Below are 139,424 nucleotides of genomic sequence, written 5' to 3'. Positions count from 1 at the left end.
GGCGTAGTTGCTCGAGTCGTGGTCGCGGAGGATGGTGCCCTCGGAGCCGTAGGCCCGGGGGTCGCTCAGCGTCTCCAGTGGATGGGGAGAGTTGATGAAGGCCCGCAGTGCACTTGCCGATGAGCCTCCTTGGCGGATGTTATTCCCGTCGAACATGTAGAGGGCGGATTCTTGCGGCAGGAGAGGGTGAAAGGGAGACGACTCGCCGTCTGGCTGGAGGATGTACGTCCGGCCAAGTGGAGAATACAAAACCTTCTGCTACACCAAATACCGAGTTAACAGCAATACAGAACCAAAAGGATAAGCAAGAAATCCCACTGCTCTATCCAAACGACTGTCCGGTTTCAGAAACAGTAGAATCCCAAAAACCACATGATTTTGGCGATCAAATGAGAGCAATCAATAAGTAGTTTACACTTCACCTACAAACTCCGGTAGATGTAGTCTTACGAAAAGAGCATGAGAATCTTCCACTATGAGAAAGAGTACCTGATTGTTAAGGCAAGGGTGGGATCGAAAGACGCCGTTAAGCCGCTTGAGGAGTAAAGCGACCTGGTCAGGGTAGTCGCAAGAGAAGGCCCTGGGGACGATGTCGCGGTGCATCATCACGGAGCGGAGAAAGCCATCGTCCAAGCCCAGAGCCTGCAGGAGCCTCTCGCCGCCGCAAAACACGGACGGCGTGCCGAAGGTGACGACCGGGTGAAGGTGGTGGCGCTCCACGTTGCCTCGAGCCAGCAACATGAGGGCGACAAGGATGCAGAGGCTGCCGCCTAAGGAGTGGCCGGTGAAACGAAACCTGGCGCCGTCTCCGTATCGATGGAGGTGTTCTTCGATCTCCGGGAGGAATTGTTCGTATATGCCCTTGGCCGCTTCGTAGATCCCCCGGTGAACTAGAGCATCCATCCCCTGTTGGTGAAAACGTCAAACACAATCCAAGCGCAAAACTTACTACGGAATCGGTGAACTCTACTCTACCTCGAATTTGGTGGGCTCGAAGAATAGATTTGCTTGCCAAGAAGCCAGCGAATCGGACCCCTGAAGAACAGAGCCAATGTGTTGTAGAAGAAGAATGGGAAATATTCCTCTTTCAGTAGACTGTTCAGTTTCAACTCACCTGGATCACAAAGCAGCGGGTGCGCGTACCAACATCGTCGCACACGAACCACTCGCACGGGGAGGAGTGGAGGGAGCGGAGATCCTTAGCGGCCTCCTGCCTCGCCGCCTCCTCTGCCGCCACCACAGCCGTCATCGTGGAGGCCGCCACGTACGCGGCCACCTCGGGGTTCTTACACCTACGACCGTTGGTAGGCGCCGCATCACCGCAGGCATGCGGCGGGCGGCGGTGCTCGACCCCGTTTTCGCTGGCGAAGGAAACGTTGACCCGAGCGCCAGAGTGGACGTAGGAGGCGGCAGAGGCCGCGACCTCGTAAGCAAGGGACGAGGTGACCGCGGCGGCCGTGGGTGAATTGGACCGAACCGCCGAGGGATCCTGGGGAGGCTTCGGAGACCCTCGCGGCGGCCGCGTGGAGTCGACCTCGAGCTTGGCCCTGATGGCAGCTGCGGACTTCTTCTCCAAGGACGAGGTCACGAACTCGAGGCGGTACCACTCGCGCAGCTCGTCCACCTGACATGTAGGCCCAATGCGGCCCATTAATTCCTTAGTTGAGCTTTCATGGATACGACAAACAACATAAAGAATGTGTACGTGACAACCGATCACATGCATAAAAATAAATAAATAATAAGTTGCCTAATAAAAAATTTGCGATTTAAAAAATTGGAAATTGAAAAAAAAATAAATAGCTGTGTCAAATGAGAGCCGTTGGAATTGAAATGAAGGGTGGAGATTGAAAGGGGCTTCACCTTGATCTCTGTGATCTTGTAGGCCTTGTTGCAGAGGAATGCGAGTTGGGAGAAGAGCTTCGTTTCCGGCCATGTCACCGGCACAAGCAAATTTGCGAACGATTCCCGATCCCAATCGCCCCGAGCCCCGCTCGCCGCCGATGAATCGTCGTCGTCGTTGTAGCTCACGCCGCAGTACTCATCTTCCTCCTCCTTTTCGGATTCGGTTCCGTGCTTCGCGTCCTGCTGCTTCTGCCGATCCCTCCATCGTCTCCGGAGTTCCAAAATCCGAGACACCCAATTCGCCCGCTGGCGGATCTCCGCCCCCGCCTCGGCCTCGATCTCCTCCACCAGCCTCATTTCGCCTTCGCCGGCGCCCGCCGCCTCTTCCTCCTCATCCTCCTCGAACATGAATGATCGGATCGTGTTGGAGATGACTCCGCCGAAGGGGATCAGCGCCCCCACCGACCTGCTGCTCTTCAGCGACGGCGGCGGGGCGGCTGCCGCGCGGGAGACGGACAGGGAGCACCACAGCTGCGGCGCGGACTGCGTCCGCCGCATCCGCCCGGCCATTCCCTCCACCGCCACCCCCGGAGACAGACCGTGGACGCCCACCGCCGCTCGCGCCATCATCACCGGCGCCCGTCGCGGCTCGATCGATCTGGATCGGAACAAAACGAACCAACTTTGACCGGTCAAACGGAGAGGAGGGGTTGTCCACCGCTTCCTCACCTCTGTCCTCCGCGGCAAATCTCGATAAATAGAACCCCCCACGGGCTCACCTAAACAGAATGACATATTTACCCTCAACAAAACCAACGTTCCCCGCACCCAATTTCCTCAAATAGAAGGGTAAAAGTGTCAGAAAGGGCAATCAGAGGTAGCAAATAACAAGAGCGGGTGGTTGTCGCGCAGCGTTAATTAATTGCGCGGAGGCTCCATCGAAATCTCCGCCCCGTACCTCCAAATCAGCAAGCAACCGAAAGCTTCGGCGTCCACGATTCCATCGAGAAAAGCAATGCCGCCGGAGTAGTCAGAAGTCAGAAAACCATCGTCGACTCCGCGGAAGGAAACGGAGCGGATACACAAGCCATCGATTCCGTCGGGGATTCAAACACTTCTTTAAAAAAGGGTTGCCGGTGGAGGCGGCTGTTGGCCAATTAGTAGGTAGTGGTCGCCGGTGAAGTAGTTGTCTCCGGCGAACTGTAATAATAATAAAAATTACGCCGGACAGGATTAAAAAAACAAAAAAATCGAGTACATGAAACTTTTCCCACAGGATAGAGAAGACAAGAGGAGGACATGAAACTTTTTATTAAAATTTGAATATTAATCCTTCGATATCTAAACATTGGGCGTTATATAGAACACAACCCGACTCAAATAAGGAAAGAAACAAATAAAGAATTATAATTAACAGATTTTAATTTTAATTTGGTATAAAAAATATATTTTTAACCAAAAAAGTAAGTTAACATAAGAATCTTAACTCAAATCTTCTTTAAAAAATATTAAAATATAAAATTATTCTAAATATTTTAAAAAATAAAAATTACTAAAAATAATAAAAAAACCTTAAAAAAAATAAACGGTGAAAATTAGGACGGTAAATTTAACAGTTACAATTTTAATTTGTTTTTTTTTTTTAAAAAAAGAAATTTAGTACTTGATTTTAGGTCACCGTCCCCTTTGATAAAATGTCTAATTCCATTTAAACGTAATTTTTTAAATTCGAACCTGATTCTAAGACCGAGATGTCGGCGGGGAAGACGAACACGTGGCGGCTGCATGCCAGTAAGAGATGGGGGGGGGCATGTTGTGTACGTGTGCATGGCGGATATGCGTGGCTGGTCATGCACCACCGAGCACGCCGCCTGTGTCTCGCTATGTCGGTCAGCGCAATTAATTTCTTCCAGATTAAAATTAAGCCGGTTTTAATTCGGTTTGTGATAAGCTACAGCTCAATCAACGTACTTAGGCCGGTCGCCAAAGTTTGGAATTGCTTCCGGATGATATAATCTTCCTTGATGATTTTGTTATGAATTCGGGAAGATAGAACACTAGAATCATGAAAATTAAATGGTGATTGATAATGTCTGAAAGAAGAATAGAAGAAATCCAAACCTGTCATTTACTCCTGCAAGTATCGATCATCGCATATTCGAATATATAATATTTTACACTTGTGTTTAGATGAGACTTCTTCCCTCAGTGTCTGGAAGAGGAGGTTAATTAAGAATGTGCTTTAATTCCTGTTGATCAGCAGAATCCAGTTTCTCATGCACCTGAAAATACTATTAGAATTGGGGGAGTAGCTCTAAGAGTTAATTACCTCCTCCTCTGTTGTAGCATTCAAACTAGCTAACTGCTAAAGGACACGGCGATCCCCGGAGAAATCATTGGAACAAACTAATTAATCCATGCTGGTTGAAACAGTGACTTTCCTGGAGCTAAAATGGCGGCCTTGCTTGTCAACCATTATGGCAGATGCTTTGTTGACATTGTCCATGTCATGCAATGGATCACCCATTCTCTGAAAATTATCGATTTATCAGGTTCTAGAGAGGAGTCTCATCAATTAATTAAGTACAGAACCATTCCAAGAACACTACTATGTGCGAAGCATTCTATACCAAAAACAAAAAAACAAATAGTTTAATCTGAAAATACAAATTATCAGTTGAATGTAGACAACAAAAGAGCAATAAGTAAAATTGAACTGTTTTAGTATTATCTTTTTCTTACCTGGTAGGTAGATCAAATTCTAGATGCCTTCATGATGTGACTTAATTTTGCAGCCCACGTGTCTTGTGAAGTCGAAAGTCTTGTTGCGTTGTCCGTCAAAATCAAAGTGAATCAAACATGATCCAAACGGGATCAGACATCAGCTCTAAATACTTATCCCTAAAAATAGAGTTCGCCAAGAGACATGCCTCAGTCTCAGATTCAGACACCTTCTCAGCCTCAGTCACCAACTCTATCTCAGTCTTGACCTCAGTCGTTGACATCATTTCTATCTCCGTTCCAATCCCAATACTCAGTCTCAGTCTAAACAGTCGACATCCACTCTACCTCAGTCTCAAATCCAAACACCTTCCTAGTCTCAGCTACCAAATCTGTCTCGGTCTTGGCTCAGTCGTTGTCTCGACTCCATGTCCTGACATCTAGTCTCAGTCGCCGACATCTGATCTGTGTCTTCTCAGTCTTGGCCTGAGTCACCAACATCATTTATATCTCAATCTATGATCTAACACCCCGTCTCAATCTCAACCAACATCCTCTCAATCTCAGTCTCATATCCCAGCATCTTGTATAGGCATCAACTGTTGACACCTCAATGACTTCGTCTCAGTCTTAGTCTCAAATCCTAGCATCCTATCTTGATCTCAGTTGCCGACATCCTCCATGACTCAGTCTTAATCTCAGTCTCAGTCTCAGATCTCGCTATCCTATCTCAGTTTCAGTTGTCATTTACTTCAAATTGCAAGAACACAAAAATGGACTACTATAGTGTTTGTTGTTATCCAACTTGTTTCATATCCAAAGTTAAGAGAGAGATGCCCCCCCAGCACGGTGAGTTAGTAAGAGGCATATCGGATACACTCAACGTCGAGGGTTTGATTCTCAATGCCAATAGAGAGCAACTATGCCTTTAGAGTATAAGAGTATAGAGAAACCGAGTTGGTACTGGGGAGTAGAATTGCAAAACATAGAAGAGTATAAAGAAAGACCTGCCAATTCATCAAGCTTTGCGCCGTGCCCAACCGTTGTTTTCATAAAGCACTTCCACAACATCAATGCTTCCTGATGCTTCCTTACGATTGAACCCGTTTTTACTTAAAAGTAAGGGGGTGTTTGGTTCTTTCCTAGAAATAGGAATCAGAATGGGAATCATTGTATTGTGGAATAAGAATGAGTATGAGCATGGATATCACTCTTAAAAGCAATGTTTGGTTAGTTGCATATTTTCTATCGGAATAAATCAAAATTTCCTTTTTTACCCTTAAAGGAAAATAAAAGAAAAAATTAGATGTGAAAGAAAAATGAATGTGAGGGAAAAATATGATGAAAGAGAATGATGAGAGAGAAAGTATGATGAGAGAGAAAGTGTGATGAGAGAAAATGAGAAAAGAGAGTGTGATAGGAGAGATCATGATGAGAGAAGATGAGAGAGAAAATATGATGTGAGAGAAAGTATGATGGGAGAGGATGAAGAGAGAGAAAATGTAATGAAAAAATGAAGAGAGAGTGTGTGATGAGAGAGATTGAGGAGAGAGAAAGTATGGTAAGAGAGAAAGTATGATGAGAGAAAAAATATGGTGAGAGAGAAAGTATGATGAGAGAGAAAATGTGATGAGAAAAAAAGAGAACAGTGAGTGTGATGGGAGAGATTGAGGAGAGATAAAATATGATGAGGGAAAAAGTATGATGAGAGAGAAAGTATGTTGAGGAAAAAAAAGGAGGGTGTGACAAGAGAGATTAAGGAGAGAGAAAGTGTGATGGGAGCAAAAATATGATGAGAAAAAAAAGATAAAAGAAAGTGTGATGTGAGAGATTGAGGAGAGAGAAAGAATGATGAGAGAGAAAGTATGATGAGAAAAAAGAAGGAAGAGAGTGCAATGGAAGAGATTGAGGAGAGAGAAAGTATGATGAGAAAAAAGAAGGAAGAGAGTGCAATGGAATAGATTGAGGAGAGAGAAAGTATGATGAGAGAGAAAGTGTGTGATAAAATGATGAAAGAGAAAATATGATGAGAGAGAGCAAGGAGAGAGAAGTGATATGAAAGAAAAAATAAATAAATATATTTTGATATTTGATATTAAGAGAGAAATTTTTAGTTTTAGATCTAGGGTATTTTTGGAATAAGGAAATATTTTGATTGATGAAAATAAGATAATGACTCATTAAAGGGGAGGTACATGAGAATGAGTTATTACCCAATTTCAAGAATTCATTCTCTTATTTGTATTCCTATTCCTATAATCTAAATATTAACAATGACAATCAATGATTCTTATTCTCATTCCCCACTCCTATTCCCCTAAATCAAACGCCCCTTAAATTTTATTCCACAAATGATGCGAATAATAATCTAAAAGATTTCAATTCAAAAGGTCCGAAGAAGATATTGTTGGCAGTGCAGTATGGCAACTGCACTTGTAGTTAAAAAAACTGTCCACTTACCACTTACCTTATTTATATTGTCTAACTGTTGAAAGAGATCGAAGAGGATGGGAGAAAAACTCTGTCCTGGAAAGAGAAGAGCATTCAAAATCTGGCTCGTGGTGGCGATTTGTCGTAATCGTCCGCTAGACGACAAGCAAAACATCAATCGCAGGACACTGCAATGCAAGTGTTTGATTTTTATTAATCGAACTATTTATGCACCAAAATGTAACACTGCTATCAGAGCAATACTTGTGTGCATGATTTTGCTTGTGAGCCAAAAATGCATGTATTTTTGTATGCATGCATGGACGATGAACTCTCATTATTAGAATTGTAGTTTATACATGTGGAAATGATTTCAACGTGCAATTTCATTTAATGATTGCTATGTTCAACATGGATATCACTGTTTACTTTGTTTGACATGCATACAGCAACGTGTGTAGAATCAGATCATTTATGGTGCAATTTCAACCTGCAGTTCATTGCACTATTTAATCATGGCACTAATGTTCAACATGTATTACATGTAGATCATGCATATTGCACATTGCTGTCTAAAATCTGTGTAAGAACGTTAATTTACTTAAGCGATCGGTAAAAAAATTTCGTCGGGGTTCGACGATACTAATCTGATTAATTAATTTTTTTCATATGTAAGAACATTAATTGCACAGACAATAATGTACACAATTATTACGATAAAAATACAAGTGAGCACGTGATGGTCATAGCTCGATTCGGATTAATATGCTAGTTTTTAATTTGTCAGAATATTTTTCTTACTTGTTTAGGGATTTTAAATTGAATTTTCCTGTGTGGAAATTAAATTTAAATAAGAGAAAATTTTCAAGTCTGGAAAATTTTCCTTCTGCTGATTTATTGCTTTGTGTGTTGTTAGTGTGTTGGTTCTATATTTATGTTGAATTGAATTGAGTCTATTTTATTATTAGTTTATCGGTTTTATACTGATTTTGTTGATTTTAATTTCATATGGCACGGACTATATACACTACAACTCGTCATTATGTGTGATGAAATGAACTAAAGAAAGTTATTCAAGAGATAATATACAACCTTGCTTATAAAGTCAGAGGACATATATATTAAAAGGCTCATTAACTTATTCGGGAAACTCAAGTAGCAAGATTTTCTTATCTTAGATAATTATCGGATTTGGGCAATTGGTTCGATCAATGTCAAAAAATCTCAACGAAATAGTACATCAAATATGGGGGCGCTATAAGAGCTATGTCACATATGTGAAGTTGATGAGAGAGCTACTTCGTCATGTAGACCTCCTCGAGAGAATCCCGATGAGATTGAGGGGAATCCAGAAAAGGATCCGAATGAGGATTCTATAGAGTCTCGATGCCAATCTACCTGAGTTCAATACCTCTATTGAGCCTAGAGAGCTACAAATTGTATTAACTACTATTGCGTTAGTGTCCGTCGTAATAGGAATAGTAATGACCTATCTATTTTCTTAAAGTTGTTTATGAGTTTATGTTAGTATTTTATTTGCACTAGTTTTGAACTTCGGACTTTATTGTCTTTAGAATGTATGGCTTGAAAAAATATTATGGTTTATTAGTATATTTATTATAAATTTGATGAGTTATGTGTAATATGATTAAATAATGTTGATTAGATTTGGTCATACGAATAATTAGTGAAAACAAAATTATTCGATTTGACTTTGTAAACCAAATCAAATTAACATTGAATTGAATTAATCGTGAATTCCATATATACATATGGATAATAGATTATATTGAATAGCTAAACAATGTGTGTGTTTATATTAGATTATGACTTCTAAGAATATTATAGTTGAACTTAATAAAGAAAAAAAATAAATGAGAGTAACTATAAAATATGGCACCTCAAAATGCGATTTGTACTTGAGGAACAGGAAGTTTTTGACATTGTCAATTTAGGTTATGGAAAAACTTGTTGATGATCCTACAACATGGCAAATACATTATCTTGATGCCTATAAGGCAGAAAGAAGTCTACTGCTAAGATAATCTTGATAAGTTCTATGGATGATGACATGGTTTGTTAGTATGAGCAATTACCAACGGCTGATGCTATCTGGATTGTCCTTAGAGAGAAATACAGTGGAGTGAGTCTGAACAAGTTTCAACAGTTGACTATTAAGTTCGACGGGTACAAGAAGCGTCTAAATGTCACCATAGCCCAACACTTGAAGGAAATGACAAATTTGACTCGAGAATTAAAGGTTATTGGTTATAAGTATTGGTGCGGTTAGCTCTAAACGGTCTAACTCTGGTTTTAATGAATGACAAATTATGTTAAGTTAGGTTTGTCGTGATCTAACACTCTGACCGAGTGTGTAGACGAAGTCCAGACAGGTCGATGGGCTGACCGAATGTCTGGCACGAAGTCCAAGCGGGTCAACGGATTGACTGGACGCTTGGCGAGAAATCCAGCTAGGTCGACGGGCTGACCGGATAGCTGGCGAGAAGTCCAAGCGGGTCGACGGGCTGACCGGACGCTTGGCGAGAAGTTCAGCTAGGTCGACGGGCTGACCGGATAGCTGGCGAGAAGTCCAAGCGGGTCGACGGGCTGACCGGACGCTTGGCGAGAAGTCCAGACGGGTCGAAGGGCTGATCGGACGTCTGGCAGGTGAGTAAAGGTAAGTCACTAGAAGGGAGTGGCTGTAAGGACACGTTCCCGGGTAGGGAACATTAGGCGTCAATCCAGCTTAGATCCATTTCGAATATCTAAGTCGAGATCGTGACTAGATTCCGGTCTCGGAAAGACGGAATCTAAGTCATACTTTTTATGTGAAACCTATAGACTGTGCTAACACTCTGTTTTGCAGGATTTATTTGCCTCGGACTAACCTTGTCTTGCAGGAAAGCTGCTTTATGGAGAAAGGTGGTCCGGGCACCCGGAGGGGATCCGGGCGCCCGGGAGACAACTTTTTTCTCAATCACGCGTCGCCACGTGGAGCTCGCTGGTTGAACTTGCCACGTCTCACCAGGGCGCCCGGAAGGGATCCGGGGCGCCCCAAGCCTCATATAAAAGGAGGGTTAGAGGTGGAGCACAAATGCACAACTGACAAGAAGATCTCCTACTGTTTGCTCTGCTGCTCTACGCTCCTGCGACGCTAACAAAGCTCCGACAACACACTTCATCTTTTCATTTTATTACGTTGTCGGTATTTCTTTAAGTTTCATTAGCATTTCTTGTACGTAACTTGTAATAAATTTCGAATTGCTAGTGATTGTCCACCGAAAGCGATCAACGACCGCGGGCCTTGGAGTAGGAGTCGACACAAGCTCCGAACGAAGTAAAATCGGTTTGTGTTAGCATTGTCTTTCTATTTACGCTGTGTTTATACTCGAACGATTTTTTTTCGATATTCACCCCCCCCCCTCTATCGAATCTCACGGTCCAACAATAAGTTGACTAATGAATAATAAATTTAAGCAGTAATCTGTTCTCTTCCTGATTCTTGAGAGATGATGAAATAGAATCTTACTCACAGTGAAAGTATTAAAAATTTTGTGGATGTCTCTCGCCATGTTGAACTAGAGGTGGAGAGTGTTGTTGCAATCGTTCTTAGGTCAAGGTTGACTAATTTGACTAAGCTCGAGTTGGCTCGAGCTTGAGTTTCGATGTTTAAACAATATGTGTGAATGAGAAGTCATGTAAGTTAAGGTTGACCAGAGACTTGACAAACAAAGTCCTAACTAGAGGTTAGCCAAATAGAACTCCTAGTGGTACTAGGCAAACCTAGTTGGGAACTAGGTTAAGTCCAAGGTAGGTTACCTAGGAGCTAAACACTTGACACAAGTGAAGTCTTAGTGAGACTAGGCAAACCTAGTTGGGAACTAAGTTAAGTCCAAGGTGGGCTAGTTGGAAGTTGAACACTTGGCACAAGTGAAGTCCTAGGTGGAAACTAGGAAACGGAAGTCCTAGTAAGATTAGGCAAGGGAAAATCCAAGTGGATCAAAGGTTGAGCGGAAACTTGGCGGTCGTAAGTCCAACAACACTGCAAAAAAATACAAATTTGAGGACAAAAGTCAGGAACGAAAATAATTCGTTCCAAAATTGGGACAAATTTACCAACGAAAATAAATTTCGACCCAAATGACCAACGAAATTTGCAAAAAAAAAAAAATTCGTTTCAAGTTTGCAATAGGAAAAAATTTTGTTGCTAAATTCGTCCCCAAATTTGGAACAAATCCAGAATTCGTCCCAAATTTAGAGACAAATCCTGGATTCGTCCCAGAATTAAAATTATTTTTTTAAGAAAGAAAAAAAACATGGAAGACTTATATCTTGACCTAGAGATATCGGAATTTCATGAAACAAGTTTCTATGCGTTCGTATCGTTGTCCTAATCGTAAATATGCCATCATCCATAATTTTCAATTAATATTTTGAGTTATTCAAAATTTTAACACAAATTAGGTCAAAATGGGATTAAAAAATTCCAAAAATCAATATATTTGATCAAAAATATTTTTATGGATATATTTACGATCAGGACAACGATACGAACGTATAGAAACTTGTTTCACAAAATTTCAATATCTCTAGATCCATATTTAAGGTTTCCCATTTTTTTCCTTTTTTTTAAATAATTTAATTTTTGGGACGAATCCCTAGATTCGTCCCAAAATCTGTGACGAATCCAGGATTCATCCCAAAACTGAAATTAATTAAAAAAAAAAAGAAAATCAAACACCGAAGGCTTATATCTTGACCTAGAGACATCAAAATTTCCTGAAACAAGTTTCTATGCGTTCGTATCATTGTCTTGATCGTAAATATACCATCATCCATAATTTTGAATTATTATTTTGAGTGATTCAAATTTTTAACACCAAAAATAGGTCAAATTGGGATAACAAAATTCTAAAAATCAATATATTTGGTAAAAAATATTTTTATGGATATATTTACGATCAGGACAATGATACGAACACATGGAAACTTGTTTCATGAAATTCTGATTTCTCTTGGTAGATATTTTTTAAAACATATATAGGTTGTTACTAACTAAAAAAGTGTTGTGCAGCGAATTGTTGTAAATAAGTGACCGAAACCTTAAATATAGACCTAAAGAAATCGAAATGTCATGAAACAAGTTTTTATGCGTTCGTATCGTTGTTCTGATCGTAAATATGTCATCATCCATAATTTTGAATTAATATTTTCAGTGATTCAAATTTTTAACACAAAAAATGATCTCAGTGTAGTTGAAGACAGCTGTATTTGTTCACCTCTTTTCGATATTCCTAAGTTCATTAATATGCATTTACTGATTTGTATATAAAGTTAGCTTTAAATAATTATGCTATAGTTGATTAATTGAGTTCCTTCTTTTTGATAAACTGCTCTTTGTTGTTTTGTCTTCAATTATATTATAGTATCACCAAATTAAGCTTAACTAGTTTGTGTTTTCTTCATTTGAGCTATTTTCATATGTTAGGAAATTTTAAGAATAGGTCTCCATGTCACATGGACATTGAATATTTATAGCTATTGATTGATATGGTGAAATAGGTATTATCATAACAATTTGATGTGCCAATTATATTAGGTTGTATCATATTTACGATACTTGTACTTAGCTTCAAGATATTTCTTATAATTTTATTTACCATTGTTATGACATGGATAGTTCATATCGTTGGTAAATAGGGCATTGATTTGAATGTTTAAGGAATTTCACAGTTATATCTTGTTTCCAACGTTTCTTGTTACATGGGCATATCGTATCATATTTACAATCTTTCTTGTTACACATGATTTGGTTTATTTGTTTGTTGTTATGTAGGCAAAGGAGATTTGAGGGGGAGCAAAGCTTTTGTGGCAGACGAAGATGACTTGTTGTATTCTTAGTTTATTTACCTTCTTGGATAGATGATGGACTTATATAACATTTGGTTGTTGAACTTGTATAATATTTTCTAGAAGCTTGAACAAGATAGATCTTGTAAACTTTGTTGAGATCTTTATATTTGTTGAATTATGAGTTGAGTTCAATTATTAATACTGTATGTGAAATTAGGATGTGTTGAATGTATATAATATGTTATTTGATTTTGGTATTTATGTATTTATGGATTGAATTGCAGAAATAAATTGAATTTGGAAAAAAAATTTAATATTAGGGACGAATTTGGCGACGAAAACGATTTGTCCCCATTCTATTGTAACTACTATACCTCGATAATTTTGCGACAAATTTATTTTCGTCTCAGATTTCGTCCCAGAATCTGAGATGAATCTGTGGATTCGTCCCAAAATTTGGAACGAATCCACAAAATTCGTCCCAGATTCTGGGACGAAAATTTATTTATTAATTGAATTAGTATTTTCATTGCCAAATTCGTCGCAAATGCTTATGAAAATTATCAACGAATTTGGCAACGAAAATTTAAGTCGTTGCCAAATTCGTTGGCAATTTTGCAACAAATTTATTATTCGTTGCAAAATTAGGAACAAAATTGGTAACAAAAAAAAATTGTCACCGAATTCATCCCCAAATTCGTTGCAATATTAGGGACAAACTTGGCAACAAAAAATAATTTGTCACCGAATTCGTCCCCAAATTTGTTGCAAAAATAGGGACAAATTTGGAAAACAAAAATTATTTCGTCACTGAATTCGTCCTCAAGTTCGTTGCTAAGTTTACAACAAAAAAATTATACGTTCCAAATTTGTATTTTTTTTTGCCACGAATTTGGGGATGAAAATTTTATTCGTCACCAATTTCGTCCCCAAATTCGTTGTCAAATTTGCAACAAACTATAATTCGTTCCAAAAGTTGGCATCAAACATTTTGGGACAAAAAATTTCCGTCCCTGAATTCGTCCCAAAAAATTTTGCAAGGAATTTTTTTTTCAAAATTCGTCCCAAAATTCGTCCCAGAAAGCCTTATTTTTTGTAGTGCAAGGAGTTGGCATGAAACGAGAAAATTCCAATATAGCAAACTTCCGAAGGCTATAATTTTTGGCTCAAATATTGGAACGACATGATCTTGGATTCGAATGAAACTCATTTAGAGCTCTACGCTTTTACTGTACCAATCGATTGGGAGGGGTCAATCGATCAATGAATTGATTGGTTAACAAATCATAGCACAGAAGGCGCGGTAATCGATTGAATAATCGATTAAGGCCAATCCAATTGATTGAGTGATCGATTCTTTCGCGTGAAAATAGAAGGAACAGCCCCAATCGATTGGGAGATCATTTCTTCGTGAAGCACAGTAGCTTTCTCATGAAAGGGGTGAATTGATTGGGAAGATGCTCAATCAATTAAGCCTAATGTTGATCGATTGGGAATTGATTAACTGAGTTCGTCACAAGAGAACAGAAGAGTGCTAGATCGATTGGATAATCGATTAGGGCAGACTCAATCGATTGGTAGATCAATTAGGTAATGTTTCTCGTGAAATTGATTGAGAGAAATCGCGAGCGAATAGTAGCTTCCCAGATCGATTGGGAAGGTTATTTTTTGCGAATAAAAGTATTCTTAATCGATTAGCTAGTCGATTAAGAAGCAGTTGATCAATTAAGAAGCTACTTAATCAATTACAGCGAGGCTTAATCGATTGGGAAAAGAGGAAAAGCGTCGTTGCAAGATTTGGACGGCTGGATTCTATCTGATCGGACATGGTAATCGATTGAAGGTAAGGTTAATCGATCGAGAACCCTAAATCAATGTGATATAAAGGGATTTTGTGAAGGATTCAAGTATTAGCCTCTACAACTCTTCTCTCCCAGTACTTGAGCTTTGGGCAACAGGTGTTGTTATATTTTCCAAGCATCAAGAGATAAAACAAATCAAGCAAAGCAAGGTTTCTTGTTATAATCGTTTTCAATTTCTTTTGTAACCTAATTTGCATTTCTTGTATTTGAGCTTGTGTGAGATTTCTTCATCTTTGGATTCTTTTTTAGAATGAGTGTATTCATAATGGAGTTGTGTGCAAGGTGTGAATCCTTGAATTAGTCACATCAAGGAGGTGAAGACCAAGTAAAACGAAGTTGTTAGCATTGTTTCGAGTTTTCCACTACAACATCAACAAGAAGAAGTAAAAGAAGCTATTCAACCCCTCCCCTCTTGCTCTCTACGCATCCAAATAGAGAGAATAGAATCTGCAAAAACTTTTGGACAGACTTTTTATATATAAAGGTTTTGTTGGATCCAAAAATAAGAAAAAATAATTCAAAGGAAAGGAAGTCGATACTGATGTTGTTGGGTTGGGCCCAAACAAGAAGAAATTCAAACGGAAGAAATATGGAGAAAAATCTAAAAGTAAGTTAATTTGTTATAATTGTGGTAAGAATGGCCACTTTGCTTAAGAATGTACCAAGCTAAAAAAAGTGCATCCATATTTATCTTCTATTCATGAGTATCATGTTACTAATACAGTATTGTTAACTAATCTTATCCTTTGTAGATTATAAATTCAGGAGGAACAAATTATGTAGCTTGTGAACGAGTTATATTCATAGAGTACCATCGTGTACCAGCTAGCAATAAGTTGATATATTTGCAAAACAATGTAAAAATTAGAGTCAAAGGAGTTGTCACTTGCAAGCTCAATTTACATGGTGGGCGTATCTTGGTTCTACATAATGCCCTTTGATACGGCAAATAAGGTAGGGCCCCCAAGGTCTGGGTTAAAGTCAAGAAAGTTGGTTGAGGTGGTGGTCAAAGTCAAGGAGAGGTCAACACTCGGGACTAGCGCAGTCGCACAACTTGGCCGAATAATACAGCCGATCGAACCTCTTGTCCGATCAAATCTCGAGTCCTCCCAACTCGATGGAACTTCAAACCATCCTAGTTCAATTCAGAACCGAGTAGCACAGTCGTATGACTAGGTCAAATAGTCCAACTGATCAGACTTCTTGTCTGATTTGTTCTTGAATCCTCCCGACTCAATGGAATCTCGAGTTGAGTCCTCTTGAATCGACCATACTCTTTGTTTGAGCGAATGCCTTGCCCGAGCGGACGCCGAGTCCTAAGAGAGGTCGAGTCCTCAACTAAAAAATTATTTGGTAAGGCTATTGAAGCTGAATCGCCATTGTAATTAATTCATTTAGACATTTATGGTTCAATGAATGTGAAGGTTAGACATGAAACTACATATTTATTAATGACTTTATCCGTTTTTCTCATGTGTATTTAATTTCTCATAAATTGAAAATATTAGATTGCTTTAAATGTTACTTGAATGAAGTTGAGAATCAATTATATTATAAGGTTAAAATCTTTCGCACTAACTGCGGAGGTGAATATTTCTCTGATCAGTTCAAGATAATATGTAATGATAAAGAAATTATTAACACCTAACAATATCAAGAACTTTATAACAAAATAGGGTTGCTCAAAGAAGAAATCGAACTCTTCTAGATATGATTAGATTTATGATGGCTCAAGCTAATTTGTCAATTTCCTATTGGAGTAATGCATTATTAGTAGCAACCTTTATACTTAACCGAGTATCTTCTAAATCTATTTCATCTACCCTATATGAATGTTGGATAAATAGAAAATCATAATTAAATCATTCAAGACCTTGGAGGTCAGTTGCTTATATTCATGATATGACTCACAAATATAAAAAATTATGAGGTAAGAAGTGTGTCTTTATAAGATATTTTGATACATCTAAGTGTTATCTTTTCATTAGTGAACAGCAAGATAGAACCATCTCTAAAATAAAATCGAGAGATGCAACCTTGCTTAAAATTGAGTTCCTAGTGAGAAGTGACATTGATGAAACTATTCCTCTATTTACTATAAAAGAGAAGGAGAATGATAATTTATCAAGGAACAAGAGATGTCTGAGTCTAGTCAACCTAGTAGTAGTGATTTAATAATTAATGAGATGATTTCTCAATAGACCAACCTACGAAGAAATAGTTGTACGATTATTCCTCAAAAAATATTTGACATTGAGAATGAGGCATTAATGATTCTCCAGTTAACGATAAAGAACCTCAAACTGTTGAAAAAGTATTGAGATGCTCAATTAAAGAAAAATTACAATGGATGAAGAATTTGAGTCAACGAAAAAGAATCAAGTTTGGAAATTAGTCGATTTTTCTCCAGGCCAACAAACTATTGGAAATAAGTGAATTCTCAAAATTAAGAAAAAAACTGATGGATCAATTGATCGATACAAGACTCATTTAGTTGCAAAAGACTATATATACCTCACAAGAGAGTATTGATTTTGAAGATATATTTTCTCGTCATAAAATTTGTGGCAATTCGTATCATTTTAGCTTAAGTAGCACATTTTGATTTAGAAATACATCAGATAGATGTAAAGACAACTTTTCTAAATCGTGAGCTTGAAGAGGAAATCTATATGACACAGTCAGAAGGTTACATTGTTGAGGATTAAGAGGACAAAGTGTGTAAACTTAAAAGTCTATTTATGGTCTAAAGCAAGTGTCAAGATAATAAAACATAAGATTTTAATGAAATCATTTTATCTTATGATTTTGAAATGATCAATGAAGGTCATTGTTTCTTTTTAAAAATAGACAAAGGAAAGTTTGTCATTTTATCATTATATGTTGATGATATGTTAATGGCTGAAAATAACACAGAGTTTGTGATAGAAGTCAAAGCATGACTTTCATTACAATTTGACATAAAAGATATGGGTATATCTTAGGAGTAAAGATTATAAGAAATCGATCAAATAGACTTTCAAGTTTGTATCAAGAGACTTATATTACTAAGATATTATAACACTTCAATATGTTAAATTGCAACATTGAATAGACATCTATAGCAAAAGGTACTATTCTGAGCAATAGTATGTGTCCCAAAACTCTTGATGAAATAGCCTAGATGAAGAAAAGATCATATGTCAGTGTCATTGGTAGTTAAATATACATTATGTTATGTACACATCTTGATATTAACTATGATGTTATGTACACATCTTGATCAATATCTTAAAGTGACAACAAATTATTATCTCTATTTCGAATGATCTAATATGAGCATGAAAGACTACACAAATGTAGATTAAGCTAGGGATCTTGACGATAGAAAGTCCACATCTGATTATGCCTTCTTTCTGAATGGTAAAGTCATCGCATAGAACAGTAAGAAGTAAGCTTATGTAGCATTGTTAATAATGGAAACTGAGTATGTGACTTACACAGCGGCTGTGCAAGAAGTCGTCTGGCTAAAAAAGTTCTTGAAGCATCTAAATATTACTGAGGATAGTGGGAATCTTGCTACAATTTAATATGACAATTAGGCTATCATAGTTTTTTTCTTTGGATCCCAAATATCATAGTAAGGGCAAACACATATCTATTAAATATAATTTTGTAGGGGATATTGTTGGAAAAAACAAAGATAATTCTTGAGTATATCCTTATACCTCTTATGTTTGTTGATCTTTTTCCTAAGTTATTGACTAAAGAGTCATTTCAAGGATATATGAAATATTTGTCACTTCATAGAATGTAATATATTATAAGATGTTTAATTGTGGAATGTCATGATATCTATTTGGTGTGCATGTCATTGTTAAATTTGGATAAAGTCTCAATGAACATATTGACAGGTTGAGATTGGTCCTCTCACATGGATAATCATCTCTATTTATTAAGTATAAATCAAGATAAGATCATTGCTTATTGACAACTAATGAACTTGTGAATGAAAACATATCTGTAAGTTGGAATCGCCTTGACAACAGTACTAAGATGAAATCATTTGTAAATTGATAATGATAGGAGTAAATATACTCATCATTTACTAAACCTATTTAAAGTCAGATAAGAATTCATAAGTTGAATTCATGATTAGGCATTATGTATGTCTAAATTAAAATCTATACAATATTAAATTTGTGAAAAATCTACACTCTTTATAATATAAAGAATATCATTGTAGGATGTGATTCATACCACATATGTTATAACGACAATAAGGGTAGTAGGAGAATGAATCTTGCTTTTCTACTATATGAGACATTTGAGATTATAAGATAATCTTGAATTTACCCTCAATAAATTTTTATTGTTTATTTGAAGTTCTAATCAGTGACTGTTACTTTAGAATGTACCGTAATATTTATAGTTGATTCGGTTTATGGAAAATGACTAAGAAAGTTACTAATTAAAATAAATGAATTCTAGTTTAAAAGTAAAATTAAAATTGTTTTTACATTTATTACTAATTGACCAATTACATTTTTATTTTGTATTAAAAATATGATTGTGAATAATTGTAATAATTGGAGATATTGAGCATGTTCTTGACATAATCGTCATTATAAGAAATTAAAGATATTCATATTGATATAAGTAATTTAATTTAGATAAATACAAAATATTGATGTTTCTAATTTATTTTAAAGAACGACTATGTAAAATGTGATAGTTTTCTTAGCTTTAATCGTTTAATATGTTTGTTGTCACACGAATTATTTTTCTTTACATATAAATTAGATGTTCTTATATCATCTTTATGGTTTAACTTGGATGAATAAGAGAGCTTAAAAGTACAGTGTGACAACTACACTTGCAGTTAAAAAAAAACTGTCTACTTACTACTTTACCTTATTTATATCGTCTAATTGTTGAAAGAGAAGAGTACGAGAGAAAAACTCTATTTTGAAAAGAGAAGAGCATCCAAAATTGGAGGGAGATTTGGTTCGTGAATTAAAAATGGCGATTCATCCTAATCGTCCGTTAGGAAAAAACAAAAAGAAAAAAATTGTGAGTTAGCTAAGCTTACTTCGAGCTCATCCTAATCATATCGAACATTTTTTTTCCCTAATCGTCCGCTAGAGGATAAACAAAACATCAATCTCAAGACGTGTTTGAATTTTATTAATTGAGTGTTAATGCACCAAAATACAACAGGTACAACTCCCCGTTAAACCCAGTAAAACATATACGAAGTCGAAGATGAACAACAAAGACAAAGTGAGTGAGCAAAGCTTACTTCGAGCTCAGGAAATTCCACCCCGGCCCCCTTCGACAGGAATTTGGCGCTGGAGTGCAGGACTGCAGGATCACCTGAACCCAGAGATTTTTAAGGCAAACAGAAAGTATAGAGGGATTCATTTATCAGAGGGAGATCCACAAGGAGGGGAAATTAGAACCTGATCCTCAAGGATCGGCGGAGTCGCTTAGGGACGACGGCCGGGGAGAGAGGAGCGTGGCCATAGAAAAGCGCAGCGCCGTGAGACTAACCGAGCGGCAGTGGGCCGCGCCGACGGCATTAGCTTCTCCATCGCTCCTCCCGTTTCATATATATACGGGCCGTGATTAGGCCCATTTGAACCTGTCAGCCCAAATGCAGCCACTTGACAGTTGAAATCAAACTCCGAGTTAATTTATCATTTGCCCACCAAAAGTTTAAATTTAACAATAATGGCCAATCTAGCCCATTGTTTTGTACTGTTCCTGTCTTTATTCAATAAGGACCAATGTTGCAAAACAAAATAAGGTAGGGGTCGAGTGAAACTAATTTTAATATTTCACTGCGGCGTATCGTCGAGCACTGAGCCGACGGCGATCGAGGCTATAAACTCCAATTGAGATCCACCGAGCCGATTTCACAGGGATCCAATCTTTGCTCGTGGTTTCGTGCTTTGCTTTGCTCCGCTTCGCCGGGGTGAAATCGGCCCTGCTTCCGCCGCGCCGAGGCGATGGTTTCCAGTGCTGAGTAGAACCCGACGGCGGCGCCACCAGGCGGCCGCTTTCCAGGCGGTCTTATGCGTCTCCAAGCGTCCAGGCTTCCCCTTCCGATTTCCTCCTCCCCCGCCGCTTCCGTATCCTCCCTTCTCTACGAGCCTTCCTCCCGCTCCCTCGCCCTCATGCTCGACGACTTGTCCGCGTTCCTGTACCCTTCCCTCACCCCGACTCGTTTCCCCGGCCCCAGCCACACCGCTGTGCCCCCGCCTTCCACCGCCGCTTGCTTCCTCCGCCTGCTCCCCTCCTCCCGTATCTTGTTCCTCGCTGCATCGCCCCTCGCCGCCGGCTCCAGCCTTCAGCTCCGCGTTTGGATCCTCCTCTCCCACGGCGGCTCCGGCACTGCTTTCAATCCCGCCCGACTTGACTTCAGAAACGACCGTGGCCGGTTTGCCGTCGCCTTCAGCCTCCGCCACGGCCACACGATACGGCTCGCTGGATCGGTCAACGCGTTTGTAATCCACTCTGTTGCTGTTAATCAGATCTGGGTTTTCTCCGCGAAGCTGGCTGCAGGGGAGGAGGAGACCGTCCATCTCATGAAGTGTGCAGTGGTGGAACTCACGCTACCGATCTACTCGATCAAGCTTTCGATGGGATTTATGCTCCTCGGAGAGGTGGATGGCATTCGGGTGTTTCCCCTTCGACCCCTGATCAAAGGCCAGCTCTTGAAATCCCGCGTTTCAGCCGTCAAGAAAGCAAGTGCTTCGATCGGAGATCTCTGCAAGAAGAATTTGCCGAACATTATCAAGAGTTCGTTGGTGCCTGAGGAATCCGGAATCCACTGTGGTTGTGAACATAGTGGAAAGAATTCTGCAATTGAAGAAAAGGGTGGTACTTGCTCTCCTCTCCATAAGTTTACCAAGTTATATTCTTTTGTTTTTTCGTTTGTTAAGAGCCCACTTATGACTCTCCATGTTTCTTCCTTAACAATATTGATATTTGAGCTAAGATAGGCATGCATCCGATTCTTTCTTCTGGGTTCTGACAATTCTTGATTTTGATATTTACTGTTATATTTCTGAAATATGTTTGTTGATGGGTCATATTAAGTAAAACAATAAAGAGAAATATGCATTTCATAACTTCATCACGGTTGTATCATTATCATTCTTGTCCCACTTATTCTGGTATAAAGGAAGGGTTTCCAATATAACCTTTGAGTAGCATATGAGGGATCCCTCAAGAATAATTGAATGTTCAAATCAAAAGGAAAATATGGGAGCGCCTAGATAAAATGGCAGTGGGATATTTCTATCGAAGTTTGGATAGGTTAATAAAATTTGATTTAGTTAGTTTTTCAACACAACTTAGAATTAAGAAGATGTATGAGAAATGAAGTGAAAGGTTTAGTACCAATTTAAATGAATGAAGGTGGCACACTATGCTATTGCAATTATAGAAGGAGTACATTGATGTTGTAACATGATTTGGGAAATAGTTATTAGTGAAGGATAGGAGATGAGAGAAACAATCAATTTTGTTTTGTGGTTGATTGATCAACTATAGATGCTATTTATTTAACAAGACAAATAATAGAGAAATAGAGAGGGTAAAGAAGTCATTTGAGTGTATTTTCTTATGAAACTTTTTATGGTTGTCTGAAATTTTGGTGGGATTTAGAGAAGAAAGGAATTATCTAGAAATTAGGCCAATGTGGTAAATGACATGTATGATAATGTAATTAAATTTAAGAGTTACTATGATTTTGATAATTATAACTCTAGTTGAATTTACCAACATTTTTAAGTTTTTTATGTATATTATCTTTACGATATGGATACAAAATGATTATACTCGAAGTATATGTTTCAAAGAGAAATGTTTTTGGTCGTACATGTCCGTACCATTGTAAACATCTAAGTTCATTAGGATACAAGAAAATATTTATTTGGCAAATCATAGTTCTGAATCAGAGTGTTGATCGATCAGAAACATAATGTTAATTAACTAGATATGAGAAAGTTAAGAGGGATTTGTGGGGTTATTGTAAATGATCAAGTCAAAGATACAACAATATCTATAATTCAGGAACACTCGGCATTGTTTTGACAGATTATAAAATGAATGAGTATACTTTAAGATGATGTCAGCCACGTTTAAAGATGATAAAGAGATTCTATTGTTAGAAATATCTTTAATCGAATAGAGTTGGGGGTGTAAGGTGTAGACAGAGACCAAAGGATATTCTCTGGTTGACCTAAATAAAACTGGCTTTTCTTAGAATTTGGTCTTAGAAATTTATTTCTCATGTTGTTATTTGTGATTTTTGTATATTATAAATTTACAGAAATGATAAATTTTTGCTGAGAGTGTCTTTTTTTCTTTCAACATTCCTTCTCTTTGTTGTCGAGTTGATAGTTCATCCTAACCCTAAACCCTATATTTGAATTATACTGGGATCAAACGCTTGGATACTTCTACTCTTTTGCTTTAACATAAACTGCCTTGGTTTGAAATCTGTTAATATTCCTTCTCTGTTAATTCTCATTTGAAATTTTTGCGGGCATTAACACAAATCTGCAGCTTTTCTAACATATTTAATAGAAGAAATTTTTACTGTGAATGTCATGCTGATAATAGAACTAATAAACCAATTAGGATAGAGAATAGGAGTGTAGAACTAATAAACTAATTAAAGCATAGGATAGTTAGGCACACCAATTAGGATAGAGGATAGGAGTGTCGGACGTACAAGTTTGTTAATATGAAATCTGCAACCCATCAAATTAACTAAAGTTATATGCATGGCTGTAATTCCCATTTTAAAATCATCCATAATTAATAATTGTCCTAGGAAGAATGTTAGTGCATATATATCTTTCACGGTAAAAATTTTCGCCAATGTTTTAATTTTTTATATTGTTGTTATTGAGATAAAAAGTTATTCCATAGTCTTCTCGCATGCAGATAAGCCTAAGACTGTCAGAGTGAGGCAAGACTCCGGTGATCTCTACTCATTTTTTGTCTTCATCAAGCCTGCTGAATTGCAAAGTTGTAAAGGCAGCAAATCAAATCCTGCATCATTAAAAGCAGTTTGCATCCATGTTCTGTCAGAGAAGAAATATTTGATCTTGGATTCAGCTGGTGGTTTACACTTTCTGAATTTTAATGAAAGTGGAATGGCATTGGAATTCAATGCTAAATCATCTATGCCTTTCAAGGATGCCCATGCATACCAACTAGAAAAATTCATGGAAGTGCAATTGTTGGCTGTTCTTCCTGATATTTCTTCAAGTGTGTTCTAAATTGTTCCAAGCATCTCTATTTTAGTATATTTTGTTTGATTTTTTAAAAATTATGTTTTTCTGCAGAAACACAATATTCTTGGCTATCAGATGGTGAGTATTCCATACATTTGATCTCAATGGAAGATGCTGATGTTGATGCTGATGCTGGTGTGATTGATAAAGATGGGAGCAAGCAAAAATCTACTGTTGTTTCAGGTCCCTGGAAGTCAACTTCTTGTCCTGTTGAATGAAAGCCCTTTTAAACGATTGCAATGACTTTATAGGCCTTTGACAATCGTCTCAAATATTAGTCAAGTGACATATTTTGTCTAAAATCTTTCTCTAGTTATGGGAGCCATATTTACAAGTGAAAAGGTCCAAGACCTTGTGCCTATTTCTTCAAATTTATGTCTTGTACTTTGTCCAGGTATTTAATCTCTCTTGTTGAGCTAGTTGACAAATTGAGTTTTCAAACTTGGTGTACTAAAAACTATATTCTTAAAGTAAATGTTGGTTAACTTCAAGTTTTAACATACAGGAAGCATGTTCATATATGGAGTTGCTTGAGTAAAATCATTGGCTATTCTGTTGGAGGTTAGTTCTGTATTCTAAATGTGTTGCGCAATTTAAAGATGCATGCTTAAGGGCCATATCTGTCAACTTCATTGACATTTTGGGAACAAGTGTGCAGCCCTACTTAAGCTGTTGCGAATAGCAGTTTGCGATTTTAATATAATTGGGTTTTTGCTTTTCTCTACCTTATAAAAATCAGATGTTAACTCTATTACTTTGCTTTTTGTTTCCATGGAATGAAGGAAATACTTGTCAGGCTACTTAGAAACTTAAGTTTGTCTATGCTAATATGGTTGCTTCATGGACCGATTTCGAGTAAGATAGGGTAAGCATATGTGGTTTTATATGATGCAGATTACAATCTTCTTGTACTTTTACCTCCTGTAGGTGCTAATCTTTGTTGTCCATTTCAGTTGGCAGTCGCATGGGGTTTCTTTCTTCAACCTATCTTTAAGTCATGAGCTACTTTAGAGTTCTATCTTCAGTATCCAACTCTAGCTTATGACTTTGAAAATGATCTCCAAGGGCTAAGGTGTGAATTTATTCATTTGTTTGACACTAAGAACATGTCATTATTTATAATTGATACCTGTTAAAATCTTTTTTTGCATGCTGCATGAAAAGATAAAATTCAATTGGCCCCATTTCTGAGTCACTTGTGTACTTTGATGCCTTGTTTTATTTTTACAAGGGACTTGCATAGTTCTTTAATATACATCATGTTCGCTCTCCTGATCTATTTGTTACTCTATAACCTACCCTCTCTGCCCCAGCACAAGCAAAGAAACTTTTATGTAGTTGAAAATTCAAGGTTAAGGACTTATTGTCTTTAAGTTGGATTGTTTCAAACACAATTATTTCTTTCTTCTCCAGAGAAGGTCACTGTTGGTAGAAAAAGGGGAAAAAAAAAAAAGATGCTTAACATATAGCCCAATCTTTACTTGTCTTCAGTTTGATTGAAAATGGAATCTATAGCTTAATCAAATGTCAGTTGTCTGTGAGAATAAACTTACTCTTGGATGTTTAAGCATCATTATATCTCGAAGCAACTGGCATAGCCTATTTTTTGTTGAATTCAGTTACTCCAATCTTTACTTCTTTTTATCAATTCTGCAGTCAGATGCACGCCACTGTTCAGAGCACGGCCCTTCTGATGCAGTCGACCGAGTGTTTCTATGCTAGAAGGTACTTCTGCTTTGTGGGTATCAAGTGCCTCATGGGCTTCCGACTAAAGTTATGGAAGTTTCACCTTACACATGGAAGAGTTGGTTGATTTGTGAAGCCTTCAGATACCTCTGGTGGTTTGTGATATATTTATCCTTTGCCACATTCTCATTGTTTAAGTTGTCTCTTTGAGGCAAAGTAGGATCAAATTCCAGTGGACAATAAATCCGTAGAGCACAACTTTCCAGGGAGAGAAAAAAACTTGGCAAACTTGGGATGATCGAGTTATATCTGAATGTTTATTTTATATTAACATTTAACAGTTGGAAGTTAGTAGATTTACCGTGTCAATTGACCTGCTGCTGTTTAAAATTTTTTCCAAGAGTAGGTATGAATTCTCGTGGTTTTGTGCTAGTTGTTTAACTAAGATAACAAAAACGCAGAAACAAGATAAGGATTCTTGATGAGATAAAAGCATATAAAATTTACTGTAATAAAAACATAAAGCAACGACTATGTTCGTAACTAATACACTTTTGCTGTAATGATTAATATCATTTGAGAATTAGCAGAAAATCAAAATAAATACAATGATTTACATCCAACTTTGATTTAATGGCCTTTCGACTTGTGAATATGCCATCAACGCTTCACTATGTCATCTCTCGGCTTGACAGTGAAGTCCCAGAGCTCGCCGTACTTCTCATTGAAGTCCCAAATGTCCATGGAATTGTACTCTTCGATCAACTTGTCGCGAGCTTCTCTGTCCATATTGTAGATCTGCGGCTCAAAATTGTGGGGCTTATCAGGCTTGTTCATCTCAATTACACAGAACACCACCACGAACACTGCAGCTCCAATGTACAGGTAATCGTCCTGCCGAAAACAAACAATACATCTCATAGCATCAGGAAATTGTTAAGAGAGTTTGTAAGTCAAGCCAAACTTGATTGTGTTGAAAAATTATTCTTTTGTCTTACTTTACATGTATACATATGTAGAGGTTCACGTATACCGCCTACATACACTTTGTGAAAGCTTTATATATACATGTATAATATATATTTTCTTACGTAATTGAAAAACTGATCATGATTTGAGTATCTCTATTAGCAAGAAGAAGAAAAAAATGAAACTCAAATCCAATTCCATCCTTTAAATTAGAACTATGATTATTATAGTTATTTCCTTGAGAAAGGGATCACTGACATTGCATAGCAAGCGAAATTGAAGTACTTAACTGGTACTTTGTAAGCCAAACCAGCTACAACAGCAGGGAGAAACAACCAAGAAATAAGCCCTGCAAGAGATTGAAATGTCCAAAATTTACTGGAAGTGATCTTGATTCAAAACATCCATTAGATAAATTAGGAACACAAATGAAATGCAAGAACTGGACAGAAACAACCAAACCCCACAGTCTTTACTGTCTCACCTTGAAAGCCACAAGGTGGCTCTGCAGCTTCATACTCGGCCACCACAGCCTCCCAGAAACCTCCTACACAGAATAACAGCAAATGACTCAAAATAATGAGTTGCTACTTGGAATATGAATCAATGGAGTGAGTTTTCAGAATGAATTGTTTCATTTGTCAAATAAAATGAATCATTCCGTTCGATTTCGTTTCTGCTTCTGTTCTTCTTATTAGTTATTTCTTTCTTCATTCCATTCCGTTCTATCAAAGAAAGGCAAAGTAAAAGGAAAATCACTGCGTTAAACTACGATCGGATTTGGTACCTTTTTCCACTTCGCCTTCAAAATACGTGTGATGTCCATCGTACTCCCCGTATTTGAAATCCTCCTGCAGATCGCCGAGTTCGGCTCCTTTTTATATGCAATAAAAGTAGATCGATGGGAAGAAAGAAATCGAAGGCCAAGTACGAGGAGGAAGTTACTCACGGCGCTGACGCCGTTGGTTCTCCACTTATCGTGCGGATCTTCTTCAAGGTTGGGCTCGATTTCCGTCAGTCCGGCCCTGCGCCGCGTGGAGCGACGCACACGCCCGATCCCCGCGCGGAAAAATCCAAGGCTTTTTAGGGATTCCATGTGAGGAACACCAACAGCGGTTGCTGCGGGGATCCTAGCGGAGGAGGAAGACGTTGCCAGGGGCGGCAAGGCGGCGACGGCGAGGGACGGCGAAGAGATTGTAGCGACCACCATCGAACTGTATCTTGTTCCCTCTCTCTCTCTCTCTCTCTCTCTCTCTCTCTGCTGCTGCTTAAATTAAGTGTGGTCCGCTTGTGTACACGCTCTGACGACCGTCAGATTCGAATCTGACGGTTAGATAAATACAAGAACATCAATTTTTTTGTCAAAATAAAATAAATTGGGAAGGGAAGCCATCAATTACCTTATCCAATGAGAGGAAAATCTTTATGCACCTCGTAATTTGTAAACTACTGAAAACACCTTAGAATTTCAAACAACATCATTTCACTCCAAATCACTCATCCAACGAAATAATCCCACGGCAACTTCGTCCTTTAGAGATGACAGTTATCATAAATCCCTTGGGCAATTTATTTACACCTCTCGTGGCAAAGTGACAGAATATGGAATAGGAAATTGAGGGTGTACATAACACAAGCTACATAGAAGTAACATTATCATGAATAGTTATCGTTATTTGTTACACACACCAACACTATGGGAAGACACAACACAGGAACGAAGTTCTCTACAAGGGAACAAACAAGAGAAGCTACCGTATTAGTAGCCATATTTAAAGGGACAAAGCATGCGCTGTTAGCAGTTTAACTGCCCTTTAGTAAGACCAATCGGTTATGTTGGAGATGAACACAGCATCGTTTGTTACAAGAAGAGCGATCCTTGGATCAATCGTGACGAGAGGGTGGCTACCCTCTCAAACTGCGAAACGAAATGTTAGAGATTTGAGTAATTGGCAGTAGAAGAAGGAATCACCGCGTTGTTTAGACCAGTTTCTTTGAGTTACCTTTGGCTGGTTGTACTTTTCGCGTATGGCGTTCAGTGGAGAGCTCTTGCTGTTCATCTGTAACTCTCGTAGCGCCAGCACTGCCTCTTTCAGATCGGTGGCCTTGTAGCAGGTGTAATGTTCGAGAGTGGAGTTCTGCATTTGAAATCAAAACAGGTTGATCGAGTTGAATGATACGCTTGGGTGATTGGGAATGAGCAGAGGTGATTGTTCATGCCTACCCATGGATGGTTTGTCTGATGGGATTGCAGTGTCCATCTCGCGAGAAACACAGCGGATGCCGCTATGACGGAAGGGAGAAATTTTAAGAAGCTATACTCCACTAAGGTCAACTCTGCCAAATAATTGGCAAGATGCCCAAAGGTCAACGTTGGGTTCTGGATTCCAGAAAAATGCAGATGATGAAGAGTCATTGTTGAACAAATTGCAGGCATGTGTTATGAGTAATAAGATTGTTGAACATAGAATACCTCGGACAACGCATTCGCGGCACGCAAAAATCTTCTGCAAATGATTGTTGCCAGATTAAATCAACCAGCACAACCAGCCCAATAGATAGGTGTTGAATTGAATCGAACTGAAAGGTGTTGTTCATATGAAAAATTGTCAATATACCTGAGGAAGGTTTTGGTCGTAGGTAATGAGAGCTTAAAACCCAAATAGTTGAGCACTTGACTCTCCATTTCCAAAACCTGTTGGTACAAGTTATTTAGCCGCTTGCTGAATCAAAGGACAGATGTAGATATTCTAAGGAAATAATGTACCTCCTCCTTGGTGTAGGTGTTATCAGTTATAAAACAGAATTCTTCCATTCGTGGAGCGCATATTTCTTCATATTTTCTGTGTACAGGACAAGTTATTAGGGACTCATTGGCTGAGCATGCATAATCTGTCTTCATACTATTCAACCATAGTATAGATGGGTGCATTACTACAACAAGCTAATAAAAGTAGTAATAATAATAATAAACTAGATAGAGAGAGTTGTGAGCGTGTTTTTTAATCAATTCAGCATTGACCCTCACATATTGATGCCAAACACATTTCAAATATATGAGCATATGGTCCTCAAGGAACCTATTTCTCAATTTTGACCAAAATTGATCCGTACAATTGGCACATTTTAAGCATGATGTCACTAAATGTCAAGGAAAAGTTTCAAAAATATTTTCTTAGTTTTTTTTAATGGATCAAGTTTACAAACTAAAAAAAATCCTTGGTTCTTTGTTTAAAAAAAAAAAGGAGAGATTTTTTAGTGAACAGACTGCCCACTCAAATTTTTACCTCCCCTATTTCTCTGACAAGGAAATGGAGGGAAAGAAAGAAACCAAGGTTTCTGTGCCTTTAAGGAAACATAAACAAGAGATTGCTTAACCTATCCTCTTCCTATTAACTTCTTCCTTACCCTCACTCTTTTCTCCTGCGCTTTCTCTTCTCCCCTGAACTTTCTCTGCATTTTGGGAAATACTATTAGGGATTGTTGCAATAGACTAAGATATGCAGTTCTAAGTTTAGTCCATAGAATGAAATATAGACAGTTCATTCTCATTCCTACATTTAGTTTGTAGGAATATTGTCAAAGCTAGATAAAAAAATGATCTCTACAATACTAAAATATTACGAAAAGAAATAATTTTTCAATTCATTTGATCCACTTGGTCCACTTGACTCATCTTATCAGCTTGTCCACCTTTGCTCAATCTGCTCAGTGGGTCTAACACCACATAATCCACTTAACTAGTCTACTTGATAGTCCCTACCTGCCTAATTCGTTCAACCAAAAGATATACTTGACCCTCTTGGCTTGCCTACCCCAGCCATTCAACCACTCAATTTGCCTAACCTATTGAGTATGCTTAACCCATACAACTCACTTGGCATATCTAATAAACCCATCTCATTCCTCACCCCATAAACTATACAACTCACTTAGCCCATCCAGCCCTCCCAACTCACTTGTCTCACTCGGCCCTCTCAATTTGTCATTCTCAAAATATATATCTCTTAAAAAATGGATAGATTACGGATAAATATTTCATGGAATGGTGAAAAGAATAGCTAAGGATCAGGGGAAGGCAATTCCATTAGAAGTATTTCAAGTCCATTTTTGAAACCAAACATAGTAATAACTTGTCCATGAGAATTCATGAGGATCTGTTTTCTGCCGCCATGGTAACAAAACGAATCTGTTTTAAGTTTTGTTGAGATTAAACCCGTTACAATCTGTGTGATCGTCTCAGAAGCTCTTTTCCACGCTTCTGAGTGCGTACCAGAGTCACAAGGACTTGCAATCAAGTAGGTTTGAGCAGATAATCTCAAACTGTCGACTCTAGCGAGCCGAGCCACGCGCCGAGTAGATGAGTTGCGGACACCGTGAATTGTTGAGCGGCGCCATGTTGCTGCTGAGAGTTGCTGACAGGATGTCGAGAGCTGCAACACGAACTCAGAGTGGATGCCGAGTCCAGCAGAGCGCTGTCTCCTTAAAACAGATTCGGCTTCTCCGCGGTGCTCAGAGGATTAGGTGGACGTCTGTTTCCCAGGATAAAACGGCAAGATCACGAGCACAACCGAGCACTGGTTGTCGTGACGATCTGAACTAGATCCGAAAACTATCACTATTTCTGTTGAGCAAAAGAAGTGCACAACAGAAGGGAAGGAAACATGGGGATTCAAGGGGGACAAAGCTCACAGATCACTTGAGTTTTTTTTCTCTGCTTTTGCTTTAATCCTCTCAAGGTCTTATATAGACCTCTGTTGGCCTCTGTTCTACTTGCAAGCTCGTTGCAAGCACAACGAGCAAGCCATGTTGTGGCTTGCATGCTTGCCAACAAGCAAGCCACAACGTGGCTTGCTTGCAAGCTTGCCACGTGTTGTGGCTTGCTTGCAAGCTTGCCACGTGGCGTGCAGGCAAGCTGGCGACCTTCCTTGTCTTGTATGATGGCCAACAAGTTGTCTGACTGATGTTACAAACAATGGGGTTCACAAAAAGACCCCTGGGGTTGATGTCATCCGGGCCCTGGATTCTCACCCCCTTTGTTCTGAATCAGCCGGAAGGCTTCACTTTCTTTGTGGGACTGAAACCCACACGTCGTATTTCCATTCAAGTTTTTCCAACATGCTTAACCCATACAACTCACTTGGCATATCTATTAAACCCATCTCATTCCTCACCCCATAAATTATACAACTCACTTAGCCCATCCAGCCCTCCCAACTCACTTGTCTCACTCGGCCCTCTCAATTTGTCATTCTCAAAATGTATATCTCTTAAAAAATGGATAGACTACGGATAAATATTTCATGGAATGGTGAAAATAATAGCTAAGAAGGATCAGGGGAAGGCAATTCCATTAGAAGTATTTCAAGTCCATTTTTGAAACCAAACATAGTAATAACTTGTCGATGAGAATTCATGAGGAAAAGAATCGCAAGTTCTACAAACCAAACATGTCATGAATGAGCCCCAAAAGCAAATTGATCCAATACAAAATGTAGCACAATCAAGAAAAAAAATCTAGTAATAATAACTGAGATTTTGTGCAGTGATAATAAAATTGAATGTAGTCTAATGGAATAAGTATTATACGCAATAGCTTCAAGGACATAAGAAGGTAGCATGGGAGTTCAAAAGTAAACTTACGAGGCAACTAGCATGCAAGTAATGCCTAGGAGCTGAAGCCTTTGTCTTTCAATATAGTTTTGTGAGAGAAACTCGTCAATTATATGTACAGTGAGATAAAGTGTATCTGGGACAAGCTTGTATTCCTCAGAAACCTGAAGACAATGTGCAGAAACTTCAAGGCTACAACAATGCACTTATTCAAAAATTAGCGCTTAGGAAGTTATTCTGTACCAGTTATCTTAGAGAAATATAGGGAAATAATGTTAGTTTTATATAAAAGATAATGAGACAGATCAGATCACATAGAACCAAAGTTTAACATAGATCTTACAATTGATCATAAAAAAATAAACTTCCTGATTTAATGCATATGATGAATGTAGCTTTGTGAACATAATCAGTCTGATACTAAGAATGGTAGTTTTCATAAGAAATGTCAGAGGATAAAAGATTAATAAGATTCACTGAATGAACAAAAAAAAAGGCACTGTAATGTGTACTGTGTTGCAACTCTTTCAAATGCCATACAACAAAATCAAGTCATTTAGGTAGACAATGTAGACACTAGACAGGTAAAGCAACCATTGATCTATGACAAACAACGCAATGAGAATGCCTATAGCAAGCAGAAAAGTTTAAAAAAAAAAAAAAAAAAAAAAAGAAGAATAGAGCAAGCAGATTGGAGTAATCGCATGTTAAATTTATAAAGCTAAAATACCACTAAAAATAATTTTATTAAAAGATCAGCACTTCATTTCTGCATTTGTTTAAACTTACTCATGAATTTACTGTCTAGAAAAAAAAAAAAACTACAACTCTAATATTTTGTATTAGTTACCAGACATTTATTTCCTTCTAATAAACCAAAAAAAATAAACTAATAAAAGTAAAAGTTCACTGGTTTATTTAAAACAGATGATAAATTGATAGTGATAAGTATAAACATGGTAAAAAGATTAAGAACTAACAAACCTCTACAAGCCAATCTATTAGAATGGCCCGCATACTCTGAGTGACATCTCGCTGCAATGTTTCCATGTAATTAGCAACTGGTCTCCGAACAAGCTGATAAAGAATAGACTTGGCATGTTAGGACCATCAAAAATTCTAGAGGGCCATGAAGGTACGGAAACTGAATAGATAAAAATAAACATTTGTTGCAAATGATTGCACAAAGCCTATATTTTCAATAAAAGAACAACACTCAAAAGAATGCAGACATTAGAACAAGAAGCTCATTAAAAAATACCTCTATGACACATTGGTTTGTATATATCTCTGAAGCGTAAGTGCAGCACAATTGAGGATCTCGAGGGTCTGTATCAATGTCTATGAAATCCAATGCGCTAAATATCCCTAAATTGAACAAAAATTACTACATTATTGAGAAAAAAAAACAACACTTGATAAATCAACTAAGTCATCTAATAAAAGAAGACATCACACTGGCTGTTATGGAGATACATGGTTTAAAACTTTAGTTAGTATATGATTCAAATAACAAACAAAATGCAACATAGTAATTTGATCACTTTTGGCATCACTATCATATCTTATTGCTGATAGTGCAATTCAAAGATAGCATATTGTTTAATCAGACATCAAATTTATTATTAAACAGGAAAAGTGGCCAGGAGTAAGGGTTAACCTTCCTTTGTCTGATTTGTGAATTCAAGGTTGCCATCAAAGTTATGTCCTCTAGCCAAACTTGTTGTACATGTGCTCTCTCTTTCCCTAGTGGTATCGAGGTGTTTGAACACTGCAAGGTAATCTTCCCCTTTTTCCAAAGAAGAAGAATCTTTTGACTCAAAAATCTTCATCTTATATGCTTCTTCAATCGTTTTATGTTCATCATTGTTATTAGAAAACTCATTAACTACAGTTGGTATATCCTTGTGTGATACAGAGTCTATCACTTTTTCCAATGAAGAAGATTCTTTAGATACCAGCCTTTCCAGCTTCTGCGCTTCTACATCTGACATGTTTTCAACATTATCATTGATTGATACATTTCCAACTATGGAAGAATTTGAAGCCTTGGAATCAGCACACTTTTTAGTTTTTGGAGGACCTGATTTTTGCCTTCGAACAGCAAAAGTCTGGAATTTGAGAACAGTCAAATGAAAACTCATTATCAAAACCTGACATCTAAGACAATAAGGAAAAGTAACTCAACAGAGTCAACATTTTTTAATATATTTGAAGAAAAGTGAAAGAGAGTCAATTACTAATTTAACGCACATGATTTTCCATTCTAAATTTCAGAAGCCTAGTCTAGAGCATAGAGAAGGGAGAATTATTTAAGGAAAATAGCCAAAGGTGAATCATTACTAAACCTGGACTTTGCTCGTTGATATCCATGCTTTAGATGCATTCTGAGAAGAGGTGTTGGTGACATCCTTCAAAACCGCACGCTTTTTGCATTGTGAACCTACCGGACATGGAGCAATATAACTGTTTTCATCATGAGCCCTTCTCTTTGAGCATGACTGCTTCCTCTCTGGATTTGCAACAGACGATGGCAAAGGAGGTAATCCACCAGTTGCACGGAAAGCAGCAGCACGTGCCCTCGTAATTCTTCCACAATGAGCATCAAGAGCAGAACTTGAGCGATTTTCCTTCTTCATTACTGGAAAGGGTAATATTCTCAATTATAAAAGCTCTAACACAATCTCTTTTAGAGGATAGGTATGAAGATTTCCATCATCAGTGTATATACATCCAAGTATGAGCGTCCATAATTTTCCAAGTAAAACCACCTAGCTCAGAATTATGTTTCATGGCAGCAAGGTCGCGTTTTTATTTCATTGACTCAATTAATTAAAAACCAACCAAAGGAAACAATAAAGAGAACATGCGTGTCAAATAGTTCTGCTTTCATGAAAAACCATTTCAATCGTCGACTGAATGCTTCAGATACATCAATGTAACTGTTAGGACTTAGACGACGTAAATGTTCTGGGTCATGTATTTAGGTGTTAAAACAGTAAAAACGACTTCTTGCACGAAAACGACCATGGAATCTGATAAGCTCACATCAAATCCATGAAGTAAGATGTTTCAACAAGATCGAACAGCTCGTCGGCAAGTGTATCGAAGCAAACAAAAGACACGTCATGCAAGATTCATTCGAAAATAAAAACAGTCGATTCAAGAACAGGCAAAGCCCTAGATCCGGAAATGGAGCAGGCCGAACACCCATGAAAGAGTCTAACTCCGTGACTAGGGCATGACTAAATGCGGCAAATATGGGAAGGCGAAGTGGGAACCCTACCTAAGCCCCCAGCAGTCGCCGGCGCGGCCGCCGCCTACCCCAGACGCCCCCAACCTAGAGGAAAAGAGTCAGGATCGGTAGAGTATTCGACGGAACTCAGTGGAGGCGCAGCCACGAGACGGCGACGACGATGCTCGGCCTTCTGACGATTCGATCGCGACGAGTAGTGCGGAAAAGGGAGTGACAGCAGCGCCCAAAAAGGGTAGAAAAGTCCGCATCGAAGCCCCGCCGGTTTTGCCGCTCGAGACCCATTTCAAAATTCCTGAATATGATCGGATCGCGTCTTCCATCCGCTAACCCGTTAAAAGAGGTCAGATCCTTACCCTCCGATCTCAATCCAACGGACAAAGAAGGTCCTCTAGGACTTGGTGGAAACTTCTGGGAAATAAAGTGATGATTGAAATTACTGTCTATTTACTTTAAATGCAAAATTTATATTTAATAATTTTAGTTGAGACCTTAATCATTTTATTTATTTTTCATCTAACTTTAAATTACCTAAAAATTTTACAACTATATAAACTAATAATATTTTTAAAATCTTATGTCGTATTTGGTTCAGAGTTATCATTGATAATCTTAGGGGACGTTTGGTTTAGGGTAATAGGAGTGGGGAATGGGAATGAGAATCATTGATTCCCATTGTTAATGTTTGGATTATAGGAATAGGAATACAAATAAGGGAATGAATCCTTGAAATTGGGTAATGACTCATTCCCATGTACCTCCCCTTCAATGAGTCATTACCCTATTTTCATCAATCAAAATATTCCCTTATTCAAAAAATACCCTTGACTTAAAACTAAAATTTTCTCCATTAATATCAAATATCAAAATATATTTATTTATTTTTTCTTTCATATCACTTATCTCTCCTTATTCTCTCTTATTATATTTTCCCTCTCATCATTTTATCACACACTTTCTCTCTCCTTAATCTCTCCTATCACACACTCTCTTTCCTCTTTTTTTTTCTCATTACACTTTCTCTCTCATCATATTTTCTCTCTCCTCACTCTCTTCCATCGCACTCTCTTCCTTCTTTTGTTCCTCATCACACTTTCTCTCTCATCACACTTTCTCTCTCCTCAATCTCTCCCATCACACTCTCTTTTCTCTTTTTTCCTCAATACACTTTCTCTCTCATCACACTTTCTCTCTCCTCAATCTCTCTTATCACACTTACTCCTTTTTTCCTCAACACACTTTCTCTCTCCTCAATATCTCCCATCATATTCAATGTTCTTTTTTCTCTCACCATACTTTCTCTCTCCTCAATCTCTCTCATCACACTCTCTCTCCTCATTTTTCTCACTATATTTTCTCTCTCTTCATCCTCTCCTATCATACTTTCTCTCACATCATATTTTCTCTCATCATGCTCTCTCCAATCACACTCCCTTTTTTCATTTTCTCTCATCACACTTTCTCTCTCTTCATGCTTTCTTATCACACTTTTCTCTCTCATAATACTTTCTCTCTCATCATTCTCTTTCATCATATTTTTCTCTCACATTCATCTTTCTCTCACATCTAATTTTTTCTCTTATTTTCCTTTAAGGGTAAAAAAGGAAACTTTGATTTATTCCGATAGAAGATATACAACTAACCAAACATTACTTTTAAGAGTGATATCTATGCTCATACCCATTCCCATTCCACAATACAATGATTCCCATTCTGATTCCTATTCCTAGGAAAGAACCAAACGCCCCCTTAGTTATCAGCCTACAACTATCCATGATAATCAAATTTGGTTCAAGATTTTATTCGATTTTAAAGTTTTTCTCTTTTTCAAAACGTCAGCAAATGTCATGAATTGGGACATCCAACCTTGAATCGGATTACCTCAGGCTGCTGAGGTTTTTCTCGATCCAGAGATTAAACAAAATATTTTTCCGAAATTATCCTTAGAACGATCGGAACACAATCGGAGCCTAGCACGGTCGTCTAGTGCGAACGAGGTGGCACCGTATTCCTTCACACGCATAGGTCGTCGGTGAAGCTTCATGCGTGTGTAGTAGTGGTACAAAGGCACTGCAGACGGAGGTAGTAGTCGGCAACAGTAACTAACGTCGTGATCATGCAAGATGGCGGCGGCGAACAATGGTGGACGGACTACCAAAGGTGGCAACACGTAGCAGCATCAAGTGCAGAGTGGCGCACCAGAGGTGGCAACAGGCACACAGAGGCGCGACAATCAGACATGGCAGCAAGCGATGGTAGCCAGCGTTGCCGCCCTTCATGCAGGATCGCAGTAGCAAACAACGAGTGATGACAATGAACAATGACAGTAAGAGTAAGAGGAAGAAGAAGAATTATTTTTATTTTTTATTTTAACTGGATTTTGATAAAAAATTTTAGTAAATTAAATTAATCAACTTCTAGCTATGGTTGAGATAAATTAAATAAAGTTATTGTGAAGCCCAATAAAATTATCTATTTTTTAAAAAATAATTCAAAAATATTATCTAATTTTATTTATTATATATATCGCTATTAATCATAATATTATCATTATCATTATTATTATATATATTTTCAAAAATTAAAATAAATACAATCGTAAATCGATGATATGACGATTGATATAATTCTCTACACTTAAATTGAGGGTGCGGATGATCATATAATATCATTGATCCTGTTCGAAAATCGGCGAAGGCAGTGAGCTAGGATGTGGCTCTACTATTGACTCGATGAAGACTTCGTGCTGTCCTGCAACACAATGAGCATTAGTGACAAACTAGGGAAGGGGTTCCGGCGTTGGCTCTCTGATGCTCAAGTTGGTGCTCGATTTTGGAGATGAAAGCATTAAACTGTAGCAAATAGCGTGTGCAAGTAAGAAGCATCGCACCACCTATAGATGGAGACCCCTTTTATAATATTACTGTTGCGTTATGCACGCATCTCAAAGTATTAATATGTTTTCTAAAGCTTTCATGAGAAAGGATAGGCCATAAATTATCCTTGACGTTGTTCCTTAGACAAGGCCGCAAATCGTTGTGACTTGACAGGCTAAAAGCTTCTAAAGGACAATTTGGCGACAGAATATTCTCTGTCACGCCCCGGAGGAGTCCTTGTCCGAAGAAATTGTTGGTGCAACCTTAGGTCAAGGTTGACCTGACTCGAGTTGACCTGACTCGAGTTGTATTTTGATGTTTGACTTAGGAAGATTGTCGGTGCAACCTTAGGTCAAGGTTGACCTAGTTGAGTTGCATGTTGATGTTTGACACTCGTGAGAGAGTTCTATTCTTGATATGGGACAAGAATAGATGTTTGGGAGGTTGTTGGTGCAACCGTAGGTCAAAGTTGACCTGGTTGATCTGATTCGGGAAAAGTCCAAGCAGGGAGCTTGGCACTAGAAAAGTCCAAGTATGGAGACTTGGCACTGGAAAAGTCCAAGCAGGGAGCTTGGCACGCGAAAAGTCCAAGTATGGAGACTTGGCACGGGAAAAGTCCAAGTATGGAGACTTGACACGGAGAAGTCCCGGTGAGTGAGGCGGTGGGAAAGTCCTAACTGGGAGGTTAGGCGGTTGGAAAGTCTGGTGAGTGAAGCCAGGCGGTGGGAAAGTCCTAACGGGATGTTAGGCGGTTGGAAAGTCCGTGAGTGAAGCGAGGAGAAAGTCCTAACTGGATGTTAGGCGGTGTGGAAATCTGGTGAGTGAAGCGGTGAAAGTCTGTAAGTGAAGCGGGCAAGGAAAATCCGGATGGATCGAGGTGATCGGACATCCGGTGATGGGAAGTCCAAGTAGGTCATAGGAGTGACCCGATACTTGGTACGGAGAGAAAGTCTAAGTGGGTCAAAGGATTGACCGGACACTTAGCGGGGAGTCCTAGCAGGTCAAGGAGTGACCGGATGCTAGGAATGAAGTACCAACAAGTCAAGATTGACCGGATGTTGGTTTGGACTTGGTTTGGGCGAAACCATGAACTAGATCAATCGGTGATCGATCCGGTGATACCTCGAATATTCGATTGGTCCGGTGACCGATCGAACACATCGAGAGCTCATCAGTGATAACTGATCGTCGGTGACCGATCGAGTCGATCGAGAGCGAGGCGGGCGCAGAAAGGCGATCGGTGCGGGGACCGATCAGACCAAGCTGATCGGTCCCCAAACCGATCGGGATCCTTCGGTCGGTGGACCGATCAGAGGTTCTGATCGGTCCATGGACCGATCGGGACGGAACAAGCGAGCTTTTCGATCGATCAGATGTTACTGATCGGTCCACGCATCGATCAGGTTCTAGCCTGCCAGACGCAACGGCTAGTTTCTTGCTGTCTTCTTGCAGGTATAAGGAGACGAGGGATCTTCGTGAGTACTCTTCTTTCTTTTCCTAGAACTTCTGCTGCTGAAGTTTGAGCTTCGACTGAGCTTTGTTGAGCTCACTTCAGAGCCCCGCTTCTTTCACTGAGTCGCTTGTTGGCATTCGTCCGTGAAGTTGTTGCTTCATCAACCAATCGACAAGAAGGCAAGCTTGTATTGTTACATTCATTATATTTACTTCTTGTATTCCTTGTATTCTATCTTGCTGTTGCGAGTTATTGTGGCGAGGTTTCTCCACCCACAAGGAGTATCTATTAGCCGGTTTTCCGGGGGCTCATCCACCGACGGATTGACTGGACTCGTCCACCTTACGGACACGCCGAGGAGTAGGAGCTCTAATCTCCGAACCTCGTTACATCCTTGTGTTAAGGTTTGGTTTTCTTCTCTGTCGTTTCTTTGTATTTTCCGCTGCGCTAACACGTTTTGTAGAAAGAAACGACGATTTGGGGTCGGCTATTCACACCCCCCTCTCTAACCGAGTACGAAGGATCCTAACAAGTGGTATCAGAGCGAGGTCGCTCTTCGCCGGATTAACATCCGAGGGAGCACAAGCTAGAGATGGATCAACTCGGAGAAGACATCACGATTCCACCCTTCTACGATCGCGACGACTTCGCGTTTTGGAAGGTAAGAATGAGATATTTTCTTATGACTAACCTTGAGAATTGGAGTTGTGTTCAATTAGGTTTTACTCCTCCATTGGATAAAGAAGGAGAACTTTTGGAGAAAAAGAAGTGGACAAAGGAGCAAGTCCACCAATCAACCGTCAACGATGAGGTATTGAAAATTTTTGAATTTTCTTTACCTAATGATGTTTTGTGTAGGATAGGTGGATACAACAATGCCAAGGAGTTGTGGAACAACTTGGCTAAGTTCCATGAGGAGAACTCCACTTCAAGCCATGAAGAGAAGTCAAGTGAGTCAAGTCGCTCACATCATGGAGGCATGGATTTAGAGGTTGAGGGTCACTCAACATCTAAGGATGAAGAGGAGGAGAGTTCTTCTTCAAGTTTGGAGCAAGAAGAAGAAGCTTCTACCTCCGGAAGGGATGAAGGAGAGAGCGTTCAACCATCCTCAACCCTAGGTAACTCAAGCAATTTAATTTCTTGTAAATTACGTATAATGTGCTTTGAGTGTAGGGAGTATGGACATTACAAGAGTAAGTGTCCAAGGAGGGTTAGGAAGACTCCACCGGCGCCAAAGGTCAAGGAAGTCGGATTCCCAACACGCAAGGGCAAGGAGCACGTGGTGTGCTTCCAATGCAAGCGAAGGGGACATTATCGGAGTCAATGTCCGAGGGGGAGGCAACCTCACAAGGACAAGAAGACGAGCACATCGATAGGGGGAGCTAAGGCAAACCCTAAGGTAACCTTTAAGGCTCATTATTGCAATACTAGTAAGATGCATGCTAGTAGTTTGATTGCAATTGACAATAATGATAAACATGATAATTATAAAAAACGATACACATGCTTAGGTGCCAAACATGTGAGCCTAGATAAGGATAACACTAGGAAAGCCAACCCTAGGATCAACTCATCTAAGGTTAAGGATAACCTAGGTAGAAATCCCAAATCATCTAGACATATGCCTAGGAATACCTCAAAGAAAAATGATAAATTAAAATTTGAGGTATTAGAGAAGGAGAATCAAGTCTTGAGGTCAAGACTTGATACTTTGGAAAAGGCTCTTAAGAACTTGGAGAAGTCATCTCTAGGGTTTAAGGGTCAAAAACCAATATCCAAGGACAAGAAAGGTTTGGGTCACAAACCTAAGTCCCAAGTGGTCAAGCCCACTTATCATAATGTTCCATTCGATTATGGAACAAAATCTAGGGCTAGGAAGACCATCACCAAGGTCACAAGGGGAGTCACCCCTAGAGTTGATCTTGATGAGTCCCAAATGACCAAGGCTTTAAAGCCTAGGAGGGTCATTAGGAGGGTTGCTAGGGAAGTCATCCCTAGTGAATATTTAGTGAACCCAATGAACTCAAATAGGTATTGGGTTCCTAGGAGCGTGATTTCATCACGCTAGATGGATTAGAGTGTGCCAACCTTATTTGGATAGATAGTTAATCTATTCATAGCAAAAGGTGGCATTTGAGGAATTTTCAAGGTGTAATCAAGCCTTGAAAATGAAATGGAAAATTATTTCTAAGGTGATTAGGATGTGCCAATCTCAATTAAGGAGTTTTCTAGAGTCAATCTAATTGGCACATAGTGATCTAAAAATCTTTTGTATTTGATTTTAGGTCCATTACACTTAGGAATATAGAATTTATGGCAAAATGATCAAAATTATCAAAAATGGCAACTAAGACTAGAATTAGGTATTTTCTATACCTTTATATGCTATTTGCCATGTATTGTTTGTCATATGCCATGTCATGACATCATATTTATTTTATGATCATTTAAAATGTCATGATAATGCTTAGGTTAGTTATATGTCATGCCTTAGTTAAAGTTTCATACTTTATGCCATGACATCATGACATTGGCACATGTTATTATGTATGATATCATTTTATGCCATGTCACCATTTCTTGCATTTATAATCAATGAAATTGATCTAAGGATAAACAACACAATTTGATATGGAGATCAAGTTGTTGTTTTAGAAAAATGCATGAGAACTTAGATTAAGCTAACCTAAACCCATATCTCACATCAAAATTGACTTGAATGTGTTTGATACACCTTAGATGTGTGTGAGATATTAGGATGATGAGTTAGGATCAAGGTGCATAGTTCTTGTACCTAGATGAGCCTAATTCTAAACGGGGGATCATAGGGAAAGCTTGTGTACAAGTCATGTACATTTAGCCCTAAGATTATGGTCCCAAATTAAAGGGTTTAAAAGTATTTTAAAATTGATTTGAAAAACCTTGATGAAGCTTTCCTAGTGATAGCATTCATCATTGAACATTGTGATACAAAGTTGAGTTAAACTTGAACTATTTCAAAGTTTTTGAACTTTGTATCAAGATTGAAAAATGGAAACTATTTTCATAGAAAACTATTTTTCCTTGATAGTGTATGATATGAGGAATGTATCCTCAAAGTTTCGTAATTTTTGAAATTTTCTGTAATTTTCTGTGAGTTTCTGAACTTCTCCCGGGGAGAAAATCAGAAATCTCTGATTTCAGAGGCTGGATCGGTCACCGGACCGATCCAGGGAAGGCCTGATCGGTCTGGTGACCGATCAGTGACGATCCAGTGCGATCAGTGAAGCGTGGATCGGTCTGGGGACCGATCCATGGGGCTTCTGATCGGTCTGAGGACCGATCAGTGCGTGCCAGTTTCTGATTTTCAGCAGGTGTCTGAAATTTCAGTTTTTGGGAGTGAGTTTCGGGTTTCTAAAGGTTTGAAACTCTCCAAGACATTGTTGGTGCAATGGTCAAGGGGGAGTTGACCTTTAGGGGGAGTTTTACCTAATTGTCAAGGGGGAGTTGACTTTTAGGGGGAGTTTTTACTCCTTAAGACTTTCGAGGATTAGTGATATGGGGTTATCACTAAGTTGATTGTTGAGTTTAGTATCAAGGGAGAAATTAAGAGTTTCAATGAAAGGTACGGGACTTTCATTAGGAAGAAACTCTTGATCTTGATACCCTCTTTTTCTTTTTGATGTGTGTCAAAAAGGGGAGAGTGTTCATTGGAGAATTATTGGAGAACCCAAGTTAGGTTATCGGGTTAACCTAAGCTAGGGGAAGAATGTCAAGGAATGTTCGAGGAAGAACATTGGAATTCTTTTTGATGTGTGTCAAAAAGGGGGAGAATTATTGGATAACCCAAGTTAGGTTATCGGGTTAACCTAAGGGGAGAATGTCCAGAGAATGTTCAAGGAAAGAACATTGGACATTGGAAGATGGTTGGAAAACCTAAGTTAGGTTATCGAGTTAACCTAACTTGATTATGGGTTTTGTCAAACATCAAAAAGGGGGAGATTGTTGGTGCAACCTTAGGTCAAGGTTGACCTGGTTGACCTGACTCGAGTTGACCTAACTCGAGTTGTATTTTGATGTTTGACTTAGGAAGATTGTCGGTGCAACCTTAGGTCAAGGTTGACCTAGTTGAGTTGCATGTTGATGTTTGACACTCGTGAGAGAGTTCTATTCTTGATATGGGACAAGAATAGATGTTTGGGAGGTTGTTGGTGCAACCGTAGGTCAAAGTTGACCTGGTTGATCTGATTCGGGAAAAGTCCAAGCAGGGAGCTTGGCACTGGAAAAGTCCAAGTATGGAGACTTGGCACTGGAAAAGTCCAAGCAGAGAGCTTGGCACGCGAAAAGTCCAAGTATGGAGACTTGGCACGGGAAAAGTCCAAGTATGGAGACTTGGCACTGGAGAAGTCCCAGTATGGAGCCGTGAAAGACCTAACGGGGGGGTTAGGCAGTTGGAAAGTCCTGGTGAGTGAAGCCAGGCAGTGGGAAAGTCCTAACTGGGATGTTAGGCAGTTGGAAAGTCCTGGTGAGTGAAGCCAGGCAGTGAGAAAGTCCTAACTGGGATGTTAGGCAGTGTGGAAATCCTGGTGAGTGAAGCCAGGTGAAAGTCCTGGTAAGTGAAGCCGGGCAAGGGAAAATCCAGATGGATCGAGGGTGATCGGACATCTGGTGATGGGAAGTCCAAGTAGGTCATAGGAGTGACCCGATACTTGGTACGGAGAGAAAAGTCTAAGTGGGTCAAAGGGATTGACCGGACACTTAGCGGGGAGTCCTAGCAGGTCAAGGGAGTGACCAGATGCTAGGAATGAAGTACCAACAAGTCAAGATTGACCGGATGTTGGTTTGGACTTGGTTTGGGCGAAAACCATGAACTAGATCAATCTGGTGATCGATCCAGTGATACCTCGAATATTCTGATTGGTCTGGTGACCGATCAGTAACACATCAGTAGCCTACTGTGTGATAACTGATCGGTCTGGTGACCGATCAGGAGTCGATCGGCCGAGCAGAGCGGGCGCAGAGCTGATCGGTGCGCGATCGAAGCCCTGATCGGTCCCCAGATCGATCAGGAGTCGGTCGTGGACCGATCGGAGGTTCCTGATCGGTCCATGGACCGATCGGGGACGGAACAGAATCCCGATCGGTCCGCAGACCGATCAGATACTCGATCGGTCCACGCATCGATCAGGTTCTAGCCGCCAGCGGCTAGTTTCTTCGCTGTTTCTTCTTCGCAGGTATAAGGAGACGAGGGGATCTTCTGTGAGTACTCCCTCTTTCTTTTTCCTTCTTAGAACTTCTGTTCTGCTGCTGAAGTTTGAGCTTCGACTGAGCTTTGTTGAGCTCACTTCCGAAGCCCCGCGTGAGCTTCTTTCGGCTGAGCTGCTTGTTGGCATTCGTCCGTGAAGTTGTTGCTTCCAGGACTTCAGTCGACGACAAGAAGGCAAGCTTGTATTGTTACATTCATTATATTTACTTCTTGTATTCCTTGTATTCTATCTTGCTGTTGCGAGTTATTGTGGCGAGGTTTCTCCACCCACAAGGAGTATCTATTAGCCGGTTTTCCGGAGTTCATCCACCGACGGATTGACTGGACTCGTCCACCTTACGGACACGCCGAGGAGTAGGAGCCCTAATCTCCGAACCTCGTTACATCCTTATGTTAAGGTTTGGTTTTCTTCTCTGTCGTTTCTTTGTATTTTCCGCTGCGCTAACATGTTTTGTAGAAAGAAACGACGATTTGGGGTCGGCTATTCACACCCCCCTCTCTAGCCGAGTACGAAGGATCCTAACAGAAATTTCGGCAGCATCTCCCCTGCACGGCGGACAATCTGAAACTTTCTACATATCCATATACCTCAGCCACATGCGGCTGAATAATAACAGTAAATAAACAATCACCCACGCAGTTTAATAGTAGACAAACAGAGCAGTAATAAGATAACTCAAAAACAACCCTACTCCACTACACCCATAAAGCTCAAATCTGATTTTTCCTACTCCACTACACTCATAAAATACAAATCCGACAAACTCACCTTTTCTGCCGTCCAGACAGGTATGTAGTAAAATATATCGAATAAAAATCCATCGACAAATACAATCCATACATTATCCAAGTATCAAAATAAACCAATTCTAAACATAGTCAAATAAGAAGAAAAACTAAAAGGTCAATAAATCCTTGTGGTCTGCAGGGGACTAGCAACTGGAACTATCTTCTGACAGCATCAACCTGGAAAATAACAACAATGGAGGCGGGGTGAGTCCAACACTCAGCAGGTACAACTGATATGCAAAGTAGGGAAATAACATCTAGCATTAATCATGCGTACAGTCTCCTGATATAAAAGGATGAAATGCAACTGAAGTAAACATGAGAAAAACTGTACTAACCAGGACCTGGGTATAAGGACAAACAGTTCGAGTGGCATAGAAATCCTGTATGCATGTCAATCATAGGCGTCCAAACAATATACAGCATATAAATGCAGCAAGCACAAACACAAGCAATAAATGCATCATGCATATGATGCCAATGATGCGTCCTGGTCACCCCTGACGCCAGTCGATCATTTCACACATAATAGTGAGACCGAGTGGGTAGGGCTGTGACAACCGTGCACTCTGTCGTAACTACTCCTGATGAGTGACCGAGTGGACGGATACTGTCGGAGTACACCTATCCTCCTACCCCAAATCATAAATGGGGGAGCGCAATGCTCTCATCTCCCAGTACACGATGATGGGGAGGAATCTCTGTCGGCTAACACGTTGCATCACGCTACCCATGAGTGGACCAACGGAGCCAAACAAAGTCCCTGCTGCAACACACACTGCCTGAATCGACCACTAACCCATGAGTAGTGGTGTGTGCAGATCCATATAACTGGCGATGTGCTCAACAATAATAGAGCGGACTATCGCACAGCATGCAATCATGCAAATGGTGCATGACACTAACCACAAAATATCCTGAGCTAATCCATATATATATAAAAGTGCACCATAGGTCAACGAATCAAATCAAAGGTACACTGAAGATATAAAACCTAGGTCCTGAACATGGTGAAGCATGGTATATCACTACCCTTACAAGCATGTATCAACAGGTAAGGAATACATGAGATGCAAAACAAGCAATCAACCAAATCATGTAACAGGTATCGGGTAGTGATTAACCGAAACAAATAAGAAAACATAATTATTGCTACTTGTTAAATTCACTACTATGCATATCAAAGACATAAAGTCAAAAAGTACTCGCCTCCAAATCGAAAAGTCCAATCTAGCCTACGACGTCAAGATACTCGTCTCGCGTCAAAGTCCTGTATCACCAATATATACATTTTTATTTAGCTAATATCCAAATGAAATAGCTAAATAAAAATCTTTAACACTAAAAACAGGGCAAACCCTAATTAACACATAATATAAACCAAATTCCATTTACACATGTACAACTAATTACGAAATCCATTTTCTACACCTCACCTCAATTCATAGCCCTTAATGAATTTCTGCTGGAAAGGGTAGCCGATACCAAATGGAGCTGCTGTCATCCAACTCCAATTTCCCAACCTAGCGCTGTACCTAGACCCATACGTAGATAAATCAAGCTTTAGTCAATCCTATAAACCAATTCAAGTTCAATTCGATAACCTTACCATAGATCTGTGTCAGTAATGCAAGGACCAACAGTGGACCTAGATCGGCTCCATCTGGCAGGTGAAGCAGCAGGTAATGCTGATCAAAGCTAGGGCACGAATGAAGAAAACTATGGCTTGTAGGTGGCTCGGCAGAACATGGTGTCCAACAATCGGCACAGGACCTCCCCCATTCCAGTGACGGCTGGACTCAACAAAGTCGGGGTGGCACCGTGCGATGAAGAGGAGAAGAGGCTCAGAGAAACAAGCGGTGGCCGGCGCTAGGGATGTGGAGGGACGGTGATGTCGGCCAGAAGGGGTGCGTCCGAGAAGAATCGGCTAGGGAAACTCGGGATGGAGGAAGAGGTGAGAAGGCCGACACTACTCGGCGTCGGCGGAGATGCTAGGGCACAGAGGGACAGCGGGCGACGCTGGGGAATCGGTGCCGGCAGTGGCGTCGGGCTGGCTAGGGCACAGACGACGTCGAGCAGAAGATGAAGAGATGGGCGTGCGCGCTCGGGAAGGAAGAAGAAGATGTAATGGCCGAGGCTTATACGCGAGGGAGGGAGGAGAAACCGCCGCGACCGGCGGTTAGGGCTCGGAGGAGAAGATGGTGTAGACGCCGAGTGAGGCTCGGGAGGAAAGGCACGCGGGTGAGGGAATAAAAGCGAAGGAAAAGAAGAAAAACAAAAAATAAAAGAAATGAAAAGTAAAGGAAAAGAAATTAAACTTTTCCTCGTTTAAATGGGTAGCATAAACATGCTTTTTTTCCCGGATCCATTGTTATCCCCGTTAACTCGTCCGTACGAGCTCCGAAAAATTCCCGAAAAATTTCCAAAAATTCTGGAAAATTTCCTTATTAATATTCGCCTATTTTCGGTATTTTACATTCTCTGTCCTTTCCGGCACAAACTTCCAAAGGAGTACGATATGACAAGTATCTAAGTTTCGCCATAGGTCGGTCGGTTGCCACTCAACTGGTATATCACTAGCTCGACCGTACAGAATGCAGCTACTGTCCTGTTCTTCACTCGGCTTTCAAGTTGTTGGAGACGCACACTATGCCTGATCGGCCCTTAATTAGGTTCAATCGGCAAGGACGGTGGGTGAGGTAACTTAGTATTTAGCTCTTAACATCATCTGTAAGTTGTGGAGGATGGCCATTCGAACGGTCTGGTCAGTCTTTCACGTTCGACCGACGCTAAGGGCCTACTCGGCCAACCTTGTCTGGTCCACAGTCCATAATCTCGTGGCTCGTTCGATCCTGCGACTTTAACTGTTTAACTTTGACCTCTACGTCAGATGATCCTTGCAACTTGCACCTGTTCTTGGGTGAACCCCTCTTTATCACCATATCAATCATCATATTTAGAATTGAACTAAGGCTAATACGGTAAAATATTACATTAGGTTATACACTAAAACCTTCAAACAAATAATGTTTTATTGCATTATCTAAAATTAACCAAACAACCTCGGGCATAACCTTGGTTCAAGATTATCATGCATAACCTTAGTTATATGATTACTAGGTAATCACTTAACCTTGATTACGGATAATGAAATATAACATAATGTCACCTTTGACTGCCGCGCCTCTGCGTACCATTGTTGTGCATGCACGAAGCTTCAGCGATGACCTGCATAAGTAAAAGAACGCAGCACCGTCCCACTTGCGCTAGACAACTGCACTCAGCTTTGATTGTGCTCCGATCGTTTCAAGGATAATTTCAAATTTTTTTTGCTTAACCTCCGAAATCAAGAAAAAATAACTGTTTAGGCCCTTTTTAGATCCTCCGAAGATTTTGTTTATTATTTATAGTAATTTTTTTATGGTATTTAGGATATTTTCGATATTTATGGGATTATGATTTGGCTATATTAGCCTCTTGTTTTATTAATTTTCTTTTCCAATAAAATTTTTTCCTTATTTCATAGAATAGGAATAGAGATCATCTATATATTATAAATTCTTTTATTTTTAAAATTTTAGGATCTAGAGTCTATATAAACGATTGTTTAGGTTGATACAAGATAATTTTGATTACTTCTATTTTTAACTATAGTCTCCTCTTTGGAATGTGATATTTTTTTTCTAGTATTATTGCTCGAATCAATAGTAATTAGAAGATCACTTCTAGTATTGATATGTGAATCAACGAATTCGATAGTCGCTTCCTATATTTTTATGTAAATTAATGAAATCAATAGTTATTTTTGCATCAATAACATTTATTTAATATTTATGAGGTATTATTAGGGATGATAATTTCGTTTATTCAATGTTAGGTACTAATACTATTAAAAAAAAAATTCAGTTTCCTTTGGATAATAATTAATGGATTACAATGGATTTTATATTTGCTTGAAAAAATTATTTTAACATTTATGATTTATTAATGATGATAAATCAGAAACAAATTGCATTGGTCGGAAGGAATCGTGACCATTTATTATTTAATATTTCATTAATAGTTTTATAAGTGTAATTTAGCATTAGTAGGTGCTATAATTTATTTTAGTATATTTTTGGATCTTGCTGCTTTAAAGTCAACTGAATGATCTGGCGAAGGAGAATCGTCGTGCCACAACGTGGCAGCGGTCTGGCCGCTGGATACGTACTTACTCCGTTCCACCGACGACGAATAATCTTTTCCGGACTATTGTGAAGCAACCAACCACCCCCTTGGTCGAAGCTCATGGGCGGATGGGCCCCGGCAGGTCACTTTGGAACAATTTGAGAAGAACCGCAGACGAAAACGACAGGATTTAATTATTTTTTTAAAAAATACATTATTTTCCAAATCGCGAATTCCAAAAATCTGATCCAATTTCGAAGACGAAGGGGGGACTCCCAAGCTTTTCCCCTCCCCTCCTCTATATAACAGGCGGCGTGGACCTCGAAAGGCCACCGAGATCTCATCTCTTCTCATCTCCGCTCGTCGTCATCGGTCTTCTTCCTTCCTCTCCGAGGTAAATCTCTTCGCCCTTCACCCGATTCGAGTTCGTTGATGCTCTGTACTCTTCTCGGATCGAAGCGAAAGCGCGAAGATTTTTCGTTTGTTGGGTTTTGTTTTTAGCTCGTCATTGTCTCATCGTCTTCTTTGTCGTTAAATCGTTAATATCTTTGGATTTCATGACATTGGGCATGTGGTGCATGTTAATGATCGTGTTCCTTCATAGTTTTCTCGTTGTTCGATTCGCTCTTAGATTTATGATATTTTCATATGAATTTTGGTTGGTTTGTCAGTGTACAGTCTCTATCAACCTGCAAATCGACAAGCACACACGCACTCCCTGCTGTATTCATATCTCACATGAACACCGCTTGTTGTTGTATTCGGATCCCGCTTTCGATTGACTTCGCTTTTGATCTGTAGTCCGTTCAAAGCCTTTTTGTCCACGGGATGGACGTGGTTTAGTTTGTTGGACTGGACGTTTTGATTGTTTCTCTGCTTCCTTAGGAAAGGTTATTCAATTTTCTTTACTTCTCCAGGTTTGGTTGAACTTGTGAGATAACCCTATTATTTCTGGTATTTCATAAATGTTCAGAATCATCTTTTGTGTGAATCTGGCCTGTTTGTTAACCTGCTATACTGTTGCCCACCCACCATGCTCTCCAATCTTACATTTCGAGCAAAGTTGGGTTCTCCTGTACACCCATTCCCGAAATATCCGTAGTTGTTTATAACTATAAGCACTTCAGTTTTCATGAAATGAATCTATAATTTCGCTAAAAAGTTACAAACATGTTTTAGAATGGGTAGCACTGAAAATGATGTGGCCGGCTACGGAGAGTACACTTATGCAAACTTGGAAAGGGAGCCATATTGGCCTTCAGAGAAGTTGCGGATTTCTATCACAGGAGCAGGAGGATTTATCGCATCACACATTGCTAGGCGTTTGAAGAGCGAAGGTCACTACATCATTGCTTCTGATTGGAAGAAGAATGAACACATGACTGAGGATATGTTCTGTCATGAGTTCCATCTTGTTGACCTGAGGGTCATGGACAATTGCTTGAAGGTCACTAATGGTGCCGATCATGTATTCAATCTTGCTGCTGATATGGGAGGAATGGGTTTCATTCAGTCCAACCACTCAGTTATCATGTACAATAACACTATGATCAGTTTCAACATGCTTGAAGCTGCAAGGATTAATGGTGTGAAAAGGTACTCTTATCGCTTATCTCTAGTCTCCTATTTGAATCTTGAAGAATATATCTTTAACATTGAAATATATGGGATCCAGATTTCTCTCTTTTTATTTTTTTATGCTGTCAGACATGATTATGAACTGCAGAGTAAACTGAAATTTTATGGTTGTTCAGACATTTTATACTGATAAAGAATTAAAGGTCAATACTTTATGATTAGGCACAACAAAAACAAAAATCTCTGCTATGTAACATATATACAATTGCCAATTTTCTTCAGCATAAGATACTGCCATTAGCATAATTTTGCTTTTCACTAGAGAATATTTGACAAAGAAAAATTAGCAAGCCAAGATCAACAGTACTTGAATACGAATGCAGGTTCTTTTATGCCTCAAGTGCTTGCATCTACCCAGAGTTCAAGCAGCTGGAAACTAATGTGAGCTTGAAGGAATCTGATGCTTGGCCTGCTGAGGTTTGCTACTTAAAACACATTAACGATTGACTTTTATGTTCTGTTTTTTTCTAGTTGTATTACACAGTTAACTAAGAATGAGGTTCTCACTTTCTAATGTTAAATTTTCATCACTATAGCCTCAAGATGCCTATGGTCTGGAAAAACTCGCCACAGAAGAGTTGTGCAAGCACTACAATAAGGACTTTGGCATTGAGTGCCGCATTGGGAGGTTTCATAACATTTATGGCCCCTTTGGAACCTGGAAAGGTAGGCTGTGTGCTGAACTGCTGATATCTCCAACTGCATCTCTTATAATTATCATTGTAAATGTAAACGAATCTGTAAACAGGTGGGAGGGAGAAAGCCCCTGCTGCTTTTTGCCGAAAGACATTAACCTCCACTGATAAGTTTGAGATGTGGGGTGATGGTCTGCAAACTCGATCCTTCACTTTTATTGATGAATGTGTTGAAGGTGTTTTGAGGTAATTACCATGTCAAATGGCATCTCTTTGCACTAATAATTCCAAAGCTTTGAAGTTCTAACGCATTCCTCCTCTTATTGTTGGTTAAGATTGACAAAATCAGACTTCCGAGAACCATTGAACATCGGCAGTGATGAAATGGTAAGCATGAATGAGATGGCTGAAATAATGCTCAGCTTTGAAAACAAGAACCTTCCGATCCACCACATTCCTGGTCCTGAGGGTGTCCGTGGTCGCAACTCCGACAACAACCTGATAAAAGAGAAACTTGGGTGGGCTCCGACCATGAAACTTAAGGTACATGATGCGCCATTAAATCTTTGAATCCTGCTACTCGAGCTTTTACGATCTTGGATTGCTAACTAATGACATAACAATTTCTTTCATTTCAACAGGATGGCCTGAGGATTACATACTTTTGGATAAAGGACCAGATCGTAAAGGAGAAAACTCAGGGTCTCGACGTGTCTGTTTATGGATCATCAAAGGTTGTGGGAACACAAGCACCCGTGCAGCTTGGTTCTCTTCGTGCAGCTGATGGGAAAGAATGAAAGTCCGCATCCTCTACTTGTCTGGGAGCCAATTTATCAAAAACAGAGTCAAAAGTAGCAAATTTTGATTTGCTTTACTCATATTACATTAAAGTTATTGTTGTATTGTATTCTTGATGACTAAACCTTTGTCTATAGGTTGATATCATCAATATATTGAATCTGTGTGCTTGCTGTAATACACAAAATGTCATGATCACTGAACTCAATTCTATTGTTGTAACTCTTGTTCGATACAAGTTTGTCGTAAGTTGTAACTCAATTCAAGTTGGATGTTTGAACTTCGCAAGTTCAAAAAATATTAATCTGATAGCTCTTTAATTGTTTCAGGTCACAGTTGCTGACTTATAAGCTTATCCTAGATGCCAAGTCCTTTTCAGGCCGTGGACCAAACTGTATCTAATGGCTTGCTGCGTCAACTTATCCTCCAAATGGGCAAAAGAGCTGTTTCGGACTGGACCACCCCAATTGACAGGTGAGCTATCAAAATATGATAATGATGCAATAATAATTATTAGTAAAAGATGATTGAGCTCCAACAGAATACAGATATCCCTATGGTTTTTTTAAAAGAATATGTCCATCAGAAATTAATCATTTATCTTATTATAATAAATTTATCATCTTTTAATCAATTCAGCATTCCAATGGGACAATAATGATACAACAATGAACTGACATCCATGCCTTTTTTTCATTTAAATCTCTAAAAGCTCCGTGAGTTCATTGTCCATCAAGTGCTTGTTGTGGTTAACTATTTTTCTACTGATACAACAATGAGCTGACATCCATGCCTTTTTTTTCATTTAAATTTCTAAGAGCTCCTTGAATTCATTATCCATCAAGTGCTTGTCGTGGTTAGCTATTTTTTCTACTGTCACTGTCAAAGGCTCCTCCGAGTTATGGGCTCTCGCATGCCTGCATCACGACAACTGCACTTTTTTTTATTTATGAAAGAGATAATTTCACGTTTTTCTTTTAATCTTTACCTGGATAAAAAATTCCTACTTTTTTTTAATCTTCTATAGGAGAATCCATTTTACTCTTTTTGATCTTCGATTTATTTTCTTATTATCTATCCAATAAATTTTGAAAACTAACTTACATTTGTCCGGTAAGCTTGAGCATTGAAGTGATTTTTGATGACCCACACATGAATTTCACAATAAAATCATGTCATAGTGTGTTTAGCCCCAAAGCCATACTACCTTGGAGGCACAAAAACTATTGTTTTGAGCTAAAAGAGATAGCAAATGTTTTTAAGTTTTGAAGTTATAGGAAACTATGAGTCAAAACGCGCCATTTTAAAAAAGTTAAAAAAATCTATAGTTACAATTTATTTAGAACGATAAAATAGAATATCCGAGCGATTTTCATTCCAAAAGACAAATCATGAGCGCAACAGCCCGAAGCACAAATTTATGAATTAAAAATACGACACCAAAGATAATTTGAGTATATAAAATGATATGGTACATAATTTGAAATTTTGATGGGTAGCAATGTTTATTTGTCCAAATATCCATCTTTTAAACTAGTGATCGTGTACATGCGTCGCGTGTGTAATATAATACATTGAAATTATATTGACCCTTTATAATAAAATTATATTAATTTAAGTATTTTAGCATTAAAATACTAAAGTAGAGTCATTAGTACAGTTATTAGGGTAAAGTACTTAACTTTTGAAAATCTGAATTATTTGGGTCTTTGAAAATCTGAATTGTTTGAATTTTCGAGTGTCACCCTTACAGCTTCCCGATGAAAAAAATTAATTTAATTTAATATTATACTTATCTTAGTAAAAAAACTAAGAAAAGTATATTTTTTAACATTGTTGGTATAAAATATTTATAGAAGCTTCTTTAATTATAGTGTTGTCAATTCTAAGATGTGGGACTAAAGAGAACTATATTTTTTTATATATAACAACCAGAGAAAATTAATGATGAGAAAAATTCATAATAATATGCCGCAGCTGAGTCTCGAACTTTAGATCATTGATTGTTTCGCTTGTGGAATTACTAATAAATCTTGAAATTATTTTTAGTGTGAATAGAAAAAATGATATTAACGTAAATTCATTTTAGACTTCACCAAAGTTAGTTAGTAAAGGGGGGAGATTTTTAATAAAATAGTAAGATACTCAATTGTTCTTTTAAATATTTCATCAAATTTTCATTTTTCATTTATTCATCAAAATATTTATTCTGTCAAATAAATTATTTTCATTTTTATTCATCAAAATGTTTATTCAATATATTTCCAATGTAAAATTTATGATAAATTTATAAAATCAAAACAATTAAATAAAAAATCTTGAACTATTATAAAAGTAAGATTTGAGATTTATGATTTATAGTTTAAGAGTATAGTGAAAATTTAAATCTATTTTTTTATCTTGAAATTGATATAATATGTAACTGTATATTATAAATTATATCATACAAAAAATTTATTTAGAGTTTTAATCATTAAAAATATTTCAATAAATTTTTATATTATTAATATGGTATATTAGGATGATAAAAAAAAACTTATGTAAAAACTTAATTAAAAGGGCATCCATAATGTCCATTGGACACCTCTCTTCATTGTAATGCCCATTCATATAAGAGAGAGGGGAAAATGTTAAGAGGGACGAATGTTCATTCCTCTCTTATTTTATTTTTTAATAGTAATAAATAAAAAAAATAGTTCAGTGCACGAAATTCTCGTCATGCGGGGTCTCGGGGAAAGGTACAATTATTACCGTGATCTTTTGATCGCATGACAATAATTTTATCGTTGCGCCAAGGTTACACTTCTTAAATAATAATAAATATATTAAAAAATATTAATATTATCTTTTAAAAATAATAAAATTATATTTATTTAATATAATATAATTTTAAAATAATTGAGTGCCTGTGAGTTTCATAAATAATAAAAATTAATGTTAAAAAGAATATAAATAAAAAAAGATATATTGTTATAATAGTGAACTTCGTATTTTTTTTTTCATGATGAAATGATAGATATTATAATGAGAGATATCTTAAATTACTCTTCTTTCTCTATTTGTATTCATTTACGAGGTTTGAGAAAACTTCCCGCCTTCCCGGCAACTATGAAACTGATGAGCACAAATCACAATTTTTTAAAAAATATTAATCCGTTCTTCTTTATTTGTCGAAGCATTCGTTCCATCAAATATTCTGATATTTTCCATTGTTGTCCCAACCAAAATAAAAAATAAAAAAAAAACGCCAGAAATTTCATCCGACTTATCCAAAAATGTGACCGACTTCATTTTGACTCCATTCCTTACCCTGCCTCGCCCGCAGAGATCAGGGCGCGAGATCACCAAGTGGTATGCTTCCGTCTCTTCCCCTTCCTCCTTTCTCCATTTGAATTTCTCCAACAGATCGGCGCTTCCGTCTCTTCCTAGTTAGGGCTTTTACGCCGACGGATTTGAGCTTCTTCTGCTCAGATCCCGACGTTTCTCCTTCCTCACTGAACAAGTAGATTTACGGTTGCTAATCTCTTTGGCGGAGCTTGTTCCGTTCTAATATGTGATCATTTGTGCTCAGGGATGCTGGAAAGGGAGGGAAAGGGCTCGTTGCGACGAAGACGACCGCGGCGAACAAGGACAAGGACAAGAAGAAGCCTGTCTCCCGATCTGCACGAGCCGGTTTGCAGGTGATATTCGTTGACTCGACTTCACTCTCGTTTATTTTCGGTTTCTTTTCTTTCTTATTCGAAGAATCACATGGAGCTTTTTCTGAAATCTGGGTTTGATATGCTGTGGTCCAGTTGTGTCGGTGTTTGATGCCTTCTGACGCACGAGAATGTATGTACTGCAGCCTATGTTATGCTCTTGAGATTTGACATCTTTGCTAGGTACCTATGGCTAGGGTCGTTGTAGTTTGACCCTTTTCTCATTCTAGGTGTAAAGTGTTGATTTATAGTTCATATCTGAACCCCTTTTTGGTTATGTTTCTGGAATTAGAAATGTTTAAGCCAAAGTCTAGGTAGGCATAGAAGTGGATGTTATTGTAGAAGATATTATGAAATGTCATGTATCAGTAGAGTTATACCAAACTGTTGCGGCTACGGAGTCAACAACGGCGCATAAGAAAAAAAAAATACTTTGATACAAATTGGACATTCAATTAACTGATCACAGTGCATCATAGGAGATGACTGATGCTCCTAGAGGAGTCATTTTTGATGGAACCCGTCCTCCCGAGACCATGGACATCTTTGGAATAATTTTACCAGTTATCACAGTTCCTTGTTGTCTGAAAAATGTGCAAATACCACCCGCCATTTAAGTTCCTTTTCATCCGTCTTTTTGCCCATTTTGTTTCCCATATGAAGATCATAAATAGACAAATTTTGGATTCTCTAGTTTCTTTTTATATCGGAGTCTGATCATTTTAATGTTTTTAGTTTGATGCGGTTAAAATGTATTCTTGGTAACCTTTCTTCCTTTAAAATGAATCCAAGATATAGTGAATAGGGATGTAATTTCTAGTTGTTCATTGTGATATGTCCAATAAGTATAAATGGATCCTGGGACAATTTTTGCTTATAGTTATCAGATTGCCTGTTGATTTTGGTCCTAGATCATGTTGAATTTTGTATGGTTATGGTAGTTTATGGAAATATCTAGGTCAATTTTTGTTATTGTATGACTAGTGTTCAAGTTACTAGCATGAATATTACATGGTTTGTTTGGGAACTGTAATTTATGCAGCCAGGATGTCTTTTATGCAAATTATTGAAAAGCATATTCAGATGGGTTGTGAAGATTGTTAAAGGGAGTAGGAAGAGAAAAAGAGAGGATCCTTGTTGCCACATGATGTCTTAAGCATGCTTAAATATCAAGAGATCCTTCACCTAAATGCCATTAGCATTTCGGTGAGATTGGTGCCCCTCTTCAGCTTTAACGTGGTGTCCAAGTTAGTTCTTCACCTCTAGCAATGGTGAGGAGAATAAAGATCATCCTTTAGTTCATGACATTGCCAAGTGAGTCTTCTTATGCATTCTCAAATATTAAGAGGTCCCCCATCTTAGCGGCTTGACATTTGTAGTGAGTTGGGCTCTCTCTCTTCTGCTTTAACAAAGATGATCATCTGTGATCTCTTTTGGTCTCCTTTCTATATGGACACCTGGATCTATAATTGAGCCAGGTCTGATTACCCAGTTCACTCCAGTCCCGATCAAACAAAATTAATCCTGTTTAACTTGGACTGTAATTTCTATATGTGGTTCTTTCTCCAAAGAACTGCCCTTAAGGAAATAGGAAAGTTGCCTGTTTGTGGTGTGTTAAGCTTATTTTTTTTATTCAATTGGCCATCAATCAATGTTTTTTGTGTGTGTTGCTTACCCTTGTTTCTTGTACACATGTTGCATATAGTTCCCTGTTGGTCGAATTCATCGTCAACTGAAGACAAGAATTCAAGCTAATGGCCGAGTTGGAGCAACTGCAGCTGTGTACTCGGCGGCAATATTGGAGTACTTAACAGCGGAAGTATTGGAGCTTGCCGGGAATGCAAGTAAGGATCTGAAGGTGAAACGTATCACTCCGCGCCACCTTCAGCTAGCAATTCGAGGGGATGAGGAGCTTGATACCCTTATTAAGGGCACGATTGCTGGTGGCGGAGTCATCCCTCACATCCATAAGTCTCTCATTAACAAGTCTACTAAAGAATGATTATGTTTAATTTTCATGGATTTAAAGTTTATGGCTATGTAAACCTGATCAGACCAGTGATTTTGTTGTTCTGATTATGAAACTGTATACCTTATGAGGGGTAAATGTGAAACTGTGGGCGTCAATTTGAACATAGTGATGCTTGCTTTTCTACTTGCTCTCCAGATTTACCAACATAATGTCTTAGTTTTAGATTTAATATCCACCATGTAATCTAACATTGGAAATTTCTGCTAGGTATATTTTGAAATTCGCCTTCCAATATCCCTTCATGTCCTGGTTGTGCTCATATCCAGATGAAAGAGAGAGTGGAGATGTAGTTAGGGAAAAAGGGTGCTGAGTTGAGACTAGGGTAGGTGGGGGACAATGGTATTATACTCTACATCTAGATGTATGCCTCATTCAGTTATGGCGGTGTACATCTAGTTGTATGCCATCCTGTCCAACCTGACCTACCACTTGTCACACTAATTTTTGAACTCCTGTTTTTTCCTGTTGATTAGTGGTAGCATAGCATTTAGCCCATTCCAGTGACTTCTGTTTGTTTGTTTTTTTTCTCACTTATATTTCTCTCTTGATTATCTCTGATTATGTGTTCCTGGTGTTTTCCAGCACTCCGTGTCCTTATACGCAGTACAATACTTGACTTTGCTGTGAATTACCAGGCTGGTACTCTGAAAACACATTGATGGCCATTTAGTCTAATTTACAGTAGTGCAGTAAGCCTGGTTTGTCATGTTATCTGATGGATAACCTCTCAGGATATTTATTATGATCAGGCTGAATTCTTTCTTCTCGTGCTTCATTGCCATGGAGAGCTATCATGCATTCTGATTGGTTAGTCTACTCTTGAAGTTGTTATGAAAATTTCCCCTTTTTGTGCAAAATAATCAGCACTTGCCAGGTCAAGTATGTATGTTGACTGTACTGGTGATTTTATATTATCTTTAAGCTTACCTGATCTAATTTCTTGACTTGTGTGGATTTATATCAGATCACGTGCTGCTATTTGGATGTTTCTTCCATAGTTTTTGGAAATATTCTTTATTCTGAAATTGACTTGATATTTTAGAACTTTGACTCACCAGGTATGTTTGTTCACTTGATGGCCTTACTAAGAAATTGACTTCTAATTTTTCTATTTTGCTGGCAAAGTGGATTCAACTCTCTCTCTCTCTCTCTCTCTCTCTCTCTCTTACATTATGATTCTTCCACACACAGTAAGGTAAAATACCCTAGCAAATTTATTTTTGTGAAACAAACAATAGTAGATAAATTTTATTCACTTTACTACACACTATAGTGAATGATATGAAGACTTTTATCAGTTGCTTAGAAAATGCCAGCTAGCACTTAGCCGTTAAATTAGGTTACATGGCTCTAACTGTTGATTCTTTGCAGCACGAAGGATATTGTTTTGAGCCCTTCATTAGGAGGGCATGGTGTTGGGCAGATGGAGTTCTTCCACAATTGATGAGTAATTTTGAGCAGGGTGTTGGATGGACACGGAGTTAGAGCGTCACCTGGAACTAGGAGGTTTCTCAAGACCAACATACTCAGCTAAACTCCAAATGAAGGTATGCCTCAGTTCAAGACGATGCAGCAGTTGTTTCTTCTCCCATTTTCAGTTTCAACCTTGTGCTTATCTTGAAGGTCAATACTTGGACCTTGTTTCAAGAAGTTGCACAATCAACTGTTATCATCTGGAACAACCTTTGAAGTGCTTAGCTGCATAGTATGACATGTCAACCCGAATGATCAGTGCTCATTGTTTTATTTGTTACTGCAGCTGCACACTTATGCTTAGTTGTGAAGTTTACGATTACTAATTCCTATTTTCAACAGTGCAGATGAATCATTGTCGAGGCAAGGTGGCAATGATAACTAGCCCTATTATATGTACAAATTACCTGCAAGCGGTGGGTAAATTGTTGGGACCATCAACCCTAGCAAGAATCAAAGTTATGAAACTTTGCAGGCAGCAGCACATAATAGCAAGACATGTGGCATGGTCCTGCGCTGCTCTTCAATGTGGATTTAAATTGTGCCTTCTTTGACTCAGAGCATCGTCCCAGTGGCCACAGCAATACAATGTTTCTTTCAGAAATTCATGTCTTAGCTACATAACAATACTTAGAAACTAATGAATCCTGTTGAACAGTAGCTTCGGACAAAAGCCAGCAGAAAGCCCTCTCATATTACCTCAAAGGTATGTTCACTGAGCTTCATTGAACTGCAGAGGACATGACATGAGCTTATAGATATTAGATATAAAAAGAATACTATTCTCGAATACTTGTCAGTCTTTCTTTATGTTGCTCAACTTGATGCAACTTAACACATTTGCTTCCTGTCAACACGTTGTGAATGTCTAGGTATAATAGGCGAAAGCATAGATTATGAGATATGAAGTCTGTTGTTCTACTACTAGTTTGTGTAGTCTTCTTACCGAACTTGTCTGTAAAAGAAATGACCGATTAAGTGATTTGGGTTGTCATCTTCATGTTTCTGCTGATCTTTCTATTTTTTTTTCTTAACGAGTATAATCTCTCTTGGCTACATTGCCATGTGTTGTCATCAGAGACACTAAAACCCTCTTGTTGACCCTAATTTCATTGTGGTCATATTTACAAGAAACCTTTCCGCATAGAGGTGGAGCAAAGCAGATACTCCTGTCTTTTCAACATTCTATGGTTTTGCTATATATAAATCATGTTCACTAAACAGCCTTCTTGCTTGTTGCTTTGGTTTATATAGGTTCTACTGCCATTTATGCTTCTCCAACACCTCAGGATGCTGATGAAACCTTGGAATTTGTAGATTGTCATTGCGAGGATCCACAAAGGAATTCAGGAATTCAGTACCACATGCACTTGTACATTCAACCAGGTATTCGTTTGAACTCAATCATGTAGTTAGCTTCAACTTTATGATCTGCAAGATGATTCATGTTTAGATACTCATTACTCAGCCAACAGAGTCACTCATAATAAAAGACATAACAATATGGTGAAGGATAGTAGTACTTGTGGTGGGCATATGACTTTATTGAACATTATAGGTCCATTACAACACTAGAGATTTTACTAATTGTCTGCTAATTATATTATTGATTCAGCTTGGACCTCCATTCTTTTTTATCATAGCTAGATGAGTTTAGAAGGTAAAATTTGGTCAAGGCTAACTGGGGGATAGTTGAGTTGGCTTGAGTTGGAATGTAATTTTGTCTAAAGGAGCCTAGAGTCCTATTCACTTCTCAAGAGGTTTGGTTTTTTTTTTTTTGAGTTTGCTCAATCTGGAAGCAATTCAACTGGTGTGGAATGAATTAAACTTAGTGAATTTGAAGCCCCTTTCAACTTAAGCTAATGTCATGAGCTTCATTGAAAATCTCGGTCCTTAGTCATGTAGTTGTGATCCCCAATATCCATATTGTTTTATTTCTCTACTTATATACCTTCCGGCATGCATACTATTCCTCCTATAACTCTGTGAAAGTTGTACATGAGTAAAGAAGATTAATGTGTGGGGTTCCCCTACAGAGTAGTTTTTTTTATAGTAACTCTTTTGAAGGTTGCGCGTGAGTAAAGAACATTAATGTAAAGTTTGTCCCCTGCATAGGGAAGTTCTGATAAACTTGGGATGTGTCTCTTCTTTTGCATTTGATTCTTTCTTTCTGAATGGTGCAGAATCCGGTGAGTCTTGATTGATGCTGCGATTATGTCCATTAGAAACACATTTTTGGATCTTGGTGCCTACATATCTGACCGGGGACCGGGAGGATAGTCCATCGAGAAAATCCTGCTTTAGGATTTTGTTTTTTATTTTTTATTTTTTTGCTTTCATATGCTTTCGATTAAAAATTTATTCCACGTACAACGCAGTTTAATCTTAACTTCAAAATATTTTTAAAAAAAGTTATTTTAAAATCTATTTTTAATTTATATGTTTTCTGGGCCGTTGAGACCAGTGAGTGAGGGAGAGACATAGGGGGCCCTTGTGCGTCGATTGAGATTCTTTTTGAGATGCGATCCCACTAGACTCCTCTGCCCGCAGAATTGTTAAAAATTAAATAAAATGAAAAATCCAAGGCTCTTTTGGCTATCTTCGGGTGATTAGTTTGGTTTCATAAAAAAAATTTCACTGATCATTAGGATAAATTATAAAGCACATGCGGTGGCCAACTTAGAAGTTTAGCATCGAACCATGGATGTATGACTCTATGAGAGAATCTGGATGTCTTATTATTGTACTATAATTCTGGGGACAAACTAGTAGAGTTGCAACTACTGCAGCTAGTGGGTACTATAATCCAATCCTGGGGACAAACTAGTAGAGTTGTTACTACTGCAGCTAATGGGTTGGACGACGACGACAGAATCTATCAATCGTCATGACTTCCATCCAAATCGATCTTCTTATGATTTTGCAATCTCAAAATTGCTACATTAGGTTCGCTACCTTCTTTGATTCGTGATATCTTGGGATTATCTGATTTTCAAATAACAAAAACATAAAATCAACATTTTTAGAAAATGAGCAGAGGCTTATATTTGGCGAACAAATCTCTGTTGTGATGGTACTTTTAATCCCATTACAATAGTTCGCCTCCGAGACCCAATAAATAAATAAACAATAACAGAGGGGAAAATAAAATAAAATGTGATTGACCTACATATATGAATATCATGTGAAAACTCTATTTGATTGCCCGATGTAGCTTATTTAATTTCCATTATTCAAATCATGATCGATGCGAAGATTCAAATACCAACACAGCGAGCAACTCAGATTGTAGCTGTGCATTGCATTCAAAAATAACTACTTCCGTAAGCATCTCATGCAAAGAAACATGAGGTCAAACAATATCAGCCACCATCAACACAACACCACCCACATTTTCTAATACATATCTAATGGGAACATGCTTACTGCCATGAGCTGGTAGGAAGATAACTACACAATAACAGTTAAAGTGTTGGGTTAGCAGCAACCTTCAGACTGTTCAATTTAACTCAGCTTTCACCTGACCACGTTGGTTTCTGACATCGACATGGGAAACAACCATGATTTCACAGATACATCAATCTAGGAATAAAGCAGATAGGTTAGCATATACTAATTCCTCAAAACTGTAGAACCTCTGCAACTTGTGTGCGCAGTTTTCCCCACTTCGATCGTGAATGCAAAATTACAGATGTATTGGATGCCAAGCAATATGCTACAGCTTCAGCAATTCTCATCGCCTGATACAAATTGTGATAAAATCACTATCAGATTTGCAGTAGCAAGTAGCAGACTAAAATTATGTTACCTAACCCTAAAAATACTAGCACGTTAATAATCTTATAGCCAATACTGAGCATTAACTGAGGCTATTGGGTGATGACGATATTAAAGAGAAGCTACTAGATTTGAAAGACCAAAAATTGTTAAGTAGACAGAAGATGGATAGTCAAAATGTCCCAAGTATAGCTTGAAGTCCCTACAAACACACACAAGTATAGTCAAAATGTCCAAATCTCATCATCCTAATATAATTGAAATACTTGGCCTCACCAAAGTTTAATAATATGAAAAGGTTATATAATTGGTGCGTAAATTCTCTCAAAATTTAGATTGACTATGAATTTTCTTCATTTCTTCTTTCAATGGTGTCTATCACCAACCTCTCACACAATATGTGAAATCATGGGAAGCATATTCTTGCCTCTGTCTCAACATAAAAGATACTCTCTGACCCAATAAAACACAATTAGTATGGCCTGATATCACGGAATGATCTATACCCAATAAAACTTTAACTAGAATGTTCTTCAAGAACTTCTTTTGAATCTAATGAGCGTGCCAAATCATAATCTAATATTGAACAGTGTTTTCCATGTGAATATACAAACATAACCATGCAAATTCTCACTCACCATCAACATTGAGATCGATGAGAAATCTGCCTGCTCGACCTTGATTTTCTAAGCAGCCAGCTGGAGAGTGAGGTGCTTGATGCTGCGTCGTTGGCGAGAGGCTTGTCATATTCAGGTTGGTAAAATCAATCGGGTTTGGGCATCTAAAATTCTCATTGAAGTACATCTTTTCTGAACATGAATAAGTTGGCCCTCCGAGAATTTTCTTACCCTTGAACCTTCACAAAAGATAAGGTTTGAGGAACTGTTCCTTAAAACAAAAAAATGATATTATTTTGGAGTGAATCTGTCTCTATGGCAGAACTTAATACCTATCTTTTCTTTTCTCCAAGTATCTCTGCAATGAGGCTTTTCTGTTTGTCCCACCATCTGATGTAACAAAATAAAAGACAATAATATTCATGTTGGCAAAATGAAGCTATTACAAAAAGAAAAACATATTGAAAATTCTCGAGGACCACAATTTGCCCATGTAATCAGGATCACATTTTTGCACTGTTAGAGAAGACTAGACTGTTAATACAACGTAAGGAGCACCCTAGAAGCTTCTCCTTTCACTTTAAATAACCTAATGCATTTTGAAGAATATGCATAAGCCAGTTTCAAATTTTCACAATCTTAGAACATTCAGCGGAAAATTTTATGATTAGAGAAGCAAATAAAGAAAATCACTTGGCAAACAGAGGGTAAAAATTTGTTTGACAAACAAGAAATAGTTTTACATACTAGAAATATTTCAAAATGACATTTGATCTGAGCAGTACACATGCAAAGACAGATGCACAGCGCAATTAACTTTAGAGCCTGAACTAAGGTTGTACTCATTCCCCCACCCCATATAAAACTGTTTTTATTTTCTGTTCGAAGGTAGACAAAAGTGGTTGTTTAACAAATACTCGAACATTCCTTTTCATGTAATGAGTAAATGATAAACTTATGCAACCTACCATTACTAAATCTGGTAACGTGGTAAGTTGCTAACGTTCTTGTTAAGGTAAGCCAGACATCCTGTAGAGTAACGAACAATTTTTTTTTAAAAAAAACTAGAGGATATCTGATTTTCAGTGAACGTTGTGATCAACAGATGGGCCAGGGAATATGGTAGTTGAACGCTGTTTGATGACCAAACATCAAAGATATATCCAGCTAAATCCATATATGTCAAAATAGGAACTGCATTTTTAGAATCTCTAACTACCAAAAGCCAAATCAAACTCATTTTTGTATGATAAGATTTTAAAAACTGGATTTTTAAATCACAAGAACAATACCAACAACGAATCTTTAGTAATATCGCTAATTATTTTACCTGTCACAGGACGCCCTAAAAAACCATTTAATATCAAAGACTAAACTTCAACCTAACACACAATTAAGAGAAATAAATAGGAAAGTAATTAAATGGTGGACATAAATTGAGTTACTATGAAAGCAAATTATTAAAGAATTTTAGTAACTTTTTGTTTCATATAAACTAAGTTTTATAAAGAATTTAATTCAAAATAAACTAACAAAATTAATTTAATTTTTTATTATTTAATATTTTATATTAAACGGCATGCCACAATATATTTATAACATATAATATGATACTACATCAACTGACATCATGATCTGACACCCTGGAGGGCAATGTGAAGTTTAATCAAAGCACAAGCACACAAGATTATATTTCCTAGGAAAAAACAGAGTAAGGATACCACAATCAATGACACTTGATTTTACTTAAATAGAAGAGAAATAAATCAACCAGTACCATAAACACCCACCCTCTTTTTTAATTTTTTTATATTTCTTTTTTGCTACCATCTTTGTCCTTTTCCCATCTTTTGCATTAAGCGAATTATATGCCACAGAGACATTAAATTTTGGACTGAACAAAACCAACTACTCCGGCAGGGAGGCCCCACCATAAGGCAGCGTCTCACGGAATGGTACCACTCGAGAGGGCCCATTATTTCTCTCGCAATCAGTCTTGACAATTGACAGCAACCAAAAAACAATTAAAAAAAAACGTAAATTTACCCGCTAAAACGGCTCCGCTCGCTTACCAGTCTCTGTTTCCCGCGGTGTTCTCCCGTCTTCCGCGCCGTCCGCCGCGTGGTGGCCCGACATGCCTGCGCGCGATCACAGCCGTCCGATTAAGATAAAAAATGATGAATTTTGGCCAAATAATCTCCTGGAGAAGCTGGTTGCCGCCATACCGTTCGCCGCAAGGAAGGAGAGAGGCCCGGAGAGCCGGGGAGGCACGCTGGGCGTGGGGAAGCCGGGAAGGCGGCTGTAGGCCAGCGGTTGAGCTGGGGGCACTGGCCTCGGGACGTCGTCGAAGCAGGCCGTGCCGGCCGCCAGGTCCAAGACGGCCTTGGTCTGCGAGGCCGAGGGCGGCAGCTGTGTCAGCACATGAGTAGCGGTTGTTGTAGGCGGCAGAAAGGAGCTGAGGAACAAAGTTCAACTTACCTGATCACAGGTCACGCCATCGTAGCCGTTGGCCGTCCCGTCGTAGAATATAGTCATCTGCGCCGCCACCGGCAGCTCCGCCGTCGTCCTGACAACGGAACAGCGTCAACGTTAATGACAGTACTGGATCAGGCCGCTCCCTCTCAGCCAATCGGAATGCTACCCTCTCCGACTATGGATTATTGGTCCACAGATCACCCGCTGGTCCACCCGTGGATCGTACGCGCACCGACGAACTCCTTTACTCCACTAGGAGGTAGGTTCGTACGGGGAAGAACGATCTCATCCGTCGGATGGCACGAGGGTAGCTTTTTAGGGCGAGGAAAGGAATAGTTGGGGACCGCTGCACGGCGCACCGTAGCAATAGGTAAAGGTTATCGGAGAGGGGTATGGGAAACGAACCTGGCAGAGAGGAACCGGTTCTCCGACAGGGTATCAGCGTGGTCTCCCATCGCGATCGGGATCCGAGAAGTCGGAGATCCGGCAGAGTACTGCAACAGCGAGATCGGGTCTCTTCTCCGGTACGGGGCCTTCTCCTTCGGCGAGGACAGCAATCTTCTGGCTTCCCTAGGCAGGAAAGAATCCTGGAACAACGAAGCATAAAGAGAAGCTCCTACCTAATGGCTACGCAAAAGAGGAGAAAACGGTATTCCACCTCGGGAGACCCCTGCGGCTGCTGGCCACAAGCAGGGACACACTTCCGGCGTATTTCGCCGCCGGCAGGACAGTCATCGCAGCCCGGCCGCCCCTCGCGGAGCGCCTTGAGTGAGATAGCTTGCTGGATCACCTGCGATTTGTTCCACGACGGCCGCCGCATCCCTAGACCACCCATTCCCCTCACGACCCACCCCTTAAAAAAAAAAAGCAGCAACCAAGAGAGGGGCTAGAGTGAACAAACCATTGGCCTTGAGGAAGCGGCGACAATCCTCGCGGGTGAGCTGCGCGATGTCCTCCTCTGTGAGTTCGGCGAGCGGCTTCTCCAACAGCTCCCGCGGCGTGGCGTTCTCCGCCGCGCTCATGGCTCCGCGTCCGCGATCCGGCCTCTCCGGCAGCCGGCGAGGGTGCCGATCTCGATGGACTCCGCCACTGGAAGCAGTAAACGACAAGAAGGATGAGAAGAGGGGGGAAGAAGACACGCACGAGTGGGGAAGGATGAGGCGAGGAGGGGGGGAAGGAGGAGGATGGATGGGGTTCGGCCGCGGCGTCTCCTCTGCGTTGGGGTCTTTAGTTTTTTTTTTTTTAATCCCGTGGCCGCTGCTACCCCATCGTGCCACGTCACTTCTCCGCTCCCACTAGTTAATGCCTCCCATCGAATTTCCACTACCGCCCCTCCTTCTCTTCGCATTTTTACCCAAATGCCACTCCGCCTCCGATGCTGTTATTTAGCAAACAAGACCCTGAACTATTAGTATTCATCAAATCATGCTTTGGAAGCTCGATACAATCTAGTTTTTTTTAAAAAAGAAAATTAAGTTTACGCTATATTAGTCCAAAGGCGTTTTTTTAAAAAATATTTAAAAAATCAAAGGACGCAGACGCATAGACTGCCGCGCAAGCCGTGGCATGATGCGGAGCAGTGAGTCCCCATAATTAATTTGCTGTTTGCCCAAAGCGAGTATCGGGTGTCCATCGTACGGGCTGCTGCATAAAGTGCGAGCCGCGAGACCAATCGCCTACGCCACCGATTACTCCTCGCTCTGCGCCGACACAGTGCCCCTCCCTCTCTGACTCGTACCACTGTTAACATTGTCCGTCGCGCCCGCTACCATGTACATGCCGCTGCTTTATGTAACACTGCGTCAATCGCGTAGCAGTGGAACCACCACCCGCCCACTGGGCCCCACTCGCTCTTCTCCTCTCTTTCTATTCGTGTGGTCCTAGCAATAATCATTGAACCCCTTCAAGTTTTCTGTTATTGTAAATTCACCCTCGGATTTCCGCGTACGGCGTACACTACTCGTCTTATAAATTATGTTTAGTTGATAAAATTTCCATTTTAAATATTTTTTTAGTATTTATTGATGCAATAAAAAATTGAAATTGTATATATATTTTTTATATGGATTTATTTGATTTGTGGATTTAAGTTCGATACAAATTTAGTAGTATACACATGAAACTCAGAAGTCATGTGCTGATAGTGATTTGACATGATTAAAATAATTAATGATCCAAAGATTCATTAGAGATTAAAAAATATTACATGCACGATTTTATATATATATATATATATATATATATATATATATATATATTATAAATATATATATATTATAAATATATATATTAAAGTGGGGTTGAAGGAGCTTCTAGAGCATGATTTGATTTGACGTAACAAAAATGGATTTGCTAATGGTTTAATGGTCCGCTAAAAATAAAAAAGGAATGGTATAAAATATTTGATGAACGTCGAGATGCAACGTTAACAACGATTAATAAAAAGTCAGTAAGAAGATATATGCGTGGTTTCAATTAAAAAATAATAATTTAGATCCCGTTATAATTATACAGCGGTCGAATATCTTTTTAATTTTTAAATATGTAAGAATAATGGTAGATTAGATGAATTAACAGATGATTTTTTTCTTCATAAGACCTAAGAATAGGTCATCCCTTACCAATATTTTCTAATAATCGGCGTAAATGATATATCTAGAGCCGATTAAAAAAAATGTTTGTGTAGGTGATGAATAATAAAATGATGAAATAAAATAACTAAATCAAAAGGTTGGTGTATGTAAAAGACTAGTAATTTCACGGAGATAATTTTTACTTAAATGACTTCTGTGATAGACTCAGTGGCGGATCCAAAAATTTAATTATAAAGAGATGAATTTTACCTAGAATAAAGGACAATATTCTCTATTAATCATCACATTTCCCTAAAATACTACAATAAATCATCGAATAAGAATTAGATGTTTAAATCATCACATTTCCCTAAAATACTACAATAAAGACAAAAATGATAAAACAGAATAAAAGAATATGAGAGAGACTCTCTACTATTAATCTATTTTTTACTCTATTATTTATCACTTTTTTTATTATATTATTTGTAGGGTTTCATAATTTAGACATGGGAGGAATTACGTTGGCTAACTCTCAACAAGTCCTTTGAGACATATTAGTTTTTGTAGAGATAGCTAGATTTCTATGGGTGCATCATCACTTTACGGTGCGAAATAGATTTCTACCCCATCAATTAATTTATAAATAAAATATTTCTATTCACAAGACAAGTTATCTTGGATTTAGTATGACTTAGCTCTGCCTAATGCAACTCTTTTATATATATATATATATATATATATATATATATATATATATATATATATATATATATATAAATAGATCCGATACTTTAATATCCCCTAATTCGTACTTCATAAATATGAAAGAAAGTAAATACATTAATATCAATGTAAGGATGATAAATCTAGTTCTGAAATGATGGATCTGATTTTACGGAATTTTAGTAATTAAGCACGACGGATAACTTAGAAGTTAAATATCCTTTAGTAATCTATTTTATTGGAGAAAATATTTCTATAAATATATATAGGGATTGAATCATGGATATATAGATGATAACCTAGATGTTCTACTACGATACCATAGCCTCAAGACAAATGCAACTCTTATTAAAAAAAACTGGTAAACTCAGTTAGTCTCATTGACTAATTCGAGGGTAACAAACCTAGTCCCATGGGATTTTTTCATCGATTATTAGGATAAATTGAGAATCGCTAGCTGCGAGTGATCAAAAAACCCAACATTCTTTGATTGTGCGTCTTATTTGAAGGAAAAAATTTCTATAAATACGCGATCGATTTTTAGATGACAATCTGGATGTCCTATCGCTGTACTATAGCTCCAGAGGCAAATGATAAATCCAATTAACCTCATTGATTAATTCTGGATGTGACCGGTCTAACCATGGAATCGACTTTTTAGATAAATCAGGAAATGTTTATGGTAAATGATCAAGAATCCTAGTATTTTTTTTATTACGCGTCTTATTTAAAGATTTTTTTTTATAAATATACTATAGTTAAGGATTAAATTATGAATATCTAGAATAAGTGAGGAAGTAGATAAGTTAATTGAGTGGTTAGTTTAGGTGACTGGGGTTTAATTTGTTAACCTCCTTTTGGTCATCCTCGGATAACACGTGTCGACTCGTCGGTTGTCATAGCGTAATGTAAGGGATAGGGAGGAGGGTTGCGTGCACATGGGGGCTGTCGCGCACAGGCAACGATCGACCGGGAACTCGGAGTGTATCATCGATAGAGGAAGATGACAGGTGGCAGATGGAGACACACGAGCATGGGAGCTCGCATGAATGCTTGTCTGCGGGGACCAACACAATAGTGCCAACTCAAAATCAAAATATAAACTATTTTAATTTTACCCTAAAACTTCAGCTCCTCCTTTTATATTTTAAAAACATGCCTTTAAAATTAAATTTTAAAACACTCTTTCAAGTTTTATTACTTTAGCTATATATATCTACACTCTTTGCAAAACACTGCAATTTGAAAGACAGAAGGTTGGGGAAGACAATGATATGGATAACAATGACGCATGCTAATTAATGATGAGAAGGATGGACGATGACATTGGGTAAAAAAGGTAATAACATTCGTCCCAGCGTCTCCGTCGTATCTTGCCCAAGGCCATCACGAGGGAGATTAATCACGGTAACTGGAAAAGTTAGTGCGCAGTGAGAAGAGGGACACAGAGACCAGGGATTTACGCCCTGACTACCCTGCGATTTGAACCCACGATTTCATTGAGTAATCTTCTCACCCAACGAACCGGAAAAGTATTATAGGATTAAATGAACATTTCTTAATCTTTAAAATGTACTATTACCTAACTCCAAGGCTTGTTTTTAGGTGACCAAACTTGTAGTCGTTTTCGTTAGATAATATGACAAATTAACTATTTTATTTATAGTGCTCAATTCATTCAATTTAATTTAATTATGTGTTTCTTCTTGTCTAAATTTTTCTATCAATGTATTAGAATTAATGATTAGGACATAACAATAACACTCTTATTTTATCAACTCTTTTTCGTGAAGGGAACGAGTAAGAGAGCAGAAGGACTGAAAAGGTAGCATTGAAAATGAACTCGATACGAACACATTATTTTGACGATCCAACCAACAAAGGCCACAAGATTATTGAAGAAGATGGGAAGTTATTATGCTTGGCCGTCATCGTAATCAAATTAGACCCCTATGATTGCAAAGACACAAATTTTAATTAATTACTATAAAAACACGAGTAATAGTTTGTCGAGTCAACTATCGAGACTAATTAATTACGTTAGGTTCGTGAAAACATGCTTGCTCTTATCTGGTTGAGTGGACTGTAACTATACGTCCGGTTGATATTGTATTATGTGCACAATGTATTATCAAGAGTCGAGACTAATCATTAGATCTAGTGCGATGGTATCTAGGGTGTTAATTTCCCTTCAACCTAGCACTCAATTAGAGTTTATTCGATTTTGCTTTTCAGTTAGACTCGAAGCGGAGAACATGTAATGGCATCCGGATTTACTATCAAGTTCCTGGCCTTAATTATTCTCGACTCGCGAGTCCTTCCCCAATCGCTTAGCTAGCCTTCGTCATATGGTAGTATAATCGGGCTCAGGTCATTCCTGAACATAATTGGGTGTTTCTCTTGGACCAGTCGGCTTGCATTCTCGAGCACTCGACCTTCAATCTGTAGCATCCCACTCAGGCTCAGGTCATCTCCCGAGCACTCGGCATTCGTGCCGCAAAATCTCATTTGGACTCGAGATAGTTATTTAGAGTATGTTCTCTCGAGCATTCAGCATTCATTTAGTGATTTTCTATTTAGACTTGGGAAGTTTAGTCAACCTCAACATCCAACAACTTGAGCACAGAAAGGTGTTAGAGTGTATATTAAAAGTCTAGCTTTTGTAAACATTTATTTTTGAAATAATAGAATCACATTGGTCAAATGTCTATATTTATTTGTTGAATATAGTTGTTCAATTAATTTATAAAGTAGATAACATGGTGTGTGGTGTCACACACAGAAGATCATGTTATCAGCTCTTTATAAATTATAAACAGTTGCTTACGACTAAGATGGAAAGGAATGAACCATTGGTATAGTCGTAATGTAATTAGGTATTAGTTTATCTTGACTATAAATTACACTAGTACACTCTAAATATATTGAGTAGAACCATTTTAGATAAGTTCTTTTTATACTGACTTAATAAAAGAACTAGACCTTAGTTATTATAGAAGTGTGTACTCTTAATCCTAATATAATAACAAGCTTATATATTTAGTATCTATTTCTTTAACTTATCAAAGGGGGAGATTTAACTTGATAAATCAATATGCCCGATAAGTTGGGAAATGATATTACTTATAGTGTGTGTTGTTGATTATAAAAGGAAACTATGTCCTAGTAATCTAGGTTGAGATTGTCCCCAAGAGGAGCTCATAAAGATTGTCATGTTAAACCCTGTAGGTGGACTTAGTCCAACATGACAATGAGATTGAGTGGTACTACTCTTGGACTTAGATATTAATTAAGTGAGTTGTCAGTAACTTACTTAATTAGTGGACATTTGTTATCTTAAACACAGGGAGACTAATACACTCATGATAAGAAGGAACTCATAAATGTAATTTGGGATTGGTGCGGTAGTGCAACAATAACTCTCTAGTGGAATGAGTTATTGTTGATGAACTTGAGTTGTGTGTTCGAGGCGAACACGGGATACCCAAGCTCATCGGAAGGCCAAAACCAATTTCTCCTCTAGGTCCTTGTCGTAGCCTCATTAGTGCTATAAACCACTCATTAAAAGCCCTTATTGGTGTCCAAGAAAGAAGGTCGGCCCATTGCTTGGTGACCAAGCAATGGTCGACCACCATCTCCTTAAGAGGGTCAGCCCTCTTGCTTGGTGACCAAGCAAGTAAGTAGGGGCCGATCATAATAAATTCAAATAGGAGGGGTGTTTTGAATTTTTAAAATATTCTTTTTGTAGAAAACTATAAGTTCTAAAAGAGAGATTTTAATTTTAAAAACTTTCCTTATTTGAATTAGATCACATGGTTTAATAGAGAGTTTTAAAAGATTTAAAACTTTCCTTTTTTAACCATCCTCATGGTTTTAGAAAAAAGGAAGAGAAGTTTTAAAAATTAAAATTTTCTATTCATATTAAAAAAAAAAATTTGAAGAGAAGTTTTAAATTTTAAAACATAATTTTAATTTTTAAAATTTTCCTTTTTAACATTCACTTTAAGAAAGAGAGCTTGCAAAATTTTATAAGAAGATTTCTTCTTGTAAAATTTTATAAAAAAAAATTTTTTCCTTCCTATAAGTGGCCGGCCTTGCTTGGTACACAAGCAAGGGGCCGGCCAAGATTAAATCAAGCCAATCATTGATTTGGTGATTGATTCAATCAAGAGGAAAGAAAAGAGAAAATGAAAAACTAGAGGAAGATTTTAATTTTTGTAAAAATTCTTCCCTTATTTGCCTTGGGCAAGTAATATAAAAGAAAGGGTGAGGAGGCCTCATGAGACACAACTCTTATTCCTTTGCTTGGTGATCCTCTTGGTGTGGTCGACCCTCTCCTTTCTCCTTTGCCCATTGCTCTCTTTTGCTCTTTGTTGGTGGTGGCCGAATATTAGAAGAAGGAGAAGAAAGCTTTGGGTGGTGTCCACTTCAACCGATATGCCCTTAGGCACGGCCATACATAACATAGAAATTACACTTGGAAAGGGTGGACAATTAGCTAGAGCAGCAGGTGCTGTAGCGAAACTGATAGCAAAAGAAGGTAAATCGGCCACATTAAGATTACCATCTGGGGAGGTCCGTTTGATATCATCGTCGTCCACACGACATCCAAGGCGAGGCGAGGAATATGGCAGAAGATCTTGAGGTCATTAGCTTGCAAAGAAAATGTATAATTAGCAATTATTTTCTGCATCATGCTAGTTATTTTTCTTTGTATGAATTCCAAACACAAGAAGCATTAGATCTAGTTTTTCGAATTAGTAATTCGTGTTTGTGTTTTTCTTTGTTTTTCGAATTTGTGATTTGATTATTTTTTTCGGTTAAACCTAGAGTTATATAAGGAAATTAAATATTAGCTTTCTTTAAAAGGCTTTGTCTAGGCGGTGGTGGATGCTCCCATACCCAAGAAGGTCATGTGCCTCGCCATGCAGTCCTGAAAATTAATTTTGAAAATTAATATTTAATTGAATTTATAACGTAGGTGGATTTGGATCAATAGTGTTTAAGTTCCGCTTGCGATCCAAGTCTAAACCATTAAGAACAGATAAGTTAAATTTAGAATCAATGATGTTAAGTTCTGTCTGCGATTCCTAATTTAACTTCTAAAGAATACAATAAGTTATTTAAGGAAAGGTTCGACACTTGTACAAAATTTTTTTACAGTAGAACCGGTACAATTTTCCTAAGACTAATCAACAAAAGGTTCTGATAGCCTTTGATAAATCCGTAGAAGATGACACATGGCCATCAACCCGACAATATCATAGGTACGATCCAACGACTGTTGCTTTCAGTGGCCTAACCATCTCTCAGGCGGACAGCTAGTGGAGTACAGGGAGATTCCCTTCCGTCGGAGAAGGAGGTAAGTTAAGGTAGTATTTCTTCTCTCGCACGCGAAGGCAACTCTTCTCTACCATGCACTCTCTCTCTCTCTCTCTACGAAAAAACATGAATTTAGAGATGAATTTTAGGGAGAACAAATTTATTGCTATAAGTATCGAAATTAGCAAAAAGAAAAAAATCACCGCAAAATTAACAACGAATGATATTTTTTCTGAAGTACGAGTTGTATAACAAAGTAGTGACCTCTGGATCTATCCCTTTCCCTTTGTATTTGTAATATATTTAAGATATCTCAATTGGGCAAATTCAAATCAATTTCATTTTCATTTGTTCCTTTAAATGAATACTCCAAAACCCACTTTAAGTAACAAATCAAGTTTCGAGACCAAAAAACTTACATTAACTCTTTCGAAATGAAACCTTTTACTGTATAATCAGAAAAGGGTATCAATTAAAAATCATGGGTCTAAAAAGATGAATTATGTATTACGAAATACATGTTCGGACAAATTTTCATCACAAAATTAACAAAAAAAAATATTTTCATAAAATTCATTGTAAATTAGCGATGAATATGAAAATTCATTGCAAAATTTACAACAAATTCAAAATTTATCATAAAAATTTGGCATGAAACTTAAATTTATCACAAAATTTACAACGAAATAAATATTTATGGTAAATTTTACCTTTAATTTGGAAATTAGTTGTAAAATTTATAACGAATTCAAAACTCATCATAAAATTTTCAACAAAATTAAAATTTATTGTAAAATTTGTAATGAAATAAATATTAGTGGCAAAGAATCTCACTCGTTTTTCTCGTGAATCCAATTTAAAGAATCTCAGCAGTTGAAATGGTTTACTTATATGTTCTATCCAACTATGTTTAAAGAGCAAGCACCATGGATCCATAATCAACTCATGTTACCCAATCATTGCCGTTTTCTTTTCTCTTTATAAAACTCCAACCCACCGCTTTTTTTTCCATCTCATCTTTTCCTGCACTGTGTTGGTATAATAGTTTTTTTTTTCCATCTCACTTTTTCTTTCACTTGGTATAATAGTTTTTTTTCCCATCTCACCTTTTCCTGCACTATGTTGGTATAATAGCTGTTGTCCGTCGTGACGGTCTAGTGACTAACGTTTATCATAAGATTTGAGATTCGAATCTTCGTATAATCTAGATAAATACCTCCCTTATATGATAGTCACTATTTCAAAGATTAATAGTCGCTTGTGATTTACCTACTCTGTATTTATCCTAAGATGGATTGACGGGAGCGCTGGGACGAATGTATTCATTTTTTACACCGTGTTAAGATAATAGTTGAAATTGTCAACTACAATAAGTCCTATTAATTAGGACCGAGTCTGACTTTTATCATGTTATTAGGATCAACGTGGGAGTTTTTTTTTAAGAAAAATTCTATCTGATTGAGTCAAAAGGGCACAACTCCAAGCCCGACCCTTAGGAAGAAATTTGAGATTCTACATACGCAAGAGTGTGAGACTGTTGACGGATACTTCGCTCGAACTCTTACTATAACAAACAAGATGAAGATTCATGATGAAAACATGTAGCAAGTAGTGATCATTAAAAAGATCTCAAGATAAATGACCTCCCAACTCGATTGTGTTGTATGTCCAATTGAAGAATCTAATTATTTAGAGAACTCTTGATGAGTTGCAGAGCAGCTTATCGGTACATGAGCAGAGGATGAACTGACATGGAGGCGATGAGAAAGCATTAAAGATGACCTACGATAAGATTTGTGGAGATACAGGGAGAGGGAGAAGGAGAGGGAGAGGCAGACAAACATTCAACAAAGTAATGATTGAGTATTATAAGTGTCATCAATTGGGAAACTTTCAATATGAGTGCCCTAAATGGGAGAAAGAAGCTAATTATGCAGGGCGAGAAGTGAAAGAAGAATTATTATTGATGTCATATGTCGAATCTAGCAAGGGGATAAGATGTTTGCTTTCTTGACTCAAGGTGCTCTAATCATATGTGTGCACACAAGGAGTGGTTCTTGGATCTTGATGAAAAGATCTGGATTTCTGTGAAGCTCGGGAATAATTCCACGATGGCTGTATTGGGAAAGGGTAACATCAGGTTGCAAATTGTTGACGTTACTCAGGTAATTACTGATGTTTTCTGTATACTTAGTTAAAAACTAATTTATTAAGTATTTGACAATTACAAGAAAAGAGTGTAGCTATTTTGATACTATAGGATCGAAGCATATGTGAGAAGGAGGGAGTCATATGTATTTTAGAAACAGAGTCTCCTTTTTAAAAGTTAATAAAAAGTGCAGTGGAAAAATTAAATAAAAGCAAAATCATAAGATTCGGTCAATTACTTGGTTTGGATCCTTCGGCTACTCCTATTTCGACTCATGATCTCTCGGACCATATCGATGGATAATCCATTATAAACTTCTTCTGAAAACGCTTGAAGAGAAAATCGAATACAAGAGTAATATCCTCGACCCGCCAAGACTTTGCTCAGTTCCCTAGACCAGGACTTCGTTGCCTAACCGCAGTTAAGATTCTCCACCTGTCTAGCCTCAACTAGGACTTTTCTTTTGCCTAAGATCACTTAGGTCTTTTCTACAAACTCAGTCATACTTATTAGTTCACAAGATAACTTAACTTTTAACTCTTTTGTCATTATCAAAACACAGGTTCGATCGTCTGGTGTTACCTACACCAACAATTTTATTCTAGTGTTTGAATTTATCCATAGATTCATATTTTCTTTATTTTTTAAGTTTATATTTTTAGTTGAGTTTATTAAATTAGTTTTATCTACATTATTATCCTTAAGATTTAAATTTTTCATTAATTAAATTATTTTTATTTTGGATAGAAATTTTTAGATTGACATTATATAAATTATCAAATATTTTATTAAGGTATTTATGAATTTTATATAGATTTATTTTGTTATTTTTATGCTTTAAGTTCAAATTTATCTTAATATTTGAATTTCTAATTATTTCTGAATTTTAAAGATTTTTATCAACTAATTTATTTAAATTTGAATTTGCTGAATTAATTAAATATAAATTTTTAGATAATTTCAAGTTTTCTAAATTAATTAATTTATTAAATTTATTTGGTCAATATTTTGTTGGACCAAGTCAAAGTTGATACCAGTTTTTTTAAAGTCTTGATTGACTTGATCAAAATATAGATTTTTTTTAGTTATAAATTTTCAATTAAATTTACATTATGCAAATCTAGATTATCAAGCATCATACTAGGAATAATTTTGTAATTATCTAAATTATCATTTAGATTTTATAAATTACTACTGACAGAGGTATTTTGGTAAATTGTACTAACCTTAAGCACAACCCTTAATTCAGTAGGTTTCTCTATTGGGTTGGACTCGAGTTTGGATTTGCATTTGACTTGATCCTCTAGCTCCAACAACTCCTCGTGAAGCTTGATCAATTGGGTCCAAAGCTTGTATGTATTCTTGGACTTTTCTAATCTACATAATACATTGTTAGGTAAAATATAACAAATTAACTCAATTATCTTTCTATTCAACTCTGAGTCCCGAGAAGTCTTTTTCAATATCAACAAATAGTCAATATTTACATTTCCTAAGAAGCATTCCATTGCTCGCCTCCTGTAGTTGAAATTTTCTTGATCGTATGGTGGTGGTTTGTTGACATTTTGCCTGAGCATTTCTTTGTTTACCAGTTTTCAATACTAAATAAAATTTATAAAGATTTTAAGATTATGTCTTGGGGTAAGTAGTATGGGAGAAAAAATACGGCTCAAGTGGTGTTGCACCAATTCGAGCAATTCAAACAATTTGCAACAAGACAATTATCTAAAGAGATAATTATACCAATTCAAATAATTAGAAAAAACTTAAAATTGAAAAAAAATAAACTCTCTACTTGATTGGTGGTTGCACCAATTGAGAGCGAACATAGATCTAATATCAATTATAAGATCGAAGCACACATACGAGGGGGGATGAATCACATGTATTTTAAAAACAAAGTTTCTTGTTTAAAACTTAATAAAAAGTGCAGCGGAAAAACTAAATAAAAGAAATATCATAAGACTTAGTCGGTTACTTGGTTCTAATCCTTCGACGACTCCTGTTCCAAAACCCACTATCCCTTGAACCATATCGATATGTAATCCACTATAAACCTTTTCTGGAATCGCCAAAAGAGGGAATTGATTAAGCCCTAGCTGTTGGGACACTTTGGAGATAGAGGGGGGGGGTGTGAATAGCTCAGTCACTTTGCTTCAATGATAATTTATAGTGGAATAGACTTGAAGCAATGATAACACCTTGATTTACTTGATATCTACCTCAAGATGAGGTGACTAATTCAATGATCCGACACTTTCTCACACATCCACTATCAAACACTGCTTGAAAATACTCTAGAGGCAGAGAAGTTTCATACAAACTCTCAATATAATAAGAAGAAAAGAGAAGCAAATACAAATAAAATCTTATAAGATTTACAAGAATTAAGCCTTAGTTTGCTCTCTTCTTGTTTGAAAATGCCTCTTGATACTTGGAAATGCAATAGTATTTTGCTCCAAGAGCCTTCAAGAATCGCCAACAGTGAGCTTGATAGAAATCGGGAGAGTCGTGCTGAAATAGTGCATCCTAAAACCCTTTTATTGGGCTCACAACAACTAGTTTTTTAGTTTAATCGATTACCTTAACTGATTATGTATGTCTAATCGACTAGCCTAAGCAATTAGGTATGCTTCTATTTGCGCGAGAATGACCTATAAGTGATTGATCCAATCGCTTACGGTGTCCTAATCGATCAGGAATCTTTCTATGCATTTATGAATTTCTGACTTAAGCGACGTAGATCATCCGTGCTTCCATCATGACAAATATTTTTATATTTATCTTATGTATGATCCAACAAAATATTTATTTCTTGATCTAAGAATCTTATTCTTTAACTTGTTTTACGTCCTTTAGAGACTCGTTAGTGCGTGTAACCTAATAGATTTTCAGTTTATCTTAGTCGTCCATAATTAACTACTTAATTATAGAACAATCATGAGTGACATCTAGTAGTACATCATGATCCCCAATTAGCCGGAAAATTATAGTTGATCTTAGAACTCTAAACGCTTCAGCAGCTACAATAAGTCATGTATTGTTCCTTCCACTCGTCTTATACCCACTTAGTTCAGGACATGATCTATGTGTCTATCCCCACTAGATTGACTACGTCACACCTAGTCCAAGTAATATTTTCTCGTTCTAGGGATTCAAATTTCTCGTACACGTGTATTAGTTTCTCGTACTCTTAACATGTGATGTTTTGGCCAAAGACTTTGAGTAATAATCCTAATGAGTGACCATAGAATATACGTATCATAGTAAGGAGCGGTGAATCCTCTGTGGGCTATCCAAACATTTTAGGGTATTTCGACTTATACCCAATCATCCCAGGTCCACACATCAATGAGGTGCTTGCTTAAGATATCAAAAGTGTAAGTCTCCATGACTAAGATGATTTGTATACCTCAAGTCGAAAGAAATTTGCACTTGAGTTGTAGTAAGAGTTTCACAGACATATCCATATATATAGATAACCATATGGAGTCTTACAGCGAGTGACTTGAATGAACTAGTTATCGTAACTAGTATCTACGTTTAACTCTTGACATCCCAATATCTCTAGCCAGGGAGAAAATTGTTGCTTGACGAACCAATGAGTATAACCTGTGTTAGTCATACAAAATTGATAATGTCCGAATGCATCAAATCGACGACTAGGGAAATTCTAATACATTCATAATTGTACATGTAGAGATAATCACTAGTTGTGATCTAATCATAATTTCTGTCATGTTATGAATTATATTGCGGACATTCAGTAAATCAGTTTAAAACAATCATCATATAATATGCACTGAAATAGTAAATCTATATTTAGTAAAAATCGTAAGACGATTTGCCTTTGGACATCCCTTAAAATCTAATACTCCCACTTGGCCTAATGTCAATCGCCATGGTGTACGTCCTAAACCATAAGCATGAATGTGACTCTCAAACTTATTTTATGGTAGAGTCTTTGTCAAAGAATTCGCTAGGTTCCTTTTAGTGGAAATTTTCTCGAGTTGTATTTCTTTCCTACTAATGATCTCCCTGATCAGATGATAGCGGCAAAGCACGTGTTTTGATCGTTGATGAGACCTAGGTTCCTTTGCTTGTGCAATAGCTCCGGTGTTATCGCAGTAAACAGATAATGCTTCAACAACGGACGGAACTACTCCAAGTTTGGCAACGAACTTCTTGATTCAAATTGCTTCCGTTGCTGCTTCTGAAGTTTGGCAAAATTTGATATGTTTATTTTTTTTGACAAAATTTGAGATGAAAGAGTGTCTCGTCATAAAATTTATCATAAAACTTCATTCGTCACAATTTTTGGGATGAAATTATGTTCATGGTAAATTTTGTGACGGAATTGATTTTGATCGTAGAATTGAGATGAAATTCATTTTCGTTGTAAAATTAGTTGCTAATTTTGAAATGAATTTTGCCATAAAATATTATTTGTTATAAATTTTGTGAAAAATTTCTATTTGTTGTCATAAAATTTTATAACATATTTATGACGAAAATATTTTTATTGTAAATTCATCGTAAATTTTTTTGACATGATTTTTTCTAAATATTCATCACAAATGAGGATTTTTTTTTTTCTTTTTTTTAGTGTTCTCTCGCATCTATGCAAGTTCTATTTCTCAGTCTAGTGTTGATCATCGAAGGGGTTATGCTAATCCCTGCCGATGTACTTTTCGTAGGTCATCAGATCTTGGCCAGTTGAGAGATAATCACAGCTTCAACTCAAAGGGCACTCGAAAAGGATCGAAAAGGACACTATCAGAGTGCATTGTCACAGTCGATAAATTTGAGAATGCAGTCGAGATCTCTCTCTGTCTAATCAACTTTTAGACAAGCAGTTTGACAGATAATTTCGACCGATTTGACCAGCTAATCCTTTGTTCACTTTAGACGCATTTACACTTGATTTAAATCTTTCACAAATCAAACCCGGTTCAAGTATTTAACCCGACCGATTTCTGAGGATCAACGATTCAGTTGGAGTAGCTGCCGACGGCCCACCATTCAGTCCATTACGCGGCAACATGGGCCGCGTTCGCACCAGGCCACCTTAATTGGTGTGGCCGTACGTTCGTTACAATTTGTCGGGTGCTCGCGTCCGCACGCTAATTGCATTGTAGGGAATATCGCTATTTGTCGATGAAAAATTCACAAAAAAAATAAAATAATAATAATAATAATAATAAAAGACTTTTTGTAAGTAAATAAATTATAATTAATTTGATAATTGGAGGCATAATAGTTGCATTAATAATTCAGTAAAGGCAAATAAATATAGATGAGAAGCACAGAGGTTTGTGCGAGACCAAGACGGACACTAGATATATAGAAAGCCTCCGATGAATATCAGATCGGCGGCGTCTAACCCTTCTTCACTCCGGCAGAGGCAAACAACACGGTGGGTTCGTACTTAGCGATGGAGGCGTCCCGGCAAAGTTTAGCCACCACGTCATCGGGGAGGGTCACAACCACCTGCCGCGCCGCCCCCTCGGCCGCTGCGGGCATCACCAGCACCAGACCCGCCCCCTCCACCCCGTCCACCCTGCACGTCACGTGCGCCGGCCGGCTGCCGTCGTTGTCCTCGAAGGGCGTCCCGTATGCGAACGCGTCGCGGTCGACCTCCACGCACGTCAGCTCCGGCCCGTACACCTGGAACGCCGGCTCCGCCTCCCGCCGGCCTGGCCGCCGCTCGTGCAGCCACTCCACAGCCTCCCAGAAGTCCTCCTCCCGGACGCCCTCCCCCGCGCGCCGTAGATCCGCCGCCACGCGCGACAGGCCGGCGCCTAGGTCGACGCCGTGGACGCTGTAGAAGTGGAACGCGTTGCCGTAGAACGCGTACGGCAGCGGCGCGTGCATCCGCTTGCGCATGTCGATCCCAAGCGTGAGATCCGCGGCGCCGAGCTCCGGCGCCGCGATGCGGGTCCAGAACAAGGCGGCGAGGGCATCGAAAGGGGAGGCGTCCCCAGCGTCGCTGAGGAGGCACTTGACGGAGGCGTCCGAGAAAACAAACGTGGCGGAAGACATCTTCGCGGTGGCCACTGGCTCCGTCGAGGCAGCAGCAGCAGCGGCGGCGGCAGATTTGGAGGAGAAGAGGGCGGATCTAGGGTTAGGGTTGGGGCGGGGCTCGAGGGCTGGGGCGTGAAGGAAGGGCGGGAAGACGATGCAGGCGCGGCGATGGGCGTCGGACCAAGCGCGGACGAGGAGGATGGCGGAGGTGAGGTCGGCATTGATGTGGGCGGAGCTGAGCCCGATTGCCACCGCACCGTCGTCGAACTCCGTCAACTGGACGCAGTAGGACGACCAAATGGAAGGATCGTGGCCCATGGGCTCAGAATGGGCTAGCTCCATCTCCTCCTCGTCAGTGGCCGACGCGAGCCACTCGTCCAGCGTGGCGTGTGCACGGGCCTCCACGAAGCGCAGGCCCGCGTCGGTGCACTTAACAACCCAACTCCACTCGCTGCCGCTGCCGGCACCGGCATCCTCCACGGGCTGGCGGTGAAGGCGTCCAGTGACAGCGGGGTAGTAGGAGAGGACCTCGGAGAGGGAGTACATGAGGCGGGACTTAGTGAGGGCGGGCGCGGCGCGGAAGTAGAAGACGAGGTGGAGGAAGTGGCGGGTCATGGCGTGGTCGAGGGCCGAGAGAGAGTGCGTCTTCCCCGGCCGCACCGGGATCGCCGACACCACCGTCGTCTTGGCACACAGGGTCACCCTCCGCTGGCGGCCGGCCGTCATGCTGCTAATCGTCGCCTAGATCCGACTGGAAAAGGACTGGAGTTGGATTTGTGGGTGGTGACGGGACGGGACGATTCATATATAGATACATCATGATTGATAATTTGAGGAGAAATTATGAGGGAGTATGGTGGTAGTTGGGTAGGTATATAATCAATGCATGGCATTAATACGAGGAACACACTCTCTGCAAAAATATGGAGAGACATTTATTCGAACTTGACCCTCTTTCCCCTCCTCAAAATATCTTAACCATCACCGTCCGAGTATATTTAAAATTTTCAAAAATGACTCATATTTTAAAAATATTATTTTTTTTTAAAAAAATCTTACGGTGAGTTAAATACGGGGTGAAATTAAGATTTGAATATACAATTATAATTTTGACTATATTTATTTTAAATATTAATAAAAGCAAAGCAAACAGGTAAAAATTGGCATTTATTCAATGACGGCATTGTATGCGAGAGGACTCCTTAATTATCTTTCGCCTCTGCGTCCAGAGAGTCAGTGAGGGTCACATGGCGAGGCTGCAGGGCTGCTGCCTAGAACACCATAAATGGAGCGTTGAAAGAGCTGTCTACAGTCGCACGAACCCAACCTTTCCCACGAAATTCCAGGTGCAGCTGTCCTCGTCGTCTTCCTCGAGTGTCACTGGGCACTGCCAGTGCTAATGGCAGTGGCAGTCTCTCAGCAACAGCTGCAGGCAGCGAGACGACGACGACGCATTTGTGGGTGTTTGAAAAAGTGTGATGTGGTCAATCGGAAAGTTAAGGCAGCCAGAGAGAAAGACCAGTATTTTCTTCTTCAATTTGACAACTCCAGTCCTGCGAGCAGGCTGCAGACGACTTGCTGCTGAATTTTAACCATGGATCGATCGATCCATCAATCCGATATTAAAAAATGATTTCGCTCGTTCCAAAAAGATCCAATATCCTCACGATAAATCTACCACCAGAAATACCAATTGCACTAGGGCAATCATGGATCAATCAAGTTTAGTCCTCGTTAATAGATATGTAGAGTAGTATGCAGTGGCACGTGCGGATCAGCCAAAAAAAACGCCTTGTCTCTTTGACTTGACCCGCACGCCATTGTTGTACGGGTATAAAACTTCACATTTCACAGCAAAGAAGCTTATCGCCGCCTCGCCGGCACTGAAGTTGTAGGAGCAGAGGCTGAGATCGGCCATGGCTCTTCTCCGCCGCCGCCGTCTCTGCCTCTCCGCTGCCTTCGCTGTCCTCTTGTTCGCCGCAGCTCTCGGTAAGGCTCGAGGACTCAACCTTGTCGTCCCAGCCGCAGCTTCGGCCTTCTTTCTTCTTTGTTATTGGAGGAGCTGAAAAGGCCCATTTTGCGTTGCTGCAGGGACTGGATTCGCTGCGATCGCTCAGGCCTCGGAAGAGACGACGAGGCCGAAGCGATCGGCGTTCGCCGTGCTCTTGACTCGGCGGCGACTCGTGGGATCGCTCCCCCCGTCGTGCCGAGCCCGATGCGGCCGGTGCTTCCCTTGCCGCCCGGTGCAGGTGGCGATCCAACAGGCCGGTCGGATCGTGCCGGAAGAGTACTACCCGGAAGCCTGGCGATGCGAGTGCGGCAGCAAGCTCTTTATGCCCTGAACTCATCTATTCGATCTGTGCACATAATTGTAATTCAAGAGTGGATGAATTAACAAGAACAATTCGTTTGTTTGTTTGGTGACTGTGGAATAAAAGTTTGCATGTGCTCTGCATTTCATTCCTTCCTTCAAAAAATCCATTCCTTGCTCTGTTTCTGAATGCAAATCCTGATTTCTATTGCATTAACAATAAGATGACCTGGGGCACGATCATCATAAGCTCGACTCATCACTTTTCAGATTGCTGTAGCAAAAAGAGATTCTGTGTCAGGCATTACGAACAGGGTCTCTAGTCTCGAAAGGCAGAGTAGAGGACCCACAAAGAACATGGCTGACCTGTTTGTGAAGTGCAGCAGTTTGCAATCTGAATTATGGAAGCAAAGTGAGCAGTCGATTAGGTTTTAGCATGGGAGTGGAGGAGGGTAGGCAGCCGAGGGAGATGGACTGCACGTGGCTTCAGCAGGGAATTGTCCATGCTCTGCTTTGATAGCTTTAAATTTGATTCTCATCTATATTTAAATAATGTCAATGGATCACATGAAGTTAATTTAGAAAAATCAGAGGGGCTGAATTGATAAACAGAGAGCGGTAACAATACTAACAAAGTAATAGTACGTATATAGTGGGTAATTTACAATTGAACCCAACCCTTTACTTTTTATCTCGAATTAAACCTTTATTACTGCTCTAATCCTCTGCTTCCAAATATGTGACGACGGAGAGCTCCACCGGTACCGCGCCTGGCTCCTCGCGGATGCCCCTCAGACATTGCCTCTCTCCTTCCAAGTAAGCCTTCATGAACGCCACCATCGCGCCGGCGGCGAACTCCCTCATAGGCCTCCTCTCCCTCCCGTTCTTGCACAGGCAGTAGGTCGCCTTCCCCCTCACCCCCTTGGTCTCGTCATCGAGCACGTCCAGGTGTCCGTACTCCTTCGCCACCAAGTGGTACGCCGGCGGGCAGCACTCGGCGAAGAAGTCGCCGTGGCTCACCCCCTCCGGCGCGCATGGCGGAAACAGGGGGTTCCTCCGCAGCCCTCCGAGTCCGGATCCGATCACCATCGCTGGCGTGCCCTTGAGGTCGAAGGACCGGGGGGCGTAGGTGAGGATGGGCGGGTGCGTCTGCTTGCCCCTGTCCATGCCGTCGACGGGGTCGACGCCGATGAGCGCCGAGAGGCGGAGGCTGGTCTTCGCGTGGCCGAGGGCCAGGGCGAATGCGACCTTGCCGCCGCGGCTGTGGCCGGCGACGGCGAGCTTGGTGGGGTTCGGTCGGACGTGCCTGGGAAGAACGTGAGCGAGTCCCGGGATCAACCAGTCCACCGTGGCCGCCGCAGCGCGGATCTCGTCGGCGGAGTCCGGTCCCGCCACCGAGTATAACTGCGGGGCGACGACGATGAATCCGTGGGAGGCGACGTGGAGGAGGAGCTGAGAGTAGAAGGAGTTGCATAGGAGGTAGCCGTGGAGGAAGAGGAGCATGGGGTAGTCACCTTCCTCAATAGGGGCCGCGATGAGGAGAGGCTTCGGCGGAGGGGAGGGCGACTGCGACGCCGAGGAGTCTTCGTTGATGAGCTTCACCGTATGATCTCCGTGCTCGAAGACCCTGGCGGCGGCGTTCACGTCGGACATGGCGAACAAAAGCTGAAGCAGAGTAGAGCAGCGGCGCTGTCCCCTGGAAAGCCTCTGTTTTCTTATCTTCCGATGAAGCGGCGAGAGGAAGATATTTCTTGTTCGTGAGGAAGAGGATGCCGACAATTGCGGGTGCGGATGAGGGAAAAAGAATCGTCGCACCCGTTAATACCGATATCAGCTGACGTGGATGCGGATACGGATGCGGACGAGAAGAAAAACCTTACTGAATCCGATAATAGCGACACAAAGTCGCAGCCGACACAGATGTACTCAAGGGTGCTTGTGAAATTTCATAAATGTTGATGACTGAAAAGATAAAAGCTAGATTTTCTACAAATTTTAACAATGGAATCTTCCAGAGCGAGCCTTTAATTTCATTACTTTACCAAAACACGCTGCAAACTAACATATCGCAATTTATAATGAAAGAAAATATATAAATGAAATTTTTGTAAATGGTTTCAGGAATCATTCTCCTCGTATATACTAAGACACTGATTCCATATCATGTGTCTTTCTCTGCGTTTAAAGAATGATCGAAGAAACTATGTGAAGCTCAAGAGGAAACAGTGGTATCAATATAGAAACTATGTGAAGTATTCACTTAACAGATTCATCTCCAGTTCTTGCAGTTCAATAGTTCCCACTTATCCAATCTCACTTTGGAGCTCTCATGCCAAATCCACGTCTCATTTTCTCAACTCTGGCAAAAGGATAAATGAATTCAGTAGTGAGACAAGTCAAATGCCAAGAGAAATTCAAATGAAATGCAAATTGCAAATACTCTTCTATTGTAACTAACAAGCCAATCATCTAGTCGGCCATAGTTTGTAAGTAACATGCTCGATATATATTTTCCGAATGCTATAGTTTGGGTTTAATTTTACTCTCTTCATTCGAGAAATACTTTCCAAACTCTTGTCTTCCAAACATACATTTGAACTCAACCCCCAAACTGACCTGGATATTCTAATTTGTATCCTAGCATTAACTGCTATGTATTTGACAGGGAGTTTTTTTTCCAGATACATTTGCAGATAAGTTTCTCGAATAAATACTGGGAAAAGCAACCCAATAAACATTAAGTTACCCAAAGGAAATTCAATCAATTGTCTAAAAAACTGCATATTGATTACTATATATATATTTTTTATGAAAGTAGTTTTCATATTGCTAAGTGTCAACAGGCCATCATAGACAGTTCTCATTGTGGATGTGATGAATTTATTTCATTATACATGTACACATCATGTTCCATATATTTATGGTTGCACAGGTTAACCCTCTACAAGATATAATGATTATATACTAGAAAATGCCACCAAGAAGCTGATATTTTATGCTAAAATGAAATTGGCAGACCACTTTCGAATAATTTCCAAAAAATTTAGCTAAAATAAAGTAGTTGTAGGCACAAAAACTTACGTTGGGGCAAGCTTCCCAAAATTACCCAGATGTTCATTAGAGATTTCATCAAAGAGATTCCCTGAAAAATCAAGAATATAAGGTTGACCAGCTGAGAATGGTAGTCCTCGACTAACCAGTAAATTGAGATCTTTCCTATGGAGCTCTCTTCCGTTCAAGATGACACCAGTGTTCCCACCAGCACAGTTTTCAGGCATAGGATAGTTGAACTCTTCGATAAATGGCTGCATGTTTGGGCAAAATTAACATGTCTACTATTGAGTTACAAAAACTGTTAAATGCCATGTGAACGGATGTAGAATGTGTTTATCATACAGGAATTATGCCAAGACATGGCTGTCGCATGACACCCCAAAATCCAGCATGCCAATCGTACCTAGATTGTGTGGCAGAAAATAAATATTAAATGTTCAGATCGACACTAATAAAGAGAGTAGTAGCATGCTACGAACAAACCAAACAAAACACTGTAAAATAATTGTAGTGGCAGGAAATGCTGCTAACCGATGAATTCCTAGTGACAATAGGTCATCATCATCAAGTTATGTTTGGCCAATTATGGAATCTTAAAAAGGGGATAGAAACTCATTCAGTTTATTTCCTACTAGACAAGGCACCCTCTTGGAATTTTTCTGGATCAAGTAAATTATATAATAACAACATTCAAAGGTCAATACTCTTGTAGTGATCATCCCTAAACTTTTCCTTTATATATAAAATGATGAAATAGCAGCAATACCCATTTGTTCATGTGTGAATTAAGTCATTTACCCTAGTTTTAAGTCATTCTTGGTATAATTTTTCATGCAAAGTTCATGAGAGAAGTCGATGCATTTTACCAATATTCTCCAGGAAAAATGCTTCCGGCCTTTTTTTCAGCCTTCCGAACTAAGTGATCAGGAATTAGATAACCATTAACTGAAACTTGAGATCTTTTAGCTTTTGCCGGCATCTTAATTTGCGGTGTATCTTTGAGGGTTGTATTTAGAACTGATGGATCATTAGTCTTTTCAGTGCCCATTTGGCTTTGATGTTTCTCTATATCATTATGATCCAGAGAGGAACTGGAATAGTCATTCAGTGACAGATCAATCCCAGTTATTTCTTCGCCTTGTTCAGGACTCTGGTGAAACTTATCATCGTTGTAGATTCTTACTTCTTCATCAGAATGTTCCTTCTTGCTACCAGTTTCAGAAATGTCCTTTTGACTGGATAACAAGAAAGATAAACTGTCCTGAATCAGTAAATCTGCAACAGCTGATACATCTGTGCTGTCTGGGTTTTCTACATGCTCGGACCTATTAGAAGCCACTGAAAGCCCCTTCAAGTTCTCTGGATCAGTTAAATCTATACTTTCTTGTTCCATCAGTACATGGCTAGATGTGAAAGGAGATGAGTTATTGTCATCTGTTGGCAGAATAGCTTGGCACGGGACACCATGTTCTTCAGAAATTGAAGAAACATCTGATTTACTACTAGTTTGTGCTTTATATTGCTCATGCTGGTTGACTTTGTCATTGGCTTTAGAAACAGCTAAGGATGGTGAATGGGAAGAAATGACAAGCCTTTTTCCAATAAGTTCAACGCAAAATACCTCCGAGCATGATCCACACCGCAACCTTCTGAGTTTTTTTGACACGAGTAGAGTATTATCTTGAGGTAGCTTCAGTAACTCAAAGCAGCTAGAGCATATCACGAAAGGAGTCGCGCCAGCGAAAGCTTGACAAGGATGCTTTTCCTTTGTTTTGGATTTTGCAGCTCTTGCTCCTCCTTCATTGTATTCTTTCATCCTGAACATTTGGATACCAAGAGAAGAAACCCTACTATTCTGTGCAAGACCAAAGCGCCCTTGGTTGGTGATTGAGTAGGGAGTGCTTTCTGGTAATAGCTTATATTTTCGACGCTGAAGGTCAAATTCATCACTATGGTAAGAGGATAGAGGAACTACATCTAATTGTCTATGGATGTATCCATCACTAGGAAAGTTTGTCATGCCTGAGGAATAGGGTTCAGTCACACTCACTCTTTCCTTTGTCTTGCTCAGAATCTCATGTGATCGTCTATAATAGACTGACCTTTCGTTCACTGCAGGCATCTTTGTTCTCGGTTTTTCCAAGAACTCAGAAGATTTACTGATACGATCCCTTAATTCATCGAGTTGTCGCAGAAGCAGCAACGGGTCATTACTCCACAATTCAGCTCCATCTTTCCGAGATTGGTTCTTCTTCGTCTTGGAACAGTCATCTCCATAATTCGCCAAGGGATTGGGCTTCATATGATCTTCTGGCATTCGGCAGAATGCAGGTGCTACATCGTCTGAGAAGGAGGTAGAATCACTAAGCAGAGATTTAGATGACGAAGGTTGCCTACCAACTACATAGTTACTTCCCCTCTCTACGCGTCTCCCATCAGCCCTATGATCAGAATTGGAGGCAGGTCTTCTTCTACTTGTGAATTCTGGAATAAACCCTAATCTATCTCGTTCTTCTCTCGAATTGAATCCTACGGTATCCCTCTGCAACGAGAAATCAGTAGGCGGGAAATCTCTCCTTGCTGTAAAAGAACAGATAACTCAAACCACGAACAAGAATGTATCACCCAAAAAAATCGAATCTTTATCAACCCTAACTTTTTTCTTTTCGAGAAAGGAAAAAGTTTTGACCTCGGGAAGTAGCACTTCGATCACCGCAGCGGTGGGCCGTCAAGTTCGCGAGGCCGGGGAGGAGTTCGTCGCAGTTGGGACAGCGCACGGGCCGCCTCTCGCCTCGTCCGCCACCGCTCTCCGCCATTCCTGGAACCTATCAAGTCGCCGGCGTAACAACGGAAGGAAAGGCGGAGAACAGGAGGGGAGTAATCAAAATCGTCGGCAGGGAATAACTTCGCCATCATAATCAATAGAGGGTTCCGCCATAAGGGAGAGCTTGAGGACGTTGGGAAGTCGCGGCCTTGTCTGGTTGCGCTCACCTGCAAGCGCGCCAATGGAGGGAGGGAAAGAAAAGGAAAGGATTCGCCAAATGGGTCCGCCATGGAAGGTAGGAATGGAAAGGTGATCAAAAGTCAACCAATTGATCGAAAATAAAATAAAAATAAAAAATAAAATAAAAATAAAAAATAAAATAAAAATAAAAAATAAAATAAAAATAAAAAATAAAATAAAAATAAACCCCGGTCGACGTTCGGCTAGAAAAAGTATGTGGGGCCCGTGAGACAGAATTTCTTGGATTATTTTTCTTTTATCCAGGAGATATACCATTCATATTTACGGTCAGATCGTAACCGCGATTCGATAATAAATAGTTGTGATCCTACCTGGGTTCATCGTCCTCACCAAGTTATAATTTTTATTCCGAGCTGACAGTCAGAGGTCGCCCGAAGGACATCCTCGCTCGGCGCCTAGTAACCTAGTTACTTATCCACCATTGAAGGTCTCCGGTCATCTGCTTCGAACAAAAATTATAACATGATGGAAATGATGAACCCAAAAATAGATCGTAATAATTTACGATCGAATCACGATCATAATTCAATCGTAAATACGAATCACATTATCTCCTGGATCAGTTTTGATCCAGGATCTGTGCTCGGGCTCGCCTAGTGGTAAAATCGTTTTTTTTTTTGGGAAAAGAAAAGAAAACGTCGTGATACACCGTCAAAAAAAAAAAAAAAAAAAAAAAAAGTCTCGGACAAACTCCAGATTTTTGTCTTCGCTGCGGCGTCAACAATTTTCCAAATTTTCAATCTCTTTCCAATAGAAAATTTTCCAATTTCTTTTGAAAATTTCAGTGAGAAACGATTTAAGAACGATATATACAGAGAGAGAGTTTGAGGGAGTGAAGTCAAAGTTGCAGTTGGAGCAGTGGCAATAGCTGCGGAGAGTAGGAGTGGTTCTTCTTCGTCGGTCGTTCCTCCCCAAATCTAGGGTTTGGGGGGCCGAATTACATCTTCGTCGGCCCAAGTACTCCCAAGATCTCGCCTTTGCTGCTCGAGGATCGTGAGCAGTAGCAGGATTTGATTTTGTTGTTGTCGACGCAGGGCAAAGGTTAGGGATTGCTATTGTTTTTTTAGTATTTTTATTGCGAGATCCTCTTTCGCCGCTGGAATTAGAAGAGAGTCTTTTGGATTCCTCGTTTCGACCCTGTGGTAGCTTTAAGGTTAGAAAAATCGATACTTTAAAGGTGTTTTATCGGGTTTCCCCCCCTTGATGCCACTAGAGAAAGTTGCAAAGCTAACTGCTGCCTGGATGCTGAGAATTTTTCTGTGCTTCAGCACAATTACGTTCATAATCTTTAGAGGCTCTATTTTGGTTGCTCTTTTTTTCTTCGCTTCTCGATGCATACTGCTTTCTTGGGATTGCAGATGAGTAAGCAAGTAGAATAGATGTTTCTGCCAGACCATTTGAAAGAAAAGGAGATTCTTAATAGTTTACTTGGTAAAGAATCAGTGTGAATTTGTTGCCACTAACAAAACTGAATCTACTAACTCTATCTGACAATATGACGCGGGATAGGATAGCGATTATTTGCGGGATGACGAGAAGACGTAATTGAGGAGAAGACAAGAAGAGAAGACACCAAAAACAAAGAGAAAAACGCTGTTCTTTAGGTTTTACCAAAAAAAAGAAACTTTATTTAGAAATAGAGGATGAATCCATAAACAAGTGTTTATATAGACTCTAGACCTTAAAACTCAAAGAAAGAAAAGAAATCCTAATATATGGATCTTAATTCCTATCTCGTAAGAAAGAAAATTTCTTAATATAAATCCTAACAGAAAGAAATTAGACAAACCCTAACCCATAAATACTAGAAATACTAAAAATACCCTAAATATCATAAAAATGGAAATTATAAAAAATAGCAAAAAGGTCTTTGGAGGCTCTGAAAAGGACCTAAACGGTGTTTTTTCAGCCCGAAACTTGATAGTTAGTAACAAACGTAGATTTTTAAATTATGCAGCTGATAGAGTCTGATTCTGAGTCCCGAGTCAAAAGCTATGACTCTTTAAAGTTCAATGGGTCATATTGGGTTCATCTTGCATCACAACCATACAAGATTAAATGTGAGAAATGTCTTTTATTTTTTTTTTCTCTTTGGGTCAGAGTTCTCTTATTTATAAGGTCTACAAAACCTCTTTATCACCACTCTCTATTCCGTATCTGTGAAAGAGGATGTTTATCTTCAATATGCACTTTCCATATGACTAGTTAGTTTTATGAAATATTGAAATTGTTGGTGTAAAAAGACAAGGCCTTAAACCCGACTTTGAGCATACAGTACTTGTGAAACTTTGTTCCCTACAAGACATTTTATCATTAGATTCATCATGCTTGGTAGAATATCCATATTGTGGAATTTTTTATCCTGTCATAATACTTTGCAAATATCAATTTTAGCTTTTCTCTATTGTTGTATAATTATTCTTTATTTGTCATTAGACAAAGGGCAAGAAAAATATAGCTCCTAATATTGTGTTCTCAAGCAGTTTGCGGTGCACTATTGACTTTAGCATGAGTGTTTTTTATTTAATTATCTTCTTCTATCATTAATTGTCTGGCAACCAAGTAATTTGTGTTTGCTAATGTTGTTTGTTTGTTTCATTCCTTAGATGATTATGATTGTGCAATACATGGGGCTCTATTATTGCATAAAGTTTAACCCTTGTTCATTGGAGGGTAGAAAGAAGTTAGTTGGGTTTAATTGTACACTTCTAAGTTTCTACTCAATTGGAAAGAGTTGGAGGATGGTTGAATTATTCTCAGCAATATTAGATTCTTAATTGCACATATAATTTCCTAGTTGGTTCTGTGGAAAACAGTTTGGGATGCTTAAATATTGATGTATTGCATGTAAATCTGAAAATGGTTTAGCATCTCTTTTTATTTGTAAATGAACCAAACGTTGGTGAACAATCTTGGTAAAAGTTTGTTTATATTCGTTCAATATACACAAGATCATTTAAATGAATACGCTTGAACAAGTTGTTAAACTAAATGAACTTGAACACATATGTCCAACTCGTTAATGTTCATGAACATGTTCATGAACAAAGTTCGTGAACATGTTCGTGAACAATGTTCATTCATAAAACTCTTATCAATAACCTAAATAAACAAAGAAAGTTTCAAAATGAATAAATAGGTTTGTATTATCAAGCTCCATAATCAATCAAACAAGCTTTAAATGTAAAAATTTCAAATAATCAAATAAACTTGAATTCAGCGCTCAAGCTTGAACCAAGCTCAAGCTCATAAAAAATAAAATAAGCCAAGCTTGAACAATCATTTCAACAGCTTGGTTTATTTTAGGTTCGGCTTGGTTCAGTTACCTTATCAAACAAGCTTGAACACTACAAAGCTTGGCTCAGCTCATTTACAACACTCATAGCTGTGGACTTGAATGGTAGTAGGATACATGTGTATCCCGAATAGTTTAGAGTTTTTGTCATTGACTCATTTTTATGGTAACTAATCAAGCTATTAGTTTTGATCCTTCTTGATCAGGTATCCTTTGGGAATCATGATTCCACATAATTTTACTTACTGATTCATATTCATCCTGTTGATTCCTCTTAATTTTCCATTCTCCGGATTTTGGCAGTCTCTACTGATATAACCATTTGAACTGCTACTGTTGAGTCATTGGCACTGCTACAGAAGAAGGGTCAGCAACCGAGTCACATTTCCCAGCGGTCAGTTTAGCCATGATGGCAGAGGGCAGTCCCAGGACAGATACCTCCACAGATGTGGACACTGATGAGAAAGATCAGAGGGTGATTTCTTAGCTCTTTTGTTTGTTAAACAAAGATTCAGTAATTTCCTTCACAGATATATGCCGCATCATCCAAACTAAGTTCTTTCTTATGTATTGCCATTGCTGCACTCTAGGAATTCATATCGGGTGAATGCCTCTGTTCATACCTTGGGTGTGTCTGACTGCATGTAGAGTATCTCAAGTAACTTCATGCAACATGGTCTATTTTGTATTTTTATTTATAACAGCTGCTAAATTATCATTTTGAATATTAACTGAACCATTCTAAGTGGCATAGCTTCATTCGTATGTTCAAATTTCTTCCTTAACTCTATTTAATCTTACTAGTGATTGAGTTATTCAACAAACCATCTCATTTTCATCTCTTCCTCCCCTCCTCTTTTGCTTATTGGCACAAGTAGCTAGCATGCTTTCCTATATGCTAGACATACATGGCACACGTGTTAGTTTCATGATCTCTCATAAAACCAAACTCACGAACTTTATATTGGCACAACTGCAATCACCTTATCAATAGTGAATAGTTTGATGAATGATGGTTATAAGATTTGAATCACTAATGGACTCATGACTATGAAATTTTAATTAATTGCTACATTATAATGAAATGTGTTGTTCTTTTGTTTCCTGATAAGATTAGAAGGAGTTTGCTTTTATCTATTGATTTTTTTTTTTTTTTAATTTTTCTTATGGCTGTTGATATCTCTCCTGATATTCAGTTTGAACGCGGTCAACTTGCTGTTCTTGCAGCTTCTGATTCAAGTGATAGGTCAAAAGACAAAACACTTGATCAAAATTTAGCTAAAATAAAGTAGTTGTAGGCACAAAAACTTACGTTGGGGCAAGCTTCCCAAAATTACCCAGATGTTCATTAGAGATTTCATCAAAGAGATTCCCTGAAAAATCAAGAATATAAGGTTGACCAGCTGAGAATGGTAGTCCTCGACTAACCAGTAAATTGAGATCTTTCCTATGGAGCTCTCTTCCGTTCAAGATGACACCAGTGTTCCCACCAGCACAGTTTTCAGGCATAGGATAGTTGAACTCTTCGATAAATGGCTGCATGTTTGGGCAAAATTAACATGTCTACTATTGAGTTACAAAAACTGTTAAATGCCATGTGAACGGATGTAGAATGTGTTTATCATACAGGAATTATGCCAAGACATGGCTGTCGCATGACACCCCAAAATCCAGCATGCCAATCGTACCTAGATTGTGTGGCAGAAAATAAATATTAAATGTTCAGATCGACACTAATAAAGAGAGTAGTAGCATGCTACGAACAAACCAAACAAAACACTGTAAAATAATTGTAGTGGCAGGAAATGCTGCTAACCGATGAATTCCTAGTGACAATAGGTCATCATCATCAAGTTATGTTTGGCCAATTATGGAATCTTAAAAAGGGGATAGAAACTCATTCAGTTTATTTCCTACTAGACAAGGCACCCTCTTGGAATTTTTCTGGATCAAGTAAATTATATAATAACAACATTCAAAGGTCAATACTCTTGTAGTGATCATCCCTAAACTTTTCCTTTATATATAAAATGATGAAATAGCAGCAATACCCATTTGTTCATGTGTGAATTAAGTCATTTACCCTAGTTTTAAGTCATTCTTGGTATAATTTTTCATGCAAAGTTCATGAGAGAAGTCGATGCATTTTACCAATATTCTCCAGGAAAAATGCTTCCGGCCTTTTTTTCAGCCTTCCGAACTAAGTGATCAGGAATTAGATAACCATTAACTGAAACTTGAGATCTTTTAGCTTTTGCCGGCATCTTAATTTGCGGTGTATCTTTGAGGGTTGTATTTAGAACTGATGGATCATTAGTCTTTTCAGTGCCCATTTGGCTTTGATGTTTCTCTATATCATTATGATCCAGAGAGGAACTGGAATAGTCATTCAGTGACAGATCAATCCCAGTTATTTCTTCGCCTTGTTCAGGACTCTGGTGAAACTTATCATCGTTGTAGATTCTTACTTCTTCATCAGAATGTTCCTTCTTGCTACCAGTTTCAGAAATGTCCTTTTGACTGGATAACAAGAAAGATAAACTGTCCTGAATCAGTAAATCTGCAACAGCTGATACATCTGTGCTGTCTGGGTTTTCTACATGCTCGGACCTATTAGAAGCCACTGAAAGCCCCTTCAAGTTCTCTGGATCAGTTAAATCTATACTTTCTTGTTCCATCAGTACATGGCTAGATGTGAAAGGAGATGAGTTATTGTCATCTGTTGGCAGAATAGCTTGGCACGGGACACCATGTTCTTCAGAAATTGAAGAAACATCTGATTTACTACTAGTTTGTGCTTTATATTGCTCATGCTGGTTGACTTTGTCATTGGCTTTAGAAACAGCTAAGGATGGTGAATGGGAAGAAATGACAAGCCTTTTTCCAATAAGTTCAACGCAAAATACCTCCGAGCATGATCCACACCGCAACCTTCTGAGTTTTTTTGACACGAGTAGAGTATTATCTTGAGGTAGCTTCAGTAACTCAAAGCAGCTAGAGCATATCACGAAAGGAGTCGCGCCAGCGAAAGCTTGACAAGGATGCTTTTCCTTTGTTTTGGATTTTGCAGCTCTTGCTCCTCCTTCATTGTATTCTTTCATCCTGAACATTTGGATACCAAGAGAAGAAACCCTACTATTCTGTGCAAGACCAAAGCGCCCTTGGTTGGTGATTGAGTAGGGAGTGCTTTCTGGTAATAGCTTATATTTTCGACGCTGAAGGTCAAATTCATCACTATGGTAAGAGGATAGAGGAACTACATCTAATTGTCTATGGATGTATCCATCACTAGGAAAGTTTGTCATGCCTGAGGAATAGGGTTCAGTCACACTCACTCTTTCCTTTGTCTTGCTCAGAATCTCATGTGATCGTCTATAATAGACTGACCTTTCGTTCACTGCAGGCATCTTTGTTCTCGGTTTTTCCAAGAACTCAGAAGATTTACTGATACGATCCCTTAATTCATCGAGTTGTCGCAGAAGCAGCAACGGGTCATTACTCCACAATTCAGCTCCATCTTTCCGAGATTGGTTCTTCTTCGTCTTGGAACAGTCATCTCCATAATTCGCCAAGGGATTGGGCTTCATATGATCTTCTGGCATTCGGCAGAATGCAGGTGCTACATCGTCTGAGAAGGAGGTAGAATCACTAAGCAGAGATTTAGATGACGAAGGTTGCCTACCAACTACATAGTTACTTCCCCTCTCTACGCGTCTCCCATCAGCCCTATGATCAGAATTGGAGGCAGGTCTTCTTCTACTTGTGAATTCTGGAATAAACCCTAATCTATCTCGTTCTTCTCTCGAATTGAATCCTACGGTATCCCTCTGCAACGAGAAATCAGTAGGCGGGAAATCTCTCCTTGCTGTAAAAGAACAGATAACTCAAACCACGAACAAGAATGTATCACCCAAAAAAATCGAATCTTTATCAACCCTAACTTTTTTCTTTTCGAGAAAGGAAAAAGTTTTGACCTCGGGAAGTAGCACTTCGATCACCGCAGCGGTGGGCCGTCAAGTTCGCGAGGCCGGGGAGGAGTTCGTCGCAGTTGGGACAGCGCACGGGCCGCCTCTCGCCTCGTCCGCCACCGCTCTCCGCCATTCCTGGAACCTATCAAGTCGCCGGCGTAACAACGGAAGGAAAGGCGGAGAACAGGAGGGGAGTAATCAAAATCGTCGGCAGGGAATAACTTCGCCATCATAATCAATAGAGGGTTCCGCCATAAGGGAGAGCTTGAGGACGTTGGGAAGTCGCGGCCTTGTCTGGTTGCGCTCACCTGCAAGCGCGCCAATGGAGGGAGGGAAAGAAAAGGAAAGGATTCGCCAAATGGGTCCGCCATGGAAGGTAGGAATGGAAAGGTGATCAAAAGTCAACCAATTGATCGAAAATAAAATAAAAATAAAAAATAAAATAAAAATAAAAAATAAAATAAAAATAAAAAATAAAATAAAAATAAACCCCGGTCGACGTTCGGCTAGAAAAAGTATGTGGGGCCCGTGAGACAGAATTTCTTGGATTATTTTTCTTTTATCCAGGAGATATACCATTCATATTTACGGTCAGATCGTAACCGCGATTCGATAATAAATAGTTGTGATCCTACCTGGGTTCATCGTCCTCACCAAGTTATAATTTTTATTCCGAGCTGACAGTCAGAGGTCGCCCGAAGGACATCCTCGCTCGGCGCCTAGTAACCTAGTTACTTATCCACCATTGAAGGTCTCCGGTCATCTGCTTCGAACAAAAATTATAACATGATGGAAATGATGAACCCAAAAATAGATCGTAATAATTTACGATCGAATCACGATCATAATTCAATCGTAAATACGAATCACATTATCTCCTGGATCAGTTTTGATCCAGGATCTGTGCTCGGGCTCGCCTAGTGGTAAAATCGTTTTTTTTTTTGGGAAAGAAAAGAAAACGTCGTGATACACCGTCAAAAAAAAAAAAAAAAAAAGTCTCGGACAAACTCCAGATTTTTGTCTTCGCTGCGGCGTCAACAATTTTCCAAATTTTCAATCTCTTTCCAATAGAAAATTTTCCAATTTCTTTTGAAAATTTCAGTGAGAAACGATTTAAGAACGATATATACAGAGAGAGAGTTTGAGGGAGTGAAGTCAAAGTTGCAGTTGGAGCAGTGGCAATAGCTGCGGAGAGTAGGAGTGGTTCTTCTTCGTCGGTCGTTCCTCCCCAAATCTAGGGTTTGGGGGGCCGAATTACATCTTCGTCGGCCCAAGTACTCCCAAGATCTCGCCTTTGCTGCTCGAGGATCGTGAGCAGTAGCAGGATTTGATTTTGTTGTTGTCGACGCAGGGCAAAGGTTAGGGATTGCTATTGTTTTTTTAGTATTTTTATTGCGAGATCCTCTTTCGCCGCTGGAATTAGAAGAGAGTCTTTTGGATTCCTCGTTTCGACCCTGTGGTAGCTTTAAGGTTAGAAAAATCGATACTTTAAAGGTGTTTTATCGGGTTTCCCTTGATGCCACTAGAGAAAGTTGCAAAGCTAACTGCTGCCTGGATGCTGAGAATTTTTCTGTGCTTCAGCACAATTACGTTCATAATCTTTAGAGGCTCTATTTTGGTTGCTCTTTTTTTCTTCGCTTCTCGATGCATACTGCTTTCTTGGGATTGCAGATGAGTAAGCAAGTAGAATAGATGTTTCTGCCAGACCATTTGAAAGAAAAGGAGATTCTTAATAGTTTACTTGGTAAAGAATCAGTGTGAATTTGTTGCCACTAACAAAACTGAATCTACTAACTCTATCTGACAATATGACGCGGGATAGGATAGCGATTATTTGCGGGATGACGAGAAGACGTAATTGAGGAGAAGACAAGAAGAGAAGACACCAAAAACAAAGAGAAAAACGCTGTTCTTTAGGTTTTACCAAAAAAAAGAAACTTTATTTAGAAATAGAGGATGAATCCATAAACAAGTGTTTATATAGACTCTAGACCTTAAAACTCAAAGAAAGAAAAGAAATCCTAATATATGGATCTTAATTCCTATCTCGTAAGAAAGAAAATTTCTTAATATAAATCCTAACAGAAAGAAATTAGACAAACCCTAACCCATAAATACTAGAAATACTAAAAATACCCTAAATATCATAAAAATGGAAATTATAAAAAATAGCAAAAAGGTCTTTGGAGGCTCTGAAAAGGACCTAAACGGTGTTTTTTCAGCCCGAAACTTGATAGTTAGTAACAAACGTAGATTTTTAAATTATGCAGCTGATAGAGTCTGATTCTGAGTCCCGAGTCAAAAGCTATGACTCTTTAAAGTTCAATGGGTCATATTGGGTTCATCTTGCATCACAACCATACAAGATTAAATGTGAGAAATGTCTTTTATTTTTTTTTTCTCTTTGGGTCAGAGTTCTCTTATTTATAAGGTCTACAAAACCTCTTTATCACCACTCTCTATTCCGTATCTGTGAAAGAGGATGTTTATCTTCAATATGCACTTTCCATATGACTAGTTAGTTTTATGAAATATTGAAATTGTTGGTGTAAAAAGACAAGGCCTTAAACCCGACTTTGAGCATACAGTACTTGTGAAACTTTGTTCCCTACAAGACATTTTATCATTAGATTCATCATGCTTGGTAGAATATCCATATTGTGGAATTTTTTATCCTGTCATAATACTTTGCAAATATCAATTTTAGCTTTTCTCTATTGTTGTATAATTATTCTTTATTTGTCATTAGACAAAGGGCAAGAAAAATATAGCTCCTAATATTGTGTTCTCAAGCAGTTTGCGGTGCACTATTGACTTTAGCATGAGTGTTTTTTATTTAATTATCTTCTTCTATCATTAATTGTCTGGCAACCAAGTAATTTGTGTTTGCTAATGTTGTTTGTTTGTTTCATTCCTTAGATGATTATGATTGTGCAATACATGGGGCTCTATTATTGCATAAAGTTTAACCCTTGTTCATTGGAGGGTAGAAAGAAGTTAGTTGGGTTTAATTGTACACTTCTAAGTTTCTACTCAATTGGAAAGAGTTGGAGGATGGTTGAATTATTCTCAGCAATATTAGATTCTTAATTGCACATATAATTTCCTAGTTGGTTCTGTGGAAAACAGTTTGGGATGCTTAAATATTGATGTATTGCATGTAAATCTGAAAATGGTTTAGCATCTCTTTTTATTTGTAAATGAACCAAACGTTGGTGAACAATCTTGGTAAAAGTTTGTTTATATTCGTTCAATATACACAAGATCATTTAAATGAATACGCTTGAACAAGTTGTTAAACTAAATGAACTTGAACACATATGTCCAACTCGTTAATGTTCATGAACATGTTCATGAACAAAGTTCGTGAACATGTTCGTGAACAATGTTCATTCATAAAACTCTTATCAATAACCTAAATAAACAAAGAAAGTTTCAAAATGAATAAATAGGTTTGTATTATCAAGCTCCATAATCAATCAAACAAGCTTTAAATGTAAAAATTTCAAATAATCAAATAAACTTGAATTCAGCGCTCAAGCTTGAACCAAGCTCAAGCTCATAAAAAATAAAATAAGCCAAGCTTGAACAATCATTTCAACAGCTTGGTTTATTTTAGGTTCGGCTTGGTTCAGTTACCTTATCAAACAAGCTTGAACACTACAAAGCTTGGCTCGGCTCGGCTCATTTACAACACTCATAGCTGTGGACTTGAATGGTAGTAGGATACATGTGTATCCCGAATAGTTTGGAGTTTTTGTCATTGACTCATTTTTATGGTAACTAATCAAGCTATTAGTTTTGATCCTTCTTGATCAGGTATCCTTTGGGAATCATGATTCCACATAATTTTACTTACTGATTCATATTCATCCTGTTGATTCCTCTTAATTTTCCATTCTCCGGATTTTGGCAGTCTCTACTGATATAACCATTTGAACTGCTACTGTTGAGTCATTGGCACTGCTACAGAAGAAGGGTCAGCAACCGAGTCACATTTCCCAGCGGTCAGTTTAGCCATGATGGCAGAGGGCAGTCCCAGGACAGATACCTCCACAGATGTGGACACTGATGAGAAAGATCAGAGGGTGATTTCTTAGCTCTTTTGTTTGTTAAACAAAGATTCAGTAATTTCCTTCACAGATATATGCCGCATCATCCAAACTAAGTTCTTTCTTATGTATTGCCATTGCTGCACTCTAGGAATTCATATCGGGTGAATGCCTCTGTTCATACCTTGGGTGTGTCTGACTGCATGTAGAGTATCTCAAGTAACTTCATGCAACATGGTCTATTTTGTATTTTTATTTATAACAGCTGCTAAATTATCATTTTGAATATTAACTGAACCATTCTAAGTGGCATAGCTTCATTCGTATGTTCAAATTTCTTCCTTAACTCTATTTAATCTTACTAGTGATTGAGTTATTCAACAAACCATCTCATTTTCATCTCTTCCTCCCCTCCTCTTTTGCTTATTGGCACAAGTAGCTAGCATGCTTTCCTATATGCTAGACATACATGGCACACGTGTTAGTTTCATGATCTCTCATAAAACCAAACTCACGAACTTTATATTGGCACAACTGCAATCACCTTATCAATAGTGAATAGTTTGATGAATGATGGTTATAAGATTTGAATCACTAATGGACTCATGACTATGAAATTTTAATTAATTGCTACATTATAATGAAATGTGTTGTTCTTTTGTTTCCTGATAAGATTAGAAGGAGTTTGCTTTTATCTATTGATTTTTTTTTTTTTTTAATTTTTCTTATGGCTGTTGATATCTCTCCTGATATTCAGTTTGAACGCGGTCAACTTGCTGTTCTTGCAGCTTCTGATTCAAGTGATAGGTCAAAAGACAAAACACTTGATCAAAAGGTAAACATATGTTCAATTTTCCTGTTAAGTTCTGCATGCTGAATTATCATATATATATATATATATATATATATATATATATATATATATATATATATATATATATATATATATATATATTTATTTATTTATTTTTGCACAGACTCTTCGTCGCCTTGCACAAAATCGTGAAGCTGCCAGAAAGAGTAGACTAAGGAAAAAGGTATGCCATCTATATCCTTGCTGCAAGTTTTTATTCTGTTCTCTAGATATTAACACAGAAAAACGTTTACACAAACATGTGATTTCTCTCTTCGTTATTTGTTGGGCAAAACATAATTTCACTTTGCAAAATAGTTGTTTTCAACCAGTTATTATTTTAGTAAACTGTTGTACTACTATTAACCGGTTCTCTCCTTGTTACAAGGCTTATGTACAACAACTAGAGAATAGTAGAGTAAAGCTGACTCAAGTTGAGCAGGAGTTTCAACGAGCTCGTCAGCAGGTATTCTCCTTGACCATCCTCATCTCAATTTGTTCAGATTTGCTAGTTTTTCCCATTTGCAGGGTATTTTTATCTCTAGCTCAGGAGATCAATCACATAGCATGGGTGGGAATGGTAATTCTTTTTGCATGGCAGTTTGTTCTTTTATTTAAATCATGATCGGCCTTGTTCGTAACATAGAAATGAAAAGCTGATAGTTTTACTTTAGTGAGAACATTTGTTTCACCCTGCAGGGGCATTGGCTTTCGATGTTGAATATGCACGATGGCTCGAAGAACACAATCGGCAGATAAATGAACTGCGGGCAGCAGTTAATGCCCATGCGAGTGAAAATGATCTGCGTGTTACCGTCGATAGTATCCTCACACACTATGAAGAAATATTTAGGATCAAGGGCGTCGCTGCCAAGACAGACGTCTTTCACATGTTATCTGGGATGTGGAAGACACCAGCTGAAAGGTGTTTCCTATGGCTTGGGGGTTTCCGATCGTCTGAACTTCTAAAGGTATGATTCGTTTTGTTTCCGTACACATTATTTTTGCTACTTCGAGTTTAATTCAATGTGCTATAATGTTGCAGTTACTTGCAAATCAGCTCGAACCTCTAACAGAGCAGCAATTGATGGGGATATGCAATCTCCAGCAGTCGTCGCAACAGGCTGAAGACGCTCTCTCTCAAGGGATGGAGGCCTTACAGCAGTCCCTAGCAGAAACATTGGCTGGGTCTCTTGGCCCCTCTGTATCATCAGGAAATGTCGCAAATTACATGGGTCAGATGGCTATGGCTATGGGAAAACTTGGAACTCTCGAGAATTTTCTTCGCCAGGTATGAGACCGGCCGTAGAGATTTTAGGACATGCCAGTGAATCTGTTATGGATGGAAGTAGTTTTGTATCGATTTTTCATGGAAGTTGAAATCATAGTTAATAGAATTACATCCTTTTCATTTACTTATGCAGGCTGATAATCTGCGGCAGCAAACCTTACAACAAATGCATCGAATCTTGACGACCAGACAGTCTGCTCGGGCACTTCTTGCCATAAACGATTACTTCTCGCGTCTTCGTGCCTTGAGCTCCCTCTGGCTTGCTAGGCCTAGAGAGTGACAAGCTCCATGTATTTGCTTCAGGCAGCTCCAGGCTTCCTGGCTCGATCTACCGACATTTCGATGGTTTCAGTAGATTCCTAGCTCTAGCAGTATTGATGGATGGATGGAACGAGGGAGCGCTGAGAGACTCAATGGAGTTAAATCAGATCTTGTATAGCGATCATAGTCCCATTATCGTGCCGTGTAACTTTTGAGAGGCAAAAACAAATGTGCTAATGTCTTCTCAGGTGAATAAGATTAAGGATATCTGATGGAATAGTGATTTATTGGTGATGACTCGTAAACAATGACTCTGCAACATCTGTGATATCGATATCCTGATTCCTCTTTGTATGGGTGTCTTGAAACTCGGATCAAGGGTTGAATTGAAGAGGTTTATTGGTGCTTTTTCTATGATTCCTTGTGTTTTATTTAGTCTAATATCCAGGGATAAAAGAGGTTTAAAAATTAATATTAATTTTTTTTATCAGTGTCATAATTGTTATCATCATTAACTTGCGTTTGTTTAATCTAGTTAGGAACGATTATATCCTAAATACAATATTAATTTGCACACAGTTAAAAGTTAAAATTTAGTCATAGTACACTGCAAAACAATCTCGAAACACAGTTCACAGCATCGTATACAAAAGCACCATGAAAACACATAATTTCATCATTAAAGCAGGACATTAATGGAAAAGGTTCACCACATTAATTATTTAACTGTCAAATATCGTAAGCAGCATCTAATCCCCATTCTCTTCTATAAACAAGAAGTCAGTATCAAAAGGTTAGATACTACCTAGAGAGTTTCGGTTTTTGAAGTTTTGGCACACGACAACTGACTATATATTTAAAGACGAGTACTAGGATCATTATGTTTTTAACTTAGGGAACGAACAGCTCATCCCTCAGGCAGCATTTCCTCCTATACATGCTTCATCTAATCAAACAACCAGAAACAGATAGTGCCATCAGCTAGAAGCCCAGTGAAAATAGTTGCATATGTTCCTCCTTGTTGCGGTCCAATTGCCGCACGCAAAGAAAGATTTTCCTTGAGTTGGTCCGGGCTTGCGGACAAAGCATTCTCTGCTAAGTACCCCACAGTAGCATGTATGTTTCTCCTTCCGACTGGTGTCTACAAAGGGACGAGAGGGGATGAGAGCAGCTGCCGGTTCTCTGGGCTTCTGTGCATGTTGGTTTTGATCAGAGAAAAGATTCAAGGAATTGGTAATGGAGAACTTGAAGCCCCTATCCATCAGATGGACAAGAAGGCGTGCAGTGTTACAGGCGTCATCAAGGCCACAGTGCGGACGACCCTCCCATGTCAAGCCAGCAAGCTCGACAGCTTTCTTGAGATTGCAGTGGACACCAAACATTTCCCGAAATGGAAGCTTTAGGTTGACCCACCTGCACAAGAATTCAACGTAAGCTAGTAAAAAGTGTGTGCATCAGTTTGAGGTCAATAATAATGAAATATTTTACTTGCTGATGACTTGCTAGAAACAAATTCAACAAATATCAATTAGAAACCAGGCAACAAGTTTTCGGCTTCAGCTTGTCCATGATGCTGGAACCTCATGAAGCACACAAGCATTATTTCTAGAGATCGAAGCAAGGGATGCATCCTTTGCCTGGAAGTGATTTCGACAGAAAGGGAGCCTAAAACATAAGCTAGTAAAACCCAAACAGAGTTGAGGTCAGCAAACAAAACTGCATAAACATTTGTCTAGCACAATTATTGCTCACCAAAGGAAACATGCTCTACTATGTTGAGTAATAAGATATTCAATTTAAAGGAAGATTGTGCTTTGCAAACACAGGAAAGTACAATGATATTACCTGTTAAAGTAGGGAGGTTTCCTGATCTTTTTAAATTTGCATTCAGATTCTAACATGACACGGCAATCCCAGTCAGACCACGTGACTACTGCAAAGCTTTTGTGCTTGATTCCTTTCTTTTCCAGCCATTTGTCATGCATGATTAGAGCTTCACTTAAAGGAACACCTCTGTCTACCTGAAAGTCCATGGGAGAAGTGAAGTTATAGCTTTAATTTCAGTTTCAGTAAAATAGGAGCCAAAACATTTTACAGTAGAATATTTTTCTCCCAAGTAGCACATACAAAATTTGTCTCACATTATGGTTGGATAGCACAAAATTTGTTGAAATATAACAAAGTGCTAAAAAGTTAAATAATACAGTTTTGGCATCAACAGTAGGGATGGCAATGGATAGGATTTGGGTAGGATTTCATATCCTCCGTACCCATTCCCATTTATTATATCTATACCCATACCCATCGGGTATTTAACTTTCATACCCATCCCCATACCTATCGGAGTTTCGGATACCCATATCCTACCCATCATCATATTATTCCCTACCATTCTCATTTAAAAAAAATATTTCAATGTACTTGTCAGCTCTTCCTCATCTCGCCCTCTTTCAATCGGGTGAACATTTTCCGTGGAAAAGAAGATGAGGTGCGTGTTGATAACAGGAAAAAGAGACAAACTAAGTTTTTTTTCTAAGACGGAAAAGCTAAAGTTTTTTCTTTCCCAATAAAAAATGAGACTTATAAATAAATAAATAAATAAATATATCGGGTATTAGGGATGACAATGGATAGGATTTGGGTAGGATTTCATATCCTCCGTACCCATCCCCATTTATTATATCTATACCCATACCCATCTCTATACCCATCGGATATTTAACTTTCATACCCATCCCCATACCCGTCGGAGTTTCGGGTACCCATATCCTATCCATCATCCTATTATTCCCTACCATTCTCATTTTAAAAATATATTTCAATGTACTTGTCAGCTCTTCCTCGCGCTCCTTCGATCGGGTGAACATTTTCCGTGGAAAAGAAGATGAGATGCGTGTTGATAACAGGATAAAGAGACAAACTAAGTTTTTTTTCTAAGACGGAAAACGGGCTAAAGTTTTTTCTTTTCCAATAAAAAATGAGGCTTATAAATAAATAAATAAATATATCGGGTATCGGGTAGGGTATGGGTAGGATTTTACCACATCCACCTCCATACCCATACCCGAAATACCCATACCCGAATACTCATTTACTATAATCGGGTATAAAAATTTCTTCCATATCCTCCTCCATTCGGGTCGAATGCCGGATTATCCATCGGATTCGGGTGAAATTGCCATCCCTATCGGGTATCGGGTAGGGTATGGGTAGGATTTTACCACATCCGCCTCCATACCCATACCCGAAATACCCATACCTGAATACCCATTTACTATAATCAGGTATAAAAATTCCCTCCATATCCTCCTCCATTCGAGTCGGATGTCAGATTATCCATCGGATTCGGGTGAAATTGTCATCCCTAATCAACAGATGACCTCATCTGCGTCATAACGGCATAGTAGATTTCCTTTTGGTGAGCAACAAATAAGCCACAAAAGAATACCCACAGAACTATTACAGAAAATGTAATGGTTGTGAAAAATTTAAACCATAGGAAACAGGAACTGATGGTATCTGATTCTCACTCCAACACAACAGCTGTGGAGGAGACAAAAGAATATGCCTGCAGAAAACTAAATGGTGTATTATGGTTCAAGTGTACATAAAAAGCAATCAGAAACAATACATCCTGCCTTCAGGCTCAAAGTTGCTCCTCTGAAGCAAAGGATTTGCCAACAAAACTAGGAACCAACATCACCCACATTCTAGGTCATGCTAGACAAAAGGAAACTCAGATCCTTACAAATAAATAAATAAATAAAATCAATAGGTAGAAGGCAACATCACCAGCAAGGCACCAACTATGCTAAGTCTACAAATAAGAGAGTTAAGCCCAAGATTTTCTTGACCATCTGAATTAATGGTCCAATCATGGGCTATATGGCACAATTTATACTTTCATATGAATCATGCTTAGAAGCAAATATGGAGCCATCATTAAACCTCCTCCAGAAGGAACTCCAGTTGCAGATTTAGAAGCAAGTTTGAATATTTAGAAAAAAGATGGCATATAGATCTAGTTTTGTAAAATAAATAATGAAGAAAAAACTGCACAAATATGTTAAACTCCATCAGAAGACTGTAGAGGAAAAGGTCAAGGCAAGGGTGGTGGTGGCATTGGAGGACAACAGGCTCATCTTTCAGACTTTGTTCTCAAAGAGAAAATCCATTGAGGAAGTCCAGGTTCTCAGACAGTTGATGCTTAGTCTTCTCTTCTCATTCAAAAGCTTCCACTAATTCTTCTAGTCAGCCTTTTACACCTCCAGACCTCATTTCTTACCTCTTGCTTTGCTCAGTTATGAATACAACCCAAGAATTCAAGTGTATTTTTTCCTCAGGTTTAGGGGTTTCCAAATAAGATGGGTGGTGATTCCACTTCATAATCGTCTTATAATCTCATTTCCAGTAACGATAAAGTAAGAATAGTTGAAGATTCTTTTCTTATTCCTCAACAGAAGATTTACAATGTAAGGTCACTTTTTTTATCCCATTCTGTGTTTTACAGAAAAAGGGTAGCTATTGGGTATGGTAGCTTGCATGATGACAGATTATCTAGATTAGAATATACGAGGAACAAGGAATGCAGTAATGAACACTTCTTTTGAACAAGAAATAAAATAGGATATAGGGCATTATGTTTTTCTTATGCTAAGAGATTTTATCTGTTTATTCATAAATGTGATGTTCATGAGTATGCTAATTGTACACATATCTTTATTCAAGTCATGGCAATAAAAGCTATAATCCAGTTTCCCTTATTAATTTGGGTATACGCAGAAAGCAAGTAGGATCACTTCTACAACTTAATGAAGTTGGTAAAGAGTTGGATATTTCTTATGCATGCTAAGATGAAGTCTTCTAATGCCTTAATAAGTTTCACAAGTTCAGTATTATAATCATATTGTCTCAAAGCTGCCAACAAAGCAGCGTAGATGCTACAGACAACACCATCTAGATCACATAATGTTCATTCCATCACTTTGCAAGCAAATTGACAATATTGATTATATTGATGATGTAGTGTTGTTGACAAGGAATAACAAAGAGGGAATGTTATGCTCAAAAGATATCTTGCACATGAATTTAAAACTAAGAATTTTGAAAAATTACAAAACTTCTGAGGTATTGAAGTAGCTCAATCTCTCAAAGGTATAGTCCCTTCCACAGCAGAAATGTTTTATTTGCAAATGGACATCAGCAAACACACTTGTTGACCATGACCATGGGTTACACAAGGGTGACGGGATTCAGGTGGATAGTTGACAATATAAGCAACTTGTACGTTGATGAATTCATCTATCACATACTTGTCTCAACAGTACATATTCAGTATGATTAGAATAGTTTCTACGACTAGATGGAAGCATCATATTTCACAAGTGAACATTAACGGTAACCACCAAAATGTGTTCCCTGTGAATGAATTAAATCTATCCTAAATACAAGCCTTAATCAAATTAAGTATGCATGCCAAAAGATGAAGAGCATTTATAACTTGTACAATATGGTATTCGTAACATAATGAGATGCAGTAAATACAGTTTACATTGAAATATTTGAACTTCATTGTGTCAGAATAACATAAATAAACTGTATTGAGAATGTAGAACAAATCATAAAAATAAATTAAAAGGGAGGAGACCAATACCTGAATTTGCTGAATCCCAGTAAGCTCCTTGCAGAAATCAGTAAGGTGTTGGTGATATGCAGGCCGCACATATGTTTGGAAAAAAGCTTCTAGTTGGCCAGTTGAACTGTTGACTAGCACAGAGGGGAACTCAATGATCTCTTGTGGATGCAGATTCCTTTCTTTGTCGCAAGTGGCCTCAAAGTCAATAACCACGAAGTACTGAAATTCTTGTATGTAACCTTTATACGGATATGGTTGAGAAAACATGTTGACTGTTGGCATATAACTAAATCTGTTTTCAATAGGATATGAATAATTCAGGTTTATTGGATAGATATTGTTCTCAAAGGCATTCAGGTGGACTTGTTGCATCATCAAAAAATCAGGAGAGACAAATGGTGGTGGATATGTTTCTTGTCTATAGAATGGTCCATTGTAACCTTGATTTACCATTGCATAAGGCTCCCAGATCACTGAGCTATTTTTATTCATAAAATCATAAATGGTTGCATCCTTCCTATCTTTAGGCTCGACAATACATTTAATAAATGCCCCATTTTCTTTAGAATTAGATTGAGATGCAGCATCTTCGGGGCATCCTTGGGATGCCTCATTGTTTCCTTGCATTTGAACTGCATGTCAATAAGATAATAAGCAATAGGCAAAGTGGCATATGCTAAACATTAGTAGTCGAAAATTAATATTCCTGTGAGTTAAAAATTAAACTAGAAGTTTTGTAGACAAACATGTATAATAGTACCTAAACCATTTTCATACTAAATGTTTGTATATTAGCTTGTAGGAGTGTTACTCATATATATATATATATATATATATATATATATATATATATATGAAGAGAGACAAACTTATAAAGACTTTGGCATCTCACTTGTAATATAATGCCTCTTTGCAAGAATAACTCATAAGTGTGCTAGGTGTGGACTGTGGAGTGATTTCGAGATGGATGACCTTCCAAAATGCTCCTCACCTTGATGTCAAATTTTAGCATAGGACAAAACTATGAAGCCTATAGCATGAGAAGTTAGACAAAGATGACTATATCCCGATATTTTCAATCTAAATAGGTGATGAAAAAAATGATATACCTAATCCAAGGGTAGTCTGCATCATTGTATAGTCACCAATAGGTTCCATATGTTAATGATAAGTTATAATTCCGTGTTATAAGTTAGACTTAGGTTTTGATGGTGATGACAACTCCTAGGCGAGTGAGATTGTGACACCCTAGTCAAGTCTCACTTGGTGAGTTTTAGGCAAATGAAGAAGTTTTACAAGCTCACATGAGTGGAGAATCGTTGTTAACTTTGAGCTAGTTTTAAGTATGACAAATTAAGGGTTATTTCACATGGAGGAATTGAGAGAAATATTTAACATAAAATATAAGTAGGATAATTGAAATGGAGAAGAGCATCAAGGGTTCTTTGTGATCACAAAGTACATCGAAAATTTAAAGAGAAATTCTACAAAACGGTGGTTAAACTTACTATGTTATATGGAGCTGAATGTTGGACTATAACTCGAGCACGTGAGCAAAAGATGAAAGTTGTTGAAATGAGAATGTTAAGGTGAATATGTGGATACACGAGGATCGATGGGATAAGTCGAAATTGCATTTATTGAGGGGAAATTTTGAGAGACACTTAAAAAGGTACAAACATGTACTTGGATTATCAATAAATGCTCTAATTAAGCGCTGTGAAACTATGACAAATATGCATGCAAGAAAGAGGAAGACAAAAAAGATTTGGTTAACAACAATAAATAAGATAAAATTTATTTAAATATAGATGATGATATAATAGAAAATAAAGTCCAATGGTGTAGAAGGATTCATATAGCCGACCTCACATAGTGGAATAAGGTTTGGCGGTTGTTGTTGTTCACTTTCCTAATTGGGTCGTGATAATTTCTAAATCACCAAAAGTCATGGGAAAGGCAAAGTGAAATCACAGCAACAATGTGACAAAGCGATCATGTTTTAGTCACTTAATATGATGATCAACATATTCATGCTCACTCACTACCATAAAATTATTTTGAATAGTATTGAAAATAGTTAATTGCTTCAAAGATCTGATCTACAGAGAGTAACATAATAGGATAAAGATTCTAACAATGCAAACATCAATGAGCAGAAAAAGGAGCAACATGGAAGTTTCGAAACATGCAAAAACTCTTATATTAGTATTCTATAAAAAAAACACACATTTTGATACATCAAATCGCAATATCGCAACCCAACGAATAGTGATCATAAAAGAGCCATCTTTCAAATCACAGCGAGCAGCATCGACCATATCCCTGACTACCCCACAACGACAACCCTCCAGATCGACCACTGAACACGAAACAGCAACGATCCCGACCCGACACCCAAACGAGAATTCAAAAAAAAACGATGCAGGAAAGAGAAGGGGATACCCTACCTTCGGCCGCCGGATCAATCATGATCCCCGAGGAAGATATGTCCCGCCAGAGCACAGATCAGATTCTGCTCCCCATCGCTCGACCTAAATCCCACCGAAATCGTAACCAAATCAAAATCCAGAAACCTAAAGATCGGCGGTACACAAAGAAGAGCAAATCGGGCTTCAATTTGTAGGTGAAATGGAGGGGAGATCGGATCTGGGTCGGCTCCGATGCGCCGTTCTTACATGTGCGTGAAAGACCCGGTGGAGAGACGAGCAACCGGCCTCCTGCGCACAGCTGGGTCGCGCTTCTGCGATATAAGACGAGCCCGTGCCTTAAGGATCCACTGTTCCTTCATCGACGCCGGACACTTTCGCAACACCAACACAGAGTGCGTGGCAATACATCATTGGCCGAATTATTTATTTGCTGTCATGGATTTCGCAAAAGTACTCGCTGACCGGAAGCAAGAAGAGTAGGGCCCACGCTACTCTCAATCGTTTTCGATGATTTCTTACTTGGTTCTGGTTCGCCTACGTTGTTGCAAGTGGATAAATCATCGTAAGATATTAAATCCTAAGGTCAGTATTGAAAATTGTGTGGAGATGCAGGGCAGAGCTTGTAGGGATCCGAAGGAAAGTTCCAGCCGTTACGATTCCAAAGCGGTGACTTGGAGAAGACCCAACGAGCGTAACGGTCATTCAATACTAATGTGGATATGACCCCGTTGGAACCACATTCCTATATTTTGGATTTCTAGAAAATTTCACTTTGGCCCTCTAAAGTTTCTGTTTTTTTATTCACGTGATCCTCTATAGGTTTGATAATCATTTCATCCGATTCTCCCCTTTTAACTTTCTCGGATCAAGACCACTCGACTTAACGAAGATAATAGGAGAGGTAAAATGCAAATGTCCTCTCTTTTTTAAAGTGAGTTTAATAATACTTTATAGGTTTTTTATAAAATTATGTTAAATGATGGGAGCAGTTTGAAAATTGTCCTAATTAATCAACCAAACTTTTAACGGTGATTTGGGTAAAGGATTTGGGAACGGCGCTGTGCCGCCGCCGGCGGCAGCGGCAGCGGCGGCGCTTACAACTACAATCCCTCCTCCAATTTGCGCCGCCGTATGGAGCCGCGCTACGTGCAGCGAGATGGACTCCATATGACGGTGGCAGCGCGCACAGGGTAGTCGCCGGGGCCTTTTAATTAATTGCTTCCCCTGCAATCGCCGACGCTTGCCGATCACATAGCATCAATTCAATATTCATCGACCAATACACTGATCTCTTATTAATTTTTCTATTCTTACAGTATTTAAACGGAACGATTATTGACTGTTCATTTGTGAATTCTCAAGCATTGTCATCGTCCTCGTGATCGTCGAGCTTCCACCGCCCGCCGGTGTCCTCGGCCATGCACTTGTTCTTGGGGACCCACCACGAGTCCGGGACGAGGTACTCGTCCTTGAGCGCGCCGGTGCTTTTGTTCACGAAGGAAATGTCGCGGTCGATGGCGAGCTTGAAGCCGGATTTGCTCCCGGGCTGAGCGCCGGCGACGCCGTGAAGGTAGCACTCGAGGTTGTGCCACGTGGTGAGGTCGCCGGGCCTCTTGAGGTAGGGCGAGCTGCGGGTGTCGATGGGGAGCTCGACTCCGACGTCCGTATAAGGGAGGATGGGGTAAGCGGGGACGACGTCGAGGGCGTTGCGGACGCGGAGGAGGTGGAGGTCAGGAAGGACGGCGAAGAGCTTTTTGAACTCGAAGTCGCCGACTCGGGGACTAGCGAAGAGGAAGCCCGTGACAGGACAAGAGGAGGCAGAGGAGGAGGAGGAAGGGCGGTTGAAAGCGTTGACTACGATGTCGACGGCGTTGAGGGTGGCGACGGCGGCGCCGAGGCTGTGGCCGGTGACGGTGATGCTCATCTGCTCGTCTTTGAATTGGTCGACCAAACGTCTCACTTCCTTCAGCACCTGCAGCAGATCAGACCCGCTTTAAATTTACGAAAACGCCATCGAACAGTTTAGGATTATTTCACTTCGCACCGAGCTTTCTTTTTAATTACATACCCAAAAGTCTTAGACCATCACAATAATCCCCACGATATTCACAATTGAAGCAGTAAATCGAGACGTGCACCAAAAAGAAACCACTACAATACTAAAAATAACGACTCCTCATGAAAATCTATGAAAAAGCCATCGAAATGGTTGTCCTTTTAGTCCTTTTTCAATCAAACAATTTTAGAAAAAGACACGAAAAAAAGTCAAGAATTCAAAGTTAATTTCCAGTAAACAAATATGTTATTATTATTATTATTATTATTATTATTATTATTATTATTATTATTATTATTATTATTACCTGATCTCGAGCGCTGGTCTTGTTGTACCGTGACGTGGAGTCGTAGGAGGTGTAGACGGAGAGCCAACCGCGGTGCACTAGCGGCGCGGTGGTGCCGAGCAGCTCCGGCGCCTCCGCCATCGTGAAGTCCAAGTTGTCCACCCACTCGAGCGGCAGCAACGTCCCCCGCCAAGCCACCACCACGTCCCTCCGCCCCAGCGCCGCCGCCCCTGCGTCGGTCGCCACCGCCACGAAGCCCATCCAGTTCGAGCTCTTGCTCCACGGCTCCCGCGACAGCGACCGCAGCATCAGCGCCTCCGGAAGCTCCACCCCCGACGTCGCGTAGAAGAACCGCGTCACCCGGTACATCCCCGCCTGCCCCTGCGTCGCCGCCGAGTTCGACAGAACGTCCGCCCGCGCGTGCCTCGGCGCGCCCGCGAACCGAGACTTCCGCTCCCGGATGAACCCGTCGTACACCGCCTGCGCCAGTTCGCCGTACGCCACCAAAGTCCGCCGGAGATCGACGTCCAGCGGCGACAGCAGGCCCTTCCACCCGTCCCGCCCCTGCAGCTCCCGCCACCTCGCCGCGATGCTCCCCGTTTGCCCCGCCATCACCACTTCTCCTCTCTCGCAAAACGCACTGTATATGCTCGACCTATCGCCTCAACCAAATCAAAGCAGAGCATTATATATATTTATCGATCCAATCATTGGCGGAAACTTGCACGGTTAAAGATCCTACGCCAAATCCATCTCTTTGCCGTGAAATTCATGGAATTAATAAAAGGCGACGGACCGTGTCTGCAAGATCTGACTAAGAAAGCATGGTTGCAGTGGCCATCAATATCCGCGTGCAGTTCTTGGAGGATGATTAATTAAGATCGACCTTTGTCGTCTTCTTCGAATTGAGGATGCTTGTGGCGGTAAAGATCGAACGCCGCAAGGTTTGCCAAGCGAGACATAGAAATTCAGGGAAGTGGATTACGTGGAATATCATGACTCAACTGGGAGTTGAAGAAAAGTTGGCGTGTAAGCATCGCTTCTGGTTGTAGCAATCCAACAAACAGCTGGTCGGCGTTAAAGTTAAAATATACAACTGAAAGTATAAATACTTTTAAGCAAGATTTTATATTGAAAATAACTGTGATTAAATAATATCAGATATTAAAATAATAAAAGAAAATTGTTGATACAGAGGTGTGAGCTACCTCGAGAGTGAGGTTTCCAATTATTTATTCAGTTACTTGCAAATATATTTAGAGCTTTAAAAGTTGAAAAAAAAAATCCACTTAATTAAGAAATAAGTTCAGAAAAATAAAAAATGAATATCACATTCATAGTCATTAATTGTGAGTAGAATAGATTAAAGCCATAATAATTAATTCACTCTATAAGTAATGAATTTTGAAGAAAAAATAAAACAATTTAATTGAAAGGGATCGATCTTCTTGAGCTCATCGACCAGCAGCAAGGATCCTCTGGTCCATAAATTATGGACCAGGGGATGACCCATTGATGAGGACCGTTGATTTGGATGGATCCTATCTTTAAATAAGTGGGGTCTATCAAAATCAAAGATTCACATGTAATGGATCATCCCTTGGTCCGTAATTTGCGGACTAGAGGATCTGCTCTTATCGACCAGTAAAGAAAGTTGACGATGTTAATTAACACCGTAATCTTAATATTAATTAGATATTATAACATTTTAAAATTAAAATTAACTATTTATGAGTCCTACTATTTATTTATTATTCTTTATATTTATTTTTTTATTTTTAAATTATTTTATATAAAATCCACTCATTAATCTCATATTCATTTTAATATTAATATTAATTATTTATGAGTCCTACTATGTATTTATTTATTTTTATTCTTTATATTTATTTTCAAATTATTTTATATAAAATCTTCTCATTAATCGTATTTAAGGAATTAAACTGTTAGTGTGTGGAAGTTTTAGCATCCATTCATATTGATTTATAATATCATTTAGATGTTATAACAACTATATATTAACACTGGATGCTCTAAATAATATCAGATATTAAAATAATAAAATAAAATTGTTGATAAAGAGGTGTGAGCTACTTTGAGAGTAAAAAAAAATCCATTTAATTAAGAAATAAGTTTTGAAAAACAAAAAATGAATATCATATGTTTTTTTTATTTAAGGTATCTTTCACAGTCATTAATTGTGAGTAGGATAGATTAGAGCCATAATAATTAATTCACTCGATAAGTAATGAATTTTGAAGATAAAAATAAAACAATTTAATTGAAAGGGATCGATCTTCTTGAGCTCATCGACCAGTAAAGAGTGTTGACGATGTTAATTAACACCATAATCTTAATATTAATTAGATGTTATATCATTTTAATATTAATATTAACTATTTATGTGTCATACTATCCATTTATTTATTATTCTTTATATTTATTTTTTTATTTTAAATTATGTTATATAAAATCCACTCATTAATCTCATATTCATTTTAATATTAATATTAATTATTTATGAATCTTACTATCTATTTATTTATTTATATTCTTGATTTTGTCGAAAATATGAGAAGACGGAAATGTTAGAATAACATGACTGGAATATTGGCCGCATCTCCATGATTATCTTCTGTATTGACAAAGTCATCGTAGGGCCTCTGGTCAACAGTACCTATAGCAAGCGATCGGGGCCCTACGATGATAAAGCCATTGTTACATTTCCATATTAACATGAAGTATAGTACTCAATTTTATCTTTAAATTAATATGCCTGTTGGTGTTCCAAAAGTACCTTTTCGGAATCCCGGAGAGGAAGATGCAACTTGGGTTGAGTTATAGTGCGACTTGTCAGACATATTGAGTCATATGGAATTTACTCGTTTTCTCCCCTGATCGAGATATCTTCCGTTTCACCTAATAAATATTATATTGAGGGAAGCATCAATCATTCGGAGCGTAAAGTGTAATTAGATCAATTTATCATTTTAATATTAATATTAATTATTTATGAATCTTACTATCTATCTATTTATTTATTTATATTCTTGATCCTGTCGAAAATATGAGAAGACGGAAATGTTAGAATAACATAACTGGAATATTGGCCGCATCTCCATGATTATCTTCTGTATTGACAAAGTCATCGTAGGGTCCCTGGTCAACAGTACTTGTAGCCAGCGACCGGGGCCCTATGATGATAAAGTCATTGTTACATTTCCATATTAACATGAAGTATAGTACTCAATTTTATCTTTAAATTAATGTCTGTTGGTGTTCCAAAAGTACCTTTTCGGAATCCCGGAGAGGAAGATGCAACTTGGGTTGAGTTATAGTGCGACTTGTCAGACATATTAAGTCATATGGAATTTACCCGTTTTCTCCCACGATCGAGATATCTTCCGCTTCACCTAATAAATATTGTATTGAGGGAAGCATCAATCATTCGGAGCGTAAAGTGTAATTAGATCAATTTATTTATATTTGCATTTTGGGATCCATATTATCAATTAGGAGGATTTATGGTTCACTTGGAAAAATAAATGATCCAGTGGTAAGGGTGGGACCTGCCTTGTAGAAGGTCATCGCCACATGGAGGGTCATAGTTAAAGTGGTCAATGTCCTGGGCACTCGTCCAATCGGGCGAACCACCTTCCCGGTCGGCATGAAGAGTAGTTGATCCAACACTTTGACAGCTCGACCAAATACTGAGCTCCTGACGCTCAAAAAGCTCAAGAATGGAAGGACGAGGGTCGAGAGGTCATCTCGCTCGATTAAACGGTGGGCGTAGCCTCGACCAAGCAGGTAGGGCTCCCTCGCTCGACAGGACGGAGTTGGACAGCGGACCATTGGCCGAGCGGATGCTCGGCCCGACCATGATATCGCCCGGACAATGGACTGGCGGAGCGGCTCTCCCGCTCGGTCCAACCATGGTAACACCCGGACGACAAACTGGCCGAGCGACTCTCCTGCTCCACCCAATAACGGACAAAAAGAGCAGTTGAGAATATCTTCCTAGGGACCCGTGTCATTGATAGGCGGCATGGTTAGACAGAGAATCGTACGGTGGAAGCTTCCACTGTCACGGCGGGGATATGCTCAGGCTGTTAAGGTATGGCGTTAGACACACTTTTCTGACACATCCTTTCCAGGTATGCTCTAAGAAGCGTGCACATCTTGGAAAGCGTGCACACACCTCTCAGGAGCTCTATATAAGGACTCCCAGACTTCGACGGTGATAGGTTCACTCCTACTGTAGCTACAACTATATTGCTATTTTTTTCTCTTCTCCACTTCATTCACTTGCCGCTGGTGTTTAACTTGAGTGTCGGAGGGTCATCGCCGAGGAACCCCTCCCTAGCTCAGCACTAACGACTTGTGGTTGTAGGCTTAGCTCATCGGAGGCCCATGTCATCCTCAGTGTATATCCAGTCAACGTGAGCGCCATCTCCCCAGCGTCCATCGACTCGACTCTCAGACATGATCAAATTTGGCGCCGTCTGTGGGAACGCACCTACATCTAAGCCGAGAAGATGGAAGAAGCTGGACAACTTCACACCGTGAAGCTCACTTACGAGGAGCTCGGAACGCTCATACAAGCACGAGCAGAAAAAATAGTCGAGCAGTAGCAGCAAAGAGCGTTGGTTGATCGGCTGGCGCAACAGGCGACATCAGCCTCGGAAGGCCGAGCCGGGCAGGGAGGCCGAGCCGGGCAGGGAGGCCGAGCGGCACAGGAAGACCGGTCTGAACAACTGTCCATCTGGGGACAGAATAAAGGGCCGACCAGCACGCAAGGGGAGGCGCCACCCGCCCCGATACTATTCCACCGGGCTTTATTCCAGATGCCCTCCGAGATCGCGCAAGCAAACCAAGACCGAAGTTCTTCGTCAGATGAAGCGCCCGTTCGAGATGCGAGGAAAGGCAAAGCGCTGAAAGCTGATTTGTCTCTCGAGCGGATCAACTGCCAATTCTCCGAGGCGATACTGCAAGATCCGCAACCGAGGCACTACACTCCTCTGGCGATTAGAGAGTACAACGGATCAACTGACTCGGATGACTATCTTGGTAAGTTCGATAATGTCTCTACTCTTCATCAATACACAGATGGAGTAAAATGCCGAGTCTTCCTCACTATATTATCTGGCTTGGCACAACGCTGGTTTTGGAGGTTGCCGGACGGGTTGATCCGGAGTTTTAAGGACTTCCGAACGACTTTCCTCCACCATTTCGCGAGTAGCAGGTGCTATCAGAAGACAAGCGTCAGTCTGTTCTCCAAGAAACAAGGGCCAAGAGAGACTCTTCGAGCCTACATCCAGCGCTTCAACCAGGTAGCGATTGATATTCCCTCGGTCTCGTCCGAGACCATGATGAACGCGTTCACACAAGGGCTCGTGGACGGGGACTTCTTCCGATCTCTCGTCAGGAAGCCGCCCCGAGACAACGACCATATGTTGAAGAAAGCCAACGAATACATAAATGTGGAGGAAGCCCAGGCGGCCAGAAGGAAGGAAGCTCCATCAGAACCATCGGCGCCGGCCGAGCGAAGGTCGTCGACCAACCACCAGCTGCCAAGAGGACCCTGAGCCGAAGGAGCACGGCTAGGGATGGCAATGGGTCGGGTTCGGGTTCGGGTTCGGGTTCGGGTCGGATTCTATTTCCTCCGTCCTCATACCCATCGGGTATAGGATCTCCGATGAGTATACCCATACCCATTAAATGATCGGATATTTTCTATAGTTATAATTTTTCTTCTTTCTATCTAACTATTATCATTCAATAAAAATATATTAAAATTAACAACCTATTAAAAAATATATATAATTAAAAAATAGATTAAATATCTATATAGTCTCCTCCTAATATCAACAAAAATAGTAAATTGATTTTAGAAAAAGAAAATTTTCTTTAATATATGTATATATATTAATTAATCGGGTATTCGGGTCGGGTATCGGGTATTGATAGTCCCTCTATATCCTCCTCCATTCGGGTTGGATGTCGGATCCTCTATCGGATTCGGGTGAAATTGTCATCCCTAAGCACGACCACATCAGGTAGTAAGGCCACACGTCCTCGGATGAATCAGTAAGTTGGTTGCGATGCTGATCGAGTCATTGCGGCCCTGAAGGGTAGATGAGTGTGTTAGTGCAGTGGGGCCGGCAAGAGGGGAGAGGTGAATTGCCTGCAAAATAAGAATACCCTCCTCAAACTTTTAACTCTAAAATTATAGCAACAATAATAAGAAAATAAAATAAAGTATAATAACAGAAAAGAAAGAAGACTCAGCGATTTTGACTTGGTTACAACCAAGAAGGTTGTTAATCCAAGATGGTTGGAAAGCACACTAGAAAAGTCTCCTTCTCTGAAGGCGGAGAAGCCTTTTACACACTAAAAGCTCTTACAAGTTGCTAGGAAGTTGTTACAGAGTTGATTGATTATTTCCTAACTCCAGGGGTCTTTATATAGCTCCTGAAAAGTCTATCTCGAGTGTTGAAGGTGCCTCCAAGAGGATTGAGGGTGCCTCCAAGAAGTTTGACCGGATAAATCTTTATCCGATTGCAAACGTTCATCTTGACTGGGTCTGAGGCGCCTCCATTGCCCTTGAGGCCGCCTCGGACTGGGTTTTAGGCGCCTCAAAGGGAATGGAGGCACCTCCAAGCCTGCAGGTAGCGTAGGCGCCTTCAGCCCTTTGTTGAAGGCGCCTCCAGCTAGCTTTTCAGCTCCTTTTGACTTCTATTCATCTTTCGAAGCTCCGATTGCTTGGGTGATTTCGGCCAACCGAAATAGGGCTCACTCGAACCCACTTTCCAGCCTTCTCCTCGAGCAGGCTTCCGACCTGACTTCTCATCCCTCAAACGCCGTGCACGTTCTTCTCGTCCACCGGTGTACTCTTCTGCAGCTCTTTCGTCCTTCGGACGCACCGAGCCTGTCGGCTCTCTTCCCGTACCGTCCTTCTCGCTAGATGCGTCTTCCGCTCGACATCCTGTGCTCCTAAGTTCCTGCACACTTAGACACATGGATCAAATAATAAGCAGGACATAACCTAACTTGGTTGATTACATCAAAACACCCACGGAGTCCAACAATCTTCCTATTTTTGATATGCATCAACCCAAGTTCAAGTTAGGGAAACAAAATAGACAAACAGTAATTTATAGAAATTAGTAAACTAACAGTTCAAGCATAAGGATTGCAATAGAATTTGTAACACAAGTTAAAAATAAATTTTAAGTAAAAAACATTAAAAATTCACCCTAGACTTGTACCTATCTTTCTCCCCCTTTGATCACAGTAAAAAGAAATGGGGTAATAAATATCAAGAAAAAAAATTCAAGTAAAAAAAAATGATTTTTAAAATCCAAGTGCGACATTTTCAAAATGATTTCTAAGAAAAAAAACTTTTTTAGTAACAAACATTTTTCTTAAAAGAAAAAAATATTTTTGAAGAATTTTAGAAAAGATATTTGAAAAACTTTTTAAAGTATTATTTAATTCTAATTTTAATGCTTTCAACATAAAGTTAATTAAATATTTTGTTTCGATATTTTGGCTTCCAGGTCGTGGCGAGGCACTAGGCCTTTTTGGTTATTGGAGCAAAAACCATTTCCTTAGACAAAGTATCATAAAGAAATTTTAACGTTTAATTTTCTCGCTGTAAGCTCTAACTTAAAAAAAATTAAACTAGCAAAGATTTTGGAACCCAGTATAGGTTCCTTCCTATTGGATTTAAGAACTTAGGGGGTACATAACTTTTGGGAACTTTTCTAAGTTGACCCTGGTGTTTTCTAATATACCAATTCACTTTTCCATAAATTTTAATTTTTGATTTTGAAAATTTATTTAGGTATGCATGATCATTTTTCAATTTTTCAATTTTTCAATTTCAATTTTTAATTTTTCATATTCTAATTTCAAATTATCATACATTTCTAGAGGGCATGCTTTTGCTAAGTTTAATTTTAATTCAGTATTTTCTTTTTCTAATTTTGCTAGATCTTTCGTAAGCACTTTGATAAATTGAAAGGACTGAGTAGGGGTTAGAGCACGTACCTTACTTAGCTCACTTGGTGATGCTCCCCCTTCATCGTACCTTTCTTCTTCTGATGATCCTCCCATTTCATCTATGCTCATCTCCGAGCTGGTTTTTTCAAAAAGATGGTTGGCCATTAGTGCTAATCTCCCGAGAAGGCTTCGACTTCAGATTCTGAGAATGAAGATTCATCCCATATAGCCTTTAGACTCTTGCATTTGGAGGACGTCGGTCTTCGAGACTTCTCCTTGTTCCTTTTCTTTAATTTGGAGTAGTCATCCTTGATGTGCCCTTCTTCATTGTAGTTGTAGCATCGGACCGTCCTTTTATTGCATTGATGCTTCTTTGACTGCGATCTAAATTTATTAGTTTTAACAAATTTATTCAACTTCCTTACCAATAAAGTCGCTTCAGTTTCGTCGATTGACGTTTCAGAGTCGGGATCGTCCATCTCGGCTTATAGGGCAACATTGAGACTTGACTTCTCTTTAGGTTCTGCAATTCTTGATTCATGAAGTTCAAATGTAGAAAATAAATTTTCTAAAGTACTTACATCAAAGCCCTTAGAGATGTAGTAAACATCTACTAAGGAAGCCCACTCTGGAGTTCTTGGGAAGGCGTTGAGAGCATACCGGATAGAATCTCGGTTCGTTACCGGTTCTCCGAGATTGGTCAGTTGAGTTATCAACTTCTTAATTTTCGCCTGGAGTTGCGCTACCTTCTCGCCATTGTTCATCCAAAGATTCGTCAGCTGAGTCCGGAGGATGTCGCGCCTTGCTAACTTTGTTTCTGAGGTGTTTTCGTGGAGCTCCAGGAATTTTTCCCAGAGGTCTTTAGCGGAGTCGTAGCTTCCGATCCGACTTACCTCCTGGGGTGGCAAGACGCTTAGCAGGTGAAACTCCGCCTTTCCGTTGGCCAGGAAATCGGCTTGCTCCTTCTTCGTATAGTTGTATTCTTCCTTGTCTTTGGGGGCTACAAAATCATATTTCATAATAAGAAGAATATCAAACTCAATCCTAAAGAATACCTCCATTCTTCGCTTCTATGTAGTGAAGTCTCCATCAAATTTCAGAGGATGAATGCTTGTTCCAACCATTATCTTGATCTTCGTGCTTCAGTCGACGGTTAGTCATTCTGAGGTTGTCGGGCTCTGATACCACTTGTTAGTGCAGCAGGGCCGGCAAGAGGGAAAGGGTGAATTGCCTGCAAAATAAAAATACCCTCCTCAAACTTTCAACTCTAAAATTATAGCAACAATAATAAGAAAATAAAATAAAGCAGAATAATAGAAAAGAAAGAAGAGTCAGCGATTTTGACTTGGTTACAACTAAGAAGGTTGTTAATCCAAGGTGGTTGGAAAACGCACTAGAAAAGTCTCCTTCTCTAAAGGCGGAGAAGCCTTTTACACACTAAAAGCTCTTACAAGTTGTTAGGAAGTTGTTACAGAGTTGATTGATTATTTCCTAGCTCTAGGGGCCTTTATATAGCTCCTGAAAAGTCTATCTCGAGTGTTGAAGGTGCCTCCAAGAGGGTTGAGGGTGCCTCCAAGAAGTTTGACCGAATAAATCTTTATCTAATTGCAAACGTTCATCTTGATTGGGTCTGAGGCGCCTCCATTGCCCTTGAGGGCGCCTCGAACTGGGTTTTAGGCGCCTCAAAGGGAATGGAGGCGCCTTCAAGCCTGCAGGCAGCACAGGCACCTTCAACCCTTTGTTGAAGGAGCCTCCAGCTAGCTTTTCAGCTCCTTTTGATTTCTATTCATCTTCCGAAGCTTCGATTGCTTGGGTGATTCCCGCCAACCGAAATAGGGCTCACCGAACCCACTTTCCGGCCTTCTCCTCGAGCAGGCTTCCGACCCGGCTTCTTGTCCCTCAAACGCCGCGCACGTTCTTCTCGCCCACCGCTGTACTCTTTCGCAACTCTTTCGTCCTTCGGACGCACCAAGCCTGTCAGCACCCTTCCCGTGTCGTCCTTCTCTCTAGCTACATCTTCCGCTCGACTTCTTGCGCTCCTAAGTTCCTGCACACTTAGACACAGGGATCAAATAATAAACAGGACCTAACCTAACTTGGTTGATTACATCAAAACACCCACGGGGTCCAACAGAGTGTGAGTCAGCTGAGGAGCCGAATCTGGGAGCGACATGGAGTCCGGTGCAGCATGGATCCAAAAGGCGACATATAGGCCGAAATATGACAACGACACCTAGGCCGACATACCCCAGCGGCTCACAGATGGGAACATGGCACACAGGTCGGGTGATACCCGTAACTCACAACCTGAAACACAACGGCTCGATGGTTGAAACATAGTACACAGGGCAGAACACAAATCATGGAGACAGAGTGCAATAGCAGGGGCCTGCAAGCCGGATCAGTGATGGCTCAAGTGTCGGACCAGCGTGCGCCGACATGGATAGAATATCGGATGGAACTCGGAAGTGTATGGCAGCGTGGATCAAGGGCTGTCTACAACGATGGGGCACTGCTGCGGCTCGGAGGCCGACTGCGATGATGGGAACCGGATGCAGATCGAGGCTAGTCTTGCTGTGACATGTTCGGTCGACGACTGATCGGGGATGTCGGCGATGCCTAGAGAGAAGGCGGTGTGCATTTGGCCTTGGCGTCAGCGTGGAGCGAGGAAATGCGGCGAGCCACACTGGGCGGTGGAGTGGCGTGCCCTGTGGGAGCGATGGAGGCGGCGTTGGCAGCAGGAGGCGCGGGCAAAGGCATGCCTTCGGTTGTGGCAGAAGAAAACCAGCCTCCGACGAGGCGACGAGAGACGCCCAAGGCATCTGCGGCTGCGCCATTCGCGACAAGGGTCGCGTAAGAGGCCCCGACTATTGGTTAGTCCTAGGAAAATCGTACCGGTTCCACTGTATAAAAATTTTGTACAAGTGTCGAACCTTTCTTTAAATAATCTATTGTGTTCATTAGAAGTTAAATTAGGAATCACAGACGGAACTTAACATCGTTGATTCCAAATTTAACTTATCTGTTCTTAATGGTTTAAATTTGGATCGCAAGCGGAACTTAACACTATTGATCCAAATCCACCTATGTTATTAATTCCATTAAATATTAATTTCCAAAATTAGCTTCCAGGACTGCATGGCGAGACACGTGACCTTCTTGGATATGGGAGCAACCACCACCGCCTAGACAAAGTCTTTTAAGAAATGCTAATATTTAATTTTCTTAAATAACTCTAGGTTTAACCAAAAAGAACAATCGAATCACAAATTCGAAAAATAAAACAAAAGAAACACAAATTCGAAACAAATCCGAAAACTCTGGAATCATATGCCTCTTGTGTTTGGTATTTCAAAAAATAACTATACAAAGAAAACTAGTATGATGCGGAAAACAATTACTAGTTATACCTTTCTTTGTAAGCAAATAACCTCTTGATCTTCTACCGTATTCCTCTTCTTATCCCGGACGTTGTGTGGGAAACGATCTACCGAGATGAGAACCACCAAAACCCTTCTTCTCCAAGCAAGTTTCGGCCACCACATAAACTCCAAGAGATGTGAGGTTCGGCCACCACCACCAAGCTCCAAGGGATGCTAGAAACGAAGCCTCCTTTCTCTCCTTCTTCTCCAAGCTAGAACCGGCCACCATGGACTTCTCTTATGTTGATGCCGCCGGCCACAAAGGAGGAAGAGAAGAGAAGGAGAAGAGGCCCTAGGGCTGGCCACACCAAGGAGGAAAAGAGAGGAAGAAAAAGAATAGAGTCGTTAGCCATGAAGGCACCTCTACCCCCTCTTTTATAACCTTGGTCTTGGCAAATAAGGAAATTTAATAAAAACTTCCTTAATTCTTTTGCCATGAAAAAGGAAATTTATTTTAATTAAAATCAATTCCCTTTTCATTATTATAATGGTCGGCCACAACCAAATCTCCAAGCAAAGAAAATTTTAAACACAAATTAAAACTTCCTTATTTGTTTCCAGAAATTTTATAAAAATTTCTCTAATAATTTTTCCCTTCATGATGGATTATAAAAAAGGAAATTTTATAAATTAAAACTTTCTTTTAAACATGTGGATAAAAAGAAAGTTATTTCTAAAAATTAAAATCTCTTTCAATCTACAAATAAGGAAAAATATCAAATCTTTTCTTAATCTTTTATAGAAACTTATAAAAGAGAATATTTAATTTTTGAAATCTCTTTTAAATCATGAACATGGTTAAAAAAGGAAAGTTTCTTTAAAATTAAAATTCACCTTTCAATCTACAAATAAGGAAAGATTTTAAATCTTTTCTTAATCTTTTGTAGAACGCTATAAAAGGAAATATTTAAATTTTAAACTTTCTTTTAAAACCATGAAATCCACATAAGAAAAAATTTATAAATAAAATCCTTTTTAACATAATGTGGCCGGCCACCTAAGCTTGGGCTCCAAGTATTAGCCGGCCACCTTAAGGCTCAACCTTTAGGCTTAGCCGACCCTAAGCTTGAGCTTTAAGCTTGGCTTGGCCGACCCCTATAGGTTGGGTAAGAAGGTGGGTATAGGTAGGTATAATTCTCTATATACAAGAGGCTACAATAGGGACCGAGAGGAGGAATTGGTTTTGGTCTCCCGATGAAATTAAGCTTTCCGTGTTCGCCCCGAACACACAACTTAATTTCATCAATAATAATTCATTTCACTAAAGAACTATTATTGAACTACCACACCAATCCCAAATTACATTTTGGGCTCCTTCTTATTATGAGTGTGATAGTCTCTCTGTGTTTAAGATAATGAATGCCCACTAATTAAATGAGTTACTGACAACTCACTTAATTAATATCTTAGTCCAAGAGTAGTATCACTCAACCTTATCGTCATGTCGGACTAAGTCCACCTGCAAGGTTTAACATGACAATCCTTATGAGCTCCTCTTGGGGTCATTCTCAACCAGATTACTAGGACACACTTTCCTTCTATAATCAACAACACACACTATAAGTAATATAATTTCCCAACTTATCGGGTTTATTGATTTATCGAACTAAATCTCACCCATTAATAAATTAAATAAATAAATATCAAATATATGTGCTTGTTATTATATTAGGATTAAGAGCACACACTTCCATAATAACTGAGGTCTTTGTTCCTTTATAAAGTCAGTATAAAAAGAAACGACCTCTAATGGTCCTACTCAATACACTCTAAGTGTACTAGTGTAATTATATAGTTAAGATAAACTAATACCTAATTATACTACGACCTTCCAATGGTTTGCTCCTTCCCATCTTGGTCGTGATCTACTGTTTATAATTTATAAGGTACTGATAACATGATCCTCTGTGTGTGACTCCACACACCATGTTATCTACAATATAAATTAATTGAACAACTACATTTATCATAAATGTAGACATTTTACCAATGTGATTCTTATTTCTGGATAAATGTTTATACTAAAAGCTAGGCTTTTAGTATACATCCTAACACCGACGATGGAGAAGAGGAGGAGGTGTGCCCCTTCGTCTATGGCGGCATTGTCGATGCTGCCAGCCATCCTTGTGCGTGGGCGTGAGGCAGTGGCGGCGCTGGCGTGAGATAGATGTGGTTTCTCGTATGAGAGGGAGGCATGCTCCTCCGAGTGTACGACTCTGACTACTGCCTCAGCGAACGACCAGAGAGGGACGGGGAGAGGAGGTACGGTCGACGTCAACGAGAAGAGGCACCTGAGAGGGAGAGAAGGGGAGGAGAGCAGTGGCTAGAGGGAGGGAGAGAGGTGGCGACCGAAACCCAAACCCAGCAACCCCCTTTTCCCCACGTGATGAACAGTAGTACATAAACACCAAAACCCTTTACCTGTAAAAAGATGGAAATGTCTCTCTTTTTCTCCCTAATTCTCTTTGGGCCCATCAATATATCCACATCAATTCTTTATATTTATTTTTAAATTATTTTATATAAAATCTTCATTAATCGCATTTAAGGAATTGAACTATTAATGTGTGGAAGTTTTAACATCCACCCATATTGATTTATAATATCATTTAGATGTTATAACAATTATATATTAACACTGGATGCTCTAAATAATATCAGATATTAAAATAATAAAAAAAATGGTTGATAAAGAGGTGTGAGCTACCAGTAGGGATTTTCTAGTTCACAAATTATGGATCAGAGGATGGTCCATTGATATAGACCCTTAATTTGGATGGACCCCATCTCTTTTCAAATGGGGTCCATCTAAATTAAGGATCCTTATGTAATGGATCATTTTTTGATCCATAATTTACGGACCAGAGGATCTACTCTCATAAGCTACTTTGAGAGTGAGGTTTACAATTATTTGTCCAGTTACTTGCAAATTTCAATACACCAACATCTATTAATCACTTCTACTCATTGAAAAATATACAATGAATTAAAAGGAATTAATATATTTAGTGCTTTAAAAGTTGAAAAAAAATCCATTTAATTAAGAAATAAGTTTCGAAAAACAAAAAATGAATATCATATGTCTTTTTATTTAAGATCTCTTTCACAGTCATTAATTGTGAGTAGGATAGATTAGAGCATCTATACTGCTCATTAATGGAGATGTTATAATATCTCCATTGGTATTAAAATCATTGTGAAGAGGTATTATAATACTCTTTCACATTAATAAGTTCATGACTTTGAACGTGTTAATGTTGTATGGGGTGGGTCAGCCCTGGCTCACCCCGGTAAGTGTATTTCTTTTATTTTTTTATTAAAAAAATATAAATTTTAAAATTAAAAATCAAATAAAATAGGTAAATAATAAATAATGAGTGTATTTTTAATAATAATAATATTTTTTAAATGGTAATAATTTACTTTTTTACATATTTTTCCAACTATTTAGGTTTGTATTTTATATTATTTTATTTATTTTTAATTTAATTTGAATTAAATTTAAAAAATTATAACGACTAGTTAACTGCTATTATTAAAAATAATAATAATAATTTTAATATTTTAAAATTTATTTATTTAATATGATATAATTTTAAGATGATTAATTGAGTGAACTCTGGGCCCCATGAATAATGAACATTAATGTTAAAAGAAATAAGGGTGAAAGAAATGTATTGCTATATGAGTATATGATATTGGACCCTATGTTTTTTGATGAGGTAGTGTGTATTATTAACATAGATCCATTATGGATGTTCTAATAATTAATTCACTCGATAAGTAATGAATTTTCAAGAAAAAAATAAAACAATTTAATTGAAATGGATGGATGTTATAACATGTGTTAATGAGCTCATTGACCAATAAAGATAGTTTAAGAGGTTCAAATTTTCTTTCAAAGAGCGTATAATAAAAAAATACTGAATTTCTAGACTATCGAAAAATTTAATAGAATCAGATCGAGACTAGTTAGGTTTATCAATTTTTTTTTAATTGATTATGTTAATTAACACTATAATCTTAAATTTAAAAAAAAAAAGTAGATAGCACTCAAAGTGGAGATATAAATTTTCATTTTTTTCATAAAAAATAAATATTAAAAGTTTTATTTCAGCAAAATATTCAAACCATAGGCAACAAGAAAAAAAACAGATTAATTTATGGCCCCTCATGGATAATGATTGTAATGATAGAGGTCGAAATACGGATAGGTAAGTTCTAACAAGAAAATACAGATCGGATTAATGGAGATGAAATAGCTGTTAAAAGATAAACCATCTATTAATTGCAATATTAAGAGGCCATTCTACTGGTTGACGAATGGATGACGCTCTGTAATCCGCAAGCGTCGGCGATTGCAGGGGAGGCGAAAGGACCCTGCAACAAGCCGCCGGCGATGATCCGATGCATCGCCTCTGTCATATGGACTCCATCCCATATAACGCAGCGGGATGGCTCGTCGCAGAGCGAGTACCCGTCGGAGCCGCATTGGAGCCGGCGGTTGTAGTTGTAAGGGCCGCCGCCGCCGCAGCAGCTCACGAGCGTGTCGTTCCCGAATCCTAAACCGAACACACACTTATCAAATGCTCAACGATCATTCGCGAGAAGTGCTCACTCGATCACTCACCGAACTGGTTTGGATTGTTCAGGATGCTGATTATGGCGGCGAAGTAGTCGGCGTAGACGATAGTAGCGTGAGGATGTAATCCCCGCAGCGTTTGGAGCTCCGCTTCCAGGAGGCTGTTGTGGTAGGTGGAGAATTCGTTCAACCAGTTCAGGCAACCGGTGCTGGCGTCGTAATCGTCGACGTTTTGAGTCTGGAACTCGGTGAGGAAGGCGGAGTTGCATCCCAGAGGAGTGATTCCTGGAACCACCAGCGTTCGGGCGCCCAACTCGATCAGTTCCTGGATCGAAAATCGAAAATTCGGTTTGAAAATTGAAGAAAGAATGATGAGAGTGGACTTGATTTGGAAGTTACAGTGATGGCGGAGCTGATGGTGGCGACGACGAAAGGAACGAAGGATTTGACCTCCTCCAAGCTTCTTCTTTGAAAAATCGGATTTATGTAATCGTTGCCTCCGATCTCGCCCATCATGATGAGAGAATCTTGCAGCGTGTCTGCGCAATCTGCCATCAGAGAGTTCTTAACTAAAAGATCAAAGTTTCAAGACACTCGGTGCGCACAAATCGAATCTTCAACTCCTTCATCGAATTTGATCTGGATTTGTAAAATTGGGCCAAAATAGAAAAGGGAAGATCTAAAATTGATGGGGGAAATTGAACCTGAAGGGGAAGAGCATAGTGAGGGGAGCAATTGGCGGAACCACCGGATCTCGACGCCTAAAGAGACATTGGTTAAGGAGATGCGAATGCCTCGTTCCTTAAAGAAGCTATTGTCGAGGGCCGTCGCGCCTGCCACCGCAAAGTTGGCGCCTTGCTCGAAATCTCCGCCGACACGCCGCCGATCCAAGTAAGCCGGCAAAAGGGGCAATCCGAGCGCCTCCGCTGCGGGGGATATTAATATCGATTTCTTACGGAGAGGAAAGGGGAGTAGAAGGGAGAGTGCGATACCGATAAAATCGAGGATGAGGCGGCCGTCGGAGAAGCGACCGGTGGGGCGGCCAAAGTAGGTCATGCCGTATGGAAGGCGGGCGAAACCGGCGCTGCGGTTGCCGACGATGTGGAGGATGTTTCCAGTGTCGGCGAGGGAGTCGCCGAAGCTAAAAATGGAGGAGTAGCAGCCGGCTGCGAGAACGGCCGGGAAAAGGAGGAGGAAGTAGGCGGCGGCCGCGGCGGCAATCATTGTGGAAGTGGATCTGAGAGCGCCACCAACCGTCGACGATGATCAGATGTTTATTATTATTATTATTATATTATTATTATTATTATTTAGGGATTTAAATGTGTAATAATCCAACTTTCAGGACCTTTATGGCATGTCTCCAAATATTATCGGGAACAACCAGCGTTGTAGCACAACAATTCTTAAAAATCAAATCAAAATTAGAGTAAGACGATTACTATTTCAAGACTTAGGTTCCTTAAATCTATCATTGGATAATTTACTAAATTTTCTACTAGTAAATTCTTAATAGAATAATCGAATACAAATAGAGAAATTAGAAAGTATAACAGTCTTATACTTTCCTTAGTAATAAATCAAATAATTATAAATTAAATTTTATCAACACACGGTGAAGAAATTGTGAGCTCATGTGTTGGAGTTGATCCGTCTACAGTAGTCAAGTGAAGCAGCGTTGTAGGACAACAGCAAAATGAAGTTTGAAGCAGTCAAATGATGGTGAATAAGCGTAGAAAATTGCAGCCAAATGATGTGAATAAGCATAGAAAATTGATTCTCAAGGTTGATGGTTGAGACTCCTTTTATAGGTATTTTCGGGTGCTTGGACCACCCTCGAATGCCTAAACCACGACCTATCCAATCCTGCTTCGTCGGTAAATTATCCACCTCTAGGTGCTTGGACCCAGTTCGGGTGTCTGGAGTGCTGACACGGTTGCACCACCCTCGAATGCCTGGATCGAGGCCTATCCAATCCTGCTTCGTCGCTAAAGCATCGACCTCTGGGTGTCTGGAGCCAATTCGGGTGCCTGGAGTGCTGACAAGGTTGCACCTTGACGAAACTCTATCTCTAAATTTATCCATATCTAAGCACTTGTACCCGATCTGAGTGTTTGGACTTTGACGTACGCTGACTAATCAGAGTATGTCACCTCAGCTTGTCGCCTGCTTGATTCGGCCCCTTTTCAGGCGCCAAGACGAACTCTGGATGTCTAGACCTCCAGGAGTCTAGACTATGTTCAAGTGTTTAGAGCCTTTTTTTTCCAGCCATTTGATTTCTTACATCACAAAGTTAGCACAATAAATTATAACCTGCAAAACAGAGTTATCATAATATTAAATGACATTATTAATTAGATCTTGTCTTACCAAGACCAGGATCTAACCATGATCTCAACTTTGACTTTCAAAATGACTTTAAGTTGGACCAGCGCTTATAGTCCCACTGGGACTCATTCTCACTGGAGCACTCTCCTCTAGTAACCTACCTTCACTTCATATTTGCAATCACTTGACTTGCCTCTTGACTCACTAGATCTTCTTATTAATTGTCAAGTCCACATACTCAACTGGACTTCAGCCAGCTATCAGGTCCCGTAAACTCAGTTATATTTTCTATCAGATATCAAGTACATCTTGACCTATCTAGACTTCATGCTAGTTATCAAGTCCTCAGACCTAACTAGTTTTCAATATAGTGTTAGGTCCTCTAGATTTGTCAATTCCTGCAAACTCGGTAAAAGTATAGATAAACATAACATCTAATTTTAAATCATTTGTCATTCATCAAAACTTGAGTTTGACTATTGGTGTTAAATGCACCAACAAGATTTACATGAGGTATCAAGTTAAAGTTGGAAGAAGAAGCAGAAAGAGAACTTAATGGAGTCGAAGAGAGTGTGAGAGCTTCCTCTTGAATTTTCTTTTTCTAAGATTTATATGGCTGTCATAAGAGCATTTCTAAGTTAGATGTTGCATTATCCTTCATCATCCTCATATGGGTCAGTGAATAAATTAGATCTGAAAGTCGTTAGTTGCCTCTCCATTAATGTATTTGAAGGAGGGCATCCAGGAGACTAATCTAACAACCACTTGATCACCTCTTTATTCGTCCAATGCCACATGTTCTGAAATATTCACAGTCCTTGTCCGTATCTCTCAGGGAAAAAAGGCCTTATCAATGAGGCGGTTATGCTGCCTTCTTATCCATGCACCCATCATGTGATTTCAGCTACCCTACATAGGCTATGAGCATTTCGAGGATGAAGAAATGAGTTTGATATTGAGTGACCTTAAGGATATATAGATGAAGTCAAGTCCAAAGCAGGGAGAAGGTCAGGATTTGAGGCTGAGACTAGGACAATGTCGGGATCTGAGGCCAAGACTGAGACAATGTTGGGATTTGAGACAGAGGCATAGCTGATGGCATGATACCGGGTGATCTTGTCGGGAATCTGAGAAGATGAAACTGTCAAAATGACGTGGCTGGAACGTGGACCAAGTCGCCATGACCTAGAGGGGGAGTGTGATGAGCTATCTTCTATGTTGACCCAATCGTCAGAAGATCTCTGATCAACGCTACCTGCAGGCAGGGCCCGAGTTTCCCCGGTCCCTGACACCTCGATGCTTGAGGCAGATCCCACAAATATAGAAGGAATAGACTAATAGTAGAATAATGAAATGAATAAAGAATGTGTACAGTGATATACCCTGGCTTAGGGGGCACCCTCAGATGGATTGGTGAGCTGACCGCGACGCTGATCGAGTCATCGTGATCCGGAAGAGTTTGTGAATGTGAGTCGGACGAGACGGCTCAGTGACCGGAGGCTGTGTGGAGGCCAAAGATCACTTGTGGGCTGGAGACGGCTCATAGGTCGGAAACTATAATAGAATAGAATGAGCAGTCCTCCCTTTTGTCTTCTCCCCTTGTTTCTCCCTCTTCCTCTTCTCCCCTCTCCACATGGCTCTTATCGATCCCCACATCACTGGGTTCTAAGGCTGAGACATGGATGATGTCGGGTTCTGAGGCCGAGCCAAGGGAGATGTCTGAATCTGAGACTAAGGTTGAGGCATGGATGAAGTCAGATTCTAAGGCCGAGGCATCGATGATGTTGAGTTCTGACGCCAAGTTAGTGGAGATGTCTAGATTTAAGACTGAGGCTGAGGTTTGGATGATGTCGGGCGACCGAGGCCGAGGCATAGGAGATGTCTGGATTTGAGGTTGAGAGGAGGGTGATGTCAGGATTTGAGGTTGAGGCATAGATGGTGTCGGGATCTGAGGCAGGGAGGATGTCCTGTCTCCAAGCAAATCCTTGGGATGAATATGCTGAGTAGGTTCGATCAAACCTGAATCTCATCTATGTTGGGTCCGATTCTCTTTGGACCATGTCTGACCCACCTTGACTTTGATTGACATCTCAATATAATTTTTGACCATATGAGCTACATGAGGGCTATAGGATTCTACCACATCAATTGCTCCTCTAAATCTTCAAAACTAAAGATATAAGAAGTTAGCTATCCTTATAGTTATTGATGCAGTCAGCATTAATAATCAAACTCAGGTGTTTTGATGTATGACAAGTGGTTAAAGTTAGTTGTTGTATTCTAAGTTGCTTACTAAGTGTGTAAGACTAAAAGACTTGATGGAACCTAACACCAGGATGAAGTCCAGTTAGGTCTGTAGGACTTAACAATTGACTGAAGTCCAGATGTAGCATCTAGCAGGAAGACTTGGTGAATCAAGAGATCAAAGTCAAGTAAGTCTGCAAATGGTAAATGGAGGTAAGCACTGGAGGAGAGAGATCTAGTGAGGACAAGTCTTAGTGGGACTATAGGCGCTAATCCAACTTAGATTCATTTTTAAAATCTAGGTTGAGATCAAGACTAGATTTTGGTATTGGTAAGACAAGATATAATTCATATATATATATAAAATTTTTTTGCATATATTTTTCTAACTTTGTTTTGTAGATACATACTCCAATCTTCAAATCCTGCACACATGGCCACTGATAAAGCCAGATTCCGAGTCTGGAGTCCAAAGATATGACCTCCGAAATATTGTTGTGTTGAACAATGATTGGAGGCACCTCAAGTGGATGGAGTGAATCAAATAGGACGGATCCAAATCAGACCAAACTGAAGCAATGAATAAGATCTGAATTATTTAATTAGTTTTCTCTACAGAATTATCCATAAGATCCAAAATCAGAAAGTTTATCCCGAATTCAATGGATATGATAAGAATAGGTTCATCTATAAAAGGAGGCTAGATGCCCTAGAAGTATAACAACATCTCTACATGATTCCTCGACCATCCAATTGCTCCAATTTCGTACTACTATTGTGCTGCGATGCTGCTACAGCTGACTACTACAAACAGACCAACACCAATGCATGAGTGCATTCAAATCTCCGTCTGAGTATTAGGTAACGATTTTAGACATATGAAAATGGACATGAAAGAAATGAGAACATTAGAGAGAAAGTCAGAGTTATATTTGATCCGGCGGTAAGAACAGGGGACCCCCGTTATGGGGAGTCAACGCCACGTGGAAGTCAAAAGGGCAGGTGGCCGGCCGGAGAGAGAGATGGGTCGGCCGGTCGGCCGACCAGTATCTAGTGGTTAAAGGCACCCTGACGAAAGTCAGGGTTCCGACGCTCATCGGACAATATCACAGAGCCGAGCGGATGGCACGCTTGGCTGAATACATGAGGTAGCTTACTGCTAACAGTCCCCATAAAGCACATGATTGAGAATCTCCCAAGTAAACCATCATATATAGCCGGCCGAATGTCGGCGGAGGTGGGCCGGCCGGACGCCCGGCAGGGAGTAAAGGCAAAAGGACAAGCAGCGGACATGTTCTACGTTTAGGCCATACTCCAAATCTTACGACAAGGGGTTCCGCTGTCCCATCGAAGACATGCTTGGACTGTAGCGGTATGGGGTCAGGTAAGCTCACTGACAGGCCCTTACTGGGGTATGGGCTGAGGACACGTGTACACCTCGGTATGTGTGCACTCGCTTCTCCACTGCCCTATATAAAGGCCCTTATCCTTCGCCGGAGGTACACATTCTACAATTCTTGGAGCCACTTTCTGGTTGAGCTTTGCCTGACTTGAGCGTCGGAGGGTCGTCGCCGGGAACCCCTTCTCGGCCCGACTTTTGTGCAGGTTCACCGGAGGTCCGTGCGGACAGTCAGGAGATCTACGTCAGCCGTTTGGAGAGCGCCACGTGCCCAGCGTCCGTTGATTCAGCCTTCGGACAGGATCAATTTGGCGCCGTCTGTGGGAACGCTCCTGCATCTGAACGGAAACAATGAACGAGGCTGGACGACAACACATGGTGACGCTTTCCACGGAAGAACTCGACGCTCTGATCGAGTTGAGGGCCGCCAAGCTTGTGGAGCAAAAACAGAAAGCACCAGCCGAGCGGCCGGAGCAGCAAGCAACGTCAGCATCTGGTGGCCGAGCGGAAGCACCACAGGCCACCGTTGCATTTCATCGGGCCCTGTTCATCACCCCCGAAGCCGCAACAACTAATTGAGATCGGGGATCATCTTCGGATGAAATGCCAAGACGAGATAGCAGAAAAGGGAAAGCCCCCCGAGCGGACGCATCGCCCGAGCGGATCAATCGCCAATTTTCGGAGGCTATTCTACGAGACCCTCTGCCCAAGCACTATGTGCCTCCGACGATCGGCGAATACAATGGAACCACTGACCCGGATGATCATTTGGGTAAATTTGATAACACTGCAACCCTGCATCAATATACAGATGGGGTGAAGTGTCGAGTTTTCCTCACCACCCTCTCCAGATCGGCTCAACGGTGGTTTCGGAGGTTGCCGGACGGATCCATCGCAAGCTTCAAAGACTTCCGAACGGCCTTCCTCCACCACT

At 39.3% G+C, this 139,424-nt stretch overlaps 16 protein-coding genes and 2 long non-coding RNA genes across 20 annotated transcripts in view; 6 read left to right on the top strand and 12 right to left on the bottom strand.

Annotated features, from left to right (window-relative positions):
* Nucleotides 1–2,608, bottom strand: part of LOC121972183 (phospholipase A1 PLIP1, chloroplastic-like) — a 3,012-nt gene extending 404 nt beyond the window's left edge. Inside the window, exons 1-5 of the mRNA XM_042523860.1 lie at nucleotides 1,864–2,608; nucleotides 1,115–1,624; nucleotides 976–1,035; nucleotides 490–906; nucleotides 1–255 (exon numbers count right to left, since the gene is read on the bottom strand). The exon at nucleotides 1–255 is cut by the window's left edge and continues 404 nt beyond it. Coding sequence (XP_042379794.1) covers nucleotides 1–255; nucleotides 490–906; nucleotides 976–1,035; nucleotides 1,115–1,624; nucleotides 1,864–2,475 — 1,854 coding nt within the window. The 5' untranslated portion in view covers nucleotides 2,476–2,608. The remainder of the gene's footprint in view (nucleotides 256–489; nucleotides 907–975; nucleotides 1,036–1,114; nucleotides 1,625–1,863) is intronic.
* A 17,244-nt stretch (nucleotides 2,609–19,852) lies between these two features.
* Nucleotides 19,853–20,282, bottom strand: LOC121973866. The gene is made up of 2 exons (XR_006109782.1): nucleotides 20,153–20,282; nucleotides 19,853–20,066 (listed from the first exon to the last, which is right to left on the bottom strand). It is a non-coding gene; the product is annotated as an uncharacterized LOC121973866 (long non-coding RNA).
* Nucleotides 20,283–20,510: 228 nt separating this feature from the next.
* On the top strand, nucleotides 20,511–26,046 carry LOC121972181. Its single transcript, XM_042523858.1, has 8 exons — nucleotides 20,511–21,575; nucleotides 23,652–23,978; nucleotides 24,056–24,187; nucleotides 24,318–24,398; nucleotides 24,510–24,565; nucleotides 24,787–24,869; nucleotides 24,958–25,076; nucleotides 25,661–26,046. Exons 1-5 carry the CDS (start codon nucleotides 20,768–20,770, stop codon nucleotides 24,536–24,538), a joined length of 1,377 nt encoding a protein of 458 aa, XP_042379792.1. The 5' UTR covers nucleotides 20,511–20,767; the 3' UTR covers nucleotides 24,539–24,565; nucleotides 24,787–24,869; nucleotides 24,958–25,076; nucleotides 25,661–26,046.
* A 126-nt stretch (nucleotides 26,047–26,172) lies between these two features.
* LOC121972182 (photosynthetic NDH subunit of subcomplex B 5, chloroplastic-like) lies at nucleotides 26,173–27,928 on the bottom strand. The gene is made up of 5 exons (XM_042523859.1): nucleotides 27,609–27,928; nucleotides 27,447–27,510; nucleotides 27,144–27,206; nucleotides 26,950–27,008; nucleotides 26,173–26,584 (listed from the first exon to the last, which is right to left on the bottom strand). Exons 1-5 carry the CDS (start codon nucleotides 27,867–27,869, stop codon nucleotides 26,351–26,353), a joined length of 681 nt encoding a protein of 226 aa, XP_042379793.1. The 5' UTR covers nucleotides 27,870–27,928; the 3' UTR covers nucleotides 26,173–26,350.
* Nucleotides 27,929–28,287: 359 nt separating this feature from the next.
* On the bottom strand, nucleotides 28,288–35,782 carry LOC121972180 (cyclin-A2-1-like). 2 transcript variants are annotated; one of them, XM_042523856.1, is made up of 12 exons: nucleotides 35,559–35,782; nucleotides 34,621–34,913; nucleotides 33,933–34,383; nucleotides 33,534–33,640; nucleotides 33,257–33,349; nucleotides 32,303–32,436; nucleotides 29,427–29,502; nucleotides 29,278–29,354; nucleotides 29,133–29,166; nucleotides 28,884–29,039; nucleotides 28,663–28,797; nucleotides 28,288–28,577 (listed from the first exon to the last, which is right to left on the bottom strand). In XM_042523856.1, exons 2-12 carry the CDS (start codon nucleotides 34,909–34,911, stop codon nucleotides 28,521–28,523), a joined length of 1,611 nt encoding a protein of 536 aa, XP_042379790.1. In that variant the 5' UTR covers nucleotides 34,912–34,913; nucleotides 35,559–35,782; the 3' UTR covers nucleotides 28,288–28,520. The 2 variants fall into 2 exon arrangements, with proteins under 2 accessions (XP_042379790.1, XP_042379791.1); XM_042523857.1 differs by having other exon boundaries at nucleotides 29,133–29,163.
* Nucleotides 35,783–50,291: 14,509 nt separating this feature from the next.
* On the top strand, nucleotides 50,292–53,153 carry LOC121972179 (GDP-mannose 3,5-epimerase 1-like). The gene is made up of 7 exons (XM_042523855.1): nucleotides 50,292–50,449; nucleotides 51,235–51,651; nucleotides 52,017–52,110; nucleotides 52,230–52,359; nucleotides 52,442–52,574; nucleotides 52,664–52,871; nucleotides 52,970–53,153. Exons 2-7 carry the CDS (start codon nucleotides 51,236–51,238, stop codon nucleotides 53,123–53,125), a joined length of 1,137 nt encoding a protein of 378 aa, XP_042379789.1. The 5' UTR covers nucleotides 50,292–50,449; nucleotide 51,235; the 3' UTR covers nucleotides 53,126–53,153.
* A 374-nt stretch (nucleotides 53,154–53,527) lies between these two features.
* On the top strand, nucleotides 53,528–58,959 carry LOC121973025 (histone H2A variant 1-like). The gene is made up of 4 exons (XM_042524622.1): nucleotides 53,528–53,600; nucleotides 56,303–56,477; nucleotides 56,698–56,806; nucleotides 58,530–58,959. Exons 1-4 carry the CDS (start codon nucleotides 53,528–53,530, stop codon nucleotides 58,824–58,826), a joined length of 654 nt encoding a protein of 217 aa, XP_042380556.1. The 3' UTR covers nucleotides 58,827–58,959.
* Nucleotides 58,960–63,583: 4,624 nt separating this feature from the next.
* LOC121972178 (protein TIFY 4B-like) lies at nucleotides 63,584–68,481 on the bottom strand. 2 transcript variants are annotated; one of them, XM_042523854.1, is made up of 9 exons: nucleotides 68,100–68,481; nucleotides 67,857–68,020; nucleotides 67,604–67,785; nucleotides 67,202–67,289; nucleotides 66,949–67,132; nucleotides 66,796–66,861; nucleotides 65,056–65,113; nucleotides 64,745–64,962; nucleotides 63,584–64,069 (listed from the first exon to the last, which is right to left on the bottom strand). In XM_042523854.1, the coding sequence occupies exons 1-9, from the start codon at nucleotides 68,218–68,220 to the stop codon at nucleotides 64,053–64,055; spliced, it is 1,098 nt and encodes a 365-aa protein (XP_042379788.1). In that variant the 5' UTR covers nucleotides 68,221–68,481; the 3' UTR covers nucleotides 63,584–64,052. The 2 variants fall into 2 exon arrangements, with proteins under 2 accessions (XP_042379788.1, XP_042379786.1); XM_042523852.1 differs by having other exon boundaries at nucleotides 66,949–67,111; nucleotides 68,100–68,421.
* A 14,720-nt stretch (nucleotides 68,482–83,201) lies between these two features.
* On the bottom strand, nucleotides 83,202–84,884 carry LOC121972175 (protein ECERIFERUM 26-like). The gene has a single exon (XM_042523849.1). It carries the CDS (start codon nucleotides 84,716–84,718, stop codon nucleotides 83,348–83,350), a length of 1,371 nt encoding a protein of 456 aa, XP_042379783.1. The 5' UTR covers nucleotides 84,719–84,884; the 3' UTR covers nucleotides 83,202–83,347.
* A 52-nt stretch (nucleotides 84,885–84,936) lies between these two features.
* LOC121972177 (EPIDERMAL PATTERNING FACTOR-like protein 5) lies at nucleotides 84,937–86,459 on the top strand. The gene is made up of 2 exons (XM_042523851.1): nucleotides 84,937–85,981; nucleotides 86,084–86,459. The coding sequence occupies exons 1-2, from the start codon at nucleotides 85,909–85,911 to the stop codon at nucleotides 86,332–86,334; spliced, it is 324 nt and encodes a 107-aa protein (XP_042379785.1). The 5' UTR covers nucleotides 84,937–85,908; the 3' UTR covers nucleotides 86,335–86,459.
* Nucleotides 86,460–86,880: 421 nt separating this feature from the next.
* On the bottom strand, nucleotides 86,881–88,225 carry LOC121972176 (chlorophyllase-2-like). Its single transcript, XM_042523850.1, has one exon. It carries the CDS (start codon nucleotides 87,954–87,956, stop codon nucleotides 87,021–87,023), a length of 936 nt encoding a protein of 311 aa, XP_042379784.1. The 5' UTR covers nucleotides 87,957–88,225; the 3' UTR covers nucleotides 86,881–87,020.
* Nucleotides 88,226–88,375: 150 nt separating this feature from the next.
* Nucleotides 88,376–92,404, bottom strand: LOC121972174. Its single transcript, XM_042523848.1, has 5 exons — nucleotides 92,047–92,404; nucleotides 90,224–91,937; nucleotides 89,700–89,760; nucleotides 89,385–89,608; nucleotides 88,376–88,662 (listed from the first exon to the last, which is right to left on the bottom strand). The coding sequence occupies exons 1-5, from the start codon at nucleotides 92,171–92,173 to the stop codon at nucleotides 88,617–88,619; spliced, it is 2,172 nt and encodes a 723-aa protein (XP_042379782.1). The 5' UTR covers nucleotides 92,174–92,404; the 3' UTR covers nucleotides 88,376–88,616.
* A 651-nt stretch (nucleotides 92,405–93,055) lies between these two features.
* LOC121972173 lies at nucleotides 93,056–96,937 on the top strand. Its single transcript, XR_006109332.1, has 3 exons — nucleotides 93,056–93,423; nucleotides 95,981–96,152; nucleotides 96,874–96,937. It is a non-coding gene; the product is annotated as an uncharacterized LOC121972173 (long non-coding RNA).
* Nucleotides 96,938–96,955: 18 nt separating this feature from the next.
* Nucleotides 96,956–100,009, bottom strand: LOC121972171. Its single transcript, XM_042523844.1, has 4 exons — nucleotides 99,652–100,009; nucleotides 97,829–99,542; nucleotides 97,305–97,365; nucleotides 96,956–97,213 (listed from the first exon to the last, which is right to left on the bottom strand). Exons 1-4 carry the CDS (start codon nucleotides 99,776–99,778, stop codon nucleotides 96,986–96,988), a joined length of 2,130 nt encoding a protein of 709 aa, XP_042379778.1. The 5' UTR covers nucleotides 99,779–100,009; the 3' UTR covers nucleotides 96,956–96,985.
* A 631-nt stretch (nucleotides 100,010–100,640) lies between these two features.
* On the top strand, nucleotides 100,641–106,516 carry LOC121972172 (transcription factor TGAL1-like). Its single transcript, XM_042523847.1, has 9 exons — nucleotides 100,641–101,003; nucleotides 103,562–103,733; nucleotides 104,455–104,532; nucleotides 104,675–104,734; nucleotides 104,939–105,016; nucleotides 105,079–105,130; nucleotides 105,250–105,521; nucleotides 105,596–105,841; nucleotides 105,975–106,516. Exons 2-9 carry the CDS (start codon nucleotides 103,665–103,667, stop codon nucleotides 106,119–106,121), a joined length of 1,002 nt encoding a protein of 333 aa, XP_042379781.1. The 5' UTR covers nucleotides 100,641–101,003; nucleotides 103,562–103,664; the 3' UTR covers nucleotides 106,122–106,516.
* A 278-nt stretch (nucleotides 106,517–106,794) lies between these two features.
* LOC121972170 (3'-5' exonuclease eri-1-like) lies at nucleotides 106,795–114,557 on the bottom strand. The gene is made up of 5 exons (XM_042523843.1): nucleotides 114,416–114,557; nucleotides 114,188–114,271; nucleotides 111,756–112,369; nucleotides 107,948–108,123; nucleotides 106,795–107,515 (listed from the first exon to the last, which is right to left on the bottom strand). The coding sequence occupies exons 2-5, from the start codon at nucleotides 114,207–114,209 to the stop codon at nucleotides 107,080–107,082; spliced, it is 1,248 nt and encodes a 415-aa protein (XP_042379777.1). The 5' UTR covers nucleotides 114,210–114,271; nucleotides 114,416–114,557; the 3' UTR covers nucleotides 106,795–107,079.
* An 861-nt stretch (nucleotides 114,558–115,418) lies between these two features.
* Nucleotides 115,419–117,586, bottom strand: LOC121972169 (phospholipase A1-II 7-like). The gene is made up of 2 exons (XM_042523842.1): nucleotides 116,533–117,586; nucleotides 115,419–116,141 (listed from the first exon to the last, which is right to left on the bottom strand). The coding sequence occupies exons 1-2, from the start codon at nucleotides 117,121–117,123 to the stop codon at nucleotides 115,527–115,529; spliced, it is 1,206 nt and encodes a 401-aa protein (XP_042379776.1). The 5' UTR covers nucleotides 117,124–117,586; the 3' UTR covers nucleotides 115,419–115,526.
* Nucleotides 117,587–132,079: 14,493 nt separating this feature from the next.
* On the bottom strand, nucleotides 132,080–133,805 carry LOC121972168 (GDSL esterase/lipase At1g28590-like). The gene is made up of 5 exons (XM_042523841.1): nucleotides 133,512–133,805; nucleotides 133,224–133,445; nucleotides 132,919–133,067; nucleotides 132,568–132,844; nucleotides 132,080–132,499 (listed from the first exon to the last, which is right to left on the bottom strand). The coding sequence occupies exons 1-5, from the start codon at nucleotides 133,741–133,743 to the stop codon at nucleotides 132,234–132,236; spliced, it is 1,146 nt and encodes a 381-aa protein (XP_042379775.1). The 5' UTR covers nucleotides 133,744–133,805; the 3' UTR covers nucleotides 132,080–132,233.
* Between the last annotated feature and the right edge of the window lie 5,619 nt (nucleotides 133,806–139,424).

This window comes from Zingiber officinale, chromosome 4A (assembly GCF_018446385.1).
Source record: "Zingiber officinale cultivar Zhangliang chromosome 4A, Zo_v1.1, whole genome shotgun sequence".
Classification (NCBI taxonomy): domain Eukaryota; kingdom Viridiplantae; phylum Streptophyta; class Magnoliopsida; order Zingiberales; family Zingiberaceae; genus Zingiber; species Zingiber officinale.
Note: the sequence above shows the minus strand (reverse complement) of the source record. Positions and strands in the feature narration are given on the sequence as shown.

Coding starts and splice junctions, on each gene's coding strand:
- LOC121972181 (XM_042523858.1), top strand. CDS start 20,768: ATGCGTCTCCAAGCGTCCAGGCTTCCCCTTCCGATTTCCTCCTCCCCC. Junction 21,576..23,651: donor TGCAATTGAAGAAAAGGGTG/GTACTTGCTCTC, acceptor TCTCGCATGCAG/ATAAGCCTAAGACTGTCAGA. Junction 24,188..24,317: donor AAAATCTACTGTTGTTTCAG/GTCCCTGGAAGT, acceptor ATCTTTCTCTAG/TTATGGGAGCCATATTTACA.
- LOC121972182 (XM_042523859.1), bottom strand. CDS start 27,869: ATGGTGGTCGCTACAATCTCTTCGCCGTCCCTCGCCGTCGCCGCCTTG. Junction 27,207..27,446: donor TGAAGGCGAAGTGGAAAAAG/GTACCAAATCCG, acceptor TATTCTGTGTAG/GAGGTTTCTGGGAGGCTGTG. Junction 27,009..27,143: donor GCCACCTTGTGGCTTTCAAG/GTGAGACAGTAA, acceptor AATCTCTTGCAG/GGCTTATTTCTTGGTTGTTT.
- LOC121972180 (XM_042523856.1), bottom strand. CDS start 34,911: ATGAAGAAGGAAAATCGCTCAAGTTCTGCTCTTGATGCTCATTGTGGA. Junction 29,503..32,302: donor ACTTGCATGCTAGTTGCCTC/GTAAGTTTACTT, acceptor TCCTGTACACAG/AAAATATGAAGAAATATGCG. Junction 29,167..29,277: donor ACGACCAAAACCTTCCTCAG/GTATATTGACAA, acceptor AATCATTTGCAG/AAGATTTTTGCGTGCCGCGA.
- LOC121972179 (XM_042523855.1), top strand. CDS start 51,236: ATGGGTAGCACTGAAAATGATGTGGCCGGCTACGGAGAGTACACTTAT. Junction 52,360..52,441: donor CCCCTTTGGAACCTGGAAAG/GTAGGCTGTGTG, acceptor ATCTGTAAACAG/GTGGGAGGGAGAAAGCCCCT. Junction 52,575..52,663: donor TGTGTTGAAGGTGTTTTGAG/GTAATTACCATG, acceptor TTGTTGGTTAAG/ATTGACAAAATCAGACTTCC.
- LOC121973025 (XM_042524622.1), top strand. CDS start 53,528: ATGGCTTGCTGCGTCAACTTATCCTCCAAATGGGCAAAAGAGCTGTTT. Junction 56,478..56,697: donor GGGCGCGAGATCACCAAGTG/GTATGCTTCCGT, acceptor ATTTGTGCTCAG/GGATGCTGGAAAGGGAGGGA. Junction 56,807..58,529: donor CTGCACGAGCCGGTTTGCAG/GTGATATTCGTT, acceptor TGTTGCATATAG/TTCCCTGTTGGTCGAATTCA.
- LOC121972178 (XM_042523854.1), bottom strand. CDS start 68,220: ATGAGCGCGGCGGAGAACGCCACGCCGCGGGAGCTGTTGGAGAAGCCG. Junction 67,290..67,603: donor AACCGGTTCCTCTCTGCCAG/GTTCGTTTCCCA, acceptor TTCCGTTGTCAG/GACGACGGCGGAGCTGCCGG. Junction 64,963..65,055: donor TTGGAGAAAAGAAAAGATAG/GTATTAAGTTCT, acceptor TCTTTTGTGAAG/GTTCAAGGGTAAGAAAATTC.
- LOC121972175 (XM_042523849.1), bottom strand. CDS start 84,718: ATGACGGCCGGCCGCCAGCGGAGGGTGACCCTGTGTGCCAAGACGACG.
- LOC121972177 (XM_042523851.1), top strand. CDS start 85,909: ATGGCTCTTCTCCGCCGCCGCCGTCTCTGCCTCTCCGCTGCCTTCGCT. Junction 85,982..86,083: donor CTTGTTCGCCGCAGCTCTCG/GTAAGGCTCGAG, acceptor GCGTTGCTGCAG/GGACTGGATTCGCTGCGATC.
- LOC121972176 (XM_042523850.1), bottom strand. CDS start 87,956: ATGTCCGACGTGAACGCCGCCGCCAGGGTCTTCGAGCACGGAGATCAT.
- LOC121972174 (XM_042523848.1), bottom strand. CDS start 92,173: ATGGCGGAGAGCGGTGGCGGACGAGGCGAGAGGCGGCCCGTGCGCTGT. Junction 91,938..92,046: donor TCGAAGTGCTACTTCCCGAG/GTCAAAACTTTT, acceptor GTTCTTTTACAG/CAAGGAGAGATTTCCCGCCT. Junction 89,609..89,699: donor CATGTCTTGGCATAATTCCT/GTATGATAAACA, acceptor CCAAACATGCAG/CCATTTATCGAAGAGTTCAA.
- LOC121972171 (XM_042523844.1), bottom strand. CDS start 99,778: ATGGCGGAGAGCGGTGGCGGACGAGGCGAGAGGCGGCCCGTGCGCTGT. Junction 97,366..97,828: donor ATTTTTCCTGGAGAATATTG/GTAAAATGCATC, acceptor CACACAATCTAG/GTACGATTGGCATGCTGGAT. Junction 97,214..97,304: donor CATGTCTTGGCATAATTCCT/GTATGATAAACA, acceptor CCAAACATGCAG/CCATTTATCGAAGAGTTCAA.
- LOC121972172 (XM_042523847.1), top strand. CDS start 103,665: ATGATGGCAGAGGGCAGTCCCAGGACAGATACCTCCACAGATGTGGAC. Junction 105,017..105,078: donor TTCAACGAGCTCGTCAGCAG/GTATTCTCCTTG, acceptor TCCCATTTGCAG/GGTATTTTTATCTCTAGCTC. Junction 105,131..105,249: donor ACATAGCATGGGTGGGAATG/GTAATTCTTTTT, acceptor TTCACCCTGCAG/GGGCATTGGCTTTCGATGTT.
- LOC121972170 (XM_042523843.1), bottom strand. CDS start 114,209: ATGATTGATCCGGCGGCCGAAG. Junction 108,124..111,755: donor CTGGGATTCAGCAAATTCAG/GTATTGGTCTCC, acceptor ATGGACTTTCAG/GTAGACAGAGGTGTTCCTTT. Junction 107,516..107,947: donor AAACCTCCCTACTTTAACAG/GTAATATCATTG, acceptor ATTCTTGTGCAG/GTGGGTCAACCTAAAGCTTC.
- LOC121972169 (XM_042523842.1), bottom strand. CDS start 117,123: ATGGCGGGGCAAACGGGGAGCATCGCGGCGAGGTGGCGGGAGCTGCAG. Junction 116,142..116,532: donor AGACCAGCGCTCGAGATCAG/GTAATAATAATA, acceptor GATCTGCTGCAG/GTGCTGAAGGAAGTGAGACG.
- LOC121972168 (XM_042523841.1), bottom strand. CDS start 133,743: ATGATTGCCGCCGCGGCCGCCGCCTACTTCCTCCTCCTTTTCCCGGCC. Junction 133,068..133,223: donor ACTATGCTCTTCCCCTTCAG/GTTCAATTTCCC, acceptor CTCTGATGGCAG/ATTGCGCAGACACGCTGCAA. Junction 132,500..132,567: donor GAACAATCCAAACCAGTTCG/GTGAGTGATCGA, acceptor TGTTCGGTTTAG/GATTCGGGAACGACACGCTC.